Here is a 144,179-nt window from a genome sequence, read left to right on the forward strand (position 1 = left end):
CTTTCACTGCATCATGTTCTGTATAGAAAGGCTGCTGGTGGACTCCCAGTAATTGTTGTGTCTCTAAAAGCTACTCTCCTCCTTTCAGCCTAGCTGCTCTTTCCCCCCTGCCTGCTCCAGCGCCTTCCTTGATCGAAATCTCTGAGCTTTATTTACTCTGAGGTCTGCTGTGAGCTCACAGAGAGCGTAGGCTGCTGTTTACCTTCACTGAGGGGAGAAATGGCACTGTGTATGCTTTGCTAACAGACTGTTAAAATCAGGTGTTGGAACATTGTCATCCCCCTGCTTTTGTATACAATGCTGTACACTTTGCCCTTGTCATGCAACATTGTTTGATTGTCACAGTAAGCAGCAGCAAGGTATTATATATCATGTTACAAATGCTGTAATATCGATGATAAGCTTGATTAGATTGCAGCTTGTTATGTATGTGTATTATGTCTGTGCGACCCTGATGTAACACCACCCTTCTGATGTTGCTCCTCTGTCTGACCAGTGTGACTGAGGGACTGTTCTGTCAGACAGGTCCCTGTCCCCTCCCTCCCTCTCTGCCTGGATACACATATGAGACTCTAATCCCTTTACACAAGGGGGAAGCAAAACTCCATATTAATTTCATCTGCCCGGGCCAATTGGACAGTGGTGGGACAGATGCTGTGTGGTCGTCCCTGATCTGTGTTCCTCTGGTATTTACAGAGGTCTAGTCAGGCTGCTGCTTCTGATACTGCTACTGCTGCTACTGCTACTGCTGCTACTGCTACTGCTACTGCTATTGCTACTGCTACTGCTGCTACTGCTACTGCTACTGCTGCTACTGCTACTGCTACTGCTACTGCTACTGCTATTGCTGCTGCTGCTACTGCTACTGCTACTGCTGCTACTGCTACTGCTGCTACTGCTACTGCTACTGCTGCTACTGCTACTGCTGCTACTGCTACTGCTACTGCTGCTACTGCTACTGCTACTGCTGCTACTGCTACTGCTGCTACTGCTGCTGGGCAATCCACTCAATGTGAGACCCTGGGCAGAGAGAGCTAGGTTATTACACTGTTACTGTACAGAGCTCTCTCAGGATACTATGCCTTTAGTTAGCAATAGCAAATAGGTGCTTGTTGGTTAGACTTGGACCTGAGGCCTAATTATCCTATTTCAGTCTTCTAAGTAAATGGTGTGCTCGTGGTTATATTCACCTTGCTAATGAGACCAGAGTGGTTTACTACGAATCTAGCTAGATGTACTCAGACATTTCTGAAGTTAGCTAGCTTCAGTTAGCTTCACATTCCAGCCCAGGCTTCATCCATGTTACGAAGGTGGATATTGATTGTGCATCCGTCACTTACTCGAGCCTGCTCGAACCAGGCTTGAAATTGCACATTCATGTTGCACATGGCTAATTTAATGCCAAACTCTTCATTGAAACAATCCTAAAACATCAATCCATGGGCGAGTCAGGGTCAGATTTTTGCTGAAATCAAAATTAAGAAAAAGTTATTAAATAGCAAAGTAAGCAAGCTATGTTGTGAAATAGGCTATGGGAAGTGCCATCTTTCTTTTCTTACGCATCGTTAATGCTGTCTTTGGTGTGCTTTATCAATCCACAAGCACCATTTGTCCCACTCCTATGGATAAAATAATTGTATTAAGTCATACAAAAGTTTTACTGTGCGGGAAGTTGCAAATGTATCCTATTATTACTAAATGTGTAATGTGATAGGAATCTGATTTTATTGGTCCTCAACTTGCAAGCTCAGACACTTCCTTCAGGATAAATGGAGTTAGCCCTGAGTTAGCCTGCCCCGGAGCAGAGCGGTATACTACAAAGCAGCATCAATGAGTTAGATAAGCTTGAAATGGAGATGGTCTAATTTGGCTCCCGGGTGGTGCAGTGGTCTAAGACACTGCATCTCAGTGCAAGAGGCATCACTGCAGTACTCGGTTCAAATCCAGGCTGCATCACATCTGGCCGTGATTGGGAGTCTCATAGGGCGGCGCACAATTGGCCCAGCGTCGCTGGGGTAGGCTGTCATTGTAAATAAGAATTTGTTCTTAACTGACTTGCCTCGTTAAATAAAGATAAAATTGACTCAACAACTAAAAACATATATCTAAGTTTAGATTTCTTAATAAACCAGAAAATCAATAGTTATTTTGGGTTTGTCAAAGTTAGCTGGCTTTGTAGTATACCCCTCAGGTTAGTTCTGAAGGATTTGTTGCCATAGAAATGTATTTGGCTAAAAGGTGAGCCACTTTCGTGTCACCGGCTATCCCGAGTTTATCTCAGAGTTGACCAAAGTTAGCTTTCGAACCGGATTCGTAGTACATTATTTTGATTACATAACTGAAGGTCATTGTTTTCCTCCAATCCAGAGGGACGGGTCAGTCAGAATTGGTCGAGATAAGACGGTATGGCATGACAATCAAATGGACAAATCTAATCACGCCAGCGAAGAATGAACCTAAACTGTTTGGTAAAATGGTTTAGGGTTGCATAGGGACTCCATTAAGATGTTGTTGTGGCAGGGCATGGTGCCAGACAGCAGTAGATTAAGTTTAACTCTGATTAACTCTCAAACTGAACCCATTGTTACAGTGGAAACAGTTTTGCTTTGCCCTTTGCTTCCTATGTGTCCTGTTCTATGTCCTCCTTCCTAATTTTTCTCCCAAATTTTTCTTCCAGAGGAGTATGAAGCGTTTCTTCCCACTAAACTCCAGCCCCAGGGACTGTTCAACTCTAAAGCACTGACGGCATTGTAAATGAATGCCCTGCCAGCTACTACCCAATATCATGCAATAGATCCCGTAGGCCAAGCGGGTACACTGTAAGGCTAGCATGTTTCAGATCTGTAGACCCTTAGCAGTGTTGCTTAGCATGCCTCTCACAGCAGCACATGACTCCATAAGTTAATGCATGTGCCTTCTTTATTAAATGATGTGAATCTCATTTCGCCTTGAGACCATTACACTGTCAAAGTCATTGAGTCAGAAAGTGGTGTTTCGACACACTTAGTCACTGTTGCCTTGTCTGCTCCTGTGTGGCTCAGTTGGTAGAGCTTGGCCCTTGCAATGCCAGTGTTGTGGGTTTGATTCCCACAGGGGAGCAGCACAAAAATGCACTCACTATGGTAAGTTACTCTGGATAACAATGACTAGAATGTAAATACTCTGCTGTTGGTCCACAATATGACAGTTAAGATGTTAAGAGTCATATCACTGAGACTATTGAAGACACAGAGAGTATAGCTTTTCACCTAGTAGTTTAAATGTTTCCTCACATTTGTAATAGATAACTGTTAGTACTGTAATGTTTACACATTCGAAGGCCTATCACACAATGTTATGCAAATTAGTGGTTGTAAGTGAGGATGTGGGAGGCATGTTGAGAGTTTTTCAGAAGGCATTTTGTGTGGCGGGTCAGTTTTGGGGTGCTCTGTCTGTTCATCCAAATAAAACACAACTTGATTATTTCATGGAAAATTAGTGTCCTAGACTGTTTATGCTAGTCAACAAACAACGTGCGAGTTTCTGTGGCCTTACAGGTTCGTTACAAATTGGTGACGGTGGGATCAGCATGTGTAACTAGCTAACAGCAACTCGCATGCTTGGCCACAGTACTGTAAGCTTAGATCTCTGGAGATTGATTGTGACTTTACATGGTGTTCATATAGTTGCAATGTGAAGCCACTGTACTCAGCCTGGCCTCAACCCTCAAAGATTCCCATCTGATTCTGATCCTATTTCACATTTTCTTCTTCAACTGAGTCCCACAGGTGTTAACCCATGCATACAGTAGTACAGTATGGACTTTTGTAGTCAGGCAACGTTTAGTAGCTGGCATGAGATGTTACCATAATTAAAGCAAGCGGGAGAAGAAGGAAAAAGAAGCCAACAGCAGTACAGTGAGGATGGTAAGTTAATTGCTGTGAGTAATCACACAACCTTTCCCCTAATTCCACTAAAATACATGCGGTACTAAATGAAGGAGAGGGGAGAGTTGCATGTGCATGGGGATTGCCTTAATGGGCAAAGCGTTGATGAGCGTCCTATAAATGCCAAATGCTACTCGCTCTGAATGTTTCAACATGACTTAGCATTTTAAAATGTCTCCCATGCCGTAACAATGAGAGTCGTTGGCTTTGGATAGAGACGTGCATGCCACCACACAGTCTCCACAGTTCCTATGCAGGCAAGTGTCTTTAAACCTGAAGGCAACTGTTTCAAAGGCTTCTGCCTGGTAACTCAAAGCCAGGGTTGTATGACTGTAGTGCTTGCTATAACCCATGCAGGTGAGTAGGTTCCCCTGGCTGGATATCCCTGTGCACTGTTAATCAGGCCTTCTGTCATTCTCTAACTGACTCTCTCTAGAAACTCTAGCTATCCATGATGCCCAATCAAAATGTGCCTTGAAGCCTTTTTAACACTCACTCTGTACAAAACATCAGCCACCATTGTCTTCATGGAACATTTGTACCACATGCTTCAAGTTCCGATGTACCAGCCTTACTGGGGAAATCATTCTATTGATAGAAGTTGACATTAGGCTATCATTAGGCTATGTTGTATGCATTACATTTACATTTACATTTAAGTCATTTAGCAGATGCTCTTATCCAGAGCGACTTACAAATTGGTGCGTTCACCGTATGCATGGGTAATGGAGTGTTCTGCTGGGTAAAGCGTAAATCAAAGTCCACAGACGCTGAGACACGATAGTCCTGCGAGCTATTGTGACATAGCTATGTGGCTCTGAGACCACCATCCACGGGAGACGGACAGCCCGAACGCGCACCAATTACCAACCAACGTGGCTCTGGTACACGTCCTCTATTCATTTGAATGTGTTGACAGTTAGAGAAATTGCTTGAGCTGCACAGAGAATTTGAAAAGTATGGAAGCCAAACGGTCCAATGTTCTAGAACACTGCTGTGCGTATGCACACACGTTTTGGAATATAATAGACCCTTAAGGCAGGCATGCAGCAGCAGGCTGTCATACAATTATGCTCTCACTACAGTCACCTTATCAGAGCCAGACTGTATGAACTTTGTAACTATGTCCACCTCAATCAATACATACAGTGGGGCAAAAAAGTATTTAGTCAGCCACCAATTGTGCAAGTTCTCCCACTTAAAAAGATGAGAGAGGCCTGTAATTTTCATAATAGGTACACTTCAACTATGACAGACAAAATGAGAAAAAAATCCAGAAAATCACATTGTAGGATTTTTAATACATTTATTTGCAAATTATGGTGGAAAATAAGTATTTGGTCAAAAACAAAAGTTTATCTCAATACTTTGTTATATACCCTTTGTTGGCAATGACAGAGGTCAAACATTTTCTGTAAGTCTTCACAAGGTTTTCACACACTGTTGCTGGTATTTTGGCCCATTCCTCCATGCAGATCTCCTCTAGAGCAGTGATGTTTTGGGGCTGTTGCTGGGCAACACAGACTTTCAACTCCCTCCAAAGATTTTCTATGGGGTTGAGATCTGGAGACTGGCTAGGCCACTCCAGGACCTTGAAATGCTTCTTACGAAGCCACTCCTTCGTTGCCCGGGCGGTGTGTTTGGGATCATTGTCATGCTGAAAGACCCAGCCACGTTTCATCTTCAATGCCCTTGCTGATGGAAGGAGGTTTTCACTCAAAATCTCACGATACATGGCCCCATTCATTCTTTCCTTTACACGGATCAGTCGTCTTGGTCCCTTTGCGCCAGACATGGTTTTCCTTGATGGCCAAAAAGCTCAATTTTAGTCTCATCTGACCAAAGTACCTTCTTCATATATTTGGGGAGTCTCCCACATGCCTTTTGGCGAACAACAAACGTGTTTGCTTATTTTTTTCTTTACGCAATGGCTTTTTTTCTGGCCATTCTTCTGTAAAGCACAGTTTTGTGGAGTGTACGGCTTAAAGTGGTCCTATGGACAGATAATCCAATCTCCGCTGTGGAGCTTTGCAGCTCCTTCAGGGTTATCTTTAGTCTCTTTGTTGCCTCTCTGATTAATGCCCTCCTTGCCTGGTCTGTGAGTTTTGGTGGGCGGCCCTCTCTTGGCAGGTTTGTTGTGGTGTCATATTCTTTCAATTTTTTAATAATGGATCTAATGGTGCTACGTGGGATGTTCAAAGTTTCTGATATTTTTTATAACCCATCCCTGATCTGTACTTCTCCACAACTTTGTCACTGACCTGTTTGGAGAGCTCCTTGGTCTTCATGGTGACGCTCGCTTGGTGGTGCCCCTTGCTTAGTGGTGTTGCAGACTCTGGGGCCTTTCAGAACAGGTGTATATGTCCTGAGATCATGTGACAGATCTTGTGACACTTAGATTTCTTATTTAACTTATTTAACTAATTATGTGACTGTATTTGGTTGCACTAGATCTTATTTAGGGGCTTCATAGCAAAGGGGGGGAATACATATGCATGCACCACTTTTCCATTTTTTTTTTTTTTTTGTACACTATTTTGTGTATGTCCATGACATGAAATCCAAATAAAAATCTATTTAAATTACAGGTTGTAATGTAACAAAATAGGAAAATGCCAAGGGGGGTGAATACTTCCACAACCCACTGTAATTGCCCATTCTGGGACACATGAACAAAAGAGGAGAAATAACACTGTTTACAATCCAAGGCTAGCCTACATTACTTCTTGTATCTAATAATGCAGACTCTGTGGAGGATAAATGGTAAAGTCTTGCTTGTTTACAGCTCCAGTCTGAGATGTGTCCTTCTCTAATCATAATCATATCTGAGCTGGAAGTGAGGCTCTTGAATAAACAACACAATGCTAATGGTTGTCCTTTGATTAGCCTTGTCATCCTCAGCCTTATCTGGGTCTCTGCTGCTCAGACAGCCCCCCTCCCAAGGGAATACAGCTGGGACTGGCTCTAACAAAAAGAGCCACTTGTGACAGAAACAGGCGACTGGGAGCTACTTGGCAGACAATGGGACTAATGACGTGTGTGCTCTTATGTAAAGTGTCAATCCTGGGTGAACAGGGGCTTCATGAATTTTGGAAGGATTATGAATTTTTAAGTGACATGTGAATGTGTAAATGTCAGTCCTTATGATTTGCTATCTTTGAGACCCAAGCATTGGCCATGAATGCCCTTAAAATGTATTACTGATTCAGTCCATATGTTCATAAAAAACTATTAGACCACACATAACAAAATCCCAAAGCATTTGGGTGATATACACAACCTTGATGCCAAGGTCTGAGAGTGAGAGAGAGAGAGCGGATGAGAAAGAGAGAGTGAAGAAGGAAAGAGAAAGGGAGGTGATTATTTAGGGAGTGTTTTCTAAAGCCGATGCCCAGCAGGCAGCTATATATTCACCCCTGAACAAGGAGCTGTCCCTGGCCTGGATCAATACCTCTGTCCTCCTCCTCACCACAGACTGAAGGGGAAGTGCACTGCTACTTAGCACATTCATTACAGGCCTGGTTAGTGGCAGGACACTGTGGGGTTTGGCTTGGTAATAAATCCCTGGCTCCACTGCCTAACCGGGTTCAGGTCTGGAAAATAAAGTTCAATACTGGCTTGTCGTCACTAGACAAATATATTGCTTTAAAATGATTTGTGTAGATTAAGCTGCTTGCTGCATTAACCAGAGCCAGATCAAATCTTCAGAATTCTAATTTTATATCAATATCAAATAATTTCTGGGTAACAAAGAAGTACCTTACTGTAATAGATTTCCATTAAAATGGGCAAACATTTCTCAAGCAAGAATTTTGCTGGGACTGATCTGAGTTGTGAGGGTTAACTGAAAACAAGCTGAAATTGGCAGAGAGGTATGGAAATCTCTTTGTTATTGGTCTATTAACCAATTTACCGCATGGTAATGTCACCATGGAAAGCCAAAACTCCCGCCCGCTAATTAGAAGGTCCTGTGTAGATTGTATTTTCAAACATCAACTCAGGAAATATCAGGAAATAACGCTGATCCAATTTCTACACACTTTTACAGCTGTTGTACAATATGATACAAAACACAGGAACATTTTGATTGCACTGGGTCTAGTGTGCAAATCTTACAGCGCTAAACTAAATAGACTGATCTGATGCTGGAAGACGAAACCCTCTCTGACTCTCTTTTGTACTCTTCAGATCAGAAGCTTCATCAAAGAAGCCACATTGCTCATTTTTGACAGTCTGTCCCCCGCTCTCTTGTATCTTATTTGCACCTAATAAACTCAGTGTTACGCAAATTAAAGCTCTTTAAGGCCAAGCAGAGAGGCAGTCACCAAAAAAATGTGCTTCCAAACTAAGCCTTTACAGAATATATTTTGTGTGATGCAAAGCTTGATTTGTGTCACAATCAGGCTCAGACTGTGTTTAAAAAGACTGTGTGTGTGTGTGTGTGTGTGTGTGTGTGTGTGTGTGTGTGTGTGCGTGCGTGCGTGCGTGCGTGCGTGCGTGCGTGCGTGCGTGCGTGCGCGCGTTCGTGTGACCTTCTCTTAAAATCAGGTAGGTCACCCGTGATACAAGTCAGTATTCACCATGTCTGAGGGCATCGGGAGATGATGTGGAAACCGGCCACTAGGTGCAGCATTGAGCACTGTTACCTTCACATAGGTTTCAGTTTGGCTAGTGCGTTGTGGACGTGGTGAATAGGTGTAAGCATCTGCCTCTGATTTCAAAGGTTTCATGTTTGAATCCAACAATAAGTTGTTTTTAATATTTTGGTTTTAAGACTATCCCAAACCTTAACCCTTACCTTAACCATTAGCCGTTAATGTCTAAACTTAATCTTAAACACTTGACTTTTGAGAAACATGGATGAACGCCTAATTCTGACTTGAGAATTATTTCTGGCTTGTATCTTAAAACCTATTTTTTTCATTTTTTGCGTAAAATGACGTACCCAAATCTAACTGCCTGTTGCTCAGGAGCTGAAGCAAGGTTATGCACATTTGAAAGGAAACACTTTGAAGTTTGTGGAATGTGAAATTAATGTAGGAGACTATAACACATTAGATCTGGTAAAAGATAATACAAAGGAAAAAAAAGTTTTTTGGGAGGAGGTTTGTACCATTATATTTGAAATGCAAGAGAAAGGCCATAATGTATTATTCCAGCCCAGGCACAATTTAGATTTTGTCCACTAGGTGGCAGCAGTGTATGTGCAAAGTTTTAGACTGATCCAATGAACCATTGCACATCTGTTCAAAAATATTCAGGACTGCCCACATGTGCCTAATTGATTTATTAATACATTTTCAAGTTCATAATTGTGCACTCTCCTCAAACAATAGCGTGGAATTATTTCACTGTAATAGCTACTGTAAATTGGACAGTGCAGTTACGTTAACAAGAATTTAAGCTTTCTGCCCATATCAGATATATCATGTCCTGGGAAATGTTCATGTTACTTACAACCTCATGCTAATCACGTTAGCCTACGTTTGCTTAACCGTCCCGTGGGGGGGATTTATAGTCTCCTTCATGTGCTGTCTATCTATGATTAGAAACAGTGACAGTGTTTTCAGCCTACTGTAGGACAAAGTAACTTGAAGTGCAGTGGTCAGAGTTAGAACATTTTGAACAATGGAAATCAATTGAAATCTTGTGTACCTTTGCCTCATAATCATTAGACCACTAAAATTGCAGTTTTGGAATGATTAATTCCTTACGGACCTGGATTATTTCCTCATCTTTTTTCATCAAATAGTAAATAATACTAATAAATATGCTCATCGGTGACAGGTGATAGGTTTCCTACCATCTCATCTCTGCAATGTGATTCTGTTAGATATGGTGGGGGGGGGGAAACTATTAAAGGATCATTTACATTTTTTGTCTGTTAAATAATTATTGATGACAGAGATATGAGTCAATGTCAAACATCAAACAGTACTATATGCAGGAATGTGAATTAAAAGAGATCTCTGTCTCTTTGATTTCATATGCCTCTGTAGATGATATGTGTGCCAAAACAACACAAATGTCCCCTGCTTTTTTGCTGTCACATGTTTCTTCTTAGAATTGTTCTGCACCAAATCAGCAACATCAAATGACATATACTCCTCTACCTGGTAGGTGTTAGTAAAGGGTGTTTGTACTTTCTAGGTTATGCAGGTTTGCTGTTTTACCTTTTAATCTGCATCCAGCAAGCCCTGCACAGCCTGAAGAATTTCCATTTACTTGAATGGCACCAAAACACCTTGATCACTGGCGTCCTCTGTGTGGGTGCACACTGCATCACACATGTCCAATCTAATTTCTATAGTATTTTATATTGATTGTTGTGCCCTTGGCTTATACCAAACACTTCACACACTAGTAGTTCACAGACCTGCTGGATTTCAGTCTCCAAACAACCATAAATCAACCCTTACACAATGCATCAAACACCATGCCATTTACTTAAACCAAGAAAATATGGCATTCTGAAATTCACTGACACTGCACGGTATGTAGGGACGTCCGGAGCAGCTTTCAAATAGTAGCATCATTTCTATCAATGGGGAGTCCTACAGTATCAAAGATCCATAGGAGGGAGACATGAGAGCAGAAGTATGCTCTGCTCCCAGTGTGGAATATGATAAACAGTGTCTGACACTGGGGGGTTCACTAACACAGGTTAATGTCAGCCAGCTGTGGCTTGAAGGCTGCTGATTAGGCTTGGAACTGTCTCTGTGCTCTGCTCATTGTTGAAAACCCCACCACTGAATAGGACTATACACATTCAATAGTGATACTCCCCAATACCCCTTCTTTTCCTCCTCACAAATATGCATATCACATAAAGTACACTAACAAATGATTGTCATCTACATGTTTACACACACACACACACACACACACACACACACACACACACACACACACAGCTTGCTGCTTAAACAGACCCAGCAGTCGTGTCACTCAGGGCATGGGCGAAATTGTCACATGGGATGGGTGGACAGGTCTATTCGTCCCCCACAATAATTTCTTTAAAATATTTTTTATTTATTTTTTATATATAAATATTTTGGGGGGTTGGGATTACCCTGGAGGTCAGTGGCCCCCCAGATGGCATATGAACACGTCATAAGTATGTGTAGAATTGCAGGAAATTAGCTTTAAAACGTATAATGTTTCTCTCAGCCTCATGACAAAATGTGTAGAATAGCATTATATACTCAACAGAAATATAAACCCAACATGTTAAGTGTTGGTCCCATGTTTCATGAGCTGAAATAAAAGAGGCTAGAAATGTTCCATATGCACAAAAAATCTTATTTCTCTCAAATTGTGTTCACATAGTTGTTTACATCCCTGTTAGTGAGCATTTCTCCTTTGACAAGCTAATTCATCCACCTGACAGGTATGGCATATCAAGACGCTGATTAAACAGTATGATCATTACACAGGTGCAGCTTGTGCTGGGGACAATAAAAAAACACTCTAAAATGTGCAGTTTTGTCACAAGGCACAATACCAGATGTCCTTCAAAATATCTCTCAATATAACCCTCAAAATTCCCCTGTAGAAGTCCTTCAAAATACCACTCAAAATATCCCTCAATACTGTATACCCCCTCAAAATATGCAGGAATATCCTCCTCAAAATACCCTTTAAAATACCCCTCAAAATACACCATATACCCCTCAAAATATCCCTCCACATACCTCTCAAAATACCCCTCCATATAACCCTCAAAATATCCCTCCATATACCCCTCAAAATATCTATCAAAATACCCCTCAAAATAGCCTTCAAAATACATCTCCATATAACCCTCAAAATACTCGTCAAGAGAGGCATAATAAGTCAAACTGTGTAGAATTGCAGGAAATGTTTTTAAAATGTAAAAAAATAAATGGAGGAGGACCCACACCAACATTTTGCCCTTGACTCAGTGTAGATCTCTTTTACCATGGCAGGCAGGCCACAGCTCCCATGACACTAACGCTAAGCCTGTGCTTCCCCATTGTGTGTGTGTGAACTGGTGACAGGCATTTACAGCCTGGGCCCAGGGGATCCTCCCTCTACTTGATAATTAACTCTGAGCCTGTGGTCCAGGTTCCATAGACAAGTCAGGCTGACCCTGGGAACAAGGAATGCATGGATTCCTTTATGCTGCAGCACTTCTCACCATCTCTATAGAGTGCTGTGTGTGTGGGTATGGGTGTCTATGTATGTGTGTATTTGAGTACGTGTGTGCGTGCATGTGTTAGTGTGCGTGTGGGCTCCTGTGCGTCCGTTTGTGTGTGTGTGTGTGTGTGGCTTAGGCAGATAAATGACAAAAGCCTATATTGCTGTAAAGCTTGCTGTATTTGTCACGGCGCTACTCTGCTTCAGCTGACACAGACTGAGATAAGTGGGAGCTCTCATACAGCAGATGGGGTGCACAAGGTTAGATAAAGGAAACAAACCCCAAACTAATGTTGTGGTAATGAAATGTGAGCGCTACATGCTCAACTCCGAGGTAGGATTTATTTCCAACTATGCTGTAGAGGGAGATGCTGAATGACCATGCAGTGTGTTCAATGATACAGTTATTACTCATCTAGGAAGCAACTTGCATGGTAAGCAGTAGTCTCAAATAAATATGGGCTTTTAAAAAATATTTTTTAATGTAATGTTTACAGAGCTTTAAGGAAGAACCGATTACTCTGAGCTACTAGGAAAACATGGCACCCTCCTGATTCCAAAAATCATTCCTAGGCTACCACTAGTTTTCTTGTGACCACATACAGTTCCATCATCAATTTCCTCAGCATGCTTTAGGCTTCCAGCTGCATGTAACCTGAGTCATTGTACCGGAGATCATTTTTTTGCCAGGCAGCGCTGGGATGTCAGAAGCACCAGCAATAGAGAACCAACGAACATACTGAGAGACGTGTCTAGACTGACTAACCTTGCCAGCACTGCCTGTTGCTGTGGAAACCACTATCCGTGTTGACAGACAGGCCACATGGGACTTTAATTCCATGGCAGGACAATACGGCCCACATTCATCAGAGCTTTAGGACCCCTTGTCTCCTGTCTCAGAGAGGTGATGTCACAACAGCCATTCAGCAGTGAGAGAGAGAGGAGCAATCCAACCTGGTCTCAGGGCATTTCATATTATTCTGTACGTAAATCCGACACAGACCATTTAGTATGATATGTTAAGTTTCATATGGTATGTATTAATTTGTGGATGTCCATCACCCATTTCGTATGATATGTTACGAATTTGCAGAACGTACAATATGTTACCAATTTGCCCAACGTATGATATGTTTCAAATTCTAGCTAGTTAGCTAATGTTAGCTAGGCTATGGGTTAGGTAAAGTAAAGTAAGGTTTAGGGTTAAGGGAAGGGTTTGCTAAAAGGGTTAGGGTTAGCAAAAATGTTAAGGTTAGTGTTAGGGGAAGGGTTAGCTAACATGCTAAGTAGTTGCAAAGTAGCTAAAAAGTAGTAAGCATTTGAAAAGTTGCTAATTAGCTAAAATTGTCTGTGATGAGATTGAAACTCGCTACCTTTGGATTGATAGACGTTCTACCGTAATTTCCGGACTATAAGCCGCTACTTTTTTCCCATGCTTTGTGAACCTCGCGGTTTATACAATGACACGGCTAATTTATGGATTTTTCCCGCTTTCACAAGATTCATGCCGCCAAAAAACTGAGCATCGTCACATAATATGACGTAAATCGAGCGCGCTCAAACTTCCCATCATTCTGATTACGGTAGTCATTTTGTCACCCTCATCATGGCAAAGACACAGAGAAATGCATATGATGCAGCTTTCAAGTTGAAGTCGATCGATCTGGCTGTTAGAAAAGGAAATAGAGCTGCTGACAGCGTGGAGCATTGTCAAAAAATCCACTATCATCAACGGGTTTCGAAAGGCTGGACTGCTGCGTGTTGAAGAGGGCAGCGATCCAACACCGTATGAAGCAATTCTGAGGCTATTCAACTCCGACACTGAAGGAGATGACTTCAGTGGTTTCAGTGCACAGGAGGAGGAAGATAGTGACCAATGACTTTCTTGGTAGGCTACTGTTTACTGCTATTTTTTAAATTTTTGTTACAAGCCGTGTTTCGTTAAAGCCTATTTATTTTTGTTACAAGCCGTGTTTTGTTTAAAAGCCAATTTATTTTTGTTACAAGCCGCGTTTCGTTTAAAGGCTGTGTAAAGTTAATTTGTTTCAATGTACCGGTAGGCACCTGCGGCTTATAGACATGTGCGGCTTATTTATGAACAAAATACATATTTAAAAAAATTCAGTGGGTGCGGTTTATATTCAGGTGCGCTTAATAGTCCAGAAATTACAGTAGTTAGACACCTACTCATCCACCTCGACCAACCACCCTACTTTCATTTTTGCCTTAAGTAACCATCTGTTCTATGTAACCATACCGAACGTAACATGTCATACTAATTTCAGTGTCCTGGATTTAAATGTACTATGTTACGTCTAGTCACTGAAACCAGGCTGAGCCATCAGCTCTGCTTCACAATAATTTCTGATTCCCTGAGCACTCTACTATCACCTTTGTCTATGGTCAGGTTATGACAGCCAGGAGAGTTAACTGAGGTCAGGAATACAGAATACCACATCTGAGATTCCTCTATCATTGGATCCTCTCCAGTCCCTCCCATTAAAATATTTAAATGGGGGGAGACAACCCGTGTCGGACTTCTGTAGATGTTTCCTTTATTCCCCATGTTAACCTCTGTGAACCTGAATCTGTTTCTACCTGCAGTTCACCTTCCACTTGTACAGGGTGGTTGCGGCAGCAAGGTCTGCATTCCTACGCACCAAACCCAGAACATATGGGCAGACAGAGTGGAAGACAGGGTTACACTCTCAGCAGTGAAATGCACACACAGTTTATATTTGTATTGCTAAATAAGCTTGATAAAATCATAAAAATAAGTTCATCGCCTTTGAATTTCAGTCAGACATTCATTTGGTGCTTTAATAACTTCTTATGGCTGGGGGTAGTATTGAATAGCTTGGATGAATAAGGTGCCCAGATTAAACTGCCTGCTACTCAGGCCCAGTTGCTAATATATGCATATTATTAGTAGATGTGGATAGAAAACACTCTGAAGTTTCTAAAAACTGTTTGAATGATGTCTGTGAGTATAACAGAACTCATATGGCAGGCAAAAACCTGAGAAAAAATCCAACCAGGAAGTGGGAAATCTGAGGTTTGTAGTTTTTCAAGTCATTGCCTATCAAATATACAGTGTCTATGGGGTCATATTGCACTTCCTAAGGCTTCCACTAGATGTCAACAGTCTTTAGAACCTTGTTTGATGCTTCTACTGTGAAGGAGGGGGGAATGGGAGCTGAATGAGTCAGAGGTCTGCCAGTGTGGCATGAGCTGATCACGCGCTCACGTGAGAGTTAGCTTGCGTTCCATTGCATTTCTACAGACAAAGGAAATCTCTGGTTGGAACATTATTGAAGATTTATGATAAAAACATCCTAAAGATTGATTCTATACTTCGTTTGACATGTTTCTACGATCAGTAATATGACTTTTCTTCTGAACTTTCGCCTGGACTTGCCTGTGCGTCATGATTTTGGATTGTGTACTAAACGCACAAACATAAATGATGGACTTTATCGAACAAATCAAACATTTATTGTGGAACTGGGATTCCTGGGAGTGCATTCTGATGAACTCCCAGGTAAGTGAATGCAAAGGTAAGTGAATATTTATAATGCTATTTCTGACTTTGTTGACTCCACAACATGGTGGATATCTGTATGGCTTGTTTTGTTGTCTAAGCGCAGTACTCAGATTATTGCATGGTGTGCTTTTTCGGTAAAGCTTTTTTGAAATTTGACACCGCAGTTGCATTAAGGAGAAGTTTATCTAAAGTTCCATGCATAACAGTTGTATCTTTTATCAATGTTTATTATGAGTATTTCTGTAAATTGATGTGGCTCTCTACAAAATCACTGGATGTTTTGGAAGCAAAACATTACTGAACGTAACGCGCCAATGTAAACTGAGATTTTTGGATATAAATATGAACTATATTGAACAAAACATACATGTATTGTGTAACATGATGTCCTATGAGTGTCATCTGATGAAGATCATCAAAGGTTAGTGATTCATTTTATCTCTATTTCTGCTTTTTGTGGCTCCTCTCTTTGGCTGGAAAAATGGCTGTGTTTTTCTGTGACTAGGTGCAGACCTAACATAATCGTTCGGTGTGCTTTCGTCATAAAGCGTTTTTGAAATCGGACACTGTGGTGGGATTAACAACAACTTTATCTTTAAAATGGTGTAAAATACTTCCATGTTTGAGGAATTTTAATTACGAGATTTATGTTGTTTTGAATTTGGCGCCCTGCACTTTCACTGGCTATTGTCATATCGATCCCGTTAGCGGGATCAAAGCCATAAGAAAATAGGCAGTGACCGTTAAGTACAGATGGTAAATTAGAATTTCCCACTTGATGTAGTCCGCATATAAAGATAGTCATATAATTTTTATGAGCAGAGCATATACCGGTATGTACTTAGAAATTCTCTGTCCTGAGCTCAGTTGGGACGCACTGATGTTTTCTAATCCCTGGCCTACCCCATCCTGCATGTTGTTGGTTTGTTCTGTAGCTCCACCTGCTGGTTAGTTGGAGAACCGTGTGGACATGGTGATGTGTGTGGGCCAGTGTCTCGGAGAAGATCAAAAAATCTGCTGGCAGAGGGCAACTCCTCTGTGTTTTACAGCACATTTTGGTCTAGCTTTATCAAAAACATGGCTGAAGAAGTGCTGTGTGACACATATTAAGAGCTTATAAGGTTCTATAAGGTTCTATCTGCGTTTTTGTCAAAATGTAATTATTGACATAGTCTTGTTCTGTTCAATGTTCTCTACCTATATAGTTCTCTAAATACCCCAATTCAAGTTGTTAAGTTCAAAAGAAAACAATATTTAAAAAAATTGCTGACACAATTCAAACCAATGAGGGTTTGGAACTTTAGGTCCTACTATATTTGGATAGTCCAGATTGTCTACAGATGGTCATACTATCAACAAAGTATCTGCTGATAAGCAACTGACTAACTGTTGATAAGCAACTGCTTGCTAAGGTTATGGTTAAGGTTAGGGTAAGGTTTAGAATAAGAGTTAGTGTAAGGGTTAACGTTAGAGTAAGGGTTAGGGTTCGGGTAAGGGTTAAGTTTAGGGTTAGGGTTAGTAGATAGTTAGTTGAAATGTTACTGAACTTTAAAGCCAATTATCTCTGAATCATATTTTTGCAGACAGAACCTTATAGTCCCAAGCTCTCATTATGTCTCTTAAGTTAGTGCTCCACTACAGTACTTAAAAGAGCTTAATGAGCTCCAACTCTAATGTGTTTATGAGCTTAAGTGGATTTGTAGAGCCTCGTACTATAAACACTTAAGGTTGTTCTTTACTGCTCGACTCCAGCATCATCACAGCAGAGGGGAAGTGTAATGTATGAGTCACACTCATACTAAGTCGTACTATGAGTCGTATTCATACTGTAACAATCAATTCCTCTTTCTTATACTGTATATTCTAATAGATATCCTATTCCCCTCTGTTCCAGGATGAGCCCTCCAGGGCTGTAGACGCGCCCCAGCTGGAGACATGTTCTAAGAGCAGCAGCAGACCTGCACTGTGGCCACCATGAAAGGGTTAGGTGCCAATCGCAGCCGTCACCTGTCGGACTCCTGTGAGCCATCGGGGGGCCCCCAGAAGCCCCTGTACCCCTTGACCTCTGACCCCCATGGTCCCTTCCTCCTGAGCCCCACCATGAACCACTACGGCACCTTGGACCACCACCAACTCCACCACTACCAGGCCTCCAACCCCCAACCCCTGCCTCCGGAGTGCCTACTGCCCCTGAACCAGATGTCCAACAGCAGCACTTTCCCCCGACTCCATGTCACCTCCCAACCGGAACAGTCCGACTACTCCCAGGGCTGCATGGTCACTGCCGGGGGCGGAGGTAGGCCTGGTGGCAGCCGGGTGGGCACCCTGTCCACCTCCATGTCAATGGGCATGGGCCTGGGTCTCAGCGGGGCTCCCATGATCACAAGTGGATCAGCTACCATCTCTTCTGCGGCAGCGGCCAAGATGAACCGGCTGCCATCTAACCTACTAGACCAGCTGGAGAAGCACCTGCCCCTGCAGAGGGATGGCTTCAGTACCCTCCAGTTCCACCGGGGCAGGGTGGCCAAGCAGCGCAGCGAGAGTCCCGGACGGATCCGCCACATCATGCACTCTGTTCAGAAGCTATTCAACAAGTCCCAGTCGCTGGAGGGCTCGGTGGTCAAGGGCAACATGAACAACACTACAGGGGGAGGTGAGGAGGGGACCAGGCAGACCTGCAGGAGTAAGAGTAAAGACAGTGCTAAGACTGAGATGCTGAAGCAGCGACCTAGCAGGCAAAATGCACTGGGGCTTTGGAGCTCAGACGATGCCCTGGATAGTGACACAACCACCAAAGTTGGCACTATCGCCGTGGGCTACCGTAACCCACTTAGCATGATGACGCTGGGCAGGGCGGTGTCTGACAGCCAGGCTCCTCCCAGGCACCTCCCACATGGCTACAACACCATCTCTGCCCACACACTCAAGGCCTCCAAGAGCAGCAGCGACCTCAAGTACCTGGCCTGCCCGCAAGCAATGACAGGGACTAGGGGAGAGGAGCTGGTGGGAGGAGGAGGCAGGGAGAGCACCCTGGTGAAGCGAGGCTCCTGGTCCACACTGACCCTCAGCCAGGCCAGGCAGGTGCTCCAGAAGGGTTCAGCCACTGTCAACAGGACGCTGCTCAAATCCAAGTCGTGTCACCAGGACCTGACCTGTCAGTACCTCCAGGTAGGAGGCCCAGTGAGTATTATTCACATTAGGCACTAGCAGCCGCAGCCACTAAATCTGAGAAATTAGGATATTTGTTTTAAAAACCTAATTCATTTGAATCCCTTTTAACTACTTCAGCAGCATCGTGACATTTACGGTCTATAATCCCATTATTCAAATTCATTACAAATACCCACACAATTCATTCAAATGAAATGAAATGACACATTCAAGGTCTGTCGCATTAAAGGTCCAATGCAGCCATTTTTATCTCAATATCAAACTATTTCTGGGTAACAATTAAATGCCTTACTAGCCAAAACTCCATCCCACCAAAACAGACATTTCACTAAAAGGGCATTATCATAATTTTCAGAATATCACATTATTATTTCATAGTGTATAAATATATATAAACCACAGAAAAATCACGTTTTTGACTGCACTGGGTCTTTAAACTAGTTAAAGTGGAGATGATAAAGTAGAGATGAAGGTGTGGTGGCTCAGTGAGTCACAGTGGGATGGTGTGTGGCCCCATACTGTCTGTAGGTTCCACTGGGGGACTGGAGTGCTACGCTGGGGGGCCGGGGCCGACCCAGGGGCCTTGAGATCCCCTGCCGAAGGATGCGTAGCGGCAGCTACGTCAAGGCCATGGGGGACGTGGACCAGGACAGCGAGGACTCAGAGGGAAGTCCTAAACCCTCGCCCAAAACAGCCGCCCGCCGCCAGAGCTACCTGAAGGCCACCCATCAGTCCCTGAGCGAGCATCAGCCTCCACCACCACACAAGTGAGAGAGCTAGATACAAGAGGAAATATGCATGTAGATCATACTGTAGTTAATACTGTATGTTTCTGAAGAGGAGTTAATTTTCCTTAGCAATCTATGTCATGACAGAACAGATAACATGGGATGTCTGGGGGAACTTATTCTTATACAGAGGAGTAGCTACACACACCCTGCATGGAAACCTGTCTGCTCTGAGAGTGAATCTAATAAAACAGAATGAAATGAAAGTGGACACCACAAATGGACAGCAGAGGGCAGCATCCTGACACTGACGTTGAACATTTACTACATAATGTATGCAGGGTAAAACCTGCAGGCTGCAGCAGACTCCTGTTCATGACTAGATACAACTATATCAGTGTAACATGTTCTTATGGGCTGTTCAATTATAGAAAAAGGAAATCACCTACCAACAACAGGTAACCAAACGTTTCCATTTAAGTTCAAAAATGTGAAATGTTTTGTCATGTTCCCCACCGCTCGCACCGGCAGGCCTCGCGGCTATGCACCCATGCTGGAGGATAATGGGATATTATGGTCTCCACTACAGAGTGCATGCTCAATGCAGCATTTGGCCAGGTCAGTGTCCTAGGGAGGGAGGCAGCACGGCCCTCCACTCACACATGCCCACCTCTGCTGCCACTTCTCTAACCAACCCAGTGCTTTGTCCTGTTCCCCTGCCCAAACCCCATATATTACCAATTGCTCTGAGTGGTGTGTTAGTATCCCAGCCACAGCCACTCCTGTCACGTCTCTCATCATAAACCACTGATCTCCCATACAAACCCTTTCCACCCCCACCCTCCGCGCCGGCACACACATTCCCACTAACAGGTGCCTCCTCGTCAGGCAACTCAGAACAAAGGAAACAACCTCTCTGTCTCAGCAAATTCCATTGATGATTACAAAGCAAAAGAATAACTCAAATTCTCTCCCTTTTGTTTTGATGTTTACTGACGACTCAATGTGTCCTCTGTGCTGTCATTTTGATACCCAACTATTCTCCGCTCTGCTATCCTCTCATCTCGCTGGTATTTGATCTCACAAAATCACAAGAAATTTGGGGAAGTTCAAAGCATCCGCTGAAAATGGATGCGGTTCTCATCAACCCAAGATGTCCCGTATCCTCCCCACCCCTTCATCCAGGAAAATTCCTTATGGTTGAGGGGTTCTGTCAGAAACTAATTCTCCCCTCTACCCCTGTAGTTGTCTCCCCTCCCTGAGAGAACTCTCCACCAATCGGAGCCTGGACAACCTGGACTGCCTGGTGAGCCCGTGTGAGCCCCCGATGGCCATGCGGCACTGGGACGATCGCAGAGACTACCACCAAGGTTATGCTACCCTGGGCAGGGCCATGATGAGCAGTGGTCAGGTATGTACTGTAAATCCACTCTCCCTATTCACTCATTACACTCTTTATCAGGGTCTCAAACAGGCCTGTCAGTGTGTGTAGGAATAGTACCCCCATACAACAAACACATCATAACAGTTTGACAGATACATGTAGGCATAATTAACTAATAAAAGTACAACTGTATTAAATTAATTATTCATAAAGAATGCCCTCAGACAGTGCAAAGACAAGCCTCAAGCCTGAAACAACAACCAGAAATGAGTGGGATGTTGACAGCCGAATCCTCTATTTCTATGACTGCAGGCAGGGATAGAACATTTCAGATTATGTGTGAGACGCTGATTGGTTAAACATCCAGTAAGCCAGAAGAGACAAGAACAGGAATGATGCTTGAAAGTAATTTTCAGAAGTTAAGACTGGGACATGCGCCTCCTTCTAATCCTGAGAACATTCTGTTTTTATCAAAACCAGCAGACTCCTTTCAGATGGAACATCCGGAGCCACTTTTGCTCATGGAGTTAAAATGGCATAATATTACAGATGACAACAATGGAATTGCCCTCTTTACCTCTCAGGAAGCTTTTTTTATTATCATATTTCAGTAATTGAATTTGGGAGATGACAGTAAAATCTGTTTTGGGACAAAAACAAGTATTTTCTGAATGAACTGCAACGTTTATCAGGATTGATATCTGATGGATTATGATGGCTGTCATAGCAGGAGAACAGGCTTCAAAGGATCTGCATTGTTGTACATGGAGGTAAATGCGCATAAAATCAAATATAGGAAAGGTTGTAACACATCGATGCCTTTTCCTTCAAGTATTTTCACTGGGTATACAAAGAAGTACAGACATTATCAGTTTACATGCTAACATTATAGACCGGAAAGATGGTTTCAAGATGGTAATAATCTAAAACCATGATAAAAAAGTATTGCAAGATTCAAACAGATCAAATAACGGATAAGCAGCAACCAAGGAATAGGCTCTTATTGTAAGAATCATGGAATGGCGTGAAGTTTCATCATTTGATTTACATGAAGTTTCAGAATGGATTTTGAATACTGAGCATCCATGTTACATCCTCTTTCTTTCTTGGGGGACACAATGATGACCATGTGCCAACTCTGGCACCAGCCTCCTCCTCTCACACGGCAATGAAAAGCAGGATGAACAAATAGAGACTCCACCTGCTACCAACATCATTAAAACTTTGAACATCACAGGAGCCTGGCATAGAAGACTGGGGTGTAAATAAGCTATCAGTGTTCCTCCTTCTCCACTCTGGCACTGTTTGAACTGAAACAAGCCTTTATCCCAGGACGGACTGGTGAAGTTGACTCAGCTGGTCTGTCTCTACAATACCTTGTCCCTGTTCAACCTATCCCTGGCCCTGGGCTACATATATGTACTATGATATATTCCTGCTGATGAATCTGTTGTTATGTGAACATGTCATGTTGTCAACGCCAGAGACTGGAAATGTCCTACACCAATAAACGTCTTGTAGATCATTAGCACCGCTGAACTGAGCAAAACTAGACACCACCCCTACCACTACGACTATGATGTGGAGAGAGTGAACAGCTTGTAGTGGGAGGCTGCTGGTGCCTCAGTGGCAGTGATTGTATTAGCTCCTGGCATGAGGAGTTAAGTGAAATCTGACGCTGCTGGCTTATCATCACTGATTAAACATTCCGTGTGGTATTTCACATTAGATACAGTACAGTGAATATACTGATTATCAGGGGACGCAAAGCTCAAACAGAATATTTAAATAATGAGATGTTTTCAACAAGGTCACTGCAGATTTACTTTTTGATCAATTGATTTCATTAAGTAAAATCTTGAACGTGCATGATAACTCCTGTACCCATTTTCCTCTAGAGATAGTAAAAATGTTCATTATCAGTGCATGAGTTTCTTTGGTAAATCTAACAGTCCTTTTGATTGGGCTCTCGTGAGCTGAGACGAACAGGATCCTTCACACTCTCTGACCATACACCACCACCTTACTCCAGCAGCATGCCCCGCCACCCGAGACTGGCACTGCTTTCGCCTCACAGGCGGCGGAGATCTAGTGGTCGCCTAAGTCCCCGCCCCCAACTTGTCAACCTGCACGTGTCCTTTCAGGTGTGTGGGCAGGGCTGTGGGCGCTCGCTGTACTGCGAGGCGGAGTCCCAGGCGGTGGAGGCTCTGGACCTGCCCACACCGACGTACTTCCGCTCCCGCAGCCACAGCTACCTGCGGGCCATCCAGGCTGGCTGCTCCCAGGATGAGGACACCGCCTCAGTGGACTCCGATTCACCTCCACCCACCACCGGCTGCACCCATATCTCCAGCACCAGTGAGTATACTGTACTGTTCAGGATGGGCGTGGGCTGGGCACTGGGGATTGGACAGACAAAGGTTTTATGCCTTTACTGTAGGCATAATAGTTTTGTTTGAAAAGGGCCTTATCATCCTTTTTTAGCACGATTCATGAATCATTTAGTATCCCTAAGATAAGGACTATGATGTAAGATTCCCACATGTATTTTCAAATCCAGCAGGGAAAATGTATATGAAGGGCGTGAGGGACTGTACTTATTCCGCTGTAAGGGGTATGAACTCAGTGGCACGGGCGGGCGCGCGCGCACACACACACACACACACACGACAGATTTGGTCTCTGGCTGGTGGCACTGAATGGCCTATCAGCCAAGTGTGAAAGTAGACATTGTAGAGGGAGGTGATGCGGCAAGACTGGACTGGTGCCAGCTAACTCATCCATACCCATTACACAACAGTGAGCAGGGGGATATGCTGTCTGGCGATACATCATGGTGAGTTTGCACACCTGTTTCTCACACACACATGCACTGGCGCTGCTACGGATGTTTTCCATGCATGAGAACAAAACTTCTCAAATGTCAAGCCAGTTCACAGATGTGGGTGGTCTCAGATAGGGGTCTGTCCACTACTGGAGTCTGTGAACATACAAACATATCAAAATGTTTTTTGATGCATCAAAAACAAAAAGCCCAAAGCATGACAATCATAGGTAGAGTATTAATAAAAACACATAATTGTTTCCCCCCATCAATCACTGTTTTCATTTTTGCATCAGATTCACTTCTGTGGCTCAGCTGTTGTCAGTTACCACATCAAGGCCTATGAAAATGCCATGCATGCAGTCAGCGATTACAGGCGGTGGTTTAAAAGGTTAGAGGAGCCCCGGCAGAGTCTGATCAGCATGGGAATCACTGTGTCATATGATGCAGTCTGTTTGCAGCACAAAAGCAGCCCTTGCCCAGATTAAGTTGCCTTAGGGAAGACTGTGGTGGGTTTCGAGCAGGGGCAATGGAGTTGGTCTAGCCAGGGCTGCAAAGTGCTCTGTTCCTGAATCATGCTGAAACAAAGTGTTTGTGGGCCTACTGATCAAAATGTTTTACAAGGGCAGGGCACCCCATAATTGAAATGTTAGACTATTGCTGCCATTCCATTTTTTTGTAGACCATTATGAATATTCAAAAGTGTCAATCTGAACATTAGACCTGTAGTTCATTCAAATACATGTATAATTTGACAACAATTATCTTGCAATATCATAGTTTTCAGCCAATCGAAGTAACATGTTCCCTTCCATCGAACATACCTTGCGCGTTTGTCTTTTGCGCGTTTGTCTTTTCTTACAAGCACTGATTTCTTTTGATATCTGCTGAGGAACGTTTTACTTGCAAATCACTGCGGTCATGGCTAGAAGGGATCCAGGTTTTGTCAAATCAGATTAGACTTTTTGTAGCAGGTTAAGATACTTTACGCAGCAGGTTATGAGAATTACCGTAGCAGGTTGGATACATGGTTAGGAAAAATGCTTAGGGTTAACTAAAATGCAAAACAATTCAATTTGTGACGTTAATTTGACAAAGCTAAATCCCTTCTAGCCATGACCAATAACTGCTCTGAATAAATCCTAAACGTAAATATAGAGGCGGGAACGTACACGACCAAGCCGGGGAAATAGTAGACACAAAAAACAGAGACAGATATTATCCAATGGCCGTTAAGAAACCCGTTGTCGTGGACTAAAAAGGCGGGGAAACGTGACGTCCTTTGTTGACTGGAGATTTAAACCAATCCTATTCGTCTATGGTGAGATTGATGACCATCGACATCCAATGGCGTTGTAGTGTGTGCCAGTCTGCAAAAGGTGGACTCCAATCCCTTACGTCAAGGGCGTGTCCCTTTTGATTCCTTTCTTCAAGGAACGTTGTGTGAACAGTTAGAAATAGCACAGTAGCTAATGCCTCTGTCTATTAAAACAACCTCGAATGAATGAACAGAAAATACGGATTTATTGTCTCGCTTTTATCAAAGTAAGCGTAAATATTTTATAATGTACTCGTGTCTGAACTGAGATTTGGATCGATTGGTATTGACCGTGGTTAGCGACGAACGCTAGCTTAACTACCCTGTCTAACGTGGATGAGAGGAATCGCCCTGATTCTGGGATCCACGTATTGTAGGTAACGTTAGCTAGCAGCGATGTTACACTAGGTTAGGGAGCTAAATCTCCACGACTCGTACAAATGCTTAATTCCACTGCTAGAATATTTTTTGTTGTTGTCGTGGTAATCAGTTCGCTATCGTTATTAGCAGGTGACCGTTTGTAGCGAATAACGTTATACAATCAATCCAGCATCGATAATGTCTTTAGTGTAGCTAATGTTCGCTAGATCAGGGTTTCCAAAACTCGGTCATGGTGTAATTTTTTTTTTGTTGCCGTAGCGCTAGACAGCTGATTCAAATAGCCAACTCATCATCAAGCTTTGATTAATTTAATCAGCTGTGTAGTGGTAGGGCAAAACCCCAAACGCGCCCTCAGGACCGAGTTAGGGAAACCCTGAGCTACGTTAGATAGCTAATGTTAGCGATGCCTGACAGCAACCGCCTTGTTAATTAATGAGCTAACGTTACTGTAGCTAGCTACCAGCACCCCATAATTGCAAGCAGAGTGGATAGTTAGTTGGCTAGTAGCGCTGTCAACCACAGATTGAATCACCAAATTAGAAAGGCAGCTAAAACTAGTTGGACAGGAACTGTAAAATTGCCATCTAACGTTATTTAGGTAACGTTAATGTTAGTTACCAACTAGCTACGTTTCCATATTTGGTGAGTTGAGAGAGACTGGTAAAACTTAAATTACTAGCTTCGGGTCAGACATTTTTCCAGCTTCGAACTCACCAAATTGTGACCATGATCATATGATCTAGCTAGTAATATCCAGCTAACGTTATCTCCCGTGGCTGCATATCCAGTCAAGTTAGCTAAAAAGCTTGTTTAACCTACCATCTTGTTTATTCTGCCGTTTAAGTTGCATCATAAGATATATGTGTGGTTGCTAAGTAGTAAGACCTCACCGGTGCCAAGGATCTACCTCCTTGCCAAATGTTTTAATGCATTCATTTGTTTGTTTTTACTGCTATGGTGAAAGCGAAGGTGGATAGTTAGCGATTTGTGAGCCAACCAGAAATGAATCAAGGATGTATTGTAAGACTTCTTCAAAACAAACTGTTATGGTTAGAAGTCGACCAATTATGATTTTTCAACGCCGATACCGATACTAATTATTGGAAGACCAAAAAAAGCGATTAAAAAAAATATATATATTTGTAGTAATGACAATTACAACAATACTGATTTGAACACTTATTTTAACTTAATACATCAATAAAATCAATTTAGTCTCAAATAAATTATGAAACATGTTCAATTTGGTTTAAATAATGCAAAAACAAATTATTGGAGAAGAAAGTAAAAGTGCAATATGTGCCATGTAAGAAAGCTAACGTTTAAGTTCCATGCTCAGAACATATGAAAGCTGGTGGTTCCTTTTAACATGAGTCTTCAATATTCCCAGGTAAGAAGTTTTAGGTTGTAGTTATTATAGCACTATTTCTCTCTCTACCATTTGTATTTCATATACCTTTGACTATTGGATGTTCAAATAGGTACTTTAGTATAGCCAGCCTAATCTCGGGAGTAGATAGGCTTGAAGTCATAAACTGCGCAATGCTTGAAACACAGCGAAGAGCTGCTGGCAAATGCAGGAAAGTGCTGTTTGAATGAATGCTTACGAGCCTGCTGCTGCCTACCACCGCTCAGACTGCTTTATCAAATCATAGACTTAATTATATTATAATAACACAGAAATACGAGCCGTAGGTCATTAATATGGTCATATCCGGAAACAAAATGTTTATTTTTCAGTGAAATACGGAACCGGGTGGCATTCCTAAGTCTAAATATTGCTGTTACATTGCACAACCTTCAATGTTATGTCATAAACATGTACAATTCTGGCAAATTATTTACGGTCTTTGCTAGTAAGAAATGGTCTTCACACAGTTCGCAACGAGCCAGGCGGCCCAAACTGCTGCATATACCCTGACCCTGCTTGCACAGAACGCAAGAGAAGTGACACAATTTCTGTAGTTAAAAGAAATTCATGTTAGCAGGCAATATTAACTAACTATTAATATTAACTATTAATTAACTAAATATATACTTGTGTATTGATTTTAAGAAAGGCATTGATGTTTATGGTTAGGTACACATAGGTGCAACGACAGTGCTTTTTTCGGGAATGTGCTTGTTAAATCGCCTGTTTGGCGAAGTAGGCTGTGATTTAATTATAAATTAACAGGCACCGCATCGATTATATGCAACGCAGGACAAGCTAGATAAACTAGTAATATCATCAACCATGTGTAGTTTGGTTGTTTTTTATAAGATAAGTTTAATGCTAGCTAGCACCTTACCTTGGCTCCTTGCAGCACTCGCACAACAGATAGTCAGCCTGCCACGCAGTCTCCTCGTGGAGTGCAATGTAATCGGACATAATCGGTGTCCTAAAATGACGATTACCGATTGTTATGATAACTTGAAATCGGCCCTAATTAATCGGTCGACCTCTAGTTATGGTGCATTTTCATAACTCTTCCTCAGATGTCACTTGGAAGTCCAGCAACTATTTCAAGAGGAATCCTGTGTCTTTTTTAAATTTTTTATTGCATTTTGTCTCTAAAGGCCATTTATTGTCTGGTTTCTGAGCATACAATCAATAATTGAACAGCTTCCGGACAATGTGCTAATTTAAGTGCTTTGCAGTCAAACAGCTGGGCCTGTTATGAGAGGCTTGAATATGTGCTCTGTATACCAGGGACCATGGTAGCACCCCTGACTTTGTTTAGCTTGAAAGTTGTTGTAGGGCTGGGATCAGATGGCCATTCATTCAAAGGCTTCAGATAACACATGGTCAGCACATGAATACAGACATTGAGTCACATGCTCTGGCAATACACACAGTCTGGCTATACACACACTCATTGATGAGGTCATTGGTGAGTCAGTGGGTGAAGTCACTATAGTTACATGACAATTTTCAAACAGACATTCTAAAGGGATGAGTAGTAAAATGACTGTGCTACAGAGAAATTAATAGAGAATAGTACAATGATGCAACCCCTCAGTCTGTAAGTCCTTGGTATTTGGTTTGGCAGAATCTGAATCCTGTCGTATTCAAGTGACCAATCTGTAAGAATTGGGTCACAAGGAGGATCTCTTGCATCTATGGTGTCATAGTTCAATCTCAACAGCTCCGCCTGTGTAATCTTGACAATGTAATACCGCTCATGTAGCTGGTCGTGACACACGCAGCCATACAAATGAGGGTCGCCTAATCCTACAGTATGTGTTGAACACAAGATTAAAAGGGGTTAGAGGAAGTGTGCTTGTGTGTGCTTGAGCAAAAGAGACATTCTGTCTGGTGTTGTAGAAGGATTTGCCTTGCTGTAGTAGGCTGGTAACACACCGCTCCAGTCCCACCCGAGCCCCTTCCTCTTGACACCTGACAGGACTGATTCTGGGTATTTACATCAGCTACTTAGGCTTTCCACCAAGCTGGCACCAATCCCCACAGGGTCTGGAAACTCCACAGGACATAATTAGCTTTTTAATACCTTCCTGGAGTAACGCCACTATGACTAACTGGACGGACCACTTCAAGCAACCCCCAACACTTGTGCTGTAAGAGAGTAGAACTAGTTTGTTCTAAACCTGTTTTTGTGGGGCGGACAGATTTTTACAAAGTATTTTTCCAGTTAAGTGATTTGACTGGTTACTTCGTTTTTGGACAGCTGTTTCCAGTCTTTGTATGGAGAGAGGCTGTAGCTTGTTGTTGCACTCATCATAAACTAGAATGACCATTGGTGTTTATATTCTAACCACTCTCTCTGTAAACCATTGCTGTGTTGTGTTTTTTGTCTTCCTGATGGTGTGTTCTTGGGCTGCCCTGTCCAGTCTGCCTGCCTCCGTCTCTCAGTAGCACTACTCACCATTAGCCCTGTCCAGACTGTCTACATTTTTGTTTCTCACCAGCCCTGTCTATCCCCTCTGGTCTTGGACCACCAGCCTAGTTCTCCAGCAGCCTGTCACCTTGCTACACAGTCACTATAATGCTGTTAATCTGGGGCTGATCCAACCCTTTGCCGTGTGCAGATTAGTAGCACGTAGACACTCTCGGGAGCACCTATTAAAACTAGGGCTGTGACTGTCATTGAATTTTGGATGACTGATAAGGTCAGCCAAATGGGCATCGTTGTACCATTTTTAGAATGGAAAAATAATAATTCAAATAATCAATTTTAAGGTGCACATTTTCTCTTCTCCTAACTGCATGTGTTGCTGAAGCAGAAGTCTCCTTTGCTACAACACCTTTCTTGGTTCAGCAAGGAGCAACATAGTGTCATCACATTGTAGATAGGGCTGGGAATGGATGGGTACCTCACAATACAATATCACTATACTTAGGTGCTGATACAATATGTATTGCGATTTGATGTTTAGAACACACACAACATGGCCAAAACTATATGGACTTGTGCTTGTCAATCATCTCATCTCCTAAATCATGGGCATTACTATGAAGTTAGCCCCACCTTTGCTGCTATAACAGTCTCTACTCTTCTGGTAAGGCTTTCAACTAGATGTTGGAACATTGCTGTCGGGACTTGCTTTCTTTCAGCCACGATCATTTGTGAGGTCGGGCACTGATGTTGGGCGATTGATTGCGAGCCAGGCCTAGTGTTCCAATTCATCCCAAAGGTGTTCGATGGGGTTGAGGACAGGACTCTGTGCAGGCCAGTCAAGTTCTTCCACACCGATCTTGACAAACCATTTCTGTATGGACTTTGCTTTGTGCACAGGGGCATTGTTAAGCTGAAACAGGAAAGGGCCTTCCCTGAACTGTTTTCTCAAAGTTGGAAGCACAGAATCGTCTAGCATGTCATTGTATGCCGTAGCGTTAAGATTTCCCTTCACTGGAGCTAAGGGGCCAAACCCGAACCATGAAAAACTGCCCCAGACCATTATACCTCCTTCAAGAACTATACAGTTGGCACTATGCATTTGGGCAGGTAGCTTTCTCCTGGCATCCGCCAAACCCAGATTCATCAGAGACCTAATGAAACTGACGGACAGTGCTGCTGTACTTTTAGCTCTTAGGAAACTTTGCAGTATTTTGTTTTCATGTGTTATTATTATTATTAGCCCAGGATTTTTTTTTGTTATTACATACAGCCGGGAATAACTTTCGGATATCAGTGCGACGGTAACTCACCAGCATTACGACCAGTAATACTACTTTCCCAAATCAGATCCTTTGCTCGTACCCTCCAGGGCAACTGAACTGATTCCAGAGGCTGTTCCAAAACACTGCCTGTGGGAAAGAGGTACTTGGAGTGGACTTTGTCTGATTTAGGAGGCGCGCACACCACCCACCGCTTCCGAGTATATTACTCGCTAATGTTCAGTCTCTGGATAATAAAGTTGACGAGCTCAGGGCGAGGATTTCCTTCCAGAGAGACATCAGGGGATTGTAAACATACTCTGTTTCACAGAAACATGGCTCTCTCGGGGATATACTGTCTGAGTCCGTTCAGCCAGTTGGGTTATCCGTTCATTGCACAGACAGGAATAAATATCTCAGGGAAGGAGGAGGGCGGGTGTGTATGTTTCATGATTAACTATTCATGGTGTGATAACATACAGGAACTCAAGTTATTTTGTCCACCCGACCTAGAATACCACAATCAAATGCCAACCGTATTACCTCCCAAGAGAATTTCTCTTCGGTTGTAGTCGCAGCCATGTATATTCCTCCTCAAACCAATACCATGACAGCCCTCAAAGAACTTCACTGGACTTTATGCAAACTGGAAACCACATATCCTGAGGCTGCATTTATTGTAGCAAGGGATTTTAACAAAGCAAATTTGAGGAAAACATTACCGAAGTTCTATCAACACATTGACTGTAGTACTCGCGCTGCTAAAACACTCGACCACAGCTACGTGGGGGGGACCAGCTACGTGAGGACACAGTCTTTCTTCCGGACAAGCTTAAACACCGTCACCCACTTTGAGGATAACACAAAGCCACCCGCTGCTAATGACTGTGGGCTCTCCTTCTCCGTGGCCGACATGAGTAAGACATTTTAAATGTGTTAATCCTTAGCCGAGTCCTCAGAGCATGTGCAGGAGTGGAGTGTTTTACGGACATATTTAATCTCTCCCTATCCCAGTCTGTTGTCCCCAGATGCTTCAAGATGTCCACCATTGTTCCTTTACCCAAGAAAGCAAAGGTAACTTAGTCATTTAGTTATCGCCCCGTAGCACTCACTTCTGTCATTGTGACGTGCTTTGAGAGACTAGTCAAGGATCATATCAACTCTACCTTACTTGACTCCCTAGACCCACTTCAATTTGCTTACCGCCCCAATAGATCCACAGACGATGCCATCGCAATGCACACTGCCCTGTCCCATCTGGACATGAGGAATACCTATGTAAGAATGCCGTTACTTGACCATAGCTCAGCATTCAACACCATAGTACCCTCCAAACTCATCATTAAGCTTGAGGCCCTGGGTCCCAACCCCGCCCCTTGCAACTGAGTCCTGGACTTCTTGAAGGGCCGCCCCCAGGTGGTGAAGTTAGGAAACAACATCACCACTTCGCTGATCCTCAACATTGGGGCCCCACAAGGATGCGTGCTCAGCCCCCTCCTGTACTCCCTGTTGACCTACGCCTCCAACTCAATCAAGTTTGCAGGCGACACAACAGTAGTAGGCCTGATTTAACAACAATGGCAAGACCGCCTACAGGGAGGAGGTGAGGGCCCTGGGAGTGTGGTGCCAGGAAAATAACCTCTCACCCAACTTCAACAAAACTGAGGAGCTCATCATGGACTTTCCCCTATCCACATCAACGGGACCGCAGTGGAAAGCTTCAAGTTCCTCGGCGTACACATCACTAACAAACTGAAATGGTCCACACACACACAACGTGTGGTGAAGGCACAACATCACCTCTTCAACCTCAGGAGGCTGAAGAAATTTGGCTTGGCACCTAAAACCATCAAACTTTTAGAGATGCACAATTGAGAGCATCCTGGTATGGCAACTGCACCACCTACATCCGCAGGGCTCTCCAGAGGGTGGTGCAGTCTGCCCAAAGCATCTCCCAGGAATCCCAGTTCCACAATAAATGTTTGATGAAGTCCATCATTTATGTCCAAATACCTCCTTTTGTTCGTGCGTTTAGTACACAAATCCCAACTCACGGCGCACTGGCAAGTCCAGATGAAAGTTCAGAAGAAAAGTCATATTACAGTTCGTAGAAACATGTCAAACGAAGTATAGAATCAATCTTTAGGATGTTTTTATCATAAATCTTCAATAATGTTTCAACCGGAGAATTCCTTTGTCTGTAGAAATGCAATGGAAAGCAGCTAACTCTCACGTGAACGTGCGAGACTGAGCTCATGGCACTCTGCCAGAGACCTGACTCAATCAGCTCTCATTTCCCCCTCCTTCACAGTAGAAGCGTCAAACAAAGTTCTAAAGACTTTTGACATCTAGTGGAAGCCTTAGGAAGTGCAATATGGCCCCATAGACACTATATTCGATAGGCAACGACTTAAACTACAAACCTCCATATTTCTATCAAAATCTACTAATTATATGCATATTCTAGCTTTTAGGCCAGAGTAGCAGGCAGTTTACTCTAGGCACCTTTTTATCCAAGCTACTCAATACTGCCCCCTCCCCCAGTCCCAAAGAAGTTAACCAACAATGCAGTTCCAGAAATAGAGTTATGAAAATATTTGCTAACTAAACAAACGCAATGGAAAGTAACACAATAAAATAACAATTACGAAGTTATATAAAAGGGGTACTGGTACCGAGTCAATGTGCGGGGGTACAGGTTAGTCGAGGTAATTTGTACATGTAGGTAGGGGTAAAGTGAGTAGCAGTGTTGTAAAAACAAAGGGTGGGTGACAATGTAAATAGCCTGGGTGCCGTTTTATTAATTGTTTAGCAGTCTTATGGCTTGGTGGTAGAAGCTGTTTTTAGAATCCTTTTGGACCTAGACTTGGCGCTCCGGTACCGCTTTCGGGGGGGAAGCAGAGAGAACAGTCTATGACTTGGGTGACAGGAGTCTTCGACAATTTATTTGGCCTTCCTCTGACACCGCCTGGTATGGAGGTCCCGGGTGGCATTAAGCTTGGCCCCAGTGATGTACTGGGCAGTGCATACTACCCTCTCTAGCGCCTTACGGTCGGATGCCGAGCAGTTGCCTTACCAGGCGGTGATGTAACCGGTCAGGATGCTCTCGATGCTGTAGAACCATCTTTTGATGATCTGGGGACCCATGCCCGATCTTCAGTCTCCTGCGGGGGAAAAGGTATTGTCATGCCCTCTTCACGACTGTCTTGGTGTGTTTGGACCATGATAGTTTGTTGGTGATGTGGACACCAAGAAACTTGAAGCACTCAACCTGCTCTACTACAGCCCCGTCGATGTTAATGGGGGTCTGTTCGGCCCTCCTTTTTCTGGTCCAGAGGATCTTAGTTTTACATTAACTAAGATATTTGATCAATTATTTCTAAGTGGAAAAAATGTGCATGAAAAACGAGTCGTCTCTCGTTGAATGACAATACTTTATTGAAGAATCCCTACTCTTTACCAATCACCGACCGAGGGGCGTAGACTTCGGCTTGCCCGGAGAAACATTTTTGTGTGGCCGAAAAACCCCTTACCATAGGCCAAAAATAAGAAAAAAACAGCACAATGTTGTCTAATATGCACAAACTCTTCCGAAATGTTTAGGCTGGGAAGCATGCGAATGCTTTTAGTGCAGACAGGAAGAGATGCAGGAAGCAGCTCTGGAGTCGTCAGACCAAGGTCCCATTCAGTGGGGTGCAACGGTATACAGGTTCAGAGAAAGAATATGCATGTTTCAAGACCAACAGTAATTAAACCATGTTAAATCCCACTGCAATCTCAGAGAATGATGTTCCAAGATAGTAGAGAACAGTGAACTTATATATATTTTTTTAAGTCTATGGTTACGAAAAGAGTGTGTATTATATTGACAAGATAGTGACTGGTCTAACAATGGATTTACATGTCCTCAGATGTAAAGCAGGTGGGAGGAGGCGAGATCAGGTGGGACCATTCTAGCCAATGTGAGAGCAGATACTCGTGTGTACAACAGGCCATCGAGAGGGATGGATAAAGGACTCATCTTTGTATCTGTGCCACTATGTGCCACTACACTATCTGTGTTACTATGATAATTGTTGAAAGTTGAGGGAGCATTCGTAACAACCTAACCATTACGAAACTTCTATTCAATCAAATAATCCTCACGTAGCAAATGAGCAATTATACTGAACAGAAATATAAACCCAACATTCAACAATTTCACGGAGTTACTGTTCATATAAGGAAATCAGTCAATTCATTAGTCCCCAATCTATGGATTTCTCATGACTGGGCAGGTGCCCAGCCAATCAGAATGTTTTCTCCCACAAATGAGCCTTATTGAAGACGCAAATACTCCTCAATTTCATCAGCTGTCCGGGTGGCTGTTCTCAGACGAAGAAGCCGGATTTGGAGCTTCTGGGCTGATGTGGTTACATGTGGTCTGCAGTTGAGGCCAGTTGCAGGTATTGCTAAATTCTCTAAAACGATGTTGGTTGGAGGTGGCTTGTGGTAGAGAAATTAACATTAAATTCTCCAGCAGCAGCTCTGGTGGACACACCTGCAGTCAGCATGCCAATTGCACGCTCCCTCAACTTGATATCTCTGGCATTGTGTTTTGTGACAACTGCACATTTTAGGGTGGCCTTTTATTCCAAATCCAATCCAAGTTTATTTGTCACGTGCACTGAATACAACAGTGAAATGCTTACTTACAGGCTCTAACCAATAGTGCAAAAAAGGTGTTAGGTGAACAATGGGTAAGTAAAGAAATAAAACAGTAAAATGTCAGGCTATATACAGTAGCGAGGCTACATACAGACACCTGTTTGTCAGGCTGATTGAGGTAGTATGTACATGTAGATATGGTTAAAGTGACTGCATATATGATGAACAGAGAGTAGCAGTAGTGTAAAAGAGGGGTTGGTGCACCTGTGTAATGATCATGCTGTTTAATTAGATCCTTGATATGCCACACCTGTCATGTGGATGGATTATCTTGGCAAAGGGATATGAACAAATATGCCTAGAAAATTGAATTTCTGGGATATTTTATTTTAGCGCATGAAACACTTTACGTGTTGCATTTTAGATTTTTGTTCAGTTTACAATTTTTGTTGACCAAATTCAAACCTTGATCTCATACAAAAAATGGGCTTGTTTTTGTGGATAGATTTTGGGTGACGTAAAACCTGTTTCGCCTCTCTGTTACAAACCACGAAGACAGAGAGGATGAAATTACACTGGGTCACATTATTCAGTGTCATTTATCTGGCCATAATATAACTGGCTGCTGGACCATTACTGGTAATCAGATACTTCTCACACACATGATTATAGAGCTAGAGTGTGTCTTGGAGAATTCACTGCATTGCTTTTAACGAGTGATCCAATGTAGGTTAACGTGATGATCATCAACATGTTGACAGTGCTGTTACTGCTATAATGGATGTTAACTGCTTTCAGAGCAGGAGACACCCCATGAGCCCCACAGGGAGAGAACCATTTGCCTAGCTAGTCTATTCTCCTAACACCTTTTTCATCAGTCAAATCAGATTTTATTTGTCACATGCGCTGAATACAACAGGGGTAGTAGACCTTACAGTGTAATGCGTACTTACAAGCCCTTAACCAACTACTTTAAGAAGAAAAACGATGATCAGTAAAAAAAGAAAACAGCAGCAGTAAAATAACAATAGCGAGGCTATATACAGGGGGTACCAGTACAGAGTTACTGGTGCTTTCTGCTTTAGTTTTTGTCTGTAAGTAGGATTCAGGAGGATAGAATTATGGTCAGATTTACCAATTGGAGGGCGAGTGAGAGCTTTGTACATGTCTCTGTGTGGAGTAAAGGTTGTCTAGAGTTTTTTTCACCTCTGGTTGCACGTCTAACATGCTGGTAGATTTGAGGTAAAACGGATTTGAGTTTCTTATGGCCTTATACAGCTGATTGACTGCGGTCTTAGTGCCAGCATCCGTTTGTGGTGGTATGGAGACAGCTATGAAAAATACAGATGAAAACTCTCTTGGTAAATAGTGTGATTTACAGCTTATCATGAGATACTCTACCTCAGGCAAGCAAAACGGCAATACTTCCTTAGATCTTGTGCACCAGCTGTTGTTTATCAATATACATAGACCGTCACCCCTTGTCTTACCAGAGGCTGCTGTTCTATCCACCCGAAAAAGCTTAGAACCCGCCAGCTGTATGTTATTCATGTCATCGTTCAGCCACGATTCGGTGAAAAATAAGATATTACAGTTTTTAATGTCCCGCTGGTAGGATATAGGTGATCGTAATTTGTGTTTTTTTAAATTATTTTTTTTATTAGCGATTGATTGGCACGTTGGCCAATAGGACTGATGGTAAAGGTAGATTACCCACTCGGCGACGGATACAAGGCACCCGGATCTTCGTCAACGATACCACCGTCTCTTTCTCCTAAGAACGGTGGGGATGAGGGCCTTGTTGGCCGTCTGAAGTAATTCCTTCCCGCCTGACTCGTTGAAGATAAAGTATTCCTCCAGTATGGGGTGAGTAATCGCTGTCCTGATATCTAGAAGCTATTTTCAGTCATGAAACATGCTGGCAGAAACATTATATACAAAATAACTTACAAATAACGCAAAAAAACATGCACAATATCACAGTTGGTTATGGGGATTGTAAAATGGCAGCCATCTCCTTCGGCACCATTCTTCATTGCATCATGGACTGCTCCCCGTCAGTTATAATCAACAATAGACTGTAAAACTACTTTGTTTCTGATTAAAGTCCAGTTCTGTAATCCACTCATGCCTCATGTGCATTAACATATCCTAGGCCAGACTGGTTTTGCATTGAATGCAAAGTAGAGGTGTGATTCACAGACTAATTCACTAGCAATACTCATGTTATCAGATATCCAAGTGCTCAGTGTTTTCTGATGTTTGTCCCTTCAGATGCCAGCCCTGGATAGCTGATGCTGTCTATGAGACCAGTGGGTGGGTAGTAGGGTTGGCACTGCCCCACAGGAGAAGAGGTTCCAGACAGCTTAGTTAATCTACCCCATAATCACCTCTGGGCAGACAGCCCATGGTGAAGGGCAGAGCAAGCATAGTTCAGTAATACAAATCACAGCAGGACTGGACAGAGCCTTTCTGCCAATAGTATGAATAATAGGTAGTTCTACAGCGTTAGTGCTTAAAAACAGCACTTCCTCTGTCATTGATGTTACTGATGGATTATGGCCAGATGATGGCCTTTTCTCTGTCAGTTGTTTGGTGAGGGAGTAGGCTGTCTGGACTGTGTACACATGTTTGTGTGGTACACTAGCGAATGTGTACCAGCCACGTAGACATGGGGATCAAGAGGCTTGTAGTACTAAGAAGAACGTGACAACACCGAACACGCCACATTAATTAACTCGTCGGACTCGTGTGTGTCTATGATGGGCATTTGAGGAATGGGTCCCGTTCTCGGGGAATAACGGTGTCCTTTTGTCCTCGGCTGGCGCCAGGCCCAGGGCTGAGGCGGTTGCTGCTGTTAGAGCAACGTGTGAGACCGCTCTTCTCTCTGTGGCCACTGGATTCCACAGGCATGTTTGTGTGCGTTGGTGACATTTGAGTGTTAAATGAAATGGAGCAGCCTGTCATTTGTTGATGACAGATCTCATGTCTACACTTCCCTGTTGCTATAAACAAAGGATCTTGAAGGATGTTTGGTCACACTAACATTAACCTATATAGGCCAGGCATTGCCCTTTTCATACCGGTGAATCAACTGTGAAATGGACCTAGACAAACCCATGTAATAACCCTATCCTTGTAGTAAAGTATGTAGGTTATTCCCTACAGTTTCCGGTAATGGTGCTACAAACTTTTTTTCCATTCAGCCTGTGACTGTGTGTTTAGTCATGTGTGGGAGTATACTTGACGCCAATGTGACTTTGAATGTTGTAACTGGACCAGACCAGTGTAATTTTCCTTTCCTCTCCCATTTCCCAGGCAGCCCTGTCAGTCCTCTCTTTTCCAGGATCTGTTGATCCCACCAAGCCACACGGCCAACTGTTTAAATTAGTGATGGGGGGAAATCGATACGGTTACATATCAGGATATTATTTTTGACGATCGTTTTAACAATGTCGGCATATTATTTTTGCGCTAGTTTTTGGAACCTGACCAAAACGGCAGTATTTTTCTTTCACAGCTTGTTCTCCGTCTTCTTTTAAATGGGGAGCCAATTTGTTTTCAGCACTTTAATTTCCATGACCGATCAACTCGTTCTCATGGCTCTCTTGTCCCTCTTCAGTGGACACATGGTGAGCAATATGTTTGGACCATTGAATCGCAATACGTATTGTGTCGGCACATAACTATCGGGTCCCTGGCAGTTCCCAGCCCTAGTTTAAATGGCAACTTATTTTTTACAAAAGGGCCAGCCTCTCCTTTAGTTTGCATTTTTATATCTAGCAGCAGCATATGCCCTGCCTGACCCAGTTTCTGGGTTCCCTTTTGAGTTGTATTATGGTAATTACCTCTCTGTTTCACTCAGTAACCCTCCAATCAGTCACTGATGACAAGAACAGGGGCCAGGTCTACCCTCAAGCACTAGGCTAGAGTGAAATCCCCTGCTTTTGTGTCAGACCTATTATTTCTCTTGCTGGTAATTCCCTCTTTGACTCCTCTTGGAAATGTTTGCAGTAAGATCAGCCCGGGGAGTGTCATGATTGTTTGTCAGTGTGTTATTGGTATCTCCAGGGGAAATGAGGAGGCTTATTCAGGGGTTTTCTGGATCAAAAAGGTGCTTGGGTGGTGTGTTTGGCAGGGAGCGTGGCAATGGGCACGGTCGGCACAGTTGAATTTGAGAGTTTTAGAGGCCCCCCCCCACAACTTTCCTGCAATTTTCTGAATTTCTCCATTGAGCCAAGATACATTTTTTGCAGTTTTAAAGTTAAATCTGTGCAATTCTACACATTTTGCCATGAGCTGATAGAAAATGTTGCAGTTCTAGAGCAAATTTCCAGAAATTCTACATTCTGCCATGGAGCTGAGAGAATTGTGATAAAGATAATTTCCTGAAGTTCTATGCATTTTGCCATGCCTAATGCTGTGTTCTTTTGCTGAAACTGAATATCAAAATCAATACTGGTAAATTCATTGTCTTGGGAATTTTATATTCCCCTGACTGTCTAGCTTTTGTTTTGGTGATTGTTAGTTCTCAAAGACTTTATTGTAATTTTTTTATAGTATAATATATTTTATACATGCTTTATCTGGTTTTAGTCATTTAAGTTTACACTGAAAGCGTTTTTCATTTTTTTTGTAGTTTGGACTGTTTTTTTTTGTACAGTTTTGAAACCAAGGGTTTCTAATGCAGAAAAATGTATGCTATTCATTCAACAACACAATCAATCTATCAGGAGTCAATGATCAATGGTTCCCTGAACTATCCTGCTGCTACTTCCATAGTGAAGAATAGCGCATTTCCATTGGACACAGAATGTGTCTGACTTTCCCCACTTTATAGTCCCTTGAGAAAGACGATTGGGAGGGTAGGCAGTAGGCGCTACTAGGCAGGTAAGGGACTCTCATAGGGACAGATTGACTGACGTCAATGGAACTGAAACAGCAGGTTTACAGGAAACATGGAGGTGTGTGTGTGTGTGTGTGTGTGTTTAGGCATGGGAAAATATGTTTCGGAAAATTGAGTATGTTTTTATTGTATTTTTGAAGTTGCTTTAGAGCAGGCTGTCTTTGATCTGCCCTGTTCTTTTACAACTCAGTTTAGCTGTTGTGGTGGTTCAGTTGGCACTACTTTAATTAACTTCCTGCTTTGTCCTGGTTCAGGTTTCAACTAATGGCACTTCCTTCCTCTTTCCCAGCACTCCCTAGGTGTGTAAGCAGCTCCTGTAAGAAGGGCCCACCACCGGTCCCACCGCGCACCACCTCCAAGCCCCACATCTCTGTGACGGTGCAGAGCAGCACAGAGTCAGCCCAGGACACATACCTGGACCAACAGGACCACCGCAGTGAGGCCAACAGCCAATCAGGACGCAGCAACTCCTCTGATAGCCTCTGCAGCCTGCGTACAGGCAGCCTGGCCAAGGGCTCTCAACCCCGGGCCCCAGCCCCCATCCCTGCCCCAAGAGACTCCTTCCCACTTCCCTTCTTCAGCACCACCACAAGTACCGGCACCCAGGTTGAGCCCCAGAATGACACTCTAAACCCAGGCCCCAGCCTCACTCCAGATCAGTCCCTAACCCTTCCAGAGCCTGTTCCCACAAAGAGGAAGCTCTCGTCTATCGGCATCCAGGTGAGCCCAGGAATCAATTTTCTAAATTGACTGTTAGTTCAGCTTTAATGTCTGTGATGCACTGTAATCTGTTGGGAGGATGCTTAGATTGACTGACTAATTCGTTGTAATGGTTGACTCCTAGGTGGACTGCGTTCAGCCAATCCAGAGAGAGGTTCAACCGCCCCCCTCGACCAAGTTCCAGTCTATTGGAGTGCAGGTGGAGAACGGCAGGCCGTAAGTCAAATCCTTATCAACACAAGATAATCTCAATCAGCTGATCACTCAATCAGCTGTTCAGTCACTTGCGTAATAGTCATTTCTCATTTTATAGGGATGTAATGATTCACCTATACGCATCGGTCCCGATTCAAATGTTTAAGATGCAAGTGCAGCGGTCCACAGACACCAAACCAATGCAAATGTAGCATGCTAGGCATGCGTCGGTCAGAAAACCCGATTTCAAACATTACGAATCGTTGGTTCCCTAAATTTTTTGCTCATGTTACGTTCTTTCTACCTTCTGAAAATACCTCACATTTCTGGTGACAACTGATGCGTCCTCTGTTAGTGTCGAACTGCATGTAACTGCATTGACAGTCATTGATCTACAAGTCATTTTGCATGCTGAACAACCCCAGGCAATATCAGTAGGCTAGTCAAACTGCACTGTGCCCAGTTTCACCCGCTGACCGACGCGAAGTAGGCTGCCTTTTCCTGATATTGCACATCTACGTGGCACCTTCATTGTTCAAATGCTAAAATGCCTTGTATAATACAGTATTAGGCTTTATTAGTAGTGACAACCTGTGTAATTTGCTAGGTTATTGTTATCTAGGCACTGTTTTACCGGAATAAAAATAAGCTACTGGAGACCTGGGGTTGGAACCGACTCAGGGAACAGAACTGAGAACATAATTACATTTTTCCAGAAACAGAACCAGGAACGAAAGTCATCTATACTGTTCCGGAACAGAACAGTTATTTTTAAAGCAAGGGAACTGGGCAAAGCTCTCTCTCACTCAGAAATGCATTCCAGTGTCTGCCAGCCAGCTGAAATTCTTTGTGTGTGTGTTACCTGCCCCTCCCCCTTCCGAAGCATAGTCTACTGACTTTACAAGCGTGATTCAGAAGTTGGGGAGATTTTTAATTATAGAATAATTTATTAACTTTTTTAATGCTAAGGATACTGTAGTTATCAAGTTTCACATCGGATTTATTAATTAGAAAAAGGCAAGACGTGTTTTTATTTGAATTCTGGTGCCACTCTGCAGACACAAGCTTGTTAGTGAGCTAGTTAACTATCATCATACCTGCTGAGCGGCGCTTACGATAGATTTTATTTGGATCAGGTTACATTTTATTTTTTGAACTCCAATGACGATAATCCATTGCGCATCTACTTATCCGGTCTTTCTTTTGTGCCTGCTGTGGAAGAGACAAGAATGAACATGAGGGGATATAGAGAGAGCAGCTGTTGTGATTGATAGTTGGTATTCAGCAGTCCATAAAAGTATGCCTTATTTACTTTGAAGAACTACAAAATAGTTATTTTGTCAGACCGAATAGGCAGCAGATCTGTAGAGATGAGATGATGACTTGGAATGAAATGATAGTCATCAAATAAACAAATGTAATATACACAACAATTGAAATATTTTATAAAAGTGATGTGAATAAATTATGGTTAATAAGTGATAAGCAGTAATGGACAGTCAGTAGCATCATGGGACTTTTATTAATTGTTTTATTCTGTGTTACAGCATTCAACCCAAATGATTGCCACTTTTATTTTAAATAATTGAACTAAAACCAAACCAACCTCAATGTTTAAAAAAAAAAATAAGTGTAACTTTTTATTTAACCAGGCAAGTCAGTTAAGAACAAATTCTTATTTATAATGACGGCCTACACCGGCCAAACCCGGACGACACTGGGCCAATTGTGCACTGCCCTATGGGACTCCCAGTCACGTCCGGTTGTGATACAGCCTGAATTCAAACCAGGGTGTCTGTAGTGGCGCTTCTAGCACTGAGATGCAGTGCCTTAGACCGCTGCGCCACTCAGGGACCCAAAGGCACTAATCGCTCAGCACTATTACTAACCCAAACACATAATCTGCAGAAATTACAAGTTAATTAGGGGGTGCTGGTGATATCAGAACCAATGTGGGGAGAGAGAAAACATGGGCAAAATTGCACCCCCCCCCCAAATCTGATAGTAGTGGGGTGGTAGATGCTTAGTCTCCATTATGGCTCAGATCAGGTGCCTACATAGTACATACATCATTTTATACACACACACACACACTAGGGCCGGGATGTTACCAGTATCGCGATACTCGTTACTGTTGTGGCAAGGAAACAAAACACGAAGAGGATTTAACATCATTGTTTCCAAGCTACAGCACACAATATTTTACATACAGCAGGTTCTTAAAGGACTGACTAGGGCCGCTTCGTGTTTTCATTTTTGCCATGGAAAGAATATTGCGATACTGGTATCGTCACAGCCCTAACACTCAGACAGATCCAGCTCATGAGCTCCATCAGCAGCACCTTTGAATTTTGGATGGAAAATGAATGCGTTTATATAACAGATCGTATTGCATCCAACCGAAACACATCGATTCGTTATCTAATCAAACCGAATCGTTTCAAACTAAAACGTACCGTTCCTGTATCATGCTGGGGCGGCAGCATAGCCTAGTGGTTAGAGCGTTGGACTAGTAACCGGAAGGTTGTGAGTTCAAACCCCCGAGCTGACAAGGTACAAATCTGTCGTTCAGGCAGTTAACCCACTGTTCCCAGGCCGTCATTGAAAATAAGAATGTGTTCTTAACTGACTTGCCTGGTTAAATAAAGGTAAAAAAAAAAATATCGGAGCCCACGTATCTAGATGCATATCGAATCGTCTTGAAAGGGAAAGATGCACATCCTTATCATTTTCACATTGGAGACCTTGATGTTTCCTTCACAATCTCTAAATTGAACTGCTTCACATGTGTTTGTGCATCTCCTGCTGTGTTCAACCGTTACTCATCCATCCATCCACACCCTCTAATCCCCATTTCCTCCCTTAGTCCCTCCCCTCCTGCCCTGGCATGGCTTCAGCCTGTTTGGTCCAGGCAGTTACCAAGGTCACTCAGCAGTCACTCTGAGCTCGCGCTGGCAGCAGTACAGTATTAGTGTAGCGTCTCTCTGTCTTTCTCTCTCGGTCTGTCTGATTGGTGGCCTTTGTTGTTTTGGCTACAGTGGAGGAGGCAGAGTGCTGTGAAGAACTGGCCATTTAAACAGCCTAGTACATAGTAATTCTCCCTAATCACATTGGTTGGACAGTATGCCCACTCCGTCTGTTCTCCCTATCACTGAACACTGTAATCTTGTCCTCTCTCTCCCCCTCACTCTCTCGATTAATCTTTCTCGCTTTCCTGCATGCTTACTCAGTCACCCTCTCATCATGCCGTCTCTGCTTTTACTGCAGAGGCAAAGAGAAAGGCAATGTGCTCTCAGCACTCATGTCCTTGATCTATCAGTCAAACTCCACTTCATAATGATGGCTTTCTGTATGCCTGTCGTTGGGAGAGGAAGGCTGACCTAGCACTAATGGCTGAATACAAACTGTCCTTGGTCTATGTATTAACACAAAGTGTGTTCTAGTAATCTCTGGACCACAGTAGTCAGAGATTGGGGCAGTGATTTGTGGTCGTCAGGCCCCAAGGTCAACCTTATTACATCCACAGTAAATGATCTCCGAACTGCACCAATACTCATTTGTGTGTGTGTGTCCGTCCAGACTCAGCCGGGCCAGCAGCATGGCCTCCAGACAGAACACAGAGACCGAGCCTCAGGACTCTCAACAAGACACCCATCCCTCAGAAAACAACAGTAGAGCCAACTGCAACAGCCAGCCGGTAGATCCCGCCCTCACTGCCTCCAACGGTGAGGACAGCGCGATGGCATGGCATCCTCCCAAACATGCCCCAGTCCCGGCGAGAGTGTCTGCCTCCCTCCCAGAGAGAATGGACCCGGCCCTGGACCCCTCCTCCCTGCCCCCTCCAGACCCCAGCTTGGAGAGTGGCAATGGCAGTGTCCAGGGAGATGCAGCCCAGCCCGGCACGCCCACTTGCCTCCGGGATGGCAACTGGTTCCTCAAACTACTACAGGCTGAGACTGCACGTATGGAGGGCTGGTGTCAACAGATGGAGCAGGAGACTAAAGACAAGGACATCTCAGAGGAGGGTAAGACACAGTACACCATACTCACACTAACCAGCTAAATGTATACAAGACCGTAGACTACTCATTCTGATAGGCATAGAGGTTTTTCATGGAGTAAGAGACGGTCTATCATACTCACTCTAAACAGGAGACCTCTATACATTAGACAGAGATACAGTCTCCTATCAGTGAATACCTTGTCAGTTCTATGACATGTGGAATTGGTATTGAGATGATATCCTCATCCCTGAAGCCCTAATACAGTCCATATAAGCTCCTGTCTGTTGTGGAGATTGGAGAAGGTAGGACAGGCTCATTTAATGCTAATAGTTAACGGCAAACGCTGCTCATTACCTCCTTCAGTCTAATGGCACTACTGCAGACAGATTCTTTGATCCTCCACGATCTGGCTCAGGCAGGCAGGTAGATAATCTACCTCTGTGTCAGGCAGGTAGATAATATACCTCTGCATTGCAGTTATTGAATGTGTAATGAGCCGTATTGACTCCCACATCAGGTTATTCCTCAGCAGACCTGTATTGTGTGATCTTACTCATGCAAATGTTAATAATGAAATAAAAGTGTATAAAAAAATCATTTTTATTACTTTTGGGGGAATAAAGGTTAGTAATTTATTCTATGGATGAAGTGTGTCACCAGCAATGTAAATTGTATGCTGTAATGATAATGGTAATTAAGGACAAAGGTCAGAAATGCCACATAACCATACAATTTTAAGGACCTTTTATATTGACATTAAAAAATATTGCGCTCTGTGCCCATTTAGAGAACCTGCATGTTGTTGTGATGGCTAACTGGCTGTTGTTTTCTGTGTGTAGTGATGGGAACGATCCGCAGTGCAGTGGGCAGTGCCCAGCTCCTCATAGCCCAGAAGTTCCAGCAGTTCAGAGGACTCTGTGATGAGAACCTGGTGAGTAGTACTAACCCTACAATGCCCTCTTAGCCTGGCATATTTCAATGCACCTTTTTCAGTCTCAGCAGGTTGAGTTGGTTTAGAGCTCCCCCTGGTGTCAAAATACATATATACCAAATGGAGGCATACTTCTTCTAAGCAATGAGGCACACACATCCATCTCTAACGGATGGCTAATATTGATGTTAAATCTGTATTCTGAAAGTGAGCCATGGCTGGAAAGGACTGAATAATGTTCTGTAATGTCAGTGTGTCTAGACAAGCCAACTAGAACTGTCCTTCCTGTCACATCCTGTCTGTTAGAATGTGAATGCCAACCCTCGGCCCTCAGCCCAGGATCTGGCGGGGTTCTGGGACCTCCTGCAGCTCTCTGTAGAGGACATCAGTGTCAAGTTTGACGAGCTCTGGCAACTCAAGGCCAACAACTGGCAGCTGCCAGAGAAGAAGGTATTGGATTCACACCACATATCACCTTGATAGATCCTGATGACTGATTACTATTATTATCATCCAAACAGCTTTCTATTTCATTTTTAAAAAGACACACTTTATGCACAAACACATCCTACATATTCTTAATGGGTTTGAGTCCAAAATTCCAATGTCTCTTCATCCTAATCTCTTTCTGTCTCTTCATCCTAATATCTCTGTCTCATCCTCAGGTGGAGAGGAAGGTTGTTCCCCCCTCTGTGCCAAAGAAGACGTCCAAGCTGACCTCTGGGAAGGACCGGAGCGTGGACTCTGTGGTGGACAAGCAGCGGCAGGAGGCCAGAAAACGCCTGATGGCGGCCAAACGCGCGGCGTCGGTACGACAGAACTCTGCCACGGAAAGCTCAGACAGCATTGAGATTTACGTCCCCGAGGCCCAGACACGCCTCTGAGAACAGACCGCCACCGGCACTCTGCTCCCCCATGAAGGAACAGCCTCTCTCACCCACATATACACACACATACACATACACACTGCTCCCCATGAAGGAACAGCCTCACACATGCACTAGACACACCTGGGGTACAGAGCCTGGTCCCCTAATGGCAGCACAGCATACAATCAGAGTAGAACCCAGGAGAGCACAGGCATGCTAAAAAATACAGAACAATGCAAAACCACTTCCTTCCTGGCTGCCATGGAGATGGAAACCTCAACAGACATTTAATACTATTGTTATTACTATTAATATTATTATTATTATTATCTCCTCCTGAAATGCATCAAGACTGTCTTAAATGTGCATCTTGGATAAAAGGACATCCTTATTCCTTGTCAGCTGAAGAATCTTGGTATCCCAGAAGTTTACTCTCTTCCCATCCCCTCACTTCTTCTGAGTCTGCGAGCTGGGCTGGGCTAGTCCAGGCAGCCTCTATCGTTTACCACACACACTCAGGATACACACAGGTGTACTCATTCACTGTCCACACAGTCTTCCTATTTTCTCTTTGTATTAGGCTGCCACTCCATTGGTTGTGGACGATAAGCTTTACTCTGTATGGAATCTATAGGAGATGGTGTTATCGTGTACTAAGGAAGACCGTAGCATTCTATCTATCTATCTATCTCAAACTGGTTACCATAATAGTTTTGTAAATGTTCTTTACCAGATTGTTTGTTAGACAAGGTCCAGTGTTCAGTACTAAGGTAGTTTTTCTATAGACCAAGTACATGTACTGTCGTGATGATGTTCGCACATGATGCAATCATTCTCTCTCTCATAAACACGCAATATGCTGTCTGTCGGTGTCTGTGCAGACTGTTTTACATCTTCTATGCCCTGTTGAGGGAAGAAGAGGGATTACCAGGCCCAGTTGATGTGCGCTAAGGTAGGAATGTAACATGCATTGAAAAATAACTTGATAACTGCACCTGTTATGCCACTTGTTTACCTGGTTACTTTACCCATATTTGTTGCAGGGGACCATGAGGTATTGTGCACCACTTAATTACAACATTCCCTGTTTCCTACTCAACCTCCAGTACATTTGAATCATAAAGTGGAATCAACTATAAGCTCTCCTTTTTTCCTGATTACCAAGACTGGTTTATTTTCAGCGGCATATGCCAGAGCTCTGACAGTGGTGTTGGGAGAACTCGTATAAGCAATAAGTAAAATGGCAAGTTTGAACTAGCAATGTAAAAATGATTCCGATGCCCAGGCAAAAAGCAACAACCCCTAGCCCCTAAACTTTCAGTGTTCTCAGATCTGAAGTGATAGGTGAAAGTCAAACAATATGTGATGAGTCTACCTTGTCTTACAATGTCCCATGAGGAGCTTCAACTATTCTTCTTCCTCCTGTCTAATGCTTAGGCTATGAGCTGTTTTCTCCAGGTGAGCCCTCAGTCACTTAACAAGCCAACAGACGAACGAACCAAGCAGCGCTTTGGTCGTCATACACCATTAATAACCACTACTTCATTGGTCAAAGCCTTAATACCAACTGTCAAATTAATAATGATCCAAAAGAATGACAACATAGCATACATTATAAACTAAGAAATGCATTTGCTATGTATCACTTATCTGTGCATTGAAAAGGTCTAAGAACCTAAATATTTCAGACTATGCTCAAGCTGAATTAATGTACTCTTATTATGGTGTCTGGCTGGCAGTTTGACCTCTTATTCCTGTGTACAGATAGAGGCACATTGTGGAGATCATTTTTAAAAACATTTTGTATGAGACATTTTCTGTGACTGGTTTGAATTGACCATGCAGTCAGCCAAAACACACTAGACTGTTTTGACCTGTGCCACAGGTTATATTGGTATTTTTCTGGATTTGGAAAGAATTGATGGTGCTGTATAGGATTGTACTGAGATGGTGTGGAGTTTGAATGCCTTCCTAGAGAAACATGTCAGCATCACTGAAAAAGAGGTGTATTCACACTATCACGCTACAGCATACATGTGTATATGAGCTTTCAGCTTTTACATTTCTTTTTCTCATGATTCGCCATGTTCCACTCATTCGCTGAATTCCAAATCAACCCTCTAGCCTAGGCACTCCTGTTAGATCTGAAATGATTGGATAAGTATGGAGAAAATCCACCCACTCTGTCAGAAGCAAAGAACCTGATCAGAAGGCAAAGTGCTGCGATTACGTTTTTGCGCAAAGCTATGTGAGGGATTGATTTGGAATTTTGATAAAGATCTGCAATTTCAGGATCTCAATGCAACTTGTCCCCTTGAAGAGCTGGCTCTCCTCCTAAATGGCTAACACCTGTGCCACAACAAGGCTGCCCTCAAAGTGCTTGTGTGATCCACAGTCAGTTTTGTATTTTTATCTCATAATGTAAAATATGGCAATTAGTAGAACTGGGAAAGCAGCTGATGCAGGGGCACCAGTATGTTAATTATTGTTTATTTGTAATACATCATACGGACGTGTACATTTCATTGTCCAAAGAAATCATTAAACATCCCTTTGTTACATCTCCTTGTCACCAACATTATTCTACTCATTGCTATATGTAATATTAGCTGAGATGTTAATATTACAGATAAAATCGCTGTCTTCAATGATATTTAGCTGTATGTTAGCTCATGTTTTAAGGTTATATCTCTTTTGAATGGCCTTCCTCATAGCTTAGAACAAGAGTCCTGCAAAGATCCTACTGAGATCATAGCACCAATCACAATTTGTTGTCTGTCTGGGGATGGAGACTAGTCTGTATTCAGTCTCATATCATTTAGGGTTGGTGAATCGGTCTCAGATTTCATGTTCTCCTCTTCAACCATAGTCAGAAGTGTTAGACTGGTCTCTGCATGACACTGGCATAGCATAGAATCTAGATCTGAACCTAGATTAGAACATAATTTCCTTCAGAATCAGGAGCCTGGAAGAATGGAACCTTCAGGAGAAAATGGCCTGATCAGGGATATTCAGGCAGTTTGTATACAGTGTGTTTTGTGTTATAAAGGGCTATAATGGGCATATGAAGGGGCAACCCCTGATGTCATATACCCTGTTGAGACAGTGACTTTGGACAATACAAAACACTTCAGCCATCTGGCTTGGATTTTTTTGAACTAATGGTCTGGATTGTATCAATAATGTCAAAAACATTTTGCCATGCATCACTTTTGGGGTAATGATGGGACACTAAATAAATTACCTGATGAACTTTTCTATGGTAGTAGAAAATCTCACTTACCTGACTGTAGATATACCTCCTTAGACTTGTCACATGGGATTACACCATCCCCATTGGCCAACTCCTCTTTGAGAGATGCAAATAGTGAAACATGCATAAACAAATTAGACAGAGGGCCATTAACCTCTTAAACTACCGGTCATTATTTTACAAATCAAGCACATATTCTACTAATACGGGGTTGTTCATATGTTATGGTATACTAGTTATTTTGAAAGAATAAAGAATTGTAATTACCAGTAAAATGTCCTATTCGTTTTCAGTGTGTGAATACAGTTGAGTAAGCAAAACAATGTACAGTAACTAAATGAATATCGAAACGTATCATAGCGCTCCCCCTACTGGCTTCAAGATGGTAGGCCTAACTGACCGTAGACAAACTAGAAAATGAAAGGCTATTTTATTTTATTTTTTAGATATACCAATAAAATGTGTGTGTGACATAAAACAGAGCGTTTCTCATTCCTAAATGGAGACCATAATATCATATTACTCGTGTGTGCATTGTCAGCGCGCATATTGATTCGTTTCCTGCAAACGCCGGGAGGAGCCAAACATTAAGAGGATGAGGAACACCTCGGCACGAACTGATTAAATACTGTACTGAATCAAAAGTGACTCACCAAAGAGAGCTACATTTGTGTGGACTCGTCTATCGTCATTTTGGTAAGTGCTGCTGAATACTATCTGCCTTGCGTAGGTGAATCGCTATGTTGTTGCAGTGAAAATAAAGCTAAGTCCTCAAGTTATTGTATAAAACAAGTCATAGCTATGGACATGTAAAAAAATAAACCAACCGGTCACTTTCTTCAGATGTAAAGTGGGATTCAACATGCTTAGCTAGCTAACATTAGCTACATAGCCTATATGTCTACTGTTACAGTGCTAAAGCTGACGTTAACTAGCTAGCTAAACTGCTTGTGAAATACACTACATGGTCAAAGGTATGTGGACACCTGCTTGTCGAACATCTCTTTTTTTTTTATCATGCTGCTGTAACATCCTCTACTCTTCTGGGAAGGCTTTCTACTAGATGTTGGAACATTGTTGCAGGGACTTGCTTTCATTCAGCAACAAGAGCATTAGTGTGGTCGGGCACTGATGTTGGGCGATTAGGCCTGGCTCGCAGTCGGTGTTCCAACTCATCCCGAAGGTGTTCGATTGGGTTGAGGTCAGGGCTCTGTGCAGGCCAGTCAAGTTCTTCCACACCGATCTCAACAAACTATTTCTGTATGGACCTCGCTTTGTGCACAGGGCATTGTTATGCTGAAACGGGAAAGGGCCTTCCCCAAGCTGTAGCCACAAAGTTGGAAGCACAGAATTGTCTAAAATGTAATTGTATGCTGTAGTGTTAAGATTTCCCTTCACCGGAGCTAAGGGGCCTAGCCTGAACCATGAAAAACAGCCCCAGACCATTATTCCTCCACCAAACTTTACAGTTGGCACTGTGCATTGGGGTAAGTAGGGTTTGCATCCGCCAAACCCAGATTCTGTCTGACTGACAGAGAACGTGTTTCCACTGCTCCAGAGTCCAATGACGGCGAGCTTTACACCACTCCAGCCAACAGCCAGCATTGCGCATGGTGGTCTTAGGCTTGTGTGTGGCTGCTCGGCAATGGAAACCCATTTCATGAAGCTCCCTGCGAACAGTTATTGTGTTGACTTTGCTTCCAGAGGCAATTAATGTTGTTATATTAATTCTGCACTCGGCAGTCCTGTTGTGTGAGCTTGTGTGGCCTACCACTTCACGGCTGAGCCGTTGTTGCTCTTAGACGTTTTTCAACTTCACAATAACAGCACTTACAGTTGACCGGGGAAGCTCTAGCAGGGCAGAAATTTGATGAACTGACTTGATGGGAATGTGTCATCCTATGACGCTGCCATGTTGAAAGTCGATGAGCTTTTCAGTAAGGCCATTCTACTGCCAATGTTTGTATATGGAGTTTGCATGGAGGTGTGCTCAATTTCATACACCTGTCAGCAAGGGGTGTGGCTGAAATAGCCGAATCCACTAATTTGAAGGGGTGTCCACATACTTTTGACCATGTAGTGTATATCTACTCAGCTAGCTAGCTATGATTGAAAGTCAACAAATGAATGTGGGAAGATGAACTAAACAACTAGCTAGCTAGACGCTGATGCAGGGATTTCTCAAGTAATTTGATTTAGCCTAGAAGTTTGAGATGTTAAACGTTACTGATCTTTTACAAGCCTTGTCAGCCAAGTGTGGTCATCTCTGTACGTTACTGAAGCGTATTGTACTCTCCCAGTGTACCATTGTTTTAAAAAGTAAAACCTTCAACATCGACTATCTGTAAAATCCTCTGCAGAGAGATGATGATGATGACCTCACTCAGCTAGTGACCTGACCTCCCAGTCCCAGAGCGTCCTCAGCCAGGCAACCCAGCCGTGACAGAACCAGTCATTGGACAGCACAATAGTATAATATATATGCCATTTAGCAGACGCTTTTATCCAAAGCCACTCATCCGTGCATACATTTTACGTATGGGTGGTCCCACAGTGACCGTGTTCAATTTCTACTAGCATCATGGCTGCCAGCCAGCAGAAAGGCACTGCAGTGCTAGAAACCTCAACAGAGGGAAAGCGAACAGAGCTCAGGGCCAATGAAGTACAGAAGAAATGCTGTAAGTACTGTGTGTGTCTGGGTCTTCCAGTATCATGTTCTAGTCTGGTCCCTTTCCTGTGTTAACCCAATTAGGTTAAATGTTAACTCATTGCCAGATGCATCAATCTGATCTTTGGGTATTCATTGTAAGCTGTCTTCCTCTAAATGCACAACCATTCAGACCTTTTTTTTTGTCACGATATAATGCAATTGTGTTGATTAAGTGCATTGAATTGGTATTGGGCTGCTGTGCAAATTTTACATTTAGAAATGAACACGAAGTGCCCTTTTTTAGATAGTAATCAGTCCTATTATTTTGTCTCGCTGGCTTTCAAAAGGCGAGCAGATGCATGTGCGATCGTATGTCACTACCCTCCCTCCCCTGTGATGCAACGTGACACTAGGCATCTTTTGTCTCCCTACCTGCCTCTATAGCGTGTGAAAGGTGCTCGATAGATATATCTTAACTGCCAAAATAAAGGAAACACCAACAGTGTCTTAATAGTGTGTTGGGCCACCACGAGCCGTCAGCACAGCATCAAGGCGCATTGGCATAGATTCTGCAAGTGTCTGGAACTCTATTGGAGGGAGGCGACACCATTCTTCCATGAGAAATTCCATCATTTGGTTTATTTATGGTGGTGGAAAACGCTGTCGCAATAAGTGTTGAATTGGGTTGAGATCTGGTGACTGGGTCACACAAACACACACCTTTAACCCACTATGCTCCTTTGGGAACCCTCTTTCAAAGTCACTAATATCTCTTCTCTCCATGGTAGCCAAAATAATGGGCAAATGGGCATTTTTATACATGGCCCTAAGCATGTGTGGAAGCACCTGCTTTCAATACACTTTATCCCTCATTTACTCAAGTGTTTCCTTTATTTTGGCAATTACCTGTAGATTATATGTGATGTATTTTGTCACCAGTGAGTGTGTTTTGGCAATAACAAAATGTCATCCCCAGTTAAACAAGTCTGGCATTAACTTTCCAGTCCATTCTGCGCAATCTGGAGACTCATACTTCATACTCACACAAACATATTCACTGGCTGCTCGATAACATCTAGATTTTTAAACCGCCTTGCTGGTTCTAGAAATGTAACATGTGACTGTCATGCATGGCCTTGTTAAGCATGGCAAGGGTTTGTTTGCATTGGACTGAGGATGGGTGTTGGTGTGCTTTCTTGAATCTACAGTAACATACTAAAGAAGAGAGACAATAACCCTCATAACGCCAGGCTATATTTGTACTTTTCTGGGCAAGGATGTAACAGTGTCTGTGCACAGTCAGTTGCTAAGCAGCTACTAGTGATAACATCTGAATGGGGGGGACAGGAATAACTGAAAATGGATAAACTGTTTGACTTTCATTTTTAAAGATGGACTTATTGTTTATACCTTGGCCTACATTCTAATGGTATTTCAAAGTAAGTAGTTTGGTTGTGAATGATGTGTCTTTGTGAACAGCATGGGCCTCTTATATGACCAACTCCCCCACTGTGATTGTCATGATTGGTCTTCCTGCCAGAGGGAAAACCTACATGTCCAAGAAGCTAACCCGCTACCTCAACTGGATAGGAGTGCCAACCAAGGGTTAGTATAAAGGCATCACTGTATTTAAATTTTGTTCCAGAACCTTCCAACCGGAAGATATGCATTGAAGCGACACCTTCCTCATTCTTCATGTCACTATTCAATCCAATCATAATCCTCTATACCAGTGGTTTTCAACCGGTGTGCCGTGAGGAACTTTCCAGTTTCAAACACTCAGAAGTGTGACCTGTGGAATGAACATGGATTTTTGAATTGGGGGCACCAGTGTCACTCAAATAGTACATCTGTATCGTTCTTTCAAGGCCTGTACGCTCAGGCTGTTACAGGCTTATACATTTGTATAGTTTGAGGAGCGCGCATCATGAGCAAAGTCATTTGTATCATTTTTACTTCGCCTGTGAGAACCATTAGCACAGGCAAGTCGGACTAGGCTTAATTTTACCACAGCCTTTAGCATAGAAACAAACGGAGCCTAGCTTTATGTCCGTGGTTGCACCTTTAAAATGCAGAAAACAGCTTGTCTCTATCCCAAACCGTTTAAACCTAAAGACCTATTTAATGCTCTTAAAGGGATACACACAAATGAATCATGAGCAAGGAACTATGAAAATGCTTCAAAGAAACCCTAACCTATATTTTTTTATGGGAAATTGATCATTTACATTGTGCATCAGATGAGATGGAGGTCATGACCACTAAATACATTAATAGGGACATTTTAAGTGTGCCACAAGATTTTTGTTAAAAAATAAACAGTTTGGGAACCACTGCTCTATACGATGTGTAAAATAATTCCTTTGTGTAGACCACTAACAAAGGATTTATTTTGTGTAGAAATATTTATAGTGGAGGATGTCATTGAACTGCAATGCTGCAGAACCTGTTTGTCTTCCTTCCACTGTTCAGTAGAATGTCACGTGATTTACAAGAACATGTCGTGCCTTTCACCACCTGAGGCTTATGATGATGGTCCTGTATTGTGTTGCAGTGTTCAACCTGGGGGTCTACAGGCGAGAGGCTGTAAAAGCCTACAAATCCTATGACTTCTTCAGACATGACAACGAGGAGGCCATGGAAATCAGGAAGTGAGTGCTCCTCCTCCCCTCTGTGTTTTTGGACCTGTGACAGAAGAATTTGGTTGTTTTGATGAGTTAAACAGTATTGCAGTTTTTTTTCTAGAATATGGCCTCCATGTTTTCCACAGCCCCAGGCAGGTGTTTTCTGTATTTACAAAACCTGCGGAGGTTTACAAGGCCCCGACTATATATAAACAATTCATGTAATTAAGTTTTAAGTAGTGCGCATTGTTAGTCACCTGGCAGACTCATTTTCCTAGTCTCTCATTTTAGTATTTAGTGCTGGCTGCTAGACCAACTGTTATAAGCATTTATATGAACCCAATAATATATTATAATGGGGATTGTAATATGTTATGTATTTCTATGCTGTACATTTGAACAGATTGAACATAAATGTTACTAAGGCGTAATTGGGTCCTCTTACAATTCATTATAGCCACATAGTGCATAATATCTATTGGCTTTAAGTGAAGTGTTACAGATTTTTCATTTAAATTGCTATTGATGTGGATTACTGAAGTGGGTCACTGTGTTCCTGCAGGCGGTGTGCTCTGGTAGCTCTGCGGGATGTCAAAGCCTATCTGACTGAGGGGGGCCAGATCGCTGTGAGGATCTACTCTTTGCTCTTTCTGTTTTGAGTAATTGGAGATAAAATAGTGATATAAAACTGAAAGACAAGCTTAATTTTAGATATCAGTGACATGTGATTGATTTATATAACGTGTTTACTATCTTGTGTATTTCAGGTCTTTGATGCCACAAACACCACCCGAGAGAGGAGAGAATTAATCCTTAGTTTTGCAAAGGAACATGCTTACAAGGTCAGTTTCATGTCATGCATGTTACTAGGGTTGGGTATAGAAACTATTCTCAATTGTTATTGTCAATGGTTTGTTGAAGTGGGTCTTCATAGATTGGTCTCTTTTGCAGGTGTTTTTTGTGGAGTCATTGTGCGACGACCCTGATGTCATTGCTGCTAATGTTATGGTAAATTAACTTGAATGTTAAAAAAATATGAGTACTACTTCTCGTTAAAACATTCTCTAATAATCTTCAAGGTATTTCCACACTTTAAGTCTTGTGCACCACACTCTCTCCTCCCCAGGATGTGAAGGTATCCAGTCCAGACTACCCAGAGAGACACAGAGAGAGTGTGATGGAGGACTTCCTGAAGAGAATAGAATGTTATAAAGTTACGTACCAACCATTAGACCCAGATGAAAATGACAGGTAAGACATTCTGCTGAGTTCTCTCTTTTAAATGGTTAATTGATTAATTTTGTCAGTCATGCATTTTCATTCAAAAACATTTTTCAAGAGTTCCAGTTTGTCCAGTAGGTGGAGACGACACGCAAGATTGACAAAGGTTGTTTTTCTGTTATGGCCTGCTTGGTGGCTACATTGACTCATCATATCATTGGTCTGATTTCCAGTTCTGATCCTCCTGACAGAAACCGTTTCTTGTTCGTTGGTCATTATTGCTTTTCCACCATAGTATTTATTTTAGATCCCTTCTGAAACGATACACAAACAACCATACATTTTTACCATCCAAGCTTGACCAGACTTTTCAAGCTCCATAATTTTGTTCATTCTCACCTTCCTACTTGTCACAGAAATTTCATAATTTAAGAATTTGTAAGATTATTTTTTTGTATAAAATAGACAGGGACCAGTCTTATCAAAATTAGATAATAGTATTTATCCTCGGAGCTCCCTGCCATGGAACCAAAAACAACAGTTTATATACAAAATATGACGTCATAGGTTATAAAATGTCCTTCCTCCTATCAACCAGGGCAAAACAGGTTCAAAAGTGTATTCCAACCCCCTCGCTCGCTCACTCCAGACACACACTTATCAAGATCAACTTCTGGAACCTTCACCTTCATCCATCACTATTTAGAAGACAGTTCCAGATAATGGAAAACCCAGGAAAACACTTATCCAAACATCCCAGAGCTAAGTTGAGTCGGTTCAACCATAGATTAACGATCCTTTCTGCTTACTTAAAACCCACAATCCATTCCTTATGAATTAACATTATTAATCAGATATAATAAAACAGAGTATAAGTTTAATTAGTTATAGTTCTATTTCAAATGTAGATTTTGTTTAGTCATTATTCATAAAATTCCTAACACTACTTTTCCTCAATCACCTGCTAACATGCTATTAGAAGGGATCTTGTTGCCCCCGCAGATCCAGAAAATTCTAATTTCGAGACTATACGATGTTATTATAATTTCAATGTTTTATTTAACCAGGCAAGTAAATTAAGAACAGTCTTATTTACAATGATGCCTGGCAACAAGCAAAAGGCCTTCTGTGGGGACGGGGGCTGTGATAGAATAAAAACTGACAACAGAGCAAGTACAACAGCAGACAAACAGTGGGTGGATGTGGTGTGTGCGTGCATGACAAGTTAAACAACTCAGAGCAAATTAGTGACAACTAGAAACAATATGTTTCAACAATCTGTTCATCTATTTGTCATTTGAACTCTTCCTGGGACACCAGGCCCTGGAGTTTTAGGTTGGCTTGGAGGGGCCTAATGAAAGGTCCTTTTTTCCAGGCTCAGTTCACATTTTTGGGACTCTTAGCATAAAACAAGAAGATTGAGATCTGAGCTTGTATGTTTTCATTTCAAACAAGAAATAAGGGTAGATAAAATGGTAGTTTTCCTAAAATGGCATTATAAATAAGAATGTACCTGTGTTTGAGACTACGTGTTGCTAGTAATCAAATTGTATTGGTCACATACACGCGTTTAGCAGATGTTATTGTGGGTGTAGCGAAATGCTTGTCCACCCGACAGCACTGTAGAGATCACAATGGTGAGTTAGAAGGTTCTGATTAGTGACAAAACGAAGGGCTTCATGATAGTCGAGAGCCTTCAGTGTAGAGCTTGAGGCTTTCACATAAATTGTATCACCATAGTCCAATACAGAAATAAAAGTACAATGGATCAACTATTTTCTGGCGACAAAGGACTAGCAAGCTTTGTCTAATAAAACCCAATACACAGTTTTGAGTTTCCTGGCAAGGTTTTCTACATGGCTTGTGAAGCTAAACTTCTCAACCACCCAAACTCTCAGATATTTGTACGTTTTGACTTACTCTGGATAAGAGCGTCTGCTAAATGACTTAAATGTAAATGTAAATGTTGTAATTACATGGTTTTCAGAGTGTTTAGTATTGGAAAATACCATGCATTTTGTTTTAAAGGAATTCAAAACAAGCTTCAAATTTGACAGATTCTGTTGAATGATGTTAAAATGCAACTTCTCATCCAGGGCACAGTGAGCATATTTCAAAACGTTCAAAGTTGCTGTGATAGTGCTGTGGCCAGACCTGAAACCTAATTGCATACCACTCAAAATATTGTTTTCCATGACTTAGGCCTTACGTAAGGTTTCAACCACTTCCAAATTCATCAGTTGAAGTCAGAACTGTGATCAAAGATGCAGTTGTGAAATTTCCCCACCAAAAGATGGGAATCGCCAGTAACATGCAATGTAACATTGTAAATGATACACTAGGCATGAATTTCCATGTAATGTGCTACAAATTGGATTATAGTATCTTAACTGTATGATTCTCATTGTAGCTTATTGTTCCTTCATTATACTGGTGTCATGACATTGTTGATAGCTCACTTCCTGTCAAATACACCAATGGGTACTTTGGGTAAAGGAAATTGTGGCTTTGACTTGCAAACATTGTTGCGCAAATCTCTCTCAACCCACCAACATCTCTGCAATCCTCCTCCGTGCCATTGCCCTTCAGAATTCGTCTCTGTGTTCTAAAATAATTCTCAGCAAATAAACGCTCCCCACACCACATTATTTCACATTTTGGCATTTTTATTAGCCAACAAATTTGCAGCTCCTTATTTTCATGTACAGTAATGTACCAAGAATACAATGGTTGGATTTGCACTGAACAATTTCATGTCAGAAGAATAATGTAGAAAATCTGGTTTATGGTTAGCTTATACTGGTGTAATTTTAGATTGGAGAGCTCACAACTGGACATCAAAATAATGTTCATTTGTGAAAGCAAAACAAACACAGGTAAATTAGAGACAGATCCCCTTCACACCTTTGTATTGCAGAATTGTGATCTGTGATGAAAGAACTTCAACATTAGTTAATCTTAAATAATGTTTTTAAGATGACAAGTTTAAACACTTTACTTCAATGAATCAACATTGAATTCATCAAAATATAATTTCAAAATCTACAAACAATTAACCTGTTTGTAAATGTTAGACATTTTAGTAAGTAGGCAATTTATTATTAAAGCATCATTTCAGGTGAACAAAAAAAGTCCATACCAGAGGTGGCCAACCTTGATCCACTCCCTGATCTACTGGGTGAGCAGGCTTCTATTCCAGCCCAGCAATAACACACATTATCAACTCATTAGGTGTGATAACTTGAATCAGGTGTGTAACAGAAGCCTGCATACCTCCAGGAGAAGGATTGGCCTGCTACAGTTGTAATAAGTTTGTAGCCTACATTGTGTGTGACATTTTAGCTGTATTGTTGTGTACATCATTTGCTAACATAAACACATATGCAACCCATGGCATACAAGAATGTGCCAGCAGTCTCTTGGGACATTCACTGGGACCTCTTCATCTGCAGACAGGCTTTTGCAGCTCTCCATATCTGAGAACAGACATAACAAAGTAAGATCCCTGACTATCATCTCTGTCTGTCTTCATAATGTTCCTCTCTAGGGACTAAAACTGGAGAATATTTGCGTAATGTCATCCCACAACGTACCATATCTAACTAGTACACCTATTCTCTTCTGACAGCTGGAGCAGAACATCCTCTCACCCTCTTCCGTTATAACACTCTTCCAATGCATTTGGAGTGAGGTTTTTAATTTAAAATTAACCTTCATCAAGAACTTCATTTTAGCTTCTTAACTAGCTTGTCGTATGTACATTAAAAAAATGTATACGATTCTGTTTTATTAGCTAGCTAGTTACAGCAGGCTACTGTGTGTAGGCTAATGAGCTGCTTGTTAGCTAGCTAGGTATTACATAGATTTTTGAGTTGATCAGTTGGATGTCCACCAGTCTAGGTTCAGGTCATCCATAAGCAAAAATTCAGATTTGATGTGATAATAATTCTAAAAACAGTCCAGAGAGCCAGCAATAGCAGATGGCGGTAAAAAGATAACAATATTTAAGTATGCACTAGGATTAATATTCAAAGATAGATATTTTGGTGAATGAAGTCAGAATGGTAGCCGAAAACGTGTCTTTTATGTGTATATAGCAACACCACCACGATCAGACCGGAAAGCATAAATACATCTGGGTCTGCTGTTTTACCCAAATATTCACAAAATCATGTTCCTGAAGATAATGTCTTCCATTTATGAGCAGAAACCTCAGACAATTCTGACTTTTTAAATTCAGATGGGGTAGAAATGTCAGGTCCTGGGTTAAATTGCACATTTCCTTATACGCTGCTCAAAAAAATAAAGGGAACACTTAAGCAACACAATGTAACTCCAAGTCAAGCACACTTCTGTGAAATCAAACTGTCCACTTAGGAAGCAACACTGATTGACAATAGATTTCACATGCTGTTGTGCAAATGGAATAGACAACAGGTGGAAATGATAGGCATTTAGCAAGACACCCCCAATAAAGGAGTGGTTCTGCAGGTAGTGACCACAGACCACTTATCAGTTCCTATGCTTCCTGGCTGATGTTTTGGTCACTTTTGAATGCTGGCGGTGCTTTCACTCTAGTGGTAGCATGAGACGGAGTCTACAACCCACACAAGTGGCTCAGGTAGTGCAGCTCATCCAGGTTGGCACATCAATGCGAGCTGTGGCAAGAAGGTTTGCTGTGTCTGTCAGCGTAGTGTCCAGAGCATGGAGGCGCTACCAGGAGACAGGCCAGTACATCAGGAGACGCTGAGGAGGCCGTAGGCGGGCAACAACCCAGCAGCAGGACCGCTGCCTCCGCCTTTGTGCAAGGAGGAACAGAAGGAGCACTGCCAGAGCCCTGCAAAATGACCTCCAGCAGGCCACAAATGTGCATGTGTCTGCTCAAATGGTCAGAAACAGACTACATGAGGGTGGTATGAGGGCCCGACATCCACAGGTGGGGGTTGTGCTTACAGCGCAACACCGTGCAGGACGTTTTGGCATTTGCCAGAGAACACCAAGATTGGCAAATTCGCCACTGGCGCCCTGTGCTCTTCACAGATGAAAGCAGGTTCACACTGAGCACATGTGACAGACGTGACAGAGTCTGGAGACGCCGTGGAGAACGTTCTGCTGCCTGCAACATCCTCCAGCATGACCGGTTTGGCGGTTGGTCAGTCATGGTGTGGGGTGGCATTTCTTTGGGGGGCCGCACAGCCCTCCATGTGCTCACCAGAGGTAGCCTGACTGCCATTGGGTACCGAGATGAGATCCTCAGACCCCTTGTGAGACCATATGCTGGTGCGGTTGGCCCTGGGTTCCTCCTAATGCAAGACAATGTTAGACCTCATGTGGCTGGAGTGTGTCAGCAGTTCCTGCAAGAGGAAGGCATTGATGCTATGGACTGGCCCGCCCATTCCCGAGGCCTGAATCCAATTGAGCACATCTGGGACATCATGTCTCGCTCCATCCATGGATGCTTGGATGCTTTAGTCCAGGTCTGGGAGGAGATCCCTCAGGAGACCATCCGCCACCTCATCAGGAGCATGCCCAGGCGTTGTAGGGAGGTCATACAGGCACGTGGAGGCCACACACACTACTGAGCCTCATTTTGACTTGTTTTAAGGACATTACATCAAAGTTGGATCAGCCTGTAGTGTGGTTTTCCACTTTAATTTTGAGTGCGACTCCAAATCAAGACCTCCATGGGTTGATAAATTAGATTTCCATTGATAATTTTTGTGTAATTTTGTTGTCAGCACATTCAACTATGTAAAGAAAAAAGTATTTAATAAGAATATTTCATTCATTCAGATCTAAGATGTGTTATTTTAGTGTTCCCTTTATTTTTTTGAGCAGTGTAGTAAAAGCATCAAAATAATGGCGCCATACACTCTGTCTGCCATCTGCCCAGTACAGTTGAAACCTGGAATCATCCCTGAAGAGCACACTTCTCCAGGGTGCCAGTGGCCATTGAAGGTGAGCATTTGCCCACTGAAGTTGGTTACCACGCCGAACTGCAGTCAGGTCAAGACCCTGATGAGGATGACAAGCACGCAGATGAGCTTTCCTGATACGTTTTTTGACAGTTTGTGTAGAAATTCTTTGGTTGTGCAAAGCCAGTTACACGTGGTTGTGAGGCCGGGTTGTACATACTGCCAAAACTTGAGACGTGTTGTGTGAGACAACTGCACATTTTAGTGGCCTTTTAGTGTCCTCAGTACAAGGTGCACCTGTTTTTTCAACTTTATTTAATCAGGTAGGCTAGTTGAGAACAAGTTCTCATTTACGACCTGGCCAAGATCAAGCAAAGCAGTTCGACACACACAACAACACAGAGTTGCACATGGAATAAACAAACATACAGTCAATAATACAGCAGGGGAAAAAGTCTATATACATTGTGTGCAAATGAGGTAAGATAAGGGAGGTAAGGCAATAAATAGGCCATGGTGGTGAAGTAATTACAATATAGCAATTAAACACTGGAATGGTAGATGTGCAGAAGATGAATGTGCAAGTAGAAATACTGGGGTGCAAAGGAGCAAGATGAATACAGTATGGGGATGAGGTAGTTGGATGGGCTATGTACAGGTGCAGTGATATGTGAGCTGCTCTGACAGCTGGTGCTTAAAGCTAGTGAGGGAGATATGTCTCTCCAGCTTCTTTTTCTTCAGTTCGTTCCAGTCATTGGCAGCAGAGAACTGGAAGGAAAGGCGGCCAAAAGAGGAAGTGGCTTTGGGGGTGACTAGTGAGATATATCTGCTGGAGCACGTGCTACGGGTGGGTGCTGCCATGGTGACCAGTGAGCTAAGGCGGGGCTTTACCTAGCAAAGACTTGTATATGACCTGGAGCCAGTTGGTTTGGTAATGAGTATGAAGCGAGGGCCAGCCAACAAGAACGTACAGGTTGCAGTGGTGGGTAGTATATGTGGCTTTGGTGACAAAACGGATGGCACTGTGATAGACTGCATCCATTTTGTTGAGTAGAGTGTTGGAGGCTATTTTGTAAATTACATCGCCGAAGTCGAGGATCAGTAGGATGGTCAGTTTTACGAGGGTATGTTTGGCAGCATGAATGAAGGATGCGGGCAGCAATCGATTGAAGAGCATGCATTTAGTTTTACTTGCATTTAAGAGCAGTTGGAAGCCACGGAAGGAGAGTTTTATGGCATTGAAGCTCGTCTGGAGGTTAGTTAACACAGTGTCCAAAGAAGGGCCAGAGGTATACAGAATGGTGTCGTCTGCATAGAGGTGGATCAGAGAATCACCAGCAGCAAGAGCGACGTCATTGATGTATACAGAGAAGAGAGTCGGCCCGAGAATTGAGCCCTGTGGCACCCCCAGAGACTGGCAGAGGTCCAGACAACAGGCCAATTTGACACACTGAACTCTATTAGAGAAGTAGTTGGTGAACCAGGCAAGGCAATCATTTGAGAAACCAAGGCTGTTGAGTCTGCCAATAAGAATGTGGTGATTGACAGAGTCGAAAGCCTTGGCCAGGTCGATGAATACGGCTGCACAGTATTGTCTCTTATCGATGGCGGTTATGATATCGTTTAGGACCTTGAGCGCGGCTGAGGTGCACCCATGACCAGCTCTGAAACCAGATTGCATAGCGGAGAAGGTATGGTGGGATTCGAAATGGTCTGTGATCTGTTTAACATGGCTTTCGAAGACCTTAGAAAGGCAGGATAGGATAGATATAGGTCTGTAGCAGTTTGGGTCTAGAGTGTCTCCCCCTTTGAAGAGAAGGATGACCCCGGCTGCTTTCCATTCTTTGGGAATCTCAGACGATACAAAAGATAGGTTGAACAGGCTAGTAATAGGGGTTGCAACAATTTCGGCAGATCATTTTAGAAAGAGAGGGTCCAGATTGTCTAGCCCGGCTGATTTGTAGGGTGTCCAGATTTTGCAGCTCTTTCAGAACATCAGCTATCTGGATTTGGGTGAAGGAGAAATGGGGGAGGCTTGGGTGAGTTGCTGTGGGGGTGCAGGGCTGTTGACCAGGGTAGGGGTAGCCAGGTGGAAAGCATGGCCAGCTGTAGAAAAATGCTTATTGAAATTCTCAATTATAGTGGATTTATCAGTGGTGACAGTGTTTCCTAGCCTCAGTGCAGTGGGCAGCTGGGAGGAGGTGCTCTTATTCTCCATGGACTTTACAGTGTCCCAGAACTTTTTTGAGTTTGTGCTACAGGATGCACATTTCTGTTTGAAAAAGCTAGCCTTAGGAAAGCGAACTGCCTGTGTATATTGGTCCCTAACTTCCCTGAAAAGTTGCATATCACGGGGGCTATTTGATGCTAATGCAGAACGCCACAGGATGTTTTTGTGATGGTCAAGGGCAGTCAGGTTTGGAGAGAACCATGGGCTATATCTGTTCCTGGTTCTATTTTTTTGGAATGGGGCATGCTTATTTAAGACTGTGAGGAAGTCCCTTTTAAAGAATAACCAGGCATCCTCTACTGACGGGATGAGATCAATATTCTTCCAGGATAACCGGGCCAGGTCGATTAGAAAGGCCTGCTCGCTGAAGTGTTTTAGGGAGCGTTTGACAGTGATGAGGGGTGGTTGTTTGACCGCAGATCCATTACGGATGCAGGCAATGAGGCAGTGATCGCTGAGATCTTGGTTGAAAACAGCAGAGGTGTATTTGGAGGGCAAGTTGGTTAGGATGATATCTATGAGGGTGCCCGTGTTTACAGCTTTGGTTGTACCTGGCAGGTTCATTGATCATTTGTGTGAGATTGAGGGCATCAAGCTTAGATTGTAGGATGGCCGGGGTGTTAAGCATGTCCCAGTTTAGGTCACCTAGCAGCACGAGCTCTGAAGATAGATGGGGGGCAATCAGTTCACATATGGTGTCCAGAGCAAAGCTGGGGGCAGAGGGTGGTCTACAGCAAGCAGCAACGGTGAGAGACTTGTTTCAGGAAAGGTGGATTTTTAAAAGTAGAAGCTCAAATTGTTTGGGTACAGACCTGGATAGCAAGACAGAACTCTACAGGCTATCTCTGCAGTAGATTGCAACGCCGCCCCCTTTGGCAGTTCTATCTTGTCGGAAAATGTTATAGTTAGGGATGGAAATGTCAGGGTTTTGGTGGTCTTCCTAAGCCAGGATTCAGACACGGCTAGGACATCCGGGTTGGCAGAGTGTGCTAAAGCAGTGAATAAAACAAACTTAGGAGGAGGCTTCTAATGTTAACATGCATGAAACCAAGGCATTTACGGTTACAGAAGTCAACAAAGGAGAGCACCTGGGGAAGAGGAGTGTAGCTAGGCACTGCAGGGCCTGGATTAACCTCTACAGGAACAGAGGAGGAGTAGGATAAGGGTACGGCTAAAGGCTATAAGAACTGGTCGTCTAGTACGTCCGGAACTGAGAGTAAAAGGAGCAGGTTTCTGGGCACGATAAAATAGATTCAAGGCATAATATACAGACAAAGATATGGTAGTATGTGGACACAGTGGAGGTAAACCTAGGCATTGAGTGATGATGAGAGAGATATTGTCTCTAGAAACAATTTAAACCAGGTGATGTCGTCACATGTGTGGTAGGTGGAACTAAAGGGTTGGATAAGGTATATTGAGCAGGGCTAGAGGCTCTACATTGAAATAATACAATCAATGATCAATAGACAATGATCATGCTGTTTAATCAGCTTCTTGATTTGCCACACCTGTCAGGTGGTGGATTATCTTGGCAAAGAATAAATACTCACTAACAGGGATGTAAAACCAATGTTTTCACATTTGAGAGAAATACGTTTTTTTGTGCGGTATGGAAAATGTCTGGGATCTTTCATTTCAGCTCATGAAACATGTTCAGTATAATTTTATTGAATGTTCGTATGTCTCAATTTCTTTGATTTCTCCCAACTATTGAGAATTCATTTTACTGATGAGTATATCTTCATGATCAGTCTGCATGGGATAAAGATGCTATCAGGTCACACATCTTGACCTCCAGTCTAACCTCTGACCCCTAGGGACCTGTCCTTCATCCAGGTCATCAATGTGGGCAGGAGCTTCCTGGTCAACAGGGTGCAGGACTACATCCAGAGCAAGATCGTGTACTACCTCATGAACATCCACGTGCACTCTCACTCTATCTACCTGTGTCGGCACGGAGAGAGCGACCACAACGTGGAGGGACGCATCGGGGGTGACGCAATGCTGTCTGTTCAAGGGAGAAAGGTACCCCGACTTCTCTTTAAGTACATCAATACAAGTAGAGTCAAATTGTGCCAGCTCTTGCTATGTTGCTCTGTATTCTATGTACACTGAGTGTACAAAACATTAGAAACACCTGCTCTTTCCATGACAGACTGACCAGGCGAAAGCCATGATTCCTTATTGATGTCACCTGCTAAATCCACTTCGATCAGTGTAGATGAAGGGGAGGAGGCAGGTTAAAGAAGGACTTGTAAGCCTTTGGGCAATTGAGACATGGATTGCGTATGTGTGCCATTGAGGGTAAATGGGCAAGACAAAAGATTGAAGTGGCTTTGAATGGGGTGTGGTAGTAGGTGCCAGGCGCACCGGTTTGTGACAAGAACTGCAACGCTGCTGGATTTCAGTTTCCCGTGTGTATCAAGAATGGTCCACCACCCAAAGGACATCCAACCAACTTGACACAACTATGGGAAGCATTGGAGTCAACATGGACCAGCATCCCTGTGGAACTCCTTGTCGAGTCCATGCCCTGACAAATTTAGGCTGTTCTGAGGGCAAAAGGTGGTGCAACTCAATATTAGGAAGGTGTTCTTAAATCACCTAATCACTATATGACATCTCCCTCTTACGTACACTATTAAACCTACTATGCCTATTCTAATCCTCAGTTTGCTGGAGCGCTTAAGGGTTTTGTGGAGGAGCATGGTCTGTCAGACCTAAAGGTGTGGACCAGCCAGCTGAGACGGACCATCCAGACTGCTGAGGAGCTTGGGGTGCCCTACGAGCAGTGGAAGATACTCAACGAGATCGATGCAGTCAGTACCACAGTGCACTAATGACCTGGTAGTGGTTACAAAACATGGTAGTGGTTACATTGTTAAATCATGATTGTCTTTTAAAATGACATATTTCTGTGTCTCAGGGTGTGTGTGAGGAGATGACCTATGATATAATCGAGAAAACCTACCCTGAGGAGTTTTCCTTGAGAGACCAGGACAAGTACCACTACCGCTACCCAGGGGGAGAGGTAATTCTTTCTTTCTTCTCTACAGAGATCTATCTGGCCTATTCATCTGAGTCATTGAGCTCAGTTTGTCCCTCCCCCTCCATAGTCCTACCAGGACCTAGTGCAGAGGTTAGAGCCAGTCATCATGGAACTGGAGAGACAAGGCAACGTGCTGGTCATCTGCCACCAGGCTGTCATGCGATGCCTGCTCGCTTACTTCCTGGATAAGAGTGCAGGTACAAACACACAATCTCATTTATATAAACATGGAGATTTGCATATAGACACAGCCCTGTGTTAGGAAACTCGTTTACTTTGGCTAGGATACAAACACACTCCTCTTAATTTACATCTGCTTGTTTTGAGTGAAAAAAACACTTGCTCATGTTCATCCTGGATGAAACAGGACAGAAATAAAAGTAAAATATAACTATATTTGTCACGTGTCAAATACTTAGTGAAATGCTTACTTACAAGCCTTTAACCAACAATGCAAAACAAAAAATTTAAACTGCATGTTTTGTCTAACCAATAGTGAGGCTATATACAGATGGTCCTGGTACAGAGTCGATATGCGGTGGCACCTGTTAGTCGAGGTAATTAAGTTGAGGCTAACAATGTCACATGGCCCTCTTAAAGGTCTGTCAAGTCAGGAGCAAAAGTGGTTTGTACCTAAAAGAGCATTTTTAAACTCTGGTAAAGTCTGTGACTGGGCATTGGGCACCTCTGTCTGTCACTGCCTGATCCCAGATGTCATGAAATCTAAATATAATCCCTGAAAAATAAATATGTATCATTAACTGTCATGTGTCATTGAAATGCATAAGATTGAGTTGTCTTGAGATGATGCATAGGTCTCACGTGTAATGTTCTAAGTGAAGTCATTGGCATTCTTGTTTCTGTTGGCACAGATGACCTGCCCTACTTGAAGTGTCCCCTCCACACGGTTCTAAAGCTCACCCCTGTGGCTTATGGTAGGATATCTCATCCAAGACTAACCTGTCTCAGAATCCACATATTTCTCCTCCCTCTCTCAGGTTAACATTGACTGTTATTCTCTCCATCTCTCGGCCAGGTTGCAAAGTGGACATGTTTGACCTGAAAGTGAAGGCTGTGAACACTCACCGGGATAGGCCATTAGTGAGTTGCTCTCCTTGCCATGTCTCTGTTCAATCTACTGTGCATTCTTCTTAATTTCATAGGTTTATTTCCTGTATCCCTCTCGGTAACGGATGTAGCCAGTTCTGAACACTGATCCGAAGACTTTCCCTCAAGGGTCAGTTTGACAGTAAACAGCCAAGTCATTACCATCTGGCTGAGCTGTGGAGATGTGGTTTGAAGCGTTCTATTTTGTAGTGAAATTGTTCTTATAAAAAGCCAGCGCACCGTCTCCACCCTCAACCACACAAAGGGCCTATTTCATGTAATATAATCTAATCAGGAGATTCCCTGTGTTCTGGTTATACAGTACAGTACCTACAGAAATTATTCACATCCCTTGACTTTTTCCACATTTTGTTGTTGCAGCCTGAATTTAAAATGGATTAAATAGTTGTTTTTTGTCACTGGCCTACACACAATACCCCATAATGTGAAAGTGGACTTATGTTTTTAGACATTTTTACAAATTAATTAAACATGAAAAGATTAAATGTCTTGAGTAAGTATTTTACCTCTTTTTGTTATGACAAGCCTAAATAAGTTCAGTTGTAAAGGTGTGCTTAACAAGTCACAATATAAACTCACTCTGTGTGCAATAATAGTGTTTAACATGATTTTTTAATGACTACCTTATCTCTACCCCACACATACAATTATCGAAGGTCCCTCAGTCGAAGTGAATTTCAACACACATTCGACCACAAAGACCAGGGAGATTTTCCATTGCCTCGCAAAGAAGGGCACCTATTGGCAGATGTGAATTTTTTAAATAAAAAGTAGACATTGAATATCCCTTTGAGCATGGTGAAGTTATTAATTACACTTTGGATGGTTTAGCAATACACCCATTCACATCAAAGATACAGGCTTCCTTTCTAACTCAGTAGCCGGGGGGGAAGGAAATCGCTCAGGGATTTCATCATGAGGCTAACGGTAACTTTTTAAAACCGTTAGAGTTTAATGGCTCAAACTGATGATGGATGAACAACATTGTAGTTACTCCCCAATTCTAACCTAATTTACAGAGTGAAAAGGATGCATGTACAGAATACAAATATTCCAAAACATTCATCCTGTTTTAAACGAGGCACTGAAGTAATACTGCAAGATGTGGGAAAGCAATTCACTTTTTGTCCTGAATACGTGTTATGTTTGAAGCAAATCCAAAAACACATTACTGAGTACCACTCTCCATATTTTCAAGCAAAGTGGTGGCTGCATCATATTATGAGTATGCTTGTAGTCGTTAAGGACTGGAGAGTTTTTCAGGATAAAAAATAAACTGAATGGAGCTAAGCACAGACAAAGTCCTAAAGGAAAACCTGGTTTAACGTGCATGCCACCAGAAACTAGGAGATGAATTCAGCTTGCAGCAGGACAATAACCTAAAACACAACGCCAAATATATACTGGAGCTGCTTACCAAGAAGACGGTGAATGTTCCTGAGTGGCAAAGTTAATTTTTCTTTATTTGTACTATTTTCTACATTGTAGAATAATAGGGAAAACATCAAAACAATGAAATAACTCATGGAATCATGCGGTAACAAACAAAGTGTTAAACAAATAAATATATTTGAGATTCTTCAAGTAGCCACCCTTTGCCTTGATGATAGCTTTGCACACTCTTGGCATTCTCTCAACCAGCTTCATGAGTTAGTCACCTGGAATGCATTTCAATTAACAGGTGTGCCTTGTTAAAAGTTAATTTGTGGAAATTCTTTCCTTAATGCGTTTGAGCCAATCAGTTGTGTTGTGACAAGGTAGGGGTGGTATACAGAAGATTGCCCTATTTGGGAAAAGACCAAGTCCATATTATGGCAAGAACAGCTCAAATAAGCAAATAGAAACGACAGTCCATCATTGCTTTAAGACATGAAGGTCAGTCAATCCGGAAAATGTCAAGAACTTTTAAAATTTCTTCAAGTGCAGTTGCAAAAAGCATCAAGCTCTATGATGAAACTGGCTCTCATGAGGACCGTCACAGGAAAGGAAGACTCAGCGTTACCTCTGCTGAAGAGGATAATTTGATTAGTTACCAGCCACAGATTGCACCCCAAATAAATTATTCAGAGTTCAAGTAACAGACACATCTCAACATCAACTGTTCATAGGAGACTGCGTGAATCAGGCCTTCGTGGTCGAATTGCTGCAAAGACCACTACTAATGGACACCAATGAGAAGAAGAGACTTGCTTGGAGTAAAGAAACACGAGCAATGGACATTTAGACAGGTGAAAATCTGTCCTTTTGTCTGAGTCCAAATTAGATTTTTGGTTCCAACCGCCGTGTCTTTGTGAGACGCTGAGCATGTGTGGTTCTCACCGTGAAGCATGGAGGAGGAGGTGTGGGGGTTCTTTGCTGGTGACACTATCAGTGATTTTATTTTGAATTCAAGGCACACTTAACCAGCATGGCTACCACAGCATTCTGTAGCGACACACCATCCCATCTGGTTTGCGCTTAGTCCCACTATAATTTGTTTTTCAACCGGACAATGACCCACCACACCTCCAGGCAATGTAAGGCCTATTTGACCAAGAAGGAGAGTGATGGAGTGCTGCATCAGATGACCTGGCCTCCACAGTCACCGGACCTCAACCCAATTGAGATGGTTTGGGATGAGTTGGACCGCAGAATGAAGGAAAAGCAGGCAACAAGTGCTCAGCATATGTGGTAACTCCTTCAAGACTGGAAGGCATTCCAGGTGAAGCTGGTTGAGAGAATGCCAAGAGTGTGCAAAGCTGTGATAAAGGGTTGCTACTTTGAAGAATATATATATATTTAACATTTTTATTTGTTTTGTTGTCTTCACTATTACTCTACATTGTAGAAAATAAAAACAATTGAATGAGTAGGTGTGTCCAAACTTTTGACTGGTACTCTGTAAATCTATTTAAATCTATAGCAAGACCTGAAAATGGTTGTCAAGCAATGATCAATATCCAATTTGTCAAAGCTTGAAAAATGTTGAAAAGAATCATGGACAATCCAGGTGTGGAAAGCTCTTAGACTTAACCGGAAAGACTCACAGCTGTAATCACTGCGAACGGTGCTTCGACAAAGTATTCACTCAGGGGTGTGAATACTTATGTAAATGAGATATTTCTGTATTTTATTTACAATAGATTTGCTAAAATTGTTTTCACTTTGTCATTATGGCATTTTGTGTGTAGATGGATGAGAAAAAAACATATCTTTAATCCATGTTTAATTGTAACACAGCAAAATGTGGAATAAGTCAAGGGGTATGAATATTTTCTGATGGGATTGTAGTTCTGGTGTGAACAGACCTCAGTGCTGTCCCCAGTACAGTGTGTTAACCAGATGTCCCTGGTGGTGTGGGCGTCACACTCATAAAAATGACCACACTGCCTTTTCCTGAGAATAGCCCTGTTAAATGGAGGAAGAATAACATGTCTGGGAAAGGAACCGCAAAGCTCCTTCAATCTTCTGTTTGTTCCAGCTGGATTATTTTCACAAGAAGTGTAGCAAGCAAGGCATGTGCACACACGCGCGCGCACACACACACACACACACACACACAGTGAAAAATACGAATATTTCTCTCATTTCTGATTCTCTTTCCTTAATCTTGTCTCACCAGGATAAAGTCCGTAATGACGTCGTTCCTGCCACATTCCTACGGAGGAACAGTTTCACCCCGCTGTCCAGTCACGACCAGGTGAAGCGACCGCGCCTCTACAGCACTGGCAACCTACCTCAATCTCGACGGCCCCTGGCCCCCTTTCTACCCAGCATGCAGTCCTTTGAGGACCCTGAGGGAGCAGAGTTGGCACAAAGCCAAGTTAGTGTTGTCTTTCTGTATGAATGTCTCGCTCTTTTAAATATGTTTATGATGTTACTTATGTCCTTCAACTGAGACTCAGTGATATGACCTTTCCACAAGCAGTAGGATAAACGTCAGTTACTGCAGGAGAGCACAATGCAAGACTATGATGCACTCAGAGTATCTGCACGGGTGTGCTTCACGCTGCTGCATGGCAATAGCTACAGGACCAAAACAATTTTGCCTCACGCTTCGCAGTCTTAGTTGTTGCGGAAGTCGGCCCGATTCTGCTCTCCATGTGCATCACTGACTCTACCTTTTAACCCTAAAAACACCCAACATATTTTTTGCTTAAGGGGCGCCAACGGAGGTTATTATTATTGACCCCAAATTGGTAATGATTGCAAAGAGACACTGTCTTTCAAGCAGTAAAACATTCAAATTCCCCCAAATAACCAGATATTTATTTATTATCACACATTTATTGTACAATTTAGGGTGACCAACAGCAGGATTTTGCCGAAATTCGCGGGGGAGGGGCGACTACATGAATAAAAAATGTTGGCAGAATTTTACAGATTAAATGTCCAAACTACACCTGTAAACCCTTCATTTGATTTTCAAATATTTTTTATGTTAGCAAATTAGAGCCGATTGTGTTAACAAACTATATATTCTTCCTTTATTTAGTTTCAATACAAGCATATTCTGCATAGTGGCAAATGCCTTTGTATTTTGTCCACAATATACACTGTCGTTCAAAAGTTTGGGGTCACCTAGAAATGTCCTTGTTTTTGAAAGAAAAGCAAAACAAAATTGTCCATTAAAATAACATCAAATTGATCATAAATGCAGTGTAGACATTGTTAATGTTGTAAATGACGCTCGAAACGGCAGATTTTTTTAATGGAATATCTACATAGGCGTAGGAGGCCCATTATCAGCAACCTTCACTCCTGTGTTCCAATGGCACGCTGTGTTAGATAATCCATTTTAAAAGGCTAATTGATCATTAGAAAACCCTTTCACAATTATGTTAGCACAGCTGAAAACTGTTGTGCTGAATCAAGAAGCAATACAACTGGCCACCTTTAGACTAGTTGAGTATCTGGAGCATCAGCATTTTATGGGTTGGATTACAGGCTCAAAATGGCCAGAAACAAATAACTCACTCTCAGAAACTTGTCACTATTATTGTTCTGAGAAATGAAGGCTATTCCATGCGAGGAATTGCCAAGAAACTGAGATCTCATACAACGCCGTGTGCTACTCCCTTCACAGAAAAACAAAGACATTTCTCAGTGACCCCAAACTTTCGAACAGTAGTGTGTATATATATTTGTTTGTCTATTCAGCTAACCATCCTAAAACAGTAACATTATACTATGCTGTTAAATTTGGTTATGTAGAATACTAATTCATCATTGTGATCTTCCAAGACACTGGGTGTTTCTGAATACCCATACTAGCGTACTAAATAGTATGCAAAAAAAAAAAAAGAAGGTTTTTATAGTATGTGAAATGTAGTACTCTGAATGTGTCATCTAATGCGCGATTGTGTTGACACCTGCCATTCGTTCATTTTGGTACAGCATGTCAATTTTATATGATTATCAACTGTTAAAACACCTGAGTAGGAGAAGAGTGAATTCTACTTGAGCAGATATTCCCAAACTGGGGGCAATGCTGTTGTGATTCACATAAAAAAAAAAAAAAATTGTCTTCACATTTTCAACAATACATTTACATTTTCCAAAGGGGCTATACAGCAAATATGTTAAATGAGCAACTAATGAGCATGTAGAGCCTCACAAGTTAGATAAAATTGCCTTATTTCAGTCTAACACGGCTATTTACTTACTTTTGTAGCACTTCGTCAGAAGCAACATTTTTGTAAGTAGTTAGGCAACTGTCCTCTCCAAGTTTAGCTCGAATTTTGCTGGAAAGTATTTGAGAAATGTAATTGGTTGACGATAGGCCTATGTCTCGTCTTGCTCTGTGCAGAATATCAGATCTTAGTAATGATTGGAGAAGTGTTTAACATCTCCAGTACAACATCCTTATTATATATACAGTTGAAGTCAGAAGTTGACATACATCTTGGCCAAATATATTTAAACTCACTTTCACAATTCCTGACATTTAATTCTAGTAAAAATTCCCTGTCTTAGGTCAGTTAGGATCACCATTTTATTGTAAGAATGTGAAATGTCAGAATAATAGTGATTTATTTCAGCTTTTATTTCTTTAATCACATTCCCAGTGGGTCAGAAGTTTACATACACTCAATTAGTATTTGGTTGCATTACCTTTAAATTGTTTAACTTGGGTCAAACGTGTTGGGTAGCCTCCACAAGCTTCCCACAATAAGTTGGGTGAATTTTGGCCCATTCCTCCAGACAGAGCTGGTGTAACTGAGTCCGGTTTGTAGGCCTCCTTGCTCGCACACGCTTTTTCAGTTCTGCCCACAAATGTTCTAAAGGATTGAGGTCAGGGCTTTGTGATGACCACTCCAATAGCTTGACTTTGTTGTCCTTAAGCCATTTTGCCACAACTTTGGAAGTATGCTTGGGGTCATTGCCCATTTGGAAGACCCATTGGCGACCAAGCTTTAACTTCCTGACTGATGTCTAGAGATGTTGCTTCAATATATCCACATAATTTTCCTCCTCATGATGCCATCTCTTTTGTGAAGTGCACCAGTCCCTCCTGCAGTAAAGCACCCCCACAACATGATGCTGCCACCCCTTTTTTATGGCGGTTTTGGAGCAGTGGCTTCTTCCTTGCTGAGCGGCCTTTCAGGTTATGTCGATATAGGACTCATTTTACTGTGGATATAGATACTTTTGTACTTGTTTCCTCCAGCATCTTCACAAGGTCCTTTGCTGTTGTTCTGGAATTGATTTGCACTTTTCGCACCAAAGTACGTTCATCTCTAGGAGACAGAACGCGTCTCCTTCCTGAGCGGTATGATGGCTGCGTGGTCCCATGATGTTTATACTTGCGTATTATTGGTTTTTGCAGATGAACGTGGTACCTTCAGGCATTTGGAAATTGCTTCAAAGGATGAACCAGACTTGTGGAGGTTTATTATTTATTTTCTGAGGTCTTGGCTGATTTCTTTTGATTTTCCCATAATGTCAAGCAAAGAGGCACCGAGTTTGAAGGTAGGCCTTGAAATGCATCCACAGGTACACCTCCAATTGACTCAAATCATGTCAATTAGCCTATCGGAAGCTCCTAAAGCCATGACATAACTTTCTGGAATTTTCCAAGCTGTTTAAAGGCACAGTCAACTTCGTGTATGTAAACCTCTGACCCACTGGAATTGTGATACAGGGAAATAATGTCTGTAAACATTTGTTGGAAATATTACTTGTCATGCACAAAGTAGATGTCCTAACTGAATTGCCAAATCTATAGTTTGTTAACAAGAATTTTGTGGAGTGGTTGAAAAACACGTTTAAATGACTCCAACCTAAGTGTATGTAAACTTCCCACTTCAATTGTATATGTAAGCGCAACATGACTGCAAGAGACAGGTTGGAATGTGTGACTGAAATACGGGACAAATCAACCTTTTTTTCTAAATTAGTGGTGTTTGAATTTGTTAATAAAATGCGGGACATGATTGTTTGGTTGGGGGACGTGGAACAAAGGGCCAAAATGCGGGACTTTCCCACACAATTTGTCCCACACAAGTTTAATGTTTCAAAATATATATTTTTAATTTAAGTTGTTAATTTGATGCATTTCATCCATAGCCACATGTTATGAACATTTTGTCTGTTATTCATTCAAAGTGTTGTATTTCTGTGATACTTAGAAGCTAAGATGGCCACGAATATGGGCAATGTGGGCGCCGATGCCATCAGCCTTTTAGAAAGCATTAAGAAAGTACTCAGACCCCTTGACTTTTTCCATATTTTGTTACGTTACAGCCTTATTCTAAAATTGATTAAATAAAGTCTACATACAATACCCCATAATGACAAAGCGAGTAAAAATAAAAATGTACATAAGTATTCAGACCCTTTGCTATGATACTCAATTGAGCTCAGGTGGGTCCTGTTTCCATTGATAATCATTCAGATGTTTCTTCAACTTGATTAGAGCCCACCTGTGGTATTTATAATTGATTGGACATGATTTGGAAAAGAACACACTGTCTATATCAGGTCTAGAGCTGGCCAACCTGAGCAGGGGGAGAAGGGCTTTGGTCAGGGAGGTGACCAAGAACCCGATGGTCACTCTTGACGGGGCACTAGAGTTCCTCTGTGGAGATGGTTGTCCTTCTGGAAGGTTCTCCCATCTCTGCAGCATTCCACCAATCGGGCCCAGACGGAAGCCACTCCTCAGTAAAAGGCACATGACAGCCCACTTGGAGTTTGCCAAAAGGCACCTAAAGGACACTCAGACCATGAGAAACAAGATTCTCTAAAAATTGATTAAATTATATATTTTTTTGCTACTTGCCAGCTCACAATATCCCCATAATGTCAGAGTGGAATTATGTTTTTCTTTTTTACAAATTCATTCAAATTGAAAAGCTGAAATGTCTTGAGTCTATAGGTATTCAACCCCTTTTTTATAAGTTCCAAGAGTAGAAATTTGCTTAACTAGTCATGTAATATGTTGTATGGACTCACTCTGTGTGCAATAATAGTGGTTGGCATGATTTTTGAATGACTACCTCATCTCTGTACCCCACACATACAATTATCTTTAAGGTCCCTCAGTCGAACAGTGAATTTCAAACACAGGTTTAACCACAAAGACCAGGGAGGTATTCCAATGCCTCGAAAAGAAAGGCACCTATTGGTAGATGGGTACACATTTTTGAAAAGCAGACACTGAATATCCCTTTGAGCATGAACTTATTACACTTTGGATGTTGTATCAATACACCCAGTCATTACAAAGATACAGGTGTCCTTCCTAACTCAGATGCTGGAGTTAGGAAGGACGCTTAATTGACAGTGGGAAAAAAGGAAGCCTGTACAGACTAAAAATATTGCAAAACATGCATCCTGTTTGTAACAAGGCACTAAAGTAATACAGCAAAAAATTAATACAACACATTACTGAGTACCACTCTCCATATTTTCAAGCGTAGTGGTGGCTGCATCATGTTATGGGTATGCTTGTAATTGTTTAGGACTGGGTTTTCAGGGTAAAAAATAAACAGAATGGAGCTAAGCACAGGCAAAGTCTTAGAGGAAAACCTGGTTCAGTCTGCTTTCCACCAGACACCGGGAGATGAATACACCTTTCAGCAGGACTTTAACCTAAACACAAGGCCAAGTCTGCACTGGAGTTGATTACAGTACCAATAAGATGGTGAATGTTCCTGAGTGGCCTAGTAACAGTTTTGACTTAAATATACTTGAAAATGGTTGTCTGGCAATGATCAACAACAAATTGGACAATCCTTGAAGAAGTTTGCAAAGAATAATGGGTAACTGTTGCACAATCTAGGTTTGGAAAGCTCTTAAACTTAGCCTGAAAGACTCCGCTTTAATCACTGCCAAAGATGATTCTAACATGTATTGACTCAGGGATGTGAATACTTATGCAAATTAGATATTTATAGATTACATTTTTTCTAAAAAAAAATGCAACGTGTTTTCGTTTGGCATTATGGGGTATTGTGTGTAAATGGGTGAGAGAAAAAATAGATTTAATTCATTTTGAATTCCTGCTGTAACACAAAATGTGGACAAAGTCAAGGTGTATGAATACTTTCTGAAGGCCCGTACAGTCGTGGTCAAAGTTTTGAGAATGACACAAATATTAATTTTTACAAAGTCTGCTGCCTCAGTTTGTATGATGGCAATTTGCATATACTCCAGAATGTTATGAAGAGTGATCAGATGAATTGCAATTAATTGCAAATTCCCCCTTCGCCATGCAAATGAACTGAATCCCCCCCAAAAAAACAATTCCACTGCATTTCAGCCCTGCCACAAAAGGACCAGCTGACATCATGTCAGTGATTCTCTCTTTAACACAGGTGTGAGTGTTTACGAGGACAAGGCTGGAGTTCACTCTGTCATGCTGATTGAGTTCGAATAACAGACTGGAAGCTTCAAAGGGAGGGAGGTGATTGGAATCATTGTTCTTCCTCTGTCAATCATGGTTACCTGCAAGGAAACACGTGCCGTCATCATTGCTTTGCACAAAAAGGGCTTCACAGGCAAGGATATTGCTGCCAGCAAGATTGCATCTAAATCAACCATTTATCGGATCATTAAGAACTTCAAGGAGAGCGGTTCAATTGTTGTGAAGAAGGCTTCAGGGCGCCCAAGAAAGTCCAACAAGCGCCAGGACCGTCTTCTAAAGTTGAGCTTGCTCAGGAATGGCAGCAGGCTGGTGTGAGTGCATCTGCACGCACAGTGAGGCGAACACTTTTGGAGGATGGCCTGGTGTCAAGAGCAGCAAAGAAGCCACTTCTCTCCAGGAAAAACAGCAGGGACAGACTGTTATTCTGCAAAAGGTACAGGGATTGGACTGCTGAGGACTGGGGCAAAGTCATTTTCTCTGATGAATCCCATTTCCGATTGTTTGGGGCATCCGGAAAAAAGCTTGTCCGGAGAAGACAATATGAGCGCTACCATCAGTCCTGTGTCATGCCAACAGTAAACCATTCTGAGACCATTCATGTGTGGGGTTGCTTCTCAGCCAAGGGAGTGGGCTCACTCACAATTTTGCCTAAGAACACAGCCATGAATAAAGAATGGTACCAACACATCCTCCGAGAGCAACTTCCCCCAACCATCCAGGAACAGTTTGGTGACGAACAATGCCTTTTCCAGCATGATGGAGCACCTTGCCATAAGTCAAAAGTGATAACTAAGTGGCTCGGAGAACAAAACATCGATATTTTGGGTCCATGGCCAGGAAACTCCCCAGACCTTAATCCCATTGAGAACTTGTGGTCAATCCTCAAGAGGCAGGTGGACAAACAAAAACCCACAAATTCTGACTAACTCCAAGCATTGATTCTGCAAGACTAGGCTGCCATCAGTCAGGATGTGGCCCAGAAGTTAATTGACAGCATGCCAGGGTGGATTGCAGAGGTCTTGAAAAAGAAGGGTCAACACTGCAAATATTGACTCTTTGCATCAACTTCATGTAATTGTCAATAAAAGCCTTTGACACTTGTGAAAGGCTTGTAATTACACTTCAGTATTCCATAGTAACATCTGACAAAAATATCCAAAGACACTGAAGCAACAAACTTTGTGGAAATTAATATTTGTGTCATTCTCAAAACTTTTGGCCACGACTAATTTCAGGATACATACATCTACTTCTGTGCTAAATGTGATGCTTTTGTCACAAAGTTTACTATTGAGTCCACATTTTTAGTTTCGCCGCACACCACTACTATACAAAATATATTTTTCATTCATCTTTTTTTAACATGTAAATTATGCTAAATAGTTTTTTGTTGTTGTCTGTAACTAGTTGCTTGACAAAGCCCTAACATTTTCAGAAGGATCAGAAGGACCTCACCATTTACCCCTATTGGTGCTTTTAGGGTTAAAATTATTTTTATTTTTTTAATCTGCAGTTTTAGTTTCCCCATTTGCCTCATTAAAGTTGATCATTTCTAAAAACAGCTTATTATAAAAACAGAGTAAGCTGTGTCTTGTGATTGACCTCACCCTCCTCTGTCTGAGCTCAAGTGTAGCAGAGGCCAGTCAAAACAAACTATGAGGATGGCCCCTAGCCTTGGCACAGCTTTGCATGGATGTAACACTCTGTTTCCCTCTCCTTCTGCCTCTTAAAGGAGTATCTCAACTGCTTCAGCCCAGGAGATGCAGAAGATGCTGTCCACAGTTGAAGAGGACTGAGAAGGGTGTCTCCACTCCCCCACATTTTCGCTGCCATCAGATCTGGGTTCAAATACAATTTAGAAATCTTGTTAAATACCTTTAGTGTTCGCTTTAGCTTGCCTGGAGTGCCAGGTGGGTAGTGTTTGCTTTAGCTTGCCTGGAGTGCCAGGTGGGTAGTGTTTGTTTTAGCTTGCCTGGAGTGCCAGGTGGGTAGTGTTTGTTTTAGCTTGCCTGGAGTGCCAGGTGGGTAGTGTTTGCTTTAGCTTGCCTGGAGTGCCAGGTGGGTAGTGTTTGCTTTAGCTTGCCTGGAGTGCCAGGTGGGTAGTGTTTGCACTTTGGGGACTTTTCCACTGATTCCATTGCAACAGGCAAGCGCTATAAAGCCCAGCTAAATTATTTTTAATTATTTCAAATAGTATTTGAACCCAGGTACCATCTGTCTGCTCAGGCTTGCTTCATACCATGCCAGCCTTACCAATTTGATTGTCAAGCAGGAGTTCAAGCACACTGTCTTAGCAGCAAATTAGGTATGGAATGTGGTTGTTGTAGTGGCCAGAATTTGTTCTACAGCTCCATTTCTGTTGCCATCTGTTAGATAGATGGTGTGTGTGGGTGAAGAGCGATATGATTTGAGACAAACATGACCTTGCGCACACACACTTATCAACAGTCAACGTTTAATTTATTGTGAACAGAACTTTAGAATGTTGAATAGAGGACATCCTTGAGATTATTTGTCTCAGTAGATTTGAGACATTCAGTGATTTGTCTATTACAATGTATTTAATTTACACTGTAACTAATGGAGAGGGTTGCCACACTGAAAAATTTATAAAAAAACAAAGCACTGACTACAAACACTGTTTTATCCTTTAATTCTACAATGTAGTTTATAAACAATTACTTAAGATCTTATGAATAATATATTCTGAACAAAAATCTAAATGCAACATGCAACAATTTTAAAGGTTTAACTGAGTTACAGCTCATATAAGGAAATTAGTAAATTTAAATAAATTAGGCCCTAATCTATGGATTTGACATGACTGGGCAAGGTCACAGCCATTGGGGCCTGGGAAGGGCATAAGCCCACCCACTTGGGAGCCAGGCCCAGCCAATCAGAATGAGCTTTTCCTCACAAAAGGGCTTTATTACAGACAGAAATAGTCCTCAGAAATTAACATTAAATTCTCTGGCAACAGTTCTGGTGGGCATTCCTGCAATCAGCATGCCAATTGCACACTCCCTCAACTTGAGACATATGTGGCATTGTGTTGTGTGACACAACTGCACATTTGAGTGATCTTTTGTTGTCCCCAGCACAAGGTGCACCTGTGTAATGAGCATGCTGTTTAATCAGCTTCTTGACATGCCACACCCGTCAGGTGGATGGATTGTCTTGGCAAATGAGAAATGCTCACTAACAGAGATGTGCATAAATTTGTTTACATCATTTGAGAAATGTATTTTTGTGCGTATGGAACATTTCTGGGATCTTTTATTTAAGCTCATGAAACATAGGACCAACACTTTTACATGTTGTCTTTTTATATTTTTGTTCAGTATATGTACCCCTTTAATTGGATAGTTGAATATCATCTCTTTTGAACATTCTTATACTTGACCAGCCTTGTTTCCTCAGTGAGAGTACAAATGCTGAAAGACCACCATACAGGATTTAACATGTTGGCTTAAGAGTTAATGTTATTAGTTAGTCACATGTTACTTTTACATGTTACATTACTGTGTGTGTATAGAGTTCACATTTCACACTGCAATTCTGTCACATATTCATGGCCATGTTATGAAACACCCATGTCTTTGCATTATCAATGTATCAATTGCATGTCCTCAGCTAAAATGGCAACATGATTTAAGGGGGCAAATATTTTTTAGACAGTACTACTGTAGTTAGTCAACATGCCATGCCATCAACATTTTGGAATATTTATTCTTAAATGTGCTATACTGACATTTGAAAAAGCACAGCGTAATCGAAGATGGGTACTTTCATACTTACAGTTCACTGATTGTGTCCAACCATGTGCACCTGGTTTATTACTGCCACATTGATCATGTTAAATTCAATGCTGCTCTAAAGTGCTTCTGTGCCGGTGTTTAGCAACATTACTTTTGTGTCTGTTACAAGACAATGTTATTATATAAGTAGGCAGTCAGTCAGTAGCCTGTAAGACTACAACATACTGAATGATATAATGGTATGATGCTGTAAGATATTTTTAGATCACTAGAATTATCTGATGTAAGTGTAAATTATTGAAGAAATTATGTTGTACTCTGTCAGAACGTCTTGCTCATGGCAGTTTGACTTGACTTGGTTCTCTGGTACATAATGTGGCCAGATGTATTGAGCTCATTGGGAGGTGTCATCCTGTTTAGATGTTTCCACTACAACTCCCTGTCTCTCTCAAGCCAGGGCAAGCCTGTGGCAGAACCCTGGCTATGGGGAAAGACTGGGAGTGACTTCCTGGGAATAATAACCGAGATGACTCAATCTTCTCATATTTGACCTACAGTATCTGTGAAAGAGGGCTAATACAATAAGTGTCTGAAAGACGTAAAGGGAAGGTGGCAGCAGGGGATTGGGGATGTTCAAATGTTTCCAGACTGGTGTGTCATAGGGGAAATGGGTTGGTTCATTGTTATACTACCATCTGAAACTTCAGTGTCTGTGTATAGCATGAACTACTGAAGCATACAGTACATTATTCTCACAGGAAGTATTTATTTGGTTCAGTCAGCAGGCGTGCCTCCTTTGACTATATATATATATTTTTCATTTCTGTTATTGGAAACAGTAATGTCCTTGCCACGCATTACCGCTTTCACAGCCTTGTTTGTGTATCAGTGGGCATCTTTCGCAAGACTGCATTGTACTACACTCGAGGCAACCATTTACCTAAACCAACAACACTTTAAGGTGTGGAGACATTGTAATGAAACCTTATGAGTCATATAGAAACTTGTATTACTGTATTTGTAAATTAGGACAATTCTGAACTATAGTTGGAATAGAAATAATAAATTGTTGGGTTTTCTGATGTGTAGGGAACTTAAATGGTGCTTTATATAAATGTGTCAAACTCATTCCATGGAGGGCCGAGTGTCTGTGGGTTTTCGCTCCTCCCTTGTACTTGATTGATGAATTAAGGTCACTAATTAGTAAGGAACTCTCCTCACCTGGTTGTCTAGGTCTTAATTGAAAGGAAAAAAACAAAAGTCAGCAGACACTAGGCCATCCATGGAATTAGTTTGACACCCCTGCTATAAACCAATGACAGACCGAGGACCAAAATAAATCAGTACTCCGCCTATAGGCATCCTGTCCTTGGATGAGTGGTTCATCAGTAATCAAATGTTGATAACATGGCTAGTCTACACAAATACACTGAACAAAAATATAAACGCAACAAAGATTTTACTGAGTTACAGTTCATATAAGGAAATCAGTCCATTAAAATAAATTATTTAGGCCCTAATCTATGGATTTCACATGACTGGGAGTACAGATATGGATCTGTTGGTCACAGATGCCTTTAAAAAAAATGTTTTTTAAATGTTAAAGGGTAGGGGCGTAGATCAGAAAACCAGTCAGTATCTGGTGTGGCCACCATTTACCTCATGCAGCGCGACATCTCCTTCACATAGAGTTGATCAGGCTGTTGATTGTGGCATGTGGAATTTTGTCCCATTCCTCTAATGGCTGTGCGAAGTTGCTGGATATTGGCAAGGACTGGAACATGTTGTTGTACACTTTGATCCAGAGCATCCCAGACATGCTCAATGGGTGACATGTCTGGTGAGTATAAAGGCCATGGAAGAACTGGGACAGTTTCAGCTTCCAGGAATGGTGTACAGGTCCTTGCGACATGGGTCTGTGCATTATCATGCTGAAAGATGAGGTGATGGCAGTGGATGAATGGCACGACAATGGGCCTCCGGATCTGGTCACAGTGATGGCAGTGGATGAATGGCACGACAATGGGCCTCAGGATCCGGTCACAGTGATGGCAGTGGATGAATGGCACGACAATGGGCCTCAGGATCTGGTCACGGTATTGCTGTGCGTTCAATTTGCCATAGATAAAATGCCATTGTGTTCGTTGTCCGTAGCTTATGCCTGCCCATACCATTACCTTACCGCCACCATGGGGCACTCTGTTCACAACATTGACATCAGAAAACCGCTCACCCACACAACACAATGCCATCTACCTTGTACAGTTGAAACCAGGATTAATCTTAAGAGTACACTTCTCCAGCGTGCCAGTGGCCATCGAAGGTGAGCGTTTGCCAACGAGTCGTTTACGATGCCGAATTTCAGTCAGGTCAAGACACCGGTGAGGACGACAAGCTCGCAGATCAACTTCCCTGAGATGATTTCTGACAGTTTGTGCAGAAATTCTTCAGTTGTGCAAACACAGTTTCATCAGCCATCCCGCAGGTGAAGAAGCCAGCTCTGGAGGTCCTGGGCTGGCGTGGTTCCACGTGGTCTTGGGGTGTGAGGCCAGTTGGACATATTCACAAATTCACAAAAATGACGTTGGAGGCAGCGTATGGTAGAAAAATTAACAATTATCTGGCAACAGCTCTGGTGGACATTCCTGCTGTCGGCATGGCAATTGCATGCTCCCTCAAAACTTGAAACATCTTTGGCATTGTGGCCTTTTTATTGTTCCCAGTACAAGGTGCACCTGTGTAAAGATCATGCTGTTTAATCAGTTTCTTTATATGCCACACCTGTCAGGTGGATGGGTTATTTTGGCAAAGGAGAAATGCTCACTAACCGGGATGTAAACACATTTTTGCGCAACATTTGAGAGAAGTAAGGTTTTTGTGCATTTGGAACATTTCTGGGATAATTTATTTCAGGTCATGAAACATGGGACCAACCCTTTACATGTTGTGTTTATATTTTTGATCAGTGTAGTTAAGTTTTATACAAATACAGTTGGGGACAGTAAACAAGTTAACAAGCTAGACTTTTATTAGTTATGTTTTGATAATAAGAAGTTGTATGGGAACTGGGTTGGGTGGAAACTGGGTTGCCCTGCCAGTTTAACTACCATCATAGGAAACATATTTTGTCTGTCCAAAGCATGTACAGAACAGAGGGTGTGGTAAACTAGTGCTCCCACTACATATTCAGTGGCATGATCTTGCCTCACTGCATTTTGTGTGCAGAAGTTAGAATTGTATAATCTTACTAAAATGGGAGTGTTTCTCTCTGTGGATCTGCTCTGCAACATGAATCCAGGCTAGAGCAGAAATGTGGGTGAAATTGGATGATCAGGAGTGGAGGGGAAATCAGTGAAGAGGCGGACAATGCTAGTGTAAACAAATCATGTTCTGTCAAGCTTTTTTTTTCAATCTTGGTCCTATGTATTTGGCCCTTCGATTTGTACCCAAAGGGAAATGGGCCATAGAGCTTTCCACACTTATCTTAACAGATTTCAGGATGAAATTTGATATGTAAAACATATCAACTTTGACTCACTCCTATTTTGGAGTGTATCTTAGTCCACAAATATCAGTGGGAAAACACAGGTTGTAGGCTAAACAATGTAGCTTACTAATGGACCAGTTTGTTTAGCATGGCCCAGTGACCCAGTTGGGTGGAGATTTCACTTAAGGCCAATGGAATGGTCTAAAATGTGCAAACTCCACCCACCCGGGGCACCAGGCCATGCAAAACGAACACGCCCCGTGAGTAAAGCCTAAGTAGCTGACGTAAATAAACATCTGAATAGAAATAAGCCTACTTACATGTCTACTCCACCCTCCAACTATATAATACAGCCTACTCTAGATAGTATTTTATTAAGCACAATAACATTTCAACGGGTAGGCCTACAGATCCGAATGCACAATAAACGTGGATGAAATGATGAATCTGGGATATAAAATCATGTTCTTTTTATCAATTGCCATACATCCCTCAGGTAAGATTATTATATTCGTAAACATGACATTGCACAGACCACTGTAACACCGACAATGTAATTTCTAGAATTGTTATTAATCGGTATTAATGCAATGATTGAAATTGCCTCTGTTGATGAGTACTACAAAGCAGGATAAATGAGTTAACCAGCTAACTTGCCTAAATATATTGAAATAACTTTGTAATTTTTTTTTTAGAAAGATAAGCTTGGAATGGACATGGTGTAATTGTCTCAACAACCAAAAACACATCGAAGTTTATTTCTTAATGAAGCAGAAAGTCAATAGTTATTTAAAAAAAAAAAATTTTTTAACAACGTTAGCTAACTCTTGATTGATTCTGATTCTTCTTTACCTCTCTGGTGTGGCTCATTTGTTTGTAAACAGCTGAAGTTCCATCGAAATGTGGTACGCCGCCGTCCTTTCCACACATGGAAGTCAGGGCCAAATACCTGAGACAGAAAAACATATTCAGCGAAGGAGCTAAAGTCCTCTACAGATGTGTTGAGGGCTACACTCAGTACAAAGGCAGTCGTTCTATCATGTGTGAAGCTGGAAAATGGACAATGTTATCCATGAAGTGTGAAAGTAAGTAATAGGCTACAGCTAAGCATTTAGCTCAGTGTATTGTTGTTGTGCATAACACTGGTTCAATGAATGTCATGTCATCATATCATTATAGTTATGATAAGTGTCTCTGTCTGAGTCTGTGATGTGTGGGATGAGACTTTTGTGGCAAGGAGCTATCATTTGACACTATGCTGGTTGCAAAGAGAGAAAATTTGGGAAGTTGAATGTATATTCTCTTCAGTCGTTGAGGGCTGCAGTGTCGCTGTCTTAACACCTCTCTCTGAGTCTTTATGTTGAGTTTGGCGCATCCACCCCGGATTCGTTCCCTGACTGCTCTGCTGTTTTTTAATGTGTCCTCTCCTTAGAGAAAACGTGTGGATCTGCTGGGGAGTTGTTCAATGGACACTATGATTACACAGGGGCTTCGCTCAGGGACAAGGCATATGCAGTGTGCAATGAGGGGTAAGTAACCCACTGGACAAAAACAGACTCGATCAATGTGTTTTCCACATCATTTTAACCCAAAACATCTATGTGATGACATTGAATCAACGTGGAAAACTGATTGGATTTGCAAAAAGTCATCTAGAAGGGCATTTAATCTTTTTTTTCACCTAACTTTTAAACTAAATGAAGTAGTGACATTTTTTGTTGTTTTCACGTTGAATTCACATTAGTTGAAAACTCAACCAAATGTTCTAAAAACTAGACATTGAACTGACATCCGTGCCCAGTGGGAAGTGTCTTGAATGTAATGAAATAGGCCTATAGCCTGAGATTTGTTTTCATCCTCTCTGTGATATTGGAACAGGTTCACACTGAAGGGGATGGAATACAGAATGTGTAAAGAGTCTGGCTGGAGTGGAGAGATTCCCACTTGTGAAGGTGTGCTACATTCAATGACCAATCTTACAGTAATATGCAGCAATAAGATCTATCCCTTTCTAAGTAGGATACATAACACACCTCCTAATCAATGTAGTAGGTCCTGCTGTATGAAATACCAGACTGGCATGACCCTGTACTTGTCTAAGAGATTGTAGGCACCACACACCAGGATACTCCTGTTGAGACTTGACCATGTTGGCCTTGGACATTCAGTCCGTAGTTGTCCCATTATCTCAAAAGCATGATAATATCACATATACAAACATTTCTTTAGGCTACTACAGCATGGCTAATGTCCTATCTATTGTACTGCAATGCTTTTAACCAAAGCATAAGCTCATTGTCTCCATGGAGGCATCTCCAAAATGAGCCACATTAACAATTGTCATTATTGATGCAACAATGAATTAAACAAAACCACTAACATTTTAAATGTCCTCATTTTAGTAGGAGGTAAACCACAAGTGGTTCCAGCAGAAGTGATCTGCCCTGATCCTTCTGTGGCCAACGGTGTGAAGCTGAGTGAGGCTGACTCAGTGTACAGGGTCGGAGACTCAGTGACCTTCACCTGCTCTGAGGGTTTCCTCCTGACTGGAGCCCAGCAGCTTACCTGTGGACCAGATGGCCAGTGGCAGCCCCAGCTCCCACTCTGTCATTCCTCTGATATAACTCAAAGCTCCAAGCCTGATGGTAAACATAACACCATCCAAGATCTCTCTCTTTGATAATTGAAAAATATAATACATGTTATGATGCATTGGTATTATACTAGATGTACTTTCTATCTTTTGTCAAAATGGTCCATCTTCCTTTCCTTTAGGCAGATGTAGAGTGCCACCGTACCTCCCCAACGCACACCTTTCTGACCGCTATATAACACAGACAGACTTTGGTCCTGGTGAACGGGTCCGTTACAGTTGTGCCCTGGGACACGTGAGAGCAGGAGGCGCTTACTATAGTACCTGTGTCGGTGGGAAGTGGACGCCAGTAACTCTGAGATGTGAACGTAAGAACCCATAAGGAGAAGTATTAATGATGTTCAGAATATATTAAATGTATATGCACAGTATATAGTACACAAAGAACATTCAACAAAATGCAACTGCTCTGTCTCATAGGTAGCGTGTTAAGGAGGTTGCACTTATCTTGTTTAACCATTAGGTGGCAGCAGATTCATAGCTAGTCTACATTATATCACTCTGTGGGAGTGAAGGTTTGTGTATTTTGTTCTTTCCCAAAAAATGTATTGTGAAAGTTTCTTGTCCAAAGGCAAATCATGTGGATCTGCTGGAGAGATCTTTTATGGTGATTTCATATATACCGGTGTACAGTTTGGGGATACAGCTACAGGGGTTTGTAATGAGGGGTAAGTATTCTGTTACTATGTCTATTTTCTCTCGAGGCTACCTAACCCTCATAATTGTTACAGTGTACAAATAAAATTATGCATTGCCAGATTAAATCACTTTTTGTGCCCATTTTTTAACCAGGTATCAACTGGTTGGACGGGATGTAAGAAATTGCATGACTGATGGCTGGGATGGGCGTGTTCCGGTCTGTGAAGGTAGGCTGTCACATCCATGTTTTACATAGGCTACTGGGCGGTTCCACACCAGCGGGAGCGGGAAATATTTTTGGTATCTCAGATTGTCCTGCCAATTCTCACATAGCAACTTCATTGGGAGGAAGAATGTTTGACATGTTTTTTTACATTTGTATCACAAAGTAATTTTGAGAAAATCATGATGAAAGTGGACATTTAGGCCCTTTTTAGAGCTATACATGCCTCCTGTAAGGCCCTATGATCCGTGAACCGTACACAATACAGACAACATCTTGGTGTCATTATACTATACTATTTTTCACATTAATTTATTCAACATTGAAATATTAATATTTCAAAACTACTCTTTTTGATTTTGTTCATTTTAAGACATATTATTTGTAACAATATATACTGTACAAGTATATACATACAATTTCCAGAGTTGGCGCTCTGCTAATTCTGAAGGTATGATACATTTTATGAGCACCATCAACACAGTGAATGGGAAATTCCCTCTGCTGGTGACTTGCTGAATGTGCAATCCGAAAGGAGGGCTGTGATTGGTTAATTACCTATAATATACATTTCAATGTATAAAATGGGTCATGTCATTAAAAGTACCAGAGAGAGACCATTCTAGACATTTGACATGTTTGAAGAGTATATTGTTACAAACAATATGTCTACAAATAAGCAAAATGTTGAATAAATTAATGTGAGAATGTGTATTTCAGAATGTAGACATACTCCATATTTTAGAGAACACTATAAGGAGTATAATGACACCAAGATGTTGTCTGTATTGTGTACGGTTCACGGATCATAGGGCCTTACAGGAGGCATGTATAGCTCTAAAAAGGGCCTAAATGTCCACTTTCATCATGATTTTCTCAAAAATGGTTTGTGATACAAATGGAAAAAGCTTTTCAAGCATCCTTCCTCCCATTGAAGTTTTTATGTGAGATTTGCCAGAACAGTCTGAGATACCAAAAATATTTTCTGCTCTCGCTGGCGTGGAACCGAATCGCCCTATTGCACCACACAGTATCTGGGTCATAGGTAAATTGCTTTAGGTATCATTGTTTTAGTTTATAACATCCCTGAACTTCCAATACTGTCACCATAATATTTTCTAAATTGTTGTAATGTAATCATGTAAAATCATGTAAATGTGTGTCTTTCAGCTGTGCAGTGTGCTGAACCTCCTACGGTGGTAAATGGAGTAACAAATGGCTATTTGGAACCACCTTACTTGTACAGCACTGTGATTGGCTATCGATGTCGCGTAGGGAAACTGATTGGAGCGAGAGAGATCTACTGTACCAAAGATGGGACATGGAGTGATCCACCTCCAGAGTGCAAAGGTTCCAAATCCTTTTCAAGTCTATAGCTTCTCCAGCTGCACTATTTTGCAATGTTTTTTAGCAAACTAGGAACACCCCTTAGGGGTTGAGAACTTGGCCCCGAGTGTAATGTTAGGGAACAAACCGCTCATCCCCTTTAAAAACAATAGAGTGAAAACGTATGTTGTCATTTAAATGCTCAATTGACAAGAGGAGCAAGAATGTCTCTTAAGTTTGGTGACTCTGTGGCATTTGTCTGTGATAGGGGCATGGTGATGGATGGACCAGGCACCATCACATGTGGCCTGGAAGGGAAATGGACTCCTGCCCTAACCACATGAAAATGTGAGTAATTCTGAATGTTCTATTCACTGACAATATAACACTTTGTAGGCTTGGCTGATACATAACTGGAGTGCATTGTATACAATTGTATTTTTTTTAAATCTTGTTTTACAGACCGGAAGAAATGAAAGTCAGCCACAATTGATCATTATCCTGAATGGCACCAACTCAACAACTTTACCATAATAACTTTTACCATAATAATTCAACTCAATCCATTTTATCTAGTGGTGTAAAGTACTTAAGTAAAAATACTTTAAAGTTCTACTTAAGTTGTTTTTTTGGGTATCTGTACTTTACTTTTTATATTTTTGACAACTATTATTTCACTACATTCCTAAAGCAAATGATGTACTTTTTTACTTCATACATTTTCCCTGAACCTGATAAGTACGAATTACATTTAGAATTCTTAGCACGACAGGAAAATGGTCTAATTCACAACCTTTTCAAGAGAACATCCCTAGTCATCCCTACTGCCTCTGATCTGGCGGACTCACTAAACACATACTTTGTTTGTAAATGGTGTCTGAGTGTTGGAGTGTGTACCTGGCTATCCATAAAAATTAAAAATTAAAACAAGAAAATGTGGCCGTCTGCTTTGCTTAATATAAGGAATTTGAAATTATTTATACTTGTACTTTTACTTTTGATACTTAATAAGTATATTTTAGCAATTATATGTACTTTTAATACTTAAGTATATTTAAAACCAAATACTTTTAGACTTTTACTCAAGTAGTATTTTACTGGGTGACTTTCACTTTTACTTGAGTCATTTTCTATGAAGGTATCTGTACTTTTACTCAAGTAGGACAATTGGGTACTTTTTCCACCACTGATTTTACTTTAGGGCATTTCCATGTAAAAGGACCCATGAGTACAAAGTTCATAGAAGCATGTCAAATTGTGTGTCAAATGAAAGCTAAGAGTCTATTATTATTATTGTTTACATTGTGACATATATATACAGCCATTTTCCATCTTAAAAATGTAGAATAAGCAAAGGCTTTGATTTCTGGTCAAATATATGGTAAAAAAATAAATAATAAATTGGTCCATGCCAATTAGCCAGGCTCTTTTATGCCCTCTTCCGAATGGTAGCTATAAATGCAGAGGTTGCGCACAGCGTAACAACATGATGAAGTGTGAATATATCTGCCACCCACATACAGGAAAACGGTTCCAAATGAATGACATTATTACGTGCTCTACCACCCATGTTATTTACATGATTAAATGTCCATGTGGGCTGTGTTATGTAGGTAAAGCCTCTTGTTCTTTCAAGCAGAGAATTAGTGAACATTAAAGTTCAATCTGGATAAACGACAGGGAATATACAATCGCAGTACATTTTAATAACCAAAAGAGGGCATTTTTAGATTTTGTGGCATGAAGAAAGTTAAGATATCAGGCAGGGGAGGTGATATAAATAATACTCTGAGCAAAAGAGAAGGTTTTGGGATGTTCATCCTCCAGACATTCTTTCCTAAAGGTCTTAATGACGAAATGCTATGTTATGTATGTTATGTTGTAAATGTGAACATTAATTATTTTATTTTATTTTTTCACATTTATTTAACCAGGTAAGTTAGTTGAGAACAAGTTCTCATTTACAACTGCGACCTGGCCAAGATAAAGCAAAGCAGTGTGACACAAACAACACAGAGTTACACATGGAATAAACAAGCATATAGTCAATAACTCAATAGGAAAAAAAGAAAGTCTATATACAGTGTGTGCAAATGACGTGAGGAGGAAGGCAATAAATAGGCCATAGTAATTACAATTTAATTAATTAACACTGGATTGATAAAAATAATATGGGGATGAGGTAGGTAGATTGGGTGGGCTATTTACAGATGGACTATGTACAGCTGCAGTGATCGGTTAGCTGCTCAGATAGCTGATGTTTAGTGAGGGAAATGTAATTCTCCAGCTTCAGCGATTTTTGTAATTCATTCCAGTCACTGGCAGCAGAGAACTGGAAGGAAAGGTGGCCAAAGGAGGTGTTGGCTTTGGGGGTGACCAGTGAGATATACCTGTTGGAGCATGTGCTACGGGTGGGTGTTGTTATCGTGACCAGTGAGCTGAGATAAGGCGGAGCTTTACCTAGCATAGACTTACAGATGACCTGGAGCCAGTGGGTCTGGCGACGAATATGTAGCGAGGGCCAGCCGACTAGAGCATACAGGTCGTAGTGGTGGGTGCTATAAGTGGCTTTGGTAACAAAACAGATGGCGCTGTGATAGACTGCATCCAGTTTGCTGAGTAGAGTATTGGAAGTTATTTTGTAGATGACATCGCCGAAGTCGAGGATCGGTAGGATAGTCAGTTTTACTAGGGTAAGTTTGGCGGCGTGAGTGAAGGAGGCTTTGTTGTGAAATAGAAAGCCGATTCTAGATTTGATTTTGGATTGGAGATGTTTAATATGAGTCTGGAAGGAGAGTTTACAGTCTAGCCAGACACCTAGGTATTTGTAGTTGTCCACATATTCTAGGTCAGAACCGTCCAGGGTGGTGATGCTAGTCGGGCGAGCAGGTGCCGGCAGCGAACGGTTGAAAAGCATGCATTTGGTTTTACTAGCGTTTAAGAGCAGTTGGAGGCCATGGAAGGAGTGTTGTATGGCATTGAAGCTCGTTTGGAGGTTAGTTAACACATGAATGAATGCCCCCATTTCAAATTACTCTGACCTTTTTCTTGCGTTATACCCAATGATTTCTGAAAACTTGCTTGGTGGTTCGATGTCCTTATTGTGGTTTTACGGACATGTTTAATACGTTTTATGTACACTAGTAGAATATTTATAAAATGCACATTGTTATATTTGGTAACACTTACTTATTCTCCATCGACTCCAAACCCATTCGAAGCATGGTACGGATGTGGGTGGAGCTATGTCTACATAAGGATGCTCTTCTCTTTTTTTTTACTCACAAAAGCTCTGACGAAGACCTTGAGTCTGATGTATAAAGCTTATTAAAGACCAGTGATATTATCACGAGCAGTGTGCAGGCTTCTGATTTTTTTCTCATCTTGTTCAACTGTGACCATGAACCTGCAACAAAGATAGCTCAGATGTGCGAGTGTCTTTTGGTACAACATATGGAAAAGGGGTCTTTCGACATCTACCAGAAAAAGTTATTTGAAATACATCAAACACATTAATATTGAACTGAAGACCCCTGCCAACTAATATAAACACATATTTAGTTTTGGAGAAATGATTTAGTTTAAGAAAGTTTAAGAAACATTGCCTTGGAACTTGTAATTCTGTTACTAAAAACCCACATCTTTAATATATTTTCTAATTTCTCTCCCTCATGAGGAGAGAGGATAATAAAAGTTAAAAGAAGTAACAAGTAAAGGTAAACTTACCAATTAGTTATAGTGTTTTAAAATAAGTTTAATTGCCACATACACCAGATAAGTGCAATGAAATGGATTGTTTTACAGGGTCAGCCATAGTATCGGGATGACCCTGGAGCAAATTAGGGGTAAGTGCTTTGCTGTAGGGCCCATCGACAGATTTTACACCTTGGGTATTCAAACCAGCGACCTTTCGGTTACAGGCCAAATGCTCTAACCGCTAGGCTACCTGCCGCCCTACGGGATACATCACCATGAAGAGAACGATATTCATATCCAGAATTATGCATTTCTGTAGCTGACATCCAATTCATTCTGCAGACATCTTTGAATCTTAACTCGGAGTGTATATTTCGTTTTTGGAAAACGTGGTCACATAAAAAACTGAGGGAGATTTGACCGTCATTCTGTATCCAAACTTTGCATCTGCACAGTTCTTCCAGTAAATGTGTTTCTGTGAAATTTGTTGTGTAAATTGTTCAAAGTAGTCCTTGTGCATAGAGTTGTATGGTTTGTTAAACTTTTTCTGTGGAATTTGGCTAACGTTCCCTGAGAGGTGGGGCAGCTTTGATGTGCATGTTGCTTCAGGAATGAATGAGTGAGTCCGTGCCAAACTGACAGTATGCCGTGGCACTGTCTGTCTCTGTGCCAATGAGAGCCCAGCCTAAGGCACTTCCTCCCTTCACTGTTCAGGCCTAGAGCAGGAGGACCAGATAAAGGGGTAATCTGCGGTTGCTACATAATTGTTTTACTTATAAAATTAACAATATGTACCCATTGATTCTTGAAGAATATAACTTGTAAATGCCTTATGAGCATACTTCATTTGTTGTACCCCATCAGAACCCAAAATATAAGCTTGTTTTCCTCCAATGTTTGAAAACAAAGTCAATGTAAACAAACACGATATAGCCTCAAAACATGGTTAAACTACACATGTTATATCATGGATGGTTAGTCCTTGCATCCAGAGCTCTGTCTATTAATGTAAGAGTGGTTACATTTCTCCAACCCCATCCCTCAGCTTTTTACTGAAACAGTGCTGTACACTTTATTGCTTCAACTGCTGATTGCTTCTTTAAAGGGAATCATTGATGAGCAAATGCAGAAATAAGAGTGCTTTGTGCTTCTCTGTGACATGATTATTATAATTGATTTATTTTATATAACCTTTATTTAACTAGGCAAGTCAGTTAAGAACAAATTATTATATACAATGGCAGCCTACCCCGGACAAACCCGGGCCAATTTTGCCCTATGGGATTCCCAATCTCGGCCGAATGTGATACAGCCTTGATGATGGTGACATGATGATCGAAATATGCTATTTATAACAAACATGCATCTCTGAACGGTAGAATAAGGAATCCCATCAGCTCTATTATTGGTATTTCTGTCTGCAACGTTAATAAAGAACGTTTTCATATTGAACATGGTCAGAAACAGGTGGTCAACCTTCAGCGCTTGTGTGAGCACCATTCTGCCACTAGAGGGCAGTCCAGGTTTGTGCTGGATGGTTTCTGCTGAATAATTGTGTAGGCAGTCGTCTGTAAACCTATGCAGACTAGTCTCTCCTCACAGCAGATGTATATGCAGACTGGTACAGTGAGACTATAGAGGGATGCGGTAATGCACAGTCATGATTGAGGCTGTAACGGCATGTGCTGATAGAAGACAACGTACTGTTTACGGACCACTTTATGAAGGACTGCTGGCGATGCCCTTATTTTCATGTGCACAGCTACACAGGCCTACTTACAGCTTTACCACTTCACTCACTTAACAGCTGTTGCACTTAACTGCCTGTTGTAATCATCATGTCCCGACAAGCATTGATCTGAAATCATTTCAGGCAGGCAGAACAAACAGGCAGGCAGAACAAACAGACTTCAAAACAAATTGATGGGCTTTACCGTCATCCTCTTTCATAACCCCCTGTTAGATGTGTTCATAATGACCAAATTGCTTCAGAGTGTTTCAAACAGGATTATGCTGCATATGGTGCGGATTTAATGAGGATTTATTTATGTATTTTCTATTGTTGCCGAGGAATGAGGTGATGTGAGCACAGTCATCCAAAAACAAAAGCTACGGGAGGATAAACAGTCTGCAACGTTGCTCTCTCATAGGAAAGAATGCTCCCTGTTACTGTCAGGATTATATATATAAAATGCCATTCTATTTATATAATACCATTAGTTATACTTATATAATGCCATTATAATTATATTTATATAAAACCATTAGTTATATTTATACACTGCTCAAAAAAATAAACAACACAATGTAACTCGAAGTCAATCACACTTCTGTGAAATCAAACTGTCCACTTAGGAAGCAACACTGATTGACAATACATTTCACATGCTGTTGTGCAAATGGAATAGACAACAGCTGGAAATTATAGGCAATTACCAAGACACCCCCAATAAAGGAGTGGTTCTGCAGGTGGTGACCACAGACCACTTCTCAGTTCCTATACTTCCTGGCTGATGTTTTGGTCACTTTTGAATGCTGGCGGTGCTTTCACTCTAGTGGTAGCATGAGACGGAGTCTACAACCCACACAAGTGGCTCAGGTAGTGCAGCTCATCCAGGATGGCACATCAATGCGAGCTGTGGCAAGAAGGTTTGCTGTGTCTGTCAGCGTAGTGTCCAGAGCATGGAGGCGCTACCAGGAGACAGGCCAGTACATCAGGAGACGTGGAGGAGGCCGTAGGAGGGCAACAACCCAGCAGCAGGACCGCTACCTCCGCCTTTGTGCAAGGAGGAGCAGGAGGAGCACTGCCAGAGCCCTGCAAAATGACCTCCAGCAGGCCACAAATGTGCATGTGTCTGCTCAAACGGTCAGAAACAGACTCCATGAGGGTGGTATGAGGGCCCGACATCCACAGGTGGGGGTTGTCCTTACAGCCCAACACCGTGAGGGACGTTTGGCATTTGCCAGAGAACACCAAGATTGGCAAATTCGCCACTGGCGCCCTGTGCTCTTCACAGATGAAAGCAGGTTCACACTGAGCACGTGACAGACGTGACATTCTGGAGACGCCGTGGAGAACGTTCTGCTGCCTGCAACATCCTCCAGCATGACCGGTTTGCGGTGTGTCAGTCATGGTGTGGGGTGGCATTTCTTTGTGGGGCCGCACAGCTCTCCATGTGCTCGCCAGAGGTAGCCTGACTGCCATTAGGTACCGAGATGAGATCCTCAGACCCCTTGTGAGACCATATGCTGGTGCGGTTGGCCCTGGGTTCCTCCTAATGCAAGACAATGCTAGACCTCATGTGGCTGGAGTGTGTCAGCAGTTCCTGCAAGAGGAAGGCATTGATGCACTGGACTGGCCCGCACGTTCCCCAGACCTGAATCCAATTGAGCACATCTGGGACATCATGTCTCGCTCCATCCATGGATGGATGCTTTATTCCAGGTCTGGGAGGAGATCCCTCAGGAGACCATCCGCCACCTCATCAGGAGCATGCCCAGGCGTTGTAGGGAGGTCATACAGGCACGTGGAGGCCACACACACTACTGAGCCTCATTTTGACTTGTTTTAAGGACATTACATCAAAGTTGGATCAGCCTGTAGTGTGGTTTTCCACTTTAATTGTGAATGTGACTCCAAATCCAGGCCTCCATGGGTTGATACATTTGATTTCCATTGATAATTTTTGTGTGATTTTGTTGTCAGCACATTCAACTATGTAAAGAAAAAAGTATTTAATAAGAATATTTCATTCATTCAGATCTAGGATGTGTTATTTTAGTGTTCCCTTTATTTTTTTGAGCAGTGTATAATGCCATTATAATTATATTTATATTATACCATCAGAATTATATTTCTATATTGCCATTATAATTATATTTCAATAATACCATAAGAATTATATTTATATAATACCATTAGAATCATATTTATATAATGCCATTAGAATTCTCCGTCTGTAGGCTGCGAGAGGGAAATAATTACTTTTAACAGCTTTCTCTTACACAGAGCAATACATGAGTAGTGAATGAATGACTAATGTCCACTAATGTAATGTCAATATTATGTGTTTAATGTGTTTCATATTCCATACCATTTATCAAAAGCCATTGAGTAATTCATTTTGTACAAAGTTTTGGTCATTTGTACCTCATTAATAAGAGGAATTGCCTCCACTTAAATTAACAGCATGCGTCCAGTTTACAGTATAAATGTTGAACTGTTGAAATGTGTTTTATTTTGCCTTGTATCAACTTCAACCTGCTTCCACGGGAGGTTTAAAATAAAGTCTTAAAGCTGAGTCACAAAAACCTATTTGTTTTGCAGCCTCAAAAAGTGAAACGTTGGCTGACCCTGCCCACCTGAAAAAATACGACAGTATACTGTAGAATACTTCAGTACTTACTGTAGAATTCTATAATGAACTGTAGTATAAGCTACTGTAGAATACTATACTACACACTGTAGTAACCCTCTATCATGTGTAGTACTTACTATAGAATGTTGTAGTATACTGTTGAATACTACAGTAAATACTACAGTATTATCCGGAAGGGAAAAAAAACTATGAAATACTACAGTAAAGTCCGCAAAAACACTACAGTCTGCAAAAACCCTACACTTTTTTAACTATAGTAAATACTACAGTATATAATTTGCATATACCCTTCCCATTCCCCTCCCCAATGTTGCAATTTGTCCCACCCCTAAGTGAGAAACCTACAAGCCAAGTATAGACCATATTGTGTTCCCTAGAAACAAGCAGAAGTGCTGAACTTTCTGTTGAGATTCTAATCTTACCTCCAGGTTATGGAAATGTTCTGTTTTAGTATTTCTTCAGTAGGTTTTCTGAAGGAGGAAGCCTGCTCTTTCATGTCAAAGATAGTAAAACAAAAAAACTACAGTAAATACAGTAATGTCTGCAAAAACACTACAGTAAATACTGCAGGATACTACATTCTCCAAAAACTCTGCAGTAAATACAGCAGTATACTATCAATCAAATGTATTTATAAAGCCATTCTTACAACAGCTCATGTCACAAAGTGCTGTACAGAAACCCAGCCTAAAACTCCAAACAGCCAGCAATGCAGGTGTAGAAGCACGGTGGCTAGGAAAAACTCTCTAGAAACCCCCTACATTCTGCAAAAACAGCACATTAACAGCACATACTACAGTTATTTTACTACAGTATTTATACTATAGTTAACTGTAAATACTACAGTATACTACAGTGAATACTATAGTATTTATACCATAGTATCCTATTATCATGACACAAGGCGACGCCCAGATGCAGACACAGGAGGCAGATGGTTGGAGTCTTACAATGTTTATTAATCCAAAAGGAGTAGGCAAGAGAATGGTCGTGGACAGGCAAAAGGTCATAACCAGATCAGAGTCCAGGAGGTACAGAGTGGCAGACAGGCTCGTGGTCATGGAAGGCAGAATGGTCAGGCAGGCAGGTACAGAGTCCAGAAACAGGCAAGGGTCAAAACCCAGAGGACCAAAAAAAGGAGAATAGCCAAAAGCAGGAGAACGGGAAAACCACTGGTTGACTTGGAAAACATACAAGACGAAGTGACACAGAGACAGGAAACACAGGGATAAATACACTGGGGAAAATAAGCGACACCTGGAGGCGGTGGAGACAATCACAGGGACAGGTGAAACAAATCAGGGCTTGACACCTGTAGTATTTTATCATATGGGAGAGTGATCCAGAGAGCTCAGAGTGGCGTGGTTGTTTAAATCTCTTTCAGAGGAATCATTTATTTTCTCCAGAGTAAAAAAAAAGATGTTTGGACTGATCTTGACCTGTGCCACTTAGTCTGAATGTTTTGTATGAAAACTTTTACTCAACAAAGCATCTCTGCACCATCTCTGCATTTGTGTTTTCTCTCGTCGGTTTGCTTGTCAAGGTTTAAGTTCTAGGGATCAGACAGAGAGGAGTGAATGAACGCCTTAGAGATGTATTTTCAAATAACGTGTTTCTTCAAAAGGAGCAAAGTTTCATGTCATTCTACTGTGAGCTTTTCTACTTGGTTAATTAAGATACAAACCTAGCAGAAATCCATGACCCTCATCTACTGTAGGCCTTGTTAAATGCTGACTGGGATAAAGGCATACACGTTGTGCCGTATAGCTAGACACTGAGGTCGTGGTACTTCCCCATAATCCCTGGTCGCTCTTGGGGCAGGCGTTCGTGATCTGACTGTACCTGTGTTGGAGATTGGCAGATCTCATCCTCTGACTGTATATGTGTTGGAGATTGGCAGGTCTCATCCTCTGACTGTACCTGTGTTGGAGATTGGCAGGTCTCATCCTCTGACTGTACCTGTGTTGGAGATTGGCAGGTCTCATCCTCTGACTGTACCTGTGTTGGAGATTGGCAGATCTCATCCTCTGACTGTACCTGTGTTGGAGATTGGCAGATCTCATCCTCTGACTGTACCTGTGTTGGAGATTGGCAGGTCTCATCCTCTGACTGTACCTGTGTTGGAGATTGGCAGATCTCATCCTCTGACTGTACCTGTGTTGGAGATTGGCAGATCTCATCCTCTGACTGTACCTGTGTTGGAGATTGGCAGATCTCATCCTCTGACTGTACCTGTGTTGGAGATTGGCAGATCTCATCCTCTGACTGTACATGTGTTTGAGATTGGCAGGTCTCATCCTCTGACTGTACCTGTGTTGGAGATTGGCAGGTCTCATCCTCTGACTGTACCTGTGTTGGAGATTGGCAGGTCTCATCCTCTGACTGTACCTGTGTTGGAGATTGGCAGGTCTCATCCTCTGACTGTACCTGTGTTGGAGATTGGCAGGTCTCATCCTCTGACTGTACCTGTGTTGGAGATTGGCAGGTCTCATCCTCTGACTGTACCTGTGTTGGAGATTGGCAGGTCTCATCCTCTGACTGTACCTGTGTTGGAGATTGGCAGGTCTCATCCTCTGACTGTATATGTGTTGGAGATTGGCAGGTCTCATCCTCTGACTGTACCTGTGTTGGAGATTGGCAGGTCTCATCGTCTGACTGTATATGTGTTGGAGATTGGCAGGTCTCATCCTTTGACTGTATATGTGTTGGAGATTGGCAGGTCTCATCCTCTGACTGTATATGTGTTGGAGATTGGCAGGTCTCATCCTCTGACTGTACCTGTGTTGGAGATTGGCAGGTCTCATCCTCTGACTGTATATGTGTTGGAGATTGGCAGGTCTCATCCTCTGACTGTACCTGTGTGGGAGATTGGCAGGTCTCATCCTCTGACTGTATATGTGTTGGAGATTGGCAGGTCTCATCCTCTGACTGTATATGTGTTGGAGATTGGCAGGTCTCATCCTCTGACTGTACCTGTGTTGGAGATTGGCAGGTCTCATCCTCTGACTGTATATGTGTTGGAGATTGGCAGGTCTCATCCTCTGACTGTACCTGTGTGGGAGATTGGCAGGTCTCATCCTCTGACTGTATATGTGTTGGAGATTGGCATGTCTCATTCTCTGACTGTACCTGTGTGGGAGATTGGCAGGTCTCATCCTCTGATTGTACCTGTGTGGAAGGTCTGCCTCAGGCTGGAACTTAGTTGATCATAGGGGGATTTGTGGAGATGCTCTGCAGTCTGTACAGTAAAGCCACTACTGAGTATGCAGCTCTTACCCAGCCTATTTAGCTCATTCAAATAGGTCACCACCAAAACATGTGGGAGATAATCACCCATAGACTTGGAGCACAGTTTTGACATTCCTACTCATGCAAAGGTTCCAAATCATCTAACCCTCAATCGATTCTAAGTTGACCTCCCCCCATCTGATCCCCTGTGGAGCTAGCATGGTCAATGCCCAAATACCCTGCTGTGTTGCTTGGAGGGAGAAGATGGGGAATGAGTCATGTACCATCTTGGTCCTGTGTGGCTCAATTGCTAGAGCATGGCGTTTGCAACATCAGTGTTGTAGGAAAATGTAAGCAAGCATTACTGTAAATTTAAGCAAGCACTACTACATGTAAAATGGTATGGTAGAGTGAGTCCCGTTGCTGAAGTATATGATGCCATTTGGTTACATAGTGTGGCTGTGTGCTTATCTAATAGGAGAAGCCTGTATTGCAGCCTGCAGCTGTATTTTCCAAGTCTCTTTCTTTACCCTACCGGCACACTCATTCCTTTTCCTCCGGATTCACAGTGTAACTGAAGTCCTTTCATGACAACTAGGGTCATAAATTAAACATTACCTGGGCTTCTCTTATGCGTCTGTTCAAGTAAAAATAGGTATGTTTGTGTGTAGAGTGATGCCCATGCACACCCCTCTACCATTAATGAAGTAAGTGTTACTGCTGTACCTATATGAAAAACTATGCATCACTTACAGCTCCAAGGCTCAGGCCCCCCTGCCACTGTGGCCTGACTTTCTCTGGCTCCCCAGTGATTCTCAGCTCATTTGGTTATACAGGGGCTCACAATTACCTGGAGATTTGGGGTTTGGGATATGGATATTTACATATTTCTTCTGACAGATGTTATTATAATTACACAGGCCAAGCTGCCAGACTTCATCATTTGGATCTGAATGGTCATTACTATGAATCCTTTCAAATTATGTATGTTACAAGCCAAGAGGGATTTCTTTTAAAGGGCATTTTTATACTTTGTCTGATTATTCCTGGTTATAAAAACAACTCTAGGGAAACCATTAAGATTCACGACATGAAGGTTCACAACAGAGGAGTACCATCCATTTGTATTTTTTTCTTCAAAATTAGATGCACGTCCATAAAATAGTATATGATCAGGCTTCATTTTACCACCCAAATATTAATATGGAGCATTAGGCATTGCCAGAAAGTGTCTTCCATCCTGCAAGACAAAAACAAAGATCAAATACTTAATCGAAGATGAAACTTGGGTAAAAAAAAAGAATAAGAAAGAAACCTTAATGTTCCTCTGTACCTTTGAACAATTGAAAAATGTTTTCATTTTATCAGCCACAGAGATATCCATCTTTATGGGCAAGCTTTTATCAGATTGTTTGCTATCAAAAGTTTCCGTTATCTTACTAAGCCTGTAGAAAATAGATTTTTTAAAATCTCCAAATCAATTTTAATGCGAGACCCTAATTGCATTTTTGATTAAAGAGAAATAAAACATGGGAGCTAGAGAACATCATTATTCTGCATTAACTTTCTCAAAACAAATGTAAACTTAAAGCGTAATGCATCAGTACAGCAGATTAAATCCTAGAGGAAATGAAATATAATAAGCATATCTTCTGTCTAATACTGATTCTAATCTCCATGTTCCAATCTCCAGTCTTCTTTTAACTCAAGTTGAAAAGCACCCATGATGCACTGCCACAATGAAAGAACAGGAACATGCTGATTCTTGTTTGCATTTCCTTTTGTTCAACTTTTATTGATTCTTTAAAAGAGACAAGGAGGTAGAGACTAGCTGCACAACACAAAGACATATTAATTATTGGGACACGTATCCTCTAGGAGGCAAGCAGTATAGGCTTGGCCTGATGTAAATAAAAAGGAAATCTATCATTTGAGGGATGTTAACAGGCAGGTGATGTGAAATTCAGGCTGCTTGGAGATATCCATTGCTGGGTTTTAGAAGATGTGAAAACCTATTTGTGAGGTGTGGCCAGGGAAATGTAATACTTTTTCTGTGTCTGCCTTGTGTAGCCTACACATGGGTATAGCAATAGGCAAATTCAAGTGGTGGTGCAGACAAATTACAAACTCATTTGAAAAAGGAGTAGGCCTATGTATACAAAAATATGATATAAAATGCCAGACTTGTGTTTTTCATTTATGTAAAGCCGGCATGTAAGTCCAGTAGAATAAATATATGACAAAGATATGATAATTAAACTGATTCTCCTGCAGGCTATTGCTAAATAGCAGATCATGTCATGGTGTTTATTGCTCTATAGATCTTTTTGAATGCGATTTGCTCCTGTTTTTTTTAGATGGCATAAATAGGTAATAATAAGTTTGTATGAGAAGCAATCATGGGAGATAGAGTGTACACGAAAGCACGCGTAGCACACGCTGAGACTACAACCTGTTCGCGGTCATTGTGCATCGGGTGCTATCAACACAACTCCTTATATTTGTCATTGTATGTGTCAGTTGCAGGTTTTCATTTTATTTCTTCCGCGCCGCTCTTTTTCCTTGTCTGTGGGGAAAGTGTCCAAGTTGGTTGTAGTGTGGCGCGCGGTCCATAGATTGCACCCAGAGTTTGACCTTTCTCCTCCATGACAACCCGCGACTTCGTTCCAACCAGCAGCTGATTGTAAATTCCTGCAGAAAAATAAATACTTGCAAGTAGTTGGAGAAAGAGCGAGTGCGCGTGTGGGAGAGCGAGAGCAGGAGCAATGCGCGGATCCTCATCTCTCCACCCCTTTCCTCCTCTCTGCCTCACTCCATCTCTCTCAAACGTCCCTCTGCCTCTCTCTTATATTGAAATTGGTCTGGGTCGAACAGGATCACAGAACACCGCTTCTCTATTGCTGCACATTGTCGGGCATTCCGCAAAACCCGATCACTTGAAACACAATAAGCAGACACAAAGGAAAGGACATAGTACCACAATATATTTTTAAAGGTAGAACACGTTTTTCTTATAAAAAAAATACCGTCCGTTTGTGCGTGTTAAGCGTTGTAAAGTAGGTGTTTAACTATAACAGTCCAACTACAGTATAAAATAGCCATGCATTTGCACATTATAATGCGCGCTAGCATTGGATTAGTCGGTTTCTGTCTGCTTGCCTTTGTCCAACAGCCAGCTCGCGCTTCAGGAGGCAAATCCACTCAAGGTAAGTTTTCCCATCAAAATACCTTTATTTCTCCAGGCTTTATCTTTCAGACCCTGGGGAGCAGCTATGGTTATTTAGTGCAGATTTCATTACCTCAATCCTCCGTGCATTGTGAATTTGTAAGCTAATGCCTGACCATTGAGTTACAAATTAGTTAATGTTTTAAAGATTACACACACACACCAATAAATTCAGCATCTCACAATAAAATATTTAAAAAACAAAGTATGCCTCATTAATCCTATTCAGCATTATATTATATTTAATGAACAGGCACACTGGTAAGCAAATTGAAAACTCTTTTAGAAGGCTGATGCAAAATATGTTTATGTATTAAGTACCTAGGAAATTCCACTCTGTTTAAATATTGTTTTGCCCTGGCATGTGTCCTGAGATCAGGAAATCATTTATTCTGTTGCATGCCCAGACTATATTTGTCTCCCCATGATGGTTAAGCTACTGCTGCACTTTTCTGAGACTGGCACAAAAGTGGCAAATGAACCTGTTTTATAGGTCTGATCCAAAAGCGTTAATCAATGTTTAAATCCCCCTGACACTCCCATTCTCTCACCATGGAGATAAACTGGCAACACTTCAAACAACAACACTGTGAACAGAACAGGTTTGTTGAGAACTTCAAGAACAGAATAGTTGTTAATGAAAGAGAGAGATCATCAAGATGTATTTATCACTACCAAGCCAAGTATTTGAAAATCCTCTGTAACACTCACATGGAGCAGCAGGGCTCTCCCTAGTCTCTCTGTCAAAGCCTCCACTGAGCTAGGCTACAGTACTGCACCCAGGATGCTTTCATGTCCTGCCTCCTCTGTTTGATTCATACACAGATTGTGCCTCGAGGCTTTAAGGTGAAACACTCCAAATCCTCATTGAGCACTCATTGAGCACAGAAAGTCAATGAAAATGCGAGCACAATGCAGATCACAGGACAACACTTCACTTGCAGTTATAAGTCATCCATCCACACAATAAAAGGGCTGAAATAAGTTGCTGCCTAGGTGCTGTTTTCTTACCTATTTACTATTTCCCCTCTTTTGTCTGTTTCTCTCTTTAAATAATAAGAATAATAGGAATATGCTTACTCATGTCAATCTGTAGCAACCAGATCTATATATGCCAGGGACAGAGCACAGTGTGTGTGTGCAAGCCTCAGCAGCTTTGATTATGTTTGGTTATGTTTCACACACAGATAGACACAAAAAGACATCCCTCGGCCAGTCAGGCAAGGAGTGTGTGTGTGTGTGTTGTGTGTGTGGGGGGGACTATTTAGCATCCTGGGTGGTCGGCCCCCACTTGTGAGAAAACCGAATATTTACATTTTGCAATTATAACTACTTTTTTCTAACTTAATTTCCCACAACATCGATTACACACTTGCTTGTCATGTGGAATGTTACCGGAACAGTGTCATCACTCAGTAATGGCATGCACCTGTTTGTAGCCTAAGTGACATAGCCTGGCAGAGAATGGACTCTGTGAATACAGAAGTCTTAAGAGTGGGAGGATAGTCTATGAATAATGTGCAGTTAGTAATATTTGTATGGCTTTTTATCTTTAGACATCTATAAGATGGAGAGATGAGATGGAGAAGGGGAGATGAAATGATGAGATGAGAGGGAGAGAGATGAGAGAGGGAGAAAGATTGAGGGAGTGGGAGAGAGATGCGATCGAGAGGAGAGAGGAGAGAAAGAAAGAGGGAGAGAGAGATGAGATCGAGAGGAGAGAAAGAAAGAGAGAGAGGGAGAGAGAGAGGAGAGAGGAGATAAAGAAAGAGAGAGAGGGAGAAAGATGAGAAAGAGAGAGACAGATGAGAGATGAGAGAGAGACAGATGAGATCGAGAGGAGAGAAGAGAGAGAGACAGATGAGATCGAGAGGAGAGATGAGAAAGAGAGAGAGAGACAGATACTGGAACAATAAAAGGTACAATTTGTCAGGTCAATATTGATTCAACAAAGATGTTGGTGACAAGCCCCTTTGTCCTTCATCAAATGAACTAAGGAATATTGTGGAGGATATGGTGAAGAACAGGTAGAAAAAGAGGAAGATGAAGAAGGGAAATTAGACTGGTTAGAGGTGCTGGTGGAGAGAGAGAAAGTGAGCGAGAAAGGAAAAAGGAAAATAGTGAAGGGCCTCGGACAAGGCAAATCACTGAGCCTTTGAGCTAACCTCAAGTCGGAAGTTCCTGGCTAGCTAATACAGCGCCAAGGCAACCGTTGGTGAGGTCCTGACATGCTGTGGTGCGGTGCAGAGCGTTGGCTGTGTTGGTGTAACCTTTGCTCCTGGGCCCGAGGGTCTCTCTGGAAGGCAGAGCTCCTACTGCAGCCAGGGAGGGAGCCAGAGGCAGCAGCCCTCAGCCCTGAGCCACAATGTGGGAACCAACCAGCCCTGGCCTGGAGGGAGCGACTCAGCAAAATGAGGCCCAAGTGGAGCGAGGGAGGGAGGCCTAGAAGTGGTGTGTCTTCCACAAAGAATGGGATGGAAGGAAGGCCAGAGGTCCCCCCCCCCTTTTGCTTTTATCCCTCCTCTTCTTTGTTTGCTTTGTCTTCTTTTTCTGTCCTTTATACTAAATTAATTAGTCATGTCTGATTCCACCGTCTGCCATAGGCTATGGCTGTGTGTGTGTGTTACAGGCATGCACAAGCTCTATTTAATGGGGCTCCTATTCCTCATTTTGTTATCCTCTAGTTGTAAATCATTAAATCTGTCTGGTCCTCATACATTCTCTGTCGTGGAAGGTGAAGATGTTAATAGATTTGCACTGCTTTTCATAGCAAATATTGCAGGCATTCACCTGTGAAAGTCAAAGCTGTACAATTAATGAAGATGTCAAATACCGACATCTCTTGTGATCTCTTGGTAATGGTTCCTGGTAACCACATATGAAGCCACGTGAAAATATATGTTTAAATGGTGCTTTTCTTCCTGCTCAGCTTTCTGGGCTTGGACCACCCTAAGAACACCGCAGAAGAAGAATGCAACTATTGTGGAGACAACATTCTATTCTCTGTGATCATCGTGGACCATGGCCAGTCCTTTCCCACTTTGGCACACATCTCATCACATTCACACTTAGGTGCTGTCTGTGAGCATTCATTTGTCTAGACAGCCGTGGTATTTGTTGTGCTATTACAGTATTGTTATCTACTCACAGAGTTGATATGTGCGTACTGATGTCAAAGTCCCTTTCAGTTTGCCAAGGTATTAGGGATTCAGGGGTTTTGGCATATCTATTTGGCAGTCAGAATACTTTTTCTTTATTATTTACTCAATATAGCTCCAGGTCACATATTCAAATGGGAGTATGGAATTACATTTACATCTCTTAAGATATTTGCTGCTGTTGTGTACGTTTTTCTCTTTGCTGTCCTTTTCTTCTTCCTAATCAATACATCACGGTCGTCATGGAAGCCTGTCAGCGTCATTGATCTTCATGAGTGTAGAGTAGACAATCAATTTAGCTGTGCTTTTACCACTCTGAGAATGGATATTGGGATACGACCTGCCTGAGAAGTGGTGCTCCAATACCACTGTACATGTTGTTACAGAGCAGCTGAGTGAAAGGAGGGAGATCATAATCTCTGCAGTGGTTGAGTGGTTGAAACCATTGATAACAGTTCCGTCCAAGACAAATATACAGTCTGAATAGTGAACATGGCTTTGATCTTTAAGGACATGTGGTGGTGATGACGTTAGGACAAGCATAGATCTGATATTGGCCTAGTTTGCATATTGATATACACTGAGTGTACAAATATTAAACCACCTACTCTTTCCATGACATAGACTAACCAGGTGAATCCAGGTGAAAGCTATGTTCCCTCATTGATGTCACCTGTTAAATCCACTTCAATCCGTGTACATGAAGGGGAGAAGACAGGTTATATAGAAGGATTTTTAAGCCTTGAGACAATTGAGACATGGATTGTGTATGTGTGCCATTCATGGGCAAGACAAAATATGTAAGTGCCGGTCTGGACTAGGGCTGTCTGGACTAGGGCTGTCTGGACTAGGTCTGTCTGGACTAGGGCTGTCTGGACTAGATCTGTCTGGACTAGGGCTGTCTGGACTAGGGCTGTCTGGACTAGGGCTGTCTGGACTAGGGCTGTCTGGACTAGATCTGTCTGGACTAGGTCTGTCTGGACTAGGGATGTCTGGACTAGGGCTGTCTGGACTAGGGCTGTCTGGACTAGATCTGTCTGGACTAGGTCTGTCTGGACTAGGGCTGTCTGGACTAGATCTGTCTGTACTAGGTCTGTCTGGACTAGGGCTGTCTGGACTAGGTCTGTCTGGACTAGGGCTGTCTGGACTAGGGCTGTCTGGACTAGGGCTGTCTGGACTCGGGCTGTCTGGACTAGGGCTGTCTGGACTAGGGCTGTTGCGGTCCTTTTACCACCACACCTGCAGTCATGAGTCATGACCGCAGTAAAATTCCACAAGACCGTTGAGTCAAGGTAATCTCCTGTTATGCACTCTGGACATGCTTTGGTAGTACCCAATTTGCTAACAACCATCAGGTTCTAATGGCCTGGTACTCAGGGCTCTATTGTCCCTCCATCACATCCTAATGGCCTGGTACTCAGGGCTCTATTGTCCCTCCATCAGGTCCTAATGGCATGGTACTCCGGCTAACAACCATCAGGATCTAATGGCCTGGTACTCAAGGGCTCTATTGTCCCTTCATCAGGTCCTAATGACCTGTTACTCAGGGCTCTATTGTCCCTCCATTACGCATCTCATTAAAACATCAAACAAAACTGATTTAAGATGTCTTTGGTACATAATTGGTCTAGCCTATACTCCAAAATTAAACACATTTGAGTAATCACCTTTGAGTGTGCACTGTATTATTATGCATACTGGATGGACTGGTTACAATATGCTACGCTACAAAATGTACATCTAGGAGTCTTGGAGAGAATGTGTAGCCCTAGACCATGCTGTTGGTTCATAGATTGTGCAGGGCAATTTTGAATAGCCTAGTAATAGGGATTTTTTTCAGATTGTCATAATTAATTGGGTGATACATTTTTAGCAAAACAGAGTATCTCACCACTATACATTTCCATCTCCTCTCTCTACTTTATTCCTTTCTCGAGCCCGCAGAGTGGCTGCCAACACTTTAGTTAAATATTTTTTTGTTGTGAAAACATGTTAGTGTCGATGTTCCCGAACAGATTTCACTTCGTTTCCCAAATTAAGCACTGGGTAGCTGCAACAACAAGGTTTGAGAGCCCATGACATACAGAGTTTGGGTGGAATATCACCTGTCGCGCAGGGAGATAATGCTCCTCAAACTGTGGTTGATGCATGGAGTGAAATAAGTGTTTTTATATTTATTTCTCAGCTGCTCATATTAAGCACATGCTCCACTACTGTATAAAACCGAAGTAGCCTACCTGGCAAAAATGGACCAGCAGAAAGTGCGCAGCCTCCATTTGCTATTGGAGTGCATACAGATGACATGTACTTTTCCCCCTGCCCGGTTCCTGCCCATTTGATAATGGGCCATTCTAAATCAAAACTTTCACATACAGTACCAGTCAAAAGTTTGGACACACCTACTCATTCAAGGGTTTTTCTTTATTTAAAAAAAAACTATTTTCTATATTGTAGAATAATAGTGAAGACATCAAAACAATGAAATGACATATGGAATCATATAGTAACCAAAAAAGAGTTAAACAAATCATTGGCATTCTCTCAACCAGTTTCACCTGGAATGCTTTTCCAACAGTCTTGAAGGAGTTCCCACATATGCTGAGCACTTGTTGGCTGGTATTCCTTCACTGTGTGGTCCATCTCATCCCAAACCATCTCAATTGGGTTGAGTTCAGGTGATTTTGGAGGCCAGGTCATCTGATGCAGCACTCCATCACTCTCCTTCTTGGTGAAATAGTCCTTTCACAGCCTGGAGGTGTGTTGGGTCATTGTACTGTTGAACAACAAATTGCAGACCAGATGTGATGGCGTATCACTGCAGAATGCTGCGGTAGCCACGCTGGTTAAGTGTACCTCTAATTCTAAATAAATCACAAACAGTGTCACCAGCAAAGCACCCTCACGCCATCACACCTCCTCCTCCATGCTTTGTGGTGGGAACTACACATGCAGAGATCATCTATTCACCTACTCTGGGTCTCACAAAGGCAAGGTGATTGGAACCAAACATGTCAAATTTGGACTAATCAGAAAAAAGGACAAATTTCCACCAGCCTAATGTCAATTGCTCATGTTTGGTCACTCTGATGAACGTATCCTCTGCAGCAGAGGTAACTCTGGGTCTTCCTTTCATGTGGTGGTCCTCATGAGAGCCAGTTTCATCATAGCACTTGATGGTTTTTGAGACTGCACTTGAAGAAACTTTGACAGTTCTTGACATTTTCCTGATTGACTGACCTTCATGTCTTAAAGTAATGATGGACTGTCATTTATCTTTGCTTATTTGAGCTGTTCTTGACATAATATGGACCTGGTCTTTTACTACCCCTACCTTGTCACAACACAAATGACTCAAATGCATTAAGAAGGAAAGAAATTCCACAAATTACCTTTTAACCAGGCACAACTGTTAATTGAAATGTATTACAGGTGACTACATTATGAAACTGGTGGAGAGAGTGTGCAAAGCTGTCATCAAGGCAAAGGGTGGCTTTTGAAGAATCTCAAATATCAAATATATTTTGATTTGTTTAACACATCTTTGGTTACTATATGATTCCATGTGTGTTTTTTCATAGTTTTCACTATTAGTCTAATCAAATCAAATCAAAGTGTATTTGTCACGTGTGCTGAATACAACAGGTAGACCTTACAGTGAAATGCTTACTTACAGGCTCCAATAGTGCAAAAAAAGGTATTAGGTGAACAATAGGTAAGTAAAGAAATAAAAACAACAGTAAAAAGACAGTGAAAAATAACAGTAGCGAGGCTATATACAGTAACGAGGCTATATACAGTAGCGAGGCTATAACAGTAACGAGGCTATATACAGTAGCGAGGCTATAACAGTAACGAGGCTATATACAGTAGCGAGGCTATAACAGTAACGAGGCTATATACAGTAGCGAGGCTATAACAGTAACGAGGCTATATACAGTAGCGAGGCTATATACAGTAGCGAGGCTATAACAGTAACGAGGCTATATACAGTAGCGAGGATATAACAGTAACGAGGCTATATACAGTAGCGAGGCTATAAAAGTAGCGAGGCTACATACAGTAGCAAGGCTATAACAGTAACGAGGCTATATACAGTAGCGAGGCTATAACAGTAACGAGGCTATATACAGTAGCGAGGCTATAAAAGTAGCGAGGCTACATACAGTAGCAAGGCTATAACAGTAACGAGGCTATATACAGTAGCGAGGCTATAAAAGTAGCGAGGCTACATACAGACACTGGTTAGTCAGGCTGATTGAGGTAGTATGTACATGTAGATATGGTTAAAGTGACTATGCATACAGTATATGATGAACAGAGAGTACAATGTAGAAAATAGTACAAATAAAGATAAACTCTGAAATGAATAGGTGTGTCCAAACTTTTGACTGTTACTGTATTAGTAAAGACAAGATTCAATTGAGAATAGTATGATGGGTGAAAATATGATCCCTTGATGAGAGACCAGCTGTGCAGCCAGAGGCAAGGAACAGAGCCCAAGCTCTTTTTTCTACTTTCTCAAACCATCAATAGCCTATTGTCACATCATGCAGCCCATATATTTTTTGAGTTCTAATACATTCTAAATGTTGTATCATTCACAACCAAAGTTGCCAAATAACTTTAAATTGACCTGTTTCAAATGATCACTTCTACGCTCAACATAACCATTTCATATGTGCACTCGCTCCAGAATGGTTTTTATTCAGCTAAGTTCAATTATGTTCTTCTTACTATAAAATCAGATCAAATAAAACAAGGGCACGGGACTTATAAGCATATATTGTCTGCTAAATGAACAAGCCTACAGCCTATGGCATGGAGCAGAGCCAGATAACAACTCATATTCTATTCCTCTGAAATACATTTTTGTCATATCATGTTTCTTCAGACCTGACAAAATAAATCATGCATTTATTGTGATGGTGTATATTAAATGTATTTATTATACTTTTTTAAGTGTATATGTTCCAAAGGCACACATCAGTGGCTTGTATGCAGCTTGTATGTGTGGAGACCTTGGAGATGCTAAATGTGTTTATGTTCATTTATGGTCAATTACCTTGAGACCGGCAGTCTTTTGATAATAACCGTCTGACAAAATTTCATGACCGCCAAAGCTCTAGTCTGGAACAAACCAAATCTGATCCAAACATAGACATCTATGATTGGTTAAGATTTGGTCCGGACTGGACTAAAAAACCAATGTGCACCAAAAAAAAGACGTTGCCGTCGGTCCAAGCTTACTGAGGTGTAGCCTACAGTGTTCCCTGAAATATAATTTTAGGAATGGCCGTCTATTTGGTAAGCCTACCATTTGTAAAACACCAAAAAAAGACGTCCGTACAGGACCAAATTAAGATGTCCAAAAGACATTAGCTTGTGCTTATTAGGGCGTAGCAACCATGTCAGCCGCAATGGAATTTTATGAATGCTTATCCGTGTGGCCCATTCCTCCTGACAGAGCTAGTGTAACTGAGTCAGGCTAAGGTGTGTGTAAACTTCCGACTTCAACTGTGTATTTAAAATTATATTTATTTATAAAAAAATAATATTTGGAGGATTGGAAATGATGCAGACAATTTCAATTGATAGAAGCCCCAATCTATTTGCAATAAAAAAAATAAGAAAATAAAACCAAATAATTGTCATACATTTTATCTCCTACAGAATAGGCTACAGAAAAAGCCACATACTCTTTATACCATATCCTATACAGTATCTGCTACATCATTTATGTTTTATGTCATTTTTGGACTAAACGTTGGTGGACATCACAGCGATGGGTCTCTCCAACAGCACCCTGGAAAGGCGTGTTGGGAATGGACAATCAAAATATTTGGCTTTGACAAAGTGGGCATTGCTTATCACAGGGCGGCATCAACGCTCACCTAAAAAGCCCATATGCCACTGGTTGAGAGAAATTGCCATTGTTTTTGGGCAGCGTTCTGTGAGGTTTTATGTGTGGTTGTTGGAGGTGTGTCTTGGTCAGTTTAGCTCAGAAAATGCCGCCCTCGTTAATCTGCCGCATAATCCTGCCTAATGAGTGGGACTGCCATGATCTTTATTGTCTATGATGCTATTGTTTCTAAGTTTCTCTTTGACAGAGGTTCTAGAGGGGCATAGTGTAGGCAAAGCATGGTAGAAAACAACACAGTCTGTCACACTCTGACCTTAGAGAGCCTTTTTATGTCTCTATTTGGTTTGGTCAGGGTGTGATTTGGGTGGGCATTCTATGTACTGTTTTCTATGTTTTTGTATTTCTATGTTTTGGCCGGGTATGGTTCTCAATCAGGGACAGCTGTCTATCGTTGTCTCTGATTGGGAATCATACTTAGGCAGCCTTTTTTTCCCCTTTTGTCATTGTGGGAAGTTGACTTTTGTTAGTGGCGCTATAGCCCTGTAAGCTTCACGGTTGTGTCTTCATGGTTGTTGGCGACCTTTTAAATAAAAGGAAAATGTACGCTCACCACGCTGCACTTTGGTCCACTTCTTTCGACGGCCGTGACACAGTAAGCCAGTTAGCATGCATGTTTACAGCCATGTGTAAAAGCTGGGCTGTCTGGAACAGGCCATGACCCAGGCCAGTTCTGTGACCCCACCACTGGCCAGTCTATCACTTTCATCCTGGCTGCTGGAATGTAAAACCAATACACTTTCTCCTTGCCAACAGTGTGTGAAATATTTAAAGTGTCAGAACTAGGGAAATACTGCATGGGATCACTATTCTTTCTCTGTGACTGATCCACTCTTGGTTACTAAAGAGAACATGTCAGAAGCGTTCACATCAAACGTATCCATCTAGCCTGGGTGAAGGGGTAACATTTTTGTTGTTATTGTGTTGAGCTCAGGAAAAACACAAGTCTGTTTGTTCTAAGGTGTTTGTTACACTCTAGGTTGTTAAGAAAACACTGCTTGGTTTAGCCAATGAAAACGGGTTGCCAGTACGCAGTGTTGGCAGACACAGGTTCGAATTGATCGGCAGGATTTGGGGCTCCCTCCAAAAGAGAAATATGTATTAAGTTATATGAAATAAGTTATTTAGATGTAATTTGTGAGAAGCCTTCTGGAGTCGGTTTGGGGGTTTGACTGAAGTAGTGCTCCTTCCTTGGTATCTGAGCCTTGTTCTGGATGTGTGAGATTGTGTCTGCAGGTTTGGGTTGTCATGGGGCATTCAAAACCTGCCCACTGCCCAGGGGAAGCAATCAGGTCTGGGTTGTCATGGGGCATTCAGAACCTGCCCACTGCCCAGGGGAAGCAATCAGGTTTTTTACACGCCTCATAACTCTGTCATGGCACCTTTTCTTCTCCCCTGGAGCAGAGAAACCACTTTATCAGCACCCAGCAGATCAACCCCACAATGCTAGTGCTCCAGCGCTCCTATGCTCAATTAGGATGGTCTTAATGCTGACAGAGGAGGTAGCTTCTACATGGACAGGACAGTGAAAATCTGTCCCAACATACACACTCACCCTCCCTCCCTTCCTACATAAATACATGGACAAGCACGTGAAAACACCAACATTTACTGCCATGATTACATTCAACACACACACTCAACACACAAATCCAAACAATGGGGCCAGACTCATCGGTTAGTGGGAGGATATAGAACATAGTTGATGGTACACTGAACCCAGGCCCTGAGCCCTGGGCCCGAGCCACTCTACAACCCCGTCTTCAAAGTGCTGATGGCTCCAGCAAGGAGAGTAGAGCTTCCAAGCGACTGGATGGCCAGCCTGTCCGTCCCCCGTTAGGAGCCGACAGCTGGGGCTGCTCTCAGATCATTAATCCCCCCATTTTTCTGTTCCATGACTCACTGATTGGCAATGGTGGGATCCACTGAGTGAGTGTCTGCTCTGTGGCATTGTCTGCTTTAGTTCTCTGTTCTCTCCACAACTAGGCTCAACATTGTTCGAGTGGAGTGGAGGACAGAGGAGAGCCTTGCTGCCATTGTCCCCAACGTTCCTCCTCCTCCTTACACCTCTTTCTGAGACCCCTTTGGCCTGGCCTAATAATGCAGCTGCGCCTCTCTTTGAATTTTGCGGTCAGTGAGGGACGTCATTAGGCTGGTTTGTGGTGGTCAGTCAGTCAGTTTTGTTGGAGGGGGGTTGGGGGCCCAGAAAGAGTCTTGTTTACAGACTGCTTGTGTTTACATTCCTTGAGGTTAGCGCCAGCTTTGGGGACTGCTGTATATGAAAGGAAATGCTCTTATTCTGCTTAGTAATGGAAAAACACAACACATCAAGGAATGTTTTGTATGAAAAACGATCTAATTTATTTGGTGCAGTTCATGGAGTTTGGCTGAAGCTTTAAGGTCTGAAACGACAGTGGTGGCGTCACTAATGAAACTGATACGTCCTCAATGAGAGGAGTCATGAGAAAAGATGTGATCTTCTCAAATTGAGGATAATTGTAGAAAGATATCCCAGGATGTTAACACTTTATACTGTATATAAACCCTATAGCTCGAAGTCTGTGCCAGACGTTGCACTACCCCGTTCGACAACCAATATCTTCCATGTACTCTTAAATTGACAGTTTTCTTCTCTATTTCCCTTTTATTTTATCTTTAGTAGTGTGTTGATGGTTATATTAGGAGAAGCCAGATGGACTGTCTCACATTGCAATGCCGTTCATGTGAAACAGAGTTGTGTAATGGATGCCAGTCACACGTCATAATTAACAATCATTCCATATACGGTAGTGTTTGTCTCTAATGACAGTTTTATGTAATTAGAACTATTTGAGCATAGTGAAGAATGCGTTCTACTTGTTAACAGTGTATTGAATTTAGGGCTGACCCCATTCAGTCGACTGGTCGATTGCTTAGTCGATAGGCTGTTGGTCGACCAAGATTTCTTTAGTCAAGCAGTCGCGCCTGTCTCAGTGGACTGATCCATTCTGGAGGCCACGGGGATAGCACAGTCCATCACTCTAAGACATGTGATACTGAAATTGTATATGGTTATATTATGTAAAAACTAATGGTGCAACACTAATAAATCAAATATTATTTCATAAAAAATGTGCTTTCTCCCGCGTTGGATATGGCTGCTGTCCGCGGTTCTGAAACATATTCCTTAGTTCCCAGTAGAATTGGCACCTTTCCCTATGTTGCTATGTGCATAACAGCAAAGTTAACCAGCGTATTGGGATTGAGAACAATGCGGCAGGGGCAGCAGCAGCAGAGACGAGGAAACAGCCCTTGCCTTAACTCTATAATCAATAATCAAGTGTTAAATGTGCCTGGCTTTATAAATCATCCATATATATCTATAGAAATAAGGAATCTAGCTTCTGTTGCCTGTTTGAGTGTTTGTTTAATAGCCGATTGAATCTGTGAGCACCAAGCCTCATGCAAATGCAAAATGTCGGATATAGTAATTTCACAGATTCAGCTGTTTTGAATCTTTGCTATGCTGTAATAAAGGCTTTACCATTGTTTAATTCGATAGAACAGACTGGTATTACTTATCATTTATTTACATTGTTTCACTGTTCCAAACATGCAGAAAAATGACATTGTAATCTAACAGCACCTGTTTGTCACACATAAGATACACACAGCTCTCGCTCCTATACCCTCTTTTTTCTTGATCTTGTTATTAGTACAATTATTATTGTGATCATCATTATAGTAATCATTAATGTCATTATCATTAGTAGGCTGAGTATAGTATCCTTGTATAACCACTGTCGAGCTGTAGGACTAAGAGCACCTCCTGTTTAGTCTTAATAACCTAACTAACTTAGGCCTATATAGGCTACTGTATCAATCAATCAATCAAGCATTAATTCGTTCATGCCATCACACAGCATACGAGATAGTCATGCTTTGACATGCAATCAAGCATTTTAGTTTTAAAATTAAATAACAAAGGGAGCTTTGAATAATTAGCCAAAACAATAAATATATATGAACAGTTTCTGGTAGACTTATTTATTTACTGTTGTTTACACTGTTGCAAATGGTAATATTGTAATCAAACAGCAACAGTTTGGCACACATAATACTCACAGAATGCTTGCTCCACAACTATGTCAAATGTTTTCCACAGATCTGACTTCCCTTTCCCTCCCAAGCAACCAGTAAACAAACATTCGCCCATTTCGAGTTTCTTTTTCACGTCTTCCGCATTCATTTTGCTGTCGACATCACTGTTCGGAGTTTGTTATAACCATTTTTTTTTATGTAATTATGATAGGCTATCGGTCAGGCCTATTGGTTACATGCATGCGATGCTTACATGTTTCATGTAAAGAGAGCAGGGTTGAGGGAATAGGGAATGTTTTTCCTTAACAAATTAGGGATTTTGGTAGCAGAACTTTTCAGTCAGAAACAAGTAAGAAACTAATGTTGCAGCTCCAGCACGGACAGCGCAATAAACACTTGCTGTGCTCTGGTGCCTTTTCCCTGCAGTAGGGAGGAGAGCAAGACAACATGCGCCAGTCACACAGACTCTCACTGTCATTTTTTTAACACAGTGTGACCATCGGGCTCTTTCTTGAGTCATTTGTGTGTCTTAATTATTTAATGAAGCAGTGTGCTTAAAGCATCAGACAAGCTCAGTGCATATGTAGTTGATTTTATTCAAACACTGCCTCTATGTGGAAAAATAAGTTTAAATATTTCAACCAATCAATTGATCAAAATAACAGGACGACTCTCGGTCGACCAAGATTTTTTTTAGTCGGGGACAGCCCTAATAGAATTTCACTCATCTGGCATTAGCTCCTTGAGCTGTATATACTGAGTGTACAAAACATTAGGAATACCTTCCTAATATTGAGTTTCACCCCCATTTGCCCTCAGAACAGCTTCAATTCGTCAGGCATGGACTACAAGGTGTTGAAAGTGTTCCACAGGGATGCTGGCCCATGTTGGCTGGATGTCATTTGGGTGGTGGACCATTCTTGATACACATGGGAAACTGTTAAGCGTGAAAAACCCAGCAACGTTACAGTTCTTGACACACTCAAACCGGTGCGCCCGGCACCTACTACCCCATTGAAAGGCACTTAAATATTTTGTCTTGCCCTTTCCCTGTCTGAATGGCACACATACACAGTCCATGTCTCATTTATCCTTCTTTAACCTGTCTCCTCACCTTCATCTACACTGATTGAAGTGGATTTAACGAGTGACATCAATAAGGGATCATAGCTTTCACCTGGATTCACCTGGTCAGTCTATGTCATGTGCACACAGTGTATGTCAGATAAGAACTGCCATGCTCTACTCGCACACAGAAAGCCATTCCCTTTATACTTCATATTTTGACAGGAAGCAGCTAGAAAATATCAGACTAACAGTTCTGCTGTAATTGCTATGTTGCCCTCTTTATAGTTGGTACTATATCTTGCTAAAGCAGCCGCCAATGAATTTAATTGCTGTGTGCACAGGGGAGAGTGTCATGTCAGTTAGCGCTGGCTGTATAGATAGGTATATAACAGCAAAATAAGGTAAATACCAACACTATCAGGTATATAACAACACTATTGGGTATACAGCAGCGCTATAAGGTACATAACAACACTATTGGGTATATAGCAGCATTATAAGGTATATAACAACAATATAAGGTATATAACGACACTATAAGGTATATAACAGCAATATAAGGTATATAACAGCAATATAAGGTATATAACAGCAATATAAGGTATATAACAACACTATAAGGTATAAAACAGCAATATAAGGTATAGTGAGTGATGCTACAGTATATACCTTATATTACTGTTATATATGTTATAGTGTTGTTATATACTTTCTAGTGCTGCTATATATATTATACTATATACCTTATAGTGAGTACTGTTACAGTATATACAGTATATAGTATAAGGTATATAACAACACCATAAGGTATATAACAGCTATATAAGGTATATACTGCAACAGTACTCACTATAAGGTATATAGTGTAAGGTATATAACAACACTATAAGGTATATAGCAGCATTATAAGGTCTATAGAATAAGGTAAATAACAACACTATAAGGTATATAACAACACTATAAGGTATATAACAACACTATAAGGTATATAGTATAAGGTATATAACAACACTATAAGGTATATAGTATAAGATATATAACAACACTATAAGGTATATAGTATAAGGTATATAACAACACTAAGGTATATAGTATAAGGTATATAACAACACTATAAGGTATATAGTATAAGATATATAACAACACTATAAGGTATATAGTATAAGGTATATAACAACACTAAGGTATATAGTATAAGGTATATAACAACACTATAAGGTATATAGTATAAGGTATATAACAACACTATAAGGTATATAGTATGGAAGCTGCGAATTTTCGCAGCTTTTTGTTAAAAATCGCGCAACATTTCAGCGCCCTGCTATTCATGCCAGGAATATAGTATATGCATATGATTAGTATGTGTGGATAGAAAACACTCAGACGTTTCTAAAACTGGTTAAATCACGGCTGTGACTATAACAGAACGTGCGTTTCATCGAAAAGTGCAGGAAAATCTGATCACTGAAAATGGAAATAAATATCCATGCGCCACTTCCAGGAATTGTTAAAGGTGAACCGGATTAAATGAGGTCGAGGTTGCAGTACCTACAGCTTCCACACGATGTCTAGAGTCTTGTCATTTGCTTCGGCTTTGTTTCTTGGTCAAACCGACACAAGGGAGCCGATTTCCTCCGGACATTATTTCCAGACGGACACCTATAGTATTTACATCGCCTCCTGATGAATTTTATCGCTTATTAACGTGTACTAATACCTAAAGTTGCATTACAAAAGTATTTCGAAGTGTTTTGTGAAAGTTTATCGTCGACTTTTTTAATTTTAAAAAATGACGTTACGTTAGAAAACGCTATTTTTTTCCGTTGTTCACACAGTATTCATAGATCGATATCTAGGCTATATATGGACTGATTTAATCGAAAAAAGACCCAAAATGATGTTTATGGGACATCTAGGAGTGCCAAGAAAGAAGCTCGTCAAAGGTAATGAATGTTTTATATTTTATTTCTGCGTTTTGAGTAGCCCCCGGCTATCGCAAAATCTGTCGTTAGGTGACGTTGCTGTATTCTGGGGGATACATGCTATCAGATAATAGCTTCTCATGCTTTTGCCGAAAAGCATTTGACAAATCTGACTCGGTGGATAGATTCACAACGAGTGTAGCTTTAATTCAGTACATTGTATGTCCATTTTAATGAAAGTTTGAGTTTTATCAACCACTATAGGTGGCGCTCTTGAACATTTCCGCTGATTTATGTTCCCACCACGGAACCACGGCCCTAACAAGAAGGTATATAACAACACTGTAAGGTATATAACAACACTATAAGGTATATAGTATAAGGTATATAACAACACTATAAGGTATATACTATAAGGTATATAGTATAAGGTATATAACAACACTATAAGGTATATAGTATAAGGTATATAACAACACTGTAAGGTATATAACAACACTATAAGGTATATACTATAAGGTATATAGTATAAGGTATATAACAACACTATAAGGTATATAGTATAAGGTATATAACAACACTATAAGGTATATAGTGTAAGGTATATAACAACACTATAAGGTATATAACAACACTATAAGGTATATAGTATAAGGTATATAACAACACTATAAGGTATATAGTGTAAGGTATATAACAACACTATAAGGTATATAGTATAAGGTATATAACAACACTGTAAGGTATATAGCAGCACTATAATGTATATAACAACACTATAAGGTATGTAGTATAAGGTATAACAACATTTTAAGGTATATAACAGCACTATAAGGTATATTATAAACTGAGTGGTTCGAGCCCTGAATGCTGATTGGCTGACAGCATATGGTATGTCAGACCATATAACACAGGTATGACAAAACATGTATTTTTACTGCTCTAATTACGTTGGTAACCAGTTTATAATAACAATAAGGCACCTCAAGGGTTTGTGATATATGGCCAATATACCACGGCTAAGGGCTGTGTCCAGGCACTGCGCGTTGTGTTATGCATAAGAACATCCCTTAGCCCTGGTATATTGGCCATATGCCACACCCCCTCGGGCCTCATTGCTTAATTACAGCACTATAAGATATATAACAGCACTATGAGGTATATAACAGCAATATAAGCTATACAGTATAAGGTATATGTCATGACTGTCCTGTGAGGATCCAAGTAGGTCAGATCAGCTTTGCAATAAATAGCTTCAACCAAACCCGCACTCACCCACAGAGGGGGAGAAGGGAACTGGTGGGGGCTGACAGTTCACTCCCTGTTGTAATCAAGGACAGAACATTCAGCTCTCTCCCTCTCCAATGTTCACCAGAGGAATGTGTCTTCGTTTGAACACTAATGTCATAGTATGTGTTATTTTGTTATGTAAAACAAATGTTATAAAGGAAATACTGTAACTTGAAAAGTGTGAAGTGTCCATCCGATGCATTGTGCCATAAGAGATCATAGTTTTACATAACTTTGCACAGTGACAAACCACACCCCTGAGTGAGGTCAGAGAGCGTGTCAGCCTGACGGAGCCTCCCTTTCTAACAAACTGTTTAAAATTATGGGTTAAGAATTAACATATCAGACCAGAGAGACGTTGAGCTGCAGCTCACGTTTAAAGTGGTTTGAACTCTGAAATCTCAACACGAGGTAGAGACGATAAAGTCACCTCCCGGACAATCACTGGTACAGTTGATTAGCTATCCTAAGTAAAGTATCAAGAAAAGCACATTTAAGTGGGATCATTCTACTACCCTACTCAAATCACCATAGTATGCTACTCCCCCACTGAGAACCATCGACAAAGCTGGCTAGACTATCTTCAAAGAAGCATCTTCCAGAGCAAATGAAAGTAGAATACACCGTAGTTCTGTTCAGGACTACACAGCAAGATCACCGGATCCCAGATGTCTGTAGAGGAGAACAGTAGAAGACGGGTGGGGACCCCTTTGGACAATCAGAGCCTTACAAGCGTGCCGTGAAAAGGCCCAACAAACCCCTTTCCAAGAAGGCCCGGTTAGGAGAGAAACATGTTAATTCTGTGTTACCATTTAGTTAGCTAGTAAATAATTAATTAAACCAATTTGTGTAGTATTGAATCATAAGTAAGGCTCTGGACTTTGCTGATGCAAGGTTACGACTGTTCAGAATGATGATATGATACGAGGTTAGGATTAATAAATTGACTGTTTATGGATGTGATAGGTAAAGACCTTTAGAGTTTAATTCGGGAGATGGTAACTCTTTAAACAACCGTTCTCGTAGTACCCCAAATTCTAATGAGTTAATTGCTGCATGATTAGGAAGCGGCGCAGGTCCTAATCCAGGCACTTGTCATCTCCCGTCTGGATTACTGCAACTCGCTGTTGGCTGGGCTCTCTGCCTGTGCCATTAAACCCCTACAACTCATCCAGAACGCCGCAGCCCGTCTGGTGTTCAACCTTCCCAAGTTCTCTCACGTCACCCCGCTCCTCCGCTCTCTCCACTGGCTTCCAGTTGAAGCTCGCATCCGCTACAAGACCATGGTGCTTGCCTATGGAGCTGTGAGGGGAACGGCACCTCAGTACCTCCAGGCTCTAATCAGGCCCTACACCCAAACAAGGGCACTGCGTTCATCCACCTCTGGCCTGCTCGCCTCCCTACCACTGAGGAAGTACAGTTCCCGCTCAGCCCAGTCAAAACTGTTCGCTGCTCTGGCCCCCCAATGGTGGAACAAACTCCCTCACGACGCCAGGACAGTGGAGTCAATCACCACCTTCCGGAGACACCTGAAACCCCACCTCTTTAAGGAATACCTAGGTTAGGATAAAGTCATCCTTCTCACCCCCCCCCCCTTAAAAGATTTAGATGCACTATTGTAAAGTGGCTGCTCCACTGGATGTCATAAGGTGAATGCACCAATTTGTAAGTCGCTCTGGATAAGAGCGTCTGCTAAATGACTTAAATGTAAATGTAAATGTAAATTAATTTAAAAAAGGGTAACAATTTAACATAGTTAGTTGATTAGATAAATAACAGTCATCAGATTATTGAAAGTACAGTCATGGCATACTATCACATTTAAGGTAAGACCCAGATGCAGACTGTCGAAGTACAGGGGCAAAGGTACAGGATGGCAGGCAGGCTCAGGGTCAGGTCAGGGAGAGGTTGGTAATCCAGAGTAGTGGGGCAAAGGTACAGGACGGCAGGGCAGGCAGAAGTCGGTAATCCAGAGTAGTGGGGAAAAGGTACAGGATGGCAGGCAGGGTCAACACCGGGAAAACTAGAAGACAGGAACTTAGACAAGACAGGAGCAAGGGGGAAAACACAGGTAGGTTCTACAAACAAAACAAACTGGCAACAAACAAACAGAGAACACAGGTATGAATACACAGGGGATAATGATAATGGGGAAGATGGGCGACACTTGGAGGGGGTTGGAGACAAGCACAAAGACAAGTGAAACAGATCAGGCCATGACATACATTACCTGTCAAAGGTTTGGACACACCTACTCATTCAAGGGTTTTTCTTAATTTGTACTTTTTCTTACATTGTAGAATAATCGGGAACACATCAAAGCTATGAAATAACACATTTGGAATCATGTAGTAACCAAAAAAGTGTTAAACAAATCCAAATATATTTTATATTTGAGATTCTTTAAAGTAGCCAGCCTTTGCCTTGATGACAGCTTTTCACACTCTTGACATTCTCCATGAGATAGTACCCTAGAATGCACTTCAATTAACAGGTGTACCTTGTTAAAAGTTAATTTGTGGAATGTCTTTCCTTCTTAATACGTTTGAGCCAATCAGTTGTGTTGTAACATGGTAGGGGTGGTATACAGAAGATAGCCATATTTGGTTAAAAAAAGAAGTCCATATTAGGGCAAGAATAGCTCAAATAAGCAAAGAGAAATGACAGTCCATCATTGCTTTAAGACATGAAGGTCAGTCCATATGAAAAATGTAAGAATTTTGTACGTTTCTTCAAATGCAGTCGCAAAAAGCATCAAATATGATGAAACTGGCTCTCGTGAGGAACGCCACAGGAACGGAAGACCCAGGGTTACCTCTGCTGCAGAGGATATGTTCATTCGAGTTACCAGCCTTAGGTATTGCAGCCCAAGTAAATCCTTCACATTGTTCAAGTAACAGACACATCTCAACAGTTCAGAAGAGACTGCGTGAATCAGGCCTTCATGGTCGAATTGCTGCAAAGAAACAACTACTAAAGGACACCAATAAGAATAAGAGACTTGCTTGGGCCAAGAAACACGAGCAATGGACATTACACCGGTGGAAATCTTTGGTCTGATTAGTCAACATTTTAAATGGTTAGTTCCAACCACCGTGTCTTAGTGAGACGCAGACTAGGTGAGCGGATGATCTCTGCATGTGTGGTTCACACCATGAAGCATGGAGGAGGAGGAATAATTTTGCACGCCCAATTTTTCAGTTTTTGATTTGTTAAAAAAGTGTGAAATATCCGATAAATGTCGTTCCACTTCATGATTGTGTCCCACTTGTTGTTGATTCTTCACAAAAAAGTACAGTTTTATATCTTTATGTTTGAAGCCTGAAATGTGGCAAAAGGTCGCAAAGTTCAAGAGGGCCGAATACTTTCGCAAGGCACTGTATAATGCAAGTTATATAGCAGCACTATAAGGTATATTTATTTTTTATATTTAACCAGGTAGGCCAGTTGAGAACAAGTTCTCATTTACAACTGCGACCTGGCCAAGATAAAGCAAATCAGTGCGACAGAAACAACACAGAGTTACACATGGGATAAACAAACGTACAGTCAATAACACAATATAGAAATCTATGTACAGTGTGTGCAAATGTAGTAAGATTAGGGAGGTAAGGAAATAAATAGGACAAAGTGGCGAAATAATTACAATATAGCAATTAGACTGGAGTGATAGATGTAAAGAAGATTCATGTGCAAGTAGAGATACTAGGGTGCAAAGGATAAATAAAAATTAAAAATAATATGGGGATGAGGTAGTTGGGTGGGCTATTTACAGATGGACTGTGTACAGGTGCAATGATCTGTAAGCTGTTCTGACAGCTGATGCTTAAAGCTAGAGAGGGCGTTATAAAGTCTCCAGCTTCAGTGAATTTTGCAATTTGTTCCAGTCATTGGCAGCAGAGAACTGGAAGGATAGGCGGCCAAAGGAGGAGTTGGCTTTGGGGATGACCAGTGAAATATACCTGCTGGAGTGCGTGTTACGGGTGGGTGCTGCTATGGTGACCAGTGAGCTGAGATAAGGCGGAGCTTTACCTAGCAAAGACTTACAGATGACCTGGAGCCAGTGGGTTTGGCGACGAATATGTAGCGAGGGCCAGCCAATGAGAGCATACAGGTTGCAGTGGTGGGTAGTATATGGGGCTTTGGTGACAAGACGGATGTCATTGTGATAGACTACATCCAGTTTGCTGAGTGGAGTGTTGGAGGATATTTCGTAAATGACATCGCCGAAGTCAAGGATCGGTAGGATAGTCAGTTTTACGAGGGTTATGTTTGGCAGCATGAGTGAAAGATGCTTTGTTGCGAAATAGGAAGCCGATTCTAGATACAATTTTGGATTGGAGATGTTTAATGTAGGGTATTTATAGGGTATATAACTGCACTATAAGGCACATTATAAACTGGGTGATTCAAGCCCTGATTGCTGATTGGCTGAAAGCCGTGGTATATCAGACCGTATACCATGGGTATTCAATGCAAATGAATGACTTAAAAATCATACAATGTGATTTTCTGGATTTTTGTTTTAGATTCCTTCTCTCACAGTTGAAGTGTACCTCTGACAAAAATTACAGACCTCTACATGCTTTGTAAGTAGGGAAACCTGCAAAATTGGCAGTGTATCAAATACTTTTTCTCCCCACTGTATATCAGGACTATAAGGTATATAACAGCACTATAAGATATATAACAACACTTTAAGGCATATAACAGCACTATAAGGTACAAAAATATAAATGCAACATGTACTGTTTTCCGGGCGCCGAAGACATGGATGTCAATTAAGGCAGCCCCCGCACCTCTCTGATTCAGAGGGGTTGGGTTAAATGCGGCAGACACAGTTCAGCTGACGGCATTCAGTTGTACAACTGACTAGGTATCCCCCTTTCCCTTCCCTTTCTCTAATGTTGATCCCATGTTTCATGAGCTGAAATGAACAATCCCAGAGATTTTCCAAATGCACAAAAAGGTTATTTTTCTCAAATCTTGTGCACATATTTGTTTATATCCCTGTTGAGCATTTCTCCTTTGCCAAGATAATCCATCCACCTGACAGGTGTGGCATATAAAGAAACAGATTAAACACTATGATCATTACACAGGTGCAACTTGTGCTGGGGACATTAAAAGGCCACTCTAAAATGTGCAGTTTTGTCACACATGACAATGCCACAGATGTCTGAAGTGGAAGGAGCGTGCAATTGGCTGGCTGACTGCAGGAATGTCCACCAGAGCTGTTGACAGAGAATTGAATGTTCATTTCTCTACCATAAGCTGCCTCCAACATCGTTTTAGAGAATTTGGCAGTACATCCAACTGGCCTTACAACCGCAGACCACATGTAACCACGCCAGCCCAGGACCTCTACATCTTCACCTGAGCGATCATCTGAGACCAGCCACCCGGACAGCTGATGAAACTGAGGGTTTGCACAACCGAGGAATTTCTGCACAAACTGTCAAAAACCGTCTCTGCGTGCTTGTCGTCCTTACCAGGGTCTTGACCTGACAGCAGTTCAGCGTCATAACCGACTTCAACGGGAAAATGCACTTCACGGAAGAATCCCAATTTCTCAACTGTACCGGACAGATGGCAGACAACTTGTATGGCGTCGTGTGGCGAACGGTTTACTGATGTCAACGTTGTGAACAGAGTGCCCCATGGTGGCGGTGGGTTTATTGTATGGGCAGAGATAAGCTACGGACAACGAACACAATTGCATTTTATCGATGGCAATTTGAATGCACAGAGATACCATGATGAGATCCTGAGACCCATTGTCATGCCATTCATCAGCCGCCATCACCTCATGTTTCAGCATGATAATGCACGGCCCCATGTCGCAAGGATCTGCACACAATTCCTGGAAGCTGAAAATGACACAGTTCTTCCATAGCCAGCATTCTCACCAGACATGTCACCCATTGAGCATGTTTGGGATGCTCTGGATCGATGTGTACGATAGTGTGTTCCAGTTCCTGCCAATATCCAGCAACTTTGCACAGCCATTGAAGAGGAGTGGGACAACATTCCACAGTCCACAATCAACAGCCTGATCAACTCTATGCGAAGAAGATGTTTGCCTGAGGCAAATGGTGGTCACACCAGATACTGACTAGTTTTCTGATGCATGCCCCTACTTTTTTTAAGGTATCTGTGACTAACTGATGCATATCTATATTCCCAGTCAAGAGACTTTTCAAGAGATTTTGTTGTAGGCAGAAGGCATCAGAGTAGGATTCTGTTGCATTGACAGGTATGACTCAGGCCCATACTCTAAACAATTTACGCACAATCCCCCATAATAACAAAGCAAAAACAGTTTTGTCGAAATTTTTGCAAATGTATATGTAAAAAAAAACTTAAATATTTCATTTACGTAAATATTCCGGCCCTTTACTAAGTACTTTGTTGAAGCACCTTTGGCAGCCTTGAGTCTTCTTGGGTACACTTGTATTTGGGGAGTTTCTCCTATTCTGCTCTGCAGATCCTCTCAAGCTCTGTCAGGTTGGATGGGGAGCATCGGTGCACAGCTATTTTCAGGTCTCTCCGGGGAGATGTTAAATCAGGTTCAAGTCTGGGCTCTGGCTGGTCTACTCAAGGATATTCAGAGACATGCCCCGAAGCCACTCCTGCATTGTCTTGGCTGTGTGCTTAGGGTTGTTGTCCTGTTGGAAGGTGAACCCGAGTCTGAGATCCTGAGCACTCCAGAGTAGGTTTTCATCAAGCATCTTTCTGTACTTTGCTCCATTCATCTTTCCCTCAATCCCGACTAGTCTCCCAGTCCCTGCCGCTGAAAAACATCCCCTCAGCATGATGCTGCCATCACCATGCTTCACCGTAGGGATGTTGCCAGGTTTCCTCCAGACACTTGACACTTGGCATTCAGGCCAAAAAGTTCAATCTTGGATTCATCAAACAAGAGAATCTTGTTTCTCATGGTCTGAGATTCCAAGCGGGCTGCCATGTGCCTTTTACTGAGAATTGGCTTCCGTCTGGCCACTCTACCATAAAGGCCTGATTGGTGGAGTGTCGCAGAGACTGTTGTCCTTCTGGAAGGTTCTCCCATCTCCACAGAGGAACTCTGTCAAAGTGACCATTGGGTCCTTGGTCACCTCCCTGACAAAGGCCCTTCTCCTCACGAATGCTCAGTTTGGCTGGGTGGCCAGCTCTAGGAACAGTCTTGATGGTTCCAAACTTCTTCCATCTAAGACTGATGGAGGCCACTGTGTTCTAAGGACATTCCTTCGATCTCATGGCTTGGTTTTTGCTCTGACATGCACTGTCAACTGAGACCTTATATAGACAGGTGTGTGCCTTTCCAAATCATGTCCAATCAATTGAATTTACCACAGGTGGACTCCAATCAAGTTGTAGAAACATCTCAAGGATGATCAATGGAAACAGGATGCACCTCATAAGACTCTAGGGGCAGTATTTCATTTTTGGATAAAAAGACGTGCCCGTTTTAAGCGCAATATTTTGTCACGAAAAGATGCTCGACTATCCATGGAATTGATAGCTTTGGAAAGAAAACACTCTGACGTTTCCAGAACTGCAAAGATTTTCACTGTGAGTGCCCTAGAACAAAACCTTCAGGCAAAACCAAGATGTTTCTGCAACCAGGAAATGAACAGGATTTCTGAAGCTACGTTTTCCATGATCTCCTTATATGGCTGTGAATGCGACAGGAATGAGCCTACCCTTTCTATCGTTTCCCCAAGGGGTCTGGAGCATTGTGACGTATTTGCAGGCATATCATTGGAAGATTGACCATAATAGACTACAATTGCCAAGTGTCCGCACGGTGTCCTGCGTGGAAATTGGTGCGCAAAACTCAGCTACTGGTATTTTTCCATGGGATTCTGACAAGAAACCATGCTTCCACGAACGGCATATCAATGAAGAGATATATGACAAAACACCTTGAGGATTGATTCAAACAACGTTTGCCATGTTTCAGTCGATATTATGGAGTTAATTCGGAAAAAAGTTCGACGTTTAGGTGACTGAATTTTCGGTTAGTTTCGGTAGCCAAATGCGTAGTAACAAAACGGAGCGATTTGTCCTACACAAAGAATCTTTCAGGAAAAACTGGACATCTGCTATGTAACTGAGAGTCTCCTCATTGAAACATCTGAAGTTCTTCAAAGGTAAATTATTTTATTTGATTCCTTTGCTGGTTTTTGTGAATATGTTGCGTGTTAAATGCTACGCTAAATGCTAAGCTAGCCATCAACACTCTTACACAAATGATTGATTTTCTATGGTTCAAAAGCATATTTTGAAAATCTGAGATGACAGTGTTGTTAAGAAAAGGCTAAGCTTGAGAGCAGGCATATTTATTTCATTTCATTTGCGATTTTTAGAAATCGCTAACGTAACGTTACGTTATGGTAATGAGCTTGAGGCTGTAGTCACGATACCGGATCCGGGATGGGTCGGACTATGAGGTTAAATACATTTAGAGTCTTATGTAAATAAGGTATTTCTGTTGTTTAACTTTAATACATTTCCAAACATTTCTAAAAAACCTGTTTTTGCTTTTTCATTATGGGGTATTGTGTGTAGATTGATGAGTATTTTTCATTTATTGAATCCATTTTATAATAAGGCTGTAACGTAACAAAATGTGGAAAAAGGGAAGGGGTCAGAATACTTTCTGGATGATCTGTATATAGGAACAATATAAGATATACGGTATAAGTTATATAACAGCACTATAATGTATATAACAGCACTATAAGGTATTTAGTTTAAGGTATATAACAGTACTATAAGGTATATATAGTGGCGTCTTTCATTACTGTAATAGATTTTGCCACAGTATAGGGGGGTCTATGAGTCAAGTGTGGCCACACGTCACAGCCATTCATCCTAATTATATGGACACAGCACAGCATGGCACCCCAAACACCGGATGCAGCCCATGAAAGCCACAGAGCATTGACCGCCATTCAGAAAGGTTGAGCTGAAGTTGTAGGGTAGCTGTAGGGTAGTTGTAGGGTAGCTGTAGGGTAGTTGTAGGGTAGCTGTAGGGTAGTTGTAGGGTAGCTGTAGGGTAGTTGTAGGGTAGCTGTAGGGTAGTTGTAGGGTAGCTGTAGGGTAGTTGTAGGGTAGCTGTAGGGTAGTTGTAGGGTAGCTGTAGGGTAGTTGTAGGGTAGCTGTAGGGTAGTTGTAGGGTAGCTGTAGGGTAGTTGTAGGGTAGCTGTAGGGTAGTTGTAGGGTAGCTGTAGGGTAGTTGTAGGGTAGCTGTAGGGTAGTTGTAGGGTAGCTGTAGGGTAGTTGTAGGGTAGCTGTAGGGTAGTTGTAGGGTAGCTGTAGGGTAGTTGTAGGGTAGCTGTAGGGTAGTTGTAGGGTAGCTGTAGGGTAGTTGTAGGGTAGCTGTAGGGTAGTTGTAGGGTAGCTGTAGGGTAGTTGTAGGGTAGCTGTAGGGTAGTTGTAGGGTAGCTGTAGGGTAGCTGTAGGGTAGCTGTAGGGTAGCTGTAGGGTAGTTGTAGGGTAGTTGTAGGGTAGCTGTAGGGTAGTTGTAGGGTAGCTGTAGGGTAGTTGTAGGGTAGCTGTAGGGTAGCTGTAGGGTAGCTGTAGGGTAGTTGTAGGGTAGCTGTAGGGTAGCTGTAGGGTAGTTGTAGGGTAGCTGTAGGGTAGCTGTAGGGTAGTTGTAGGGTAGCTGTAGGGTAGCTGTAGGGTAGCTGTAGGGTAGCTGTAGGGTAGTTGTAGGGTAGCTGTAGGGTAGTTGTAGGGTAGCTGTAGGGTAGTTGTAGGGTAGCTGTAGGGTAGTTGTAGGGTAGCTGTAGGGTAGTTGTAGGGTAGTTGTAGGGTAGTTGTAGGGTAGCTGTAGGGTAGTTGTAGGGTAGTTGTAGGGTAGCTGTAGGGTAGTTGTAGGGTAGCTGTAGGGTAGTTGTAGGGTAGTTGTAGGGTAGTTGTAGGGTAGCTGTAGGGTAGTTGTAGGGTAGTTGTAGGGTAGTTGTAGGGTAGTTGTAGGGTAGTTGTAGGGTAGCTGTAGGGTAGTTGTAGGGTAGCTGTAGGGTAGTTGTAGGGTAGTTGTAGGGTAGTTGTAGGGTAGCTGTAGGGTAGTTGTAGGGTAGTTGTAGGGTAGTTGTAGGGTAGCTGTAGGGTAGTTGTAGGGTAGTTGTAGGGTAGTTGTAGGGTAGTTGTAGGGTAGCTGTAGGGTAGCTGTAGGGTAGTTGTAGGGTAGCTGTAGGGTAGCTGTAGGGTAGTTGTAGGGTAGCTGTAGGGTAGCTGTAGGGTAGTTGTAGGGTAGCTGTAGGGTAGCTGTAGGGTAGCTGTAGGGTAGCTGTAGGGTAGTTGTAGGGTAGCTGTAGGGTAGTTGTAGGGTAGCTGTAGGGTAGTTGTAGGGTAGCTGTAGGGTAGCTGCTCATTCAAGGCTGTAAAAATAGAATGTTCACTCAAAGCATCTCCAGGCACGATGGTCTCCAAGCAACAGATGGTGAGCAAGGACATTCCCACTGGGCACACTGGTTGAATCAACATTGTTTCATTTCAATTAAATTACGTTGAATCAACATGGAATAGACGTCTGTGCCCAGTGATCTTTGTTCTCCGGTAGAGAGAACTTTGTTCTTCTCTTTGTTTTCTGGTAGAGAAAGGCACACATTAATGCACTCCCAGGTCTTATGAGCCAAAGAGCTATACTGTTCTAGTATAACATGAGCTTGAGCTGCCCAACATCTCACAACGTCTCACAACAGGGTAGAATGTTGACCCCAATGACGTGTCAACATTCTACCCTGTGAGCTTCCTACCCAGTCTCATTTAGTGTCAGTAGAATGGTAGCTACTCCTGGCTAGATATGAACACCTGCCGTGCTGTTTCAAATTAGACCAGGATAATCAATTTACAGTGCTGCTACATCTCTTATTTACAGTACACTCTTAACAGTTTGTTTTCTTCCATCGTGTTCCGTTTTGTTCCTTTTTCTTATTACCGAGATCCATCTACGGTAGACTCTTTCGCTGCATGGTTGGTGGACCCAGCTGGGAAGAGGTTTGAAGTTGGTGCCATTGTTTTTAGAAGATCAGGATCAAGTCAGTGGTCATGATTCCTAAACATTTAAGAGTGTGTGAAGGATGGGTGAAACAGCCCCAAATGCAAGCAGTTTATATTTTTATTCACAGCTTTTAAAAGCTTTGCCGGACGTCAAACAGTGCATCCCTTCATGAGCTGGAGGGGATTTGGGTGGGGGCAGGGGCGGGGCGGGGAGGATTTGGGTGGGGGCAGGGGAGGGGGCAGGGGAGGATTTGGGTGGGGGGGCGGGGGCGGGGGATGATTTGGGTGGGGGCGGGGGAGGATTTGGGTGGGGGCAGGGGCGGGGCGGGGGAGGATTTGGGTGGGGGCGGGGCGGGGGGGGGTGGGGGAGGATTTGGGTGGGGGCGGGGAGGATTAAAAAAAGTGCACTAATGTTTACGTCTGCATTTCATCAAACCCTTTTTTAGACCACCGGTCTCCTGACCTAGTCGGTGCAGATCAGGTGTGCAGATCAGAAGGTGTGTTGATGTACAGATGGTGTTGAGTCGCAAGCCCCATCAGTACTGCCATTGGTATTATTAAAAAACGATTTAAGAGTGATGATGGACTGGCCATCCTGTTTATTGTTTCTATTATTACTGTATTTGTTTTTGTCTTGTCTAGGGGTTTTGTATGTTTATGGGGGTGTTTCCTATCTGTTTTTTTTTTAAAGTCTATGGTTGCCTAGATTGGTTCTCAATTAGAGACAGCTGTCTATCGTTATCTCTGATTGGGAACCATATTTAGGCAGCCATATTCTTTGGGTATTTTGTGGGTGATTGTTCCTGTTACCAGTGTTCCTATGTGTTAGTGTTCACGTTACTGGACTGTTTCGTCTTCAATGATTTTTGTCGGTTTATTGTTTTGTTCGTTGTTTAAGTATCCCATTAAAATATGGATTATCATCACGCTGCATTTTGGTCCTCCTCTCTTTCACCCGAAGACAGTCGTTACATTAGTCCTAGCATGCCGTTCTGTTCTGCCAAGGGTCTACCCTATAGGGTGTCCCAGCATTATTCAGTCTATTTCTGTGGTAGGAGGAGGAAGGGGGTTGGCCCTGGACAGGGCAGGGGCAGTCCTTGTTGCTCGAGCAAACAGTCAGGGTCTCAACACACAAAGTAAACATTACCCTGTGTTTTAACTGTACACCTTGAGTTTGGCAAATTTCCCACACACTCTCTCCCCTCTCCCCTCAGCCCTGTTCCCACTCACACACCCCTTTCTTTTTAGCTGACCGGCCCAGCTAAATACACCTCTTATCCCTGCCCATTAATCAGAGGGGGAAAGCACCTCTGACAACGTCTCACCTCCACAGCCCTGGCCTAGAAGCTCTCTCTGGCTCACATGTGGGGAGTGTATTGGACGTGGCTGCACATCGGCGGACTCAGAGAGTTGTGTGGTTGTTCTTCTCGAAATATCAGAACAAACTCCTTGACTTACTCTATGTCTGAGTACTATGATGCTGAGGATGGAACCACATTTGTCTGAAGATCTTTGTTAAACCAAGGCAATAATCAACTTGATTCAATTAATTAGCTATCTCCCCTTCTGCTCTCTAGTCTAGGAGAAATGTTGTTCAGTCAAGACTAGAGCATGCGTAGTCACAGTGACTGATTTACAGGCTGACGATAGGAAAAGCCTGGAGACACAGCAGCTTTCCTGGATTTGGGTTGTTAAACCAGGGCTTAGTGCATGACATGCTCTCTTTTTCACTTCATGTGGTATTAAGAGCACCCAGCTACCCCGGCCCAGCTATGAAGGGAAGAGACTAGACTTTGAATGATGTGCCTCATTATAGGGATTCTACTCAGAGAAAGTGCATTGGCCTACTTGTCTTCCTAGGGATCCAACCGTAGGTTCAAGCTTTGAGCAGAAAGGTCAACTTACTTACATAAAGTATGTATTTCTGGGCTTCTAAACTTAAAACTGAATTTCTACATGAAAACAAAACTACAGCAACAATACAACCTTTCACACATTTATTTTCATGAGGGAATTGGGTAAACAGCTGACCATTTCCCAATTTACATTTTTTTTGTTCTTTCCTTTGGTTGTTTTGACTTTGTTTATTCATCCTTGTCTCAAATCACTGACTTCAACATCTGTTGCCTTAACTTGTTCCCAACAACTTTGATACATCAGCACCAAAGGAAAAAAATCTACATACACAGACGGCCTGAAAAAGCAAAGCTTTTCATCTGTAGCATGAGTCAATTTGGAGGGCAGCGTTACTGAATGCATTCGGCAAATTTGTTTCTGAAGTGTTCAGAGGGTTGTCCTCGGGACTGAACCGTAGGACCTATTGATTCTGACATGTTTATTTTCACAGAGAAAAAGGCCTTTTGGATTTCGAATAACTTCTTTCAGCTTTTGTTGTGCATGTGTTGAAGGGAATGTACCCAATTCCCTAGGTGGTTGCATTTTTATTTAAACAACCAACTCCTCATTCACTCAGCCTACAGGGTCCACTGGTCCCACTCCCACAGAACTACCCTACGCCTTGACCTCTTTCTCCCCTCTCCAGATGAAATCCTGCAACTAGTCATGTCCGGCCGCGCAACAACCTACCCTCTTGACCCCATCCCTGCCTCACTTCTCCACACCATCTCTGGAGACCTTCTCCCATTCCTCACTTCCCTTATCAACTCAGCCCTGACCACTGGCTGCGTCCCATCTGACTTCAAGATGGTCAGAGTCGCTCCCCTCCTCAAGTGCTCTCCTTTGTCTCAGAGGCTCTCTGGTCTGCCAAAGCTGACTCTCTCTCTGCTCTCATCCTTCTAGATCTATACCCTGCCTTCAAAACTGTGAAATGTCAGATCCTCCTCTCTACTAGGTTTGGGCAGTATCCAGATTATCATACCTTCATACCGACCTTGTGCCATAGCAGGATATTCCGTAATACTGAACACAAGGGGCGCTGTTTTCAAACCCCACCGATACTCTCTAATCCGAAGGTTAGCAATGCTAACAAGTACATGTAAAATCCCATAGAGAATGTTAACTAAATGCTAACAATCTTATTGCAAACATTTTGTATAGTTTCTGACTTAAACTATACATGTATACAAGTAACTCAAAAATGCTACTCACACAAAACAAATATTAGCCAGCTAGACTCTTGATCCAGGAGTGGATTCTCTGCTGTTACCAAGCGAATGCTTCATTTTGGAAGATAGCTAACTAGCTACTAAATTAACAAAGCAAATGCACAACTGCAGAGCATTTAGCACATTTTAGACAGTTAACTTAATAGTTATAAGATATCTAGCTGTCAAACATTTAGTTGTGAATTCCATACTGTAACTAGATCATCTGGTGCATGCTGCACAACAAGGCTGCAGTCTCACATCGCTATGTGCTTTTAAACAAACACCACATGACAGGTGACTGGGCACTACCATAAGCTTCAGAATAATGTGACAGGTAAAATGAAGAACGCATCCTACCAGGCAGGTTGCTCCTACCAGGTGGCGTGGAGAGGATCTGTGTTTGCACCGCGTGCTCTCACTACTGGTGTCCCCCAGGGCTCGGATCTAGGCCCTCTCCTGTTTTCTCTTTACACCAAGTCACTCGGCTCTGTCATATCCTCACATGGTCTCTCCTATCATTGCTATGCAGATGACACTCAACTACTTTTCTCCTTCCGCCCTTCTGACACCTAGGTGGCGACACGCATCTCTGTGTGCCTGGCAGACATCTCAGCTTGGATATCGGCCCACCACCTCAAGCTCAACCTCGACAAAACGGAGCTGCTCTTCCTCCTGGGAATGGCCCGCCTGCTCCAAGACCTCTCCATCACGGTTGACAACTCCACAGTGTGCCCCTACCTGAGTGCAAAGAACCTTGGCGGGACCCTGGACAACACTCTGTCATTCTCTGCACACATCAAAGCAGTGACTCGATCCTGCAAGTTCATGCTCTAAAACATCCGTAGAGTACAACCTTTACTGAGACAGGAAGTGGCACAGGTCCTAATCCAGGCACTTGAAATCTCCCGTCTAGGCTACTGCAACTCTCTGTTGGCCGCAGCCCGCCTGGTGTTCAACCTTGTTCTCCAATGTCACCCTGCTCCTCCGCACACTCCACTGACTTTCGGTCGAGGTTTGCATCATTTTCAAGACCCTTGTGCTTTCCTACGGAGCAGCAAGGAGAACTACCGCTCTTTACCTTCAGGCTATGCTCAAACCCTACTTCCCAACCCGAGCACCTGCACCTGCCCGAGTCCTTGCCCATCTTTCAAAAGAGTCTGAAACCCTACCTGAACCCCCCCCCTGAAAAAAAAGGCACTTCTCTTTCCCACTAACACTGACTTTGCTGATAAATACTTTGTTGAGGGAAAATGTACTTGATGCGATTGTGATGTGTTGTTGTCTCATTTGGCAATCTTAAGATGAATGCACTAATTGTAAGTCACTCTGGATAACAGCGTCTGCTAAATTACTAAAATGTCAAATGTAAACATATCTGACCTGTTCTTTTCTTTTTTTATGGCTAAGATTCTTTTTTTGCTCAAAGTACCACTTTATTGAATTACTCCTGGAGTTTGAGTGACTAACTAACTGCCGTTATTTGTGAGTCATTTACAAAATGGCCGTTTCTGTAAACAAGATATGAACTCAAGTAGAATAAAAACATATATATTCCTCTCTTCCCTGATCTAACCTGACAGCTCATGAGCTCACAAAGTGTTGGCATAATTACCCACTTCCCTCACTCTCGTTTAGCTAATTAGGGGGACACAAATTGCTGTCGCCTTCAAGAACACAGCACTAGCAGAGTTGTGCTTGTTCCATGGTAGTCAGAAATGCATCCGTTATAGAGGTGGATCAAACTGGAAGCTCATTCCTATACAATGCTATCTAATTGTAGAATAATATTATGAGCATTGAACAAATGTTGAGGTTGGAGAGCCTTGGCCTTTTGCACAGCAAACACTGAGCTTGGCTCTGCTCTATTCTTAAGTGTGAAGGGGAGGGAGGTTCAGTGTAATTGAATGTTGTCCAGATTTGTGGAAATATAATATCTGTATGGCAGTGCTGGTTTAAATGTTGAGTTTAGCTTCAGCCAGTCTAGACAACAGATTAGTTTGTGTAGGCTTTGCTTAGAAATGAGTTTCCCACACACTCTTGTGCGTTTTGAGTGAAGTGGTTGCTCCTGATGGTTGGGTCTGCTGATACAGGAGGTTTGCTGATTGAGGAGGTTGATCTCTGCAAGATTGGTGATACCAGAAGAAATAGAAAGTTGAGAACAGTCAGGTCATATAGATCATAATGGAACTGCACTGCATTAGCTAATACATGATTTCTGAAGCATCTACATTGACCTTATAATGGGTTTATGAAGTCTGTTTGAAGTTTTTTATTGATTTAGTATGTCTGTTAGGAAATACGTACAGTTCACTCGTGGTTTATGTAATACAGGATATTGTCAACAGCTTAGAGTTGCATATCAAGCATGATACTTCAAAAAAAGATTCACATCTTGGAGCTACACTAATAGTCTTACATCTGAATCACTTTAAAGCCTGACTGCATGCACAATTAGGATATATTTTGACAGATAGCCTGACACTCTTTTCATACAGCATATTAATTAATTCCAAGGTGTGTTGCCTCAAATCCTAAATGGTTGATTTTTGAATGCATAAATTATACCACAGTTTTTCTTGTTGTGAAAAGTGTTCTATTGCATCTTGTCTGAGATGTAACAATATATATTTTTAGAACAATGTGTTAATAAAAACAAAGCATTATTTAGCAGTAAAACCAAGTGCACCTTCTCCAGACAGTTAATGATCTAGTTGAATTGATGACCCGGATAGGAGCATTAATGTAAAGTGGAAATGTGAGATTCTTTAGTTTTTGTTTTTGATTAATATTAATCACCATAGAGCCTTAGAATCCTTACACCTGACTAAAAGATGAATCTGTTTTTATGTGGAATGTTGCTTGACTATCACAGAACCTTTCCAAATGGTGGTCGTCCTATTAATCTTTAAGGATGATCAGTGAGTAGAAAAGATCCAGCCTGTTTCTATCCCTGAGGAGAACAGCATGTGTTTTCTAATGTCATTGTCCTCTGTGGTCATGCCAATGGAACTGATGGTCTATGGCTCCCAGGGTAGATGCTAAGCTAACGGGGCTCAGATTTCAGCCAGTGTTCCCCTGGGATCAGTCCTCGGGGCCCCAGCAGAGAGAAGTTTTGTGATAAGGGTCGATATTGGAAGCTGTGTAAACTTTGTTAATCTTTTCCACCCTGCGAAGGGGGGTAATCCCAAACACCTGGGCTCTCTAACCGGGATCAGGTGGGATTAGGGAGGAGGGCACCATAGAGCCCACTCCGCCCCACTTCACTCCCCAGTTACCTCTTTTAATTAAATCCATAATTTCCCATATCTATGTGCGTGATCTTTTATGACAATATATGATCAAGTGTTGGGATTTTTACATCCTCCTCTATTCATAAAGTATTTAAAGTGATCTCAAACTAATATCCTATTTGTCCTGAGTTTATATTATTTCCTGATCACATGCCTGATTATATATTTATAGACTTAACTGTTCCCTCTAACTCTGGTCCATTACCATGGCAGAGGGCTATCTATCCTATCCTCCCAATGAAAGCATTGGCTTCTTACTCAATTTCCTGACCCATGTATCAGAGGAACAGATTGTCCAAGTCAGCAGCCAGTCAAACAGAGGTTCATCACAGGTCAATCAATGATAGACTGTTTATTTACGCATTATAATAATTACTCAACTACTTATTTATTGTTATGAAGCAATCGGTTCTTCAAAAACGCCTGAATGAGCTGTTTATTTGTACCATGGTTTCGGAGAACTATTAAGCTGTCAAACATACCACAGTGTAGCAGGGTTTACTGAGCTGAGTTGTTTTGTCTTTATCAAGTGTGACTGCTTGTATTCTTGTGGTGGTCTGTCTGTCTGACCAGGTACTTTACAGAGGTTGTGTATCCACAGTGAACATCCTATATGGTGAATATCTTGTCAGATGGATGATTGACCCTCCTCCCCTACTGTACATTAGCCACCTGGGGGTAGTAAACATTGTTAGTTGTTATTGTCCTTAGACCTCACTGTTTCCTCCATCTCTCCCTGTCTGTCAGATGTGGATGAGTGTGCAGAGCAAATTGACAACTGCAGCACCGATGCCATCTGCCAGAATACACTCAAGTCATACAAATGCATCTGCAAGTCGGGCTACAAGGGGGATGGCAAGCACTGTGAAGGTAAGGTGTCAGAGACGTACCCATGTGCACACGCACACACACACACACACACACACACACACACACACACACACACACACACACACACACACACACACACACACACACACACACACACACAATGCTTTACATTTCTCATAGGCTTTAAATCTCAGACCTGAGAGAGAGGATAGAGATGCTGCGTGGAAAGGAGTGAGGGAGAAAGACAGGTGCAGCCAACTGCTCTTTTGTGTCAAATATTAAACGAAGCAGTACATTTCCTACACATTTTAGAGAATATAATTAAGATAGCGGATGAAACAGCAGCCAGAGGCCTCTGCCTGCCAATTGGTCAGAGATATTTCCACAGCCCAGAGCTTCTTGTGACTCTAGTCTGTCAGACACAACCCTGGTTTTTTAGCAGGGAGCGTTCAAAGCCTCTGGACCGTTATTTCCCTCCATTTTTATGAGTATTACTGCAGGACCAAATCACAATGTCATTTTTTACCCATTGCTATTATAATTCTTTCATTTATTTGACTGTGTTTGTCATTGCTCTTTTCCTTCAGGTTATAAGGTTTGCTTTTGAATTTAACGTAAAAAGGAAAATAAAAAACTGCCCATTTGAAAGGCTAATCTAAGGTGAGGACAGAGTAGAGAGCTGATTTCTGACAGTCTGTGCCCCTCTCTCTTCAATAGCAGCACATCTGTATAGACTCCTCCAGGCCCATTAAAACCATCAGTATCAGTGTAGTTGGCCATGAGCTGCCTTCCTCTCTAGGATTGACTGGGGTTAATAATTCTATTTATAATCATAGAAGGTAGAAGGTAGTGCAGTACAGTACGAGGCTGTTTGTCCTGCCCTGGTTTCTACACAATGAGTTGTTATTGACTTTACCTGGTTTAAACTAAGGTCAGGAGGAGTGTGGCCTGACATAAAATGTATGATCGTGATTTGGTTTTATTTTTTCATTTGAATTTAATCTCTTTGCCAATCATTAGTTTTAATTTCTGTATCAATGACTGTGATTATTGGTCTACTGTTAACGAATGCATTGACTCGTCATTTTTTTTCTCCTTCATTTTTATTACCTAATTCAAAGTACACTTTAATCAAATAAAAACCTGACATTTTCTGTAAAAGGGTCAAAAAAAAAGTTTTTTTTAACCAGTTCTACAATTTAACCAGTGTAGGTTCTACAATTTAACCAGTGTAGGTTCTACAATTTAACCAGTGTAGGTTCTACAATTTAACCAGTGTAGGTTCTACAATTTAACCAGTGTAGGTTCTACAATTTAACCAGTGTAGGTTCTACAATTTAACCAGTGTAGGTTCTACAATTTAACCAGTGTAGGTTCTACAATTTAACCAGTGTAGGTTCTACAATTTAACCAGTGTAGGTTCTACAATTTAACCAGTGTAGGTTCTACAATTTAACCAGTGTAGGTTCTACAATTTAACTAGTGTAGGTTCTACAATTTAACCAGTGTAGGTTTCAACTGCATTCAAAAGCTGCTCAAGTGGGGCAGTAGATGCAATACTGTAGTGGTGTTGATATGGTGTTCCTGAAACAAACACCTTAAACCCTGGCAAAGCATGGGCCAATGGGTTGAATATGCTGAGCTAGAATTACAGCCTTTGCTATCATAACATTTGACGCGTAGACCTCATGGTTGTGGGTTAAGAAGTGTGGAAATTGAGATATTAGGATAGCTGTTCAAATATACTGTGTTGCTTTTCAGTTCATTCTGAAACTATACACACTAGAGGATTACTGGTGGTATACACTACATGCCAAGCGATTAGGCCTGACAGTCGGCGTTCCAATTCATCCCAAAGGTGTTCGATGGGGTTGAGGTCAAGGCTCTGTGCAGGCCAGTCAAGTTCTTCCACACTGATCTCAACAAACCATTTCTGTATGGATCTCGCTTTGTGCACGGGGGCATTGTCATGCTGAAACAGGAAAGGGCCTTCCCCAAACTGTTGCCAGAAAGTTGTAAGCACAGAATCATCTAGAATGTCATTGTATGCTGTAGCGTTAAGCTTTCCCTTCACTGGAACTAAGGGGCCCAGACTGAACCATGAAAAACAGCCCCAGACCATTATTCCTCCTCCACCAAGCTTTACAGTTGGCACTATGCATTTGGGCAGGTAGCGTTCTCCTGACATACGCCAAACCCAGATTTGTACATCGGATGCCAGATGGTGAAGCGTGATTCATCACTCCAGAGAGCACGTTTTCACTGCGGCGAGCTTCACACCACTCCAGCTGATGCTTGGCATTGCGCATGGTGATCTTAGCCTTGTGTGCAGCTGTTCGGCCATGGAAACCCATTTCACGAAGCTCCCGAAATTATTATTTTTTTTTTTGTGCTGACGTTGCTTCAAGAGGCAGTTTGGAACTCAGTAGAGTGTTGCAACCGAGGACAGACTATTTTTACATGCTACGAGCTTCAGCGCTTGCAGGTCCCGTTCTGTGAGCTTGTGCGGTCTACCACTTTGCGGCTGAGCCGTTGTTGCTCCTAGTCATTTCCACTCCACAATAACAGCGCTCTAGCAGGGCAGACATTTGATGAACTGACTTGTTCGAAAGGTGGCATCCTATGACGGTACCACGTTGAAAGTTACTGAGCTCTGTCAGGTGTGGCTGAAAGAGCCTGAGTCTGTCTATCATCTACTCTCTATCCCACATCAGGTATTAGATGAGGATTCTTTGTCTTGGAGGCTAAAGGCGATCATTTACCATACGGTAACGGAGTTAACATCTGCAAAGACCTCATTATGATTGCAGAAACAATTTGATTTTAATGACGGACTCACTCACACACTAATGAACACAAGGGGAGACAGAGAGCTGGTTTCAAGCGCAGGGCGCAGCAGGTGTTTATTGCAAAGGACCACAGGAAGAGGCAGGTAGCTGGGTCCAGGGGCAGGCAGAAGGTCATGCACAGGTGGTCCAATTAGGCAACAGTACAGGCAGGGAAAAGGCTAGTAAATGTAGTCCAAGAGATCAGGCAATAGGTAGATAACAGGAAATCCGATAGGCTAAAGTACAGGCAGGGAATAGGCAAAAGGTGTCGTGAGGCAGGCAAAAATGATCATACATGGGAGGAGTAAATCACAGGGAACCCCAGCGCTCCGAAAGA

General features: G+C 42.1%; 4 protein-coding genes across 11 annotated transcripts in view; all 4 read left to right on the top strand.

Annotated features, from left to right (window-relative positions):
- The first annotated feature begins 17,557 nt into the window (after positions 1 to 17,557).
- LOC115132621 (disks large-associated protein 4-like) lies at positions 17,558 to 49,367 on the top strand. The gene is made up of 11 exons (XM_065020775.1): positions 17,558 to 18,810; positions 19,330 to 19,568; positions 20,061 to 20,147; positions 20,775 to 20,940; positions 23,058 to 23,271; positions 40,377 to 40,807; positions 40,932 to 41,023; positions 44,582 to 45,027; positions 45,846 to 45,937; positions 46,244 to 46,387; positions 46,603 to 49,367. The coding sequence occupies exons 1-11, from the start codon at positions 17,605 to 17,607 to the stop codon at positions 46,819 to 46,821; spliced, it is 3,336 nt and encodes a 1,111-aa protein (XP_064876847.1). The 5' UTR covers positions 17,558 to 17,604; the 3' UTR covers positions 46,822 to 49,367.
- A 1,256-nt stretch (positions 49,368 to 50,623) lies between these two features.
- Positions 50,624 to 83,837, top strand: LOC115132281 (6-phosphofructo-2-kinase/fructose-2,6-bisphosphatase 2-like). Of its 5 annotated transcripts, XM_029664751.2 has the most exons (17): positions 50,626 to 50,755; positions 52,420 to 52,529; positions 52,637 to 52,737; positions 54,189 to 54,314; positions 55,264 to 55,360; positions 55,896 to 55,959; positions 56,101 to 56,175; positions 56,285 to 56,341; positions 56,460 to 56,584; positions 66,520 to 66,727; positions 67,375 to 67,521; positions 67,629 to 67,733; positions 67,819 to 67,948; positions 68,624 to 68,686; positions 68,788 to 68,852; positions 72,481 to 72,681; positions 80,459 to 81,362. In XM_029664751.2, the coding sequence occupies exons 3-17, from the start codon at positions 52,641 to 52,643 to the stop codon at positions 80,510 to 80,512; spliced, it is 1,614 nt and encodes a 537-aa protein (XP_029520611.1). In that variant the 5' UTR covers positions 50,626 to 50,755; positions 52,420 to 52,529; positions 52,637 to 52,640; the 3' UTR covers positions 80,513 to 81,362. The 5 variants fall into 5 exon arrangements, with proteins under 5 accessions (XP_029520613.1, XP_029520614.1, XP_029520611.1 ...); XM_029664753.2 differs by having other exon boundaries at positions 50,624 to 50,755; positions 52,420 to 52,737; positions 72,481 to 72,558; positions 80,459 to 83,837; XM_029664749.2 differs by having other exon boundaries at positions 52,420 to 52,737.
- A 93-nt stretch (positions 83,838 to 83,930) lies between these two features.
- LOC115132283 (complement receptor type 2-like) lies at positions 83,931 to 91,747 on the top strand. Of its 2 annotated transcripts, none has more exons than XM_029664755.2 (11): positions 83,931 to 86,467; positions 86,856 to 87,056; positions 87,404 to 87,500; positions 87,850 to 87,923; positions 88,374 to 88,616; positions 88,747 to 88,932; positions 89,196 to 89,292; positions 89,417 to 89,490; positions 90,657 to 90,836; positions 91,081 to 91,160; positions 91,275 to 91,747. In XM_029664755.2, exons 1-10 carry the CDS (start codon positions 86,410 to 86,412, stop codon positions 91,089 to 91,091), a joined length of 1,221 nt encoding a protein of 406 aa, XP_029520615.2. In that variant the 5' UTR covers positions 83,931 to 86,409; the 3' UTR covers positions 91,092 to 91,160; positions 91,275 to 91,747. The 2 variants fall into 2 exon arrangements, with proteins under 2 accessions (XP_029520615.2, XP_029520617.2); XM_029664757.2 differs by having other exon boundaries at positions 88,377 to 88,616.
- Positions 91,748 to 104,957: 13,210 nt separating this feature from the next.
- The window catches only part of LOC115132284 (signal peptide, CUB and EGF-like domain-containing protein 3), a 143,307-nt gene continuing 104,085 nt past the window's right edge, over positions 104,958 to 144,179 (top strand). For all 3 annotated transcript variants that reach the window (XM_029664758.2, XM_029664760.2, XM_029664759.2), the window contains exons 1-2: positions 104,958 to 105,321; positions 140,931 to 141,053. In XM_029664758.2, coding sequence (XP_029520618.1) covers positions 105,216 to 105,321; positions 140,931 to 141,053 — 229 coding nt within the window. In that variant the 5' untranslated portion in view covers positions 104,958 to 105,215. The remainder of the gene's footprint in view (positions 105,322 to 140,930; positions 141,054 to 144,179) is intronic.

The sequence above is a fragment of the Oncorhynchus nerka genome, linkage group LG7 (genome assembly GCF_034236695.1).
Source record: "Oncorhynchus nerka isolate Pitt River linkage group LG7, Oner_Uvic_2.0, whole genome shotgun sequence".
NCBI classification, from domain to species: Eukaryota; Metazoa; Chordata; class Actinopteri; order Salmoniformes; family Salmonidae; genus Oncorhynchus; species Oncorhynchus nerka.

What these genes read in the sequence shown, in the direction of transcription:
- LOC115132283 (XM_029664755.2), top strand. Translation starts at nt 86,410, where the DNA reads ATGATGAATCTGGGATATAAAATCATGTTCTTTTTATCAATTGCCATA. An exon ending in AGAGATTCCCACTTGTGAAG is followed by an intron (nt 87,924 to 88,373) that starts GTGTGCTACATT and finishes TCCTCATTTTAG; the next exon opens with TAGGAGGTAAACCACAAGTG. An exon ending in GCGTGTTCCGGTCTGTGAAG is followed by an intron (nt 89,491 to 90,656) that starts GTAGGCTGTCAC and finishes TGTGTCTTTCAG; the next exon opens with CTGTGCAGTGTGCTGAACCT.
- LOC115132281 (XM_029664749.2), top strand. Translation starts at nt 52,641, where the DNA reads ATGGCTGCCAGCCAGCAGAAAGGCACTGCAGTGCTAGAAACCTCAACA. An exon ending in TGTCTGTTCAAGGGAGAAAG is followed by an intron (nt 66,728 to 67,374) that starts GTACCCCGACTT and finishes TCTAATCCTCAG; the next exon opens with TTTGCTGGAGCGCTTAAGGG. An exon ending in TACTCAACGAGATCGATGCA is followed by an intron (nt 67,522 to 67,628) that starts GTCAGTACCACA and finishes TCTGTGTCTCAG; the next exon opens with GGTGTGTGTGAGGAGATGAC.
- LOC115132621 (XM_065020775.1), top strand. Translation starts at nt 17,605, where the DNA reads ATGAAAGGGTTAGGTGCCAATCGCAGCCGTCACCTGTCGGACTCCTGT. An exon ending in TCTCGTCTATCGGCATCCAG is followed by an intron (nt 40,808 to 40,931) that starts GTGAGCCCAGGA and finishes GTTGACTCCTAG; the next exon opens with GTGGACTGCGTTCAGCCAAT. An exon ending in GGCAGCTGCCAGAGAAGAAG is followed by an intron (nt 46,388 to 46,602) that starts GTATTGGATTCA and finishes TCTCATCCTCAG; the next exon opens with GTGGAGAGGAAGGTTGTTCC.